The sequence below is a fragment of the Equus asinus genome, chromosome 9, assembly GCF_041296235.1.
Source record: "Equus asinus isolate D_3611 breed Donkey chromosome 9, EquAss-T2T_v2, whole genome shotgun sequence".
Taxonomy (NCBI): Eukaryota; Metazoa; Chordata; class Mammalia; order Perissodactyla; family Equidae; genus Equus; species Equus asinus.
The window spans coordinates 95,813,289-95,957,467 of record NC_091798.1 but is presented as its reverse complement, the minus strand read 5'-3'; the positions used below and the strand labels follow the sequence as shown (position 1 = coordinate 95,957,467).

Here is a 144,179-nt window from a genome sequence, read left to right as displayed (position 1 = left end):
TGAGCCCCTCTGTTTGGGATGCCTACCTTAGCGTTAGTCATCCTGGGCGTTGAGTGCCTGCCCCACATGGGGCATGATGAGACTCTGAAATACACCAACAAACGATGAACGGCTGACATGGTCCTCAGTGTTCTACCACAGCTAATGCGACCCACAGCACAGGGGCGGCCACAGTTACTGCTTTGCTCAGTGATGCACACAGAAACTCAGATTCTGAGAAGCTCTGTGGCTAGAAATATGAGATGCATTGCTCTAACTTACAAAGTGCACTTTTTTGGTTTTAATAGCTTTAATAGGAAACAAATTTATGAATTAAAGACTTCTACCAAAAAATCGTAGTATTTTAATTATAAAACAATATATTGTAAGATAAAACCATGACTACACCGTTTTTTTTGTGTGTTTTGTTTTGGCGAGGAAGATTAGCCCTGAGCTAACATCCAAGCCCATCTTCCACTTCTTTGTATGTGGGACATTGCCACAGCATGGCTTGACAAGTGGTGTATAGGTCCGCACCCGGGATCCAAACCCAGGAACCAGGGGCCACCGAAGCAGAGCACGTGAAATTAACCACTATGCCACTGGGCCAGCCCCATCTCATAGCTCTTCGAGGAATGTATGAATGAAAAAAATCAGATAATATAATTATCACTTAAAGTAATGTCAGCATCTTTAGGGAAAAACAAATTCTCCTCTGAAGGAATCAGTTTCTCTTACAGTGTTAATGTTCTGTAACTCAATGACTTCTATGCAGAATTGGAGGATGTATAAGAATGACCTTATGCAAGTCATTACAAGTTCTCAAGGTTCTTGATTTTTTTTTCTATAGCTGGTGACAGAAGATCTGTGAATGACAAGCATTTGGGAGCAGGGTGATTGTGAAGGGTTATAAGTGAAGAGAAAACAAAAAAGTGCAGAACCCAGAGTTAGATCTTATCTCTCTCTTTTTATTTTTCCAGCTTTATTGAGAGACGATTAACAAAAAGATTGCATATATATAAGGTGTGCAGCGTGATGTTTTGATAGATGCATATGTTGTGAAATGGTCACCACGGTCAAGCTAATTGTCTTTTCCAGCAGGCTTGTTCGGCTCTGGGGTGGACAAGCTGTGGAAAGGGCTACCTGTTTGCAGCAGGGTGGGAATTCCTGCTTCCGTGGGCTGTTTGCATCCCCCTAGTAGCCACTGTCCTGCACTCTTCAGTCCATTCAGTACATTTATAGATGCTGCTTAATGCACGTTCTGGGAGCTGGGGATGCAGGAGGGAGCAAAGTGAACAAGAAACTACTACCTTCATGCGCTGACATCCTGAAAGAAGGGGGCACGTATGTAAAGATAAGGAAAGCAGCACATAGAATGCCAGTTAGTGGGCAGTGGTCTGGAGAGAAGCAGAGTGGGAATGGAGAAAGGGTGGGTCCGCAGCCCACAGCCAGGGGAAGTGTCAGAATTTAGTTGAGTCGTAGGACACGTACCCAGCTGGGGTGGAGAATTGCATGGTGGTGTTGGGATAAAACACGTGCTGAAACCCCTTAAACCTGTGCAATGTTGTAAGCCTATTACGTCTCCATAAAGCTGGAAAACAGCCGTTTTCTACTGATTAATAGACAGGGTCCACAGTCATTCACTCACTGATTAATAGTAATAATAATAAAGGGGTGATTAGGCACATGTGTGTGGTGATGGATCGTAATTAGTCTTCTGGTCGTGAACATGATGGAATCTACACAGAAATCGAAAAATAATCATATCACACCTGAAATTTATAGTAATGATAAATAAGTATTGGATGTTGTCAACATGCCAAGCATCAAGGCATGTACTGGGACAATAGGGAATATAATAGTAACTATGACAGACACAGGTCTTAGCTTCCCAGAGCTTAAGGAGTAGAACAATATCTGGAAACCCTTTAAAATATATATGAAAAAACTGAAAACAAGTAAATCTAAGAGGCTTAACTAACAGCCTAAACAAGTTAGCGCCAGCGCAATGTACAAACCCAGCCCTGACTGATTTCAAAGGTCAAATTCTTAGTAAAGATGCCGCTCAAGGCTCTTTCTACTGTACACATTGAAGAGTGAGTTAATCATGGTGCAGTTAGGGACTCTTGCTAGAAGAATAAGAAATATCATCCAGCAAAGTAGTAGTTATTCCACAGGACACGTGAAAGTACATTGCTGTCTGATAGAGACATTAAGGAAACTTACAGATCAATATAGTTTATGAATATACACATAAAATCCAACAAAATTCTAGCAAACGAAATCCAGCAGCATATTAAAAGGATTACATACCATGACCAAGTGAGATTTATCCCAGAAATGCAAGGCTGGCTCAACATACAAAAATCAATTGATTTAATTCAAGAGGGGAAATTCCTAAACATGGTAAAGGCCATATATGAAAAATCCACAGCTAATGTCATACTCTGTTGTGAAAGACTACAAGCTTATCCTCTAAAGTCAGGAGCATGACAGTGATGCCCACTTTCACCACTTCTACTCAACATTGTGCGGGAAGTTCCAGCCAAAGCAATGAGGCAAGCAAATTCTTCCAAAGCAAAAGACTTCCGAAATGCACAGGGAGAAGGAAAACTCTCTCAGTTCACAGACGACATGGTCTTCACATATGCAATCCTGAATATCCGCAAAGCTGTTAAAGCTAATAAATGAATTCATCAAGGTTACAGGACACTAGAGCAAACACAGACTTCAGTCGTATTTCTGTATCTAGCAATAAACAATCTGAAAAGGTAACAAAGGAATTCCATTTACATTAACACTGAAGAAACAAAACACTTAAGAATAAACTTGACCAAGAAAGCTCAGAACTTGTACAGTGAAAACACAAAATATTGCTGAGAGAAATTAAGGAAGACCTCCACAAATAGAAAGATATCCCGTGTCCACGAGTGGGAAAGACTAACGGGAAGGTTGAGATGGCGGTGCCGCCCCAGTGGTCTGTGGAGTCAATGCAATGCCTATCAAAATCCCACTGGCTTCTTCTTTTGTTGAAATTGGAAAACCCAATTTTCAGATTCATGTGGAATTGCAAGGGACCCTGAATAGCAAAACGATATTCAAAAAGAGCAGCTAAGTTGGAAAACTCACACTTCCCGATTTCAAAATTTGCTCCACAGCAGCAGTAACCAAAGTGTGATAACAGTAGACGTGTATCTCAGTGGAACAGAACTGGAAGCACAGAAGTAAACTCATATCCTATGGTCAATTGATGCTAGAGGAGAGCGCCAGAGCCCTGCAGTGGAGAAAGAGCAGTGTCTTCAACAAACAGTGCTGGGGCAGCGGGTATGCATCTGCTAAACAATGCAGTGGAACCCCCATCTTAGACCATATTAAAAAAATAACTCTAAAAGGACCTAAATAGAAGAGCTACACTATGAAACTCAGAAAAAACACAGAGGAGAAACTTAGTCACCTCCGATTTGACAATGGTTCCCTAAATATGACATTCAAAAGAAAAATAGATAAATTAAACTTCGTCAAAATTTTAAAAGAAAACTTTCTTTTCATCTAAGAACACTATCAGAAGAGTGAAAAGACAACACAGATTGGGGAAATATTTGCAAAATCATTTATGTGAAAAGGGTCTAGTAATTAGAATATATAAAGACTTCGTATCTCAACAAGAAAAAAAGACACAAAACAATTAAAAGTGGACAAAGAATAAGCATTTCTCCAAGGACGATATAAATGTGACAAAAAGCACATAAAACTATGCACAACGAGGGGCCGGCCCGGTGGCACAGCGGTTAAGTTCACACGTTCCTCTTCTTGGAGGCCCCGGGCTCCCCGGTTCAGATCCCGGGTGTGGACATGGCACTGCTTGGCAAAAAGCCATGCTGTGGAAGGCGTCCCACATATAAAGTAGGGGAAGATGGGCATGGATGTTAGCTCAGGGCCAGCCTTCCTCAGCAAAAAGAGGAGGATTGGCAGATGTTAGCTCAGGGCTACTCTTCCTCAAAAAAAATAAATAAATAAAATCATAATATATGGAAAATAAATAAATAGAAAAATGTTTTTAAAAAGGCACAACATCAATAGTTTTCAGGGAAATACAAACCAAAACTATGATGAGATACCACTCAACACCTACTAGGATGGCCATATTTTTTCTTAAAAAGTAGAAAACAACAAGTCTTGGTGAGGATTTGGAGAAGTTGGAACATACAGTTCTTGCAAGAATGTAAAATGGAGGGCTAGCCTAGTGGTGCAGCGGGTAAATTCATACATTCTGCTTGGGCAGCCCGGGCCTCACCAGTTCGGATCCTGGGCCAGACCTACCCACTACTCGTCAGGCCACGCTGTGGCACGCGTCCTACATATAAAGTAGTGGAAGATGGGCACGGATGTTAGTCCAGGGCCAGTCTTCCTCAGCAAAAAAGAGGAAGATTGGCGGCAGATGTTAGCGCAGGTCTAATCTTCCTCAAAAAAAAAATCCCAAAATAAAACAAGAATATAAAATGGTGCAGTCACTGTGGAAAAGTTTGGAAAAGTTTATTAGTTCCACAATACGTTAACATAGAATTATCATATGACCCAGCAATTCCACTCCTAGGTGTATGCCTAAAATATCTGAAAACAGGTGTTCAAGCAAAATTTGTAGACAAATGTTCATAGCAGCTCTACTCATAGTAGCCAAAATGTGGAAGCAACCCGAATGTCCATGAATAAGCCAAATGTCCATCAGAAGAAGAATAGAGAAACAAAATATCATAAAGTCATGCAGTGGAACATTATACAAAGGGAATGAAGCTCTGACACTCACCACAACACAGAGGAGCCTAGAACACATTATCATAATAAAAGAAGCCACACACAAAAGGCCACGAACTGCATGATGTCGTTTATGTGGAATATCAAAATAGGCTAATCCGTAGAGACAGAAACCAGAAATCTGGGGCCAGAGAAGACGGCAAATGCAAGTGACTGCTTCAGGGTGTGTTCGGGGGGTGGAACGTTCTGGAGCTGGGTAGGGCTGATGGCTGCACGATTTCCTGAATGCTCTTGATCTCACTGACTTGCACATTTCAAAATGGTTATGATGGTAAATTTACATGTTATGTGTAAAACTAAGCTCATTCTATTAAGGAAAGTGTTAGTTCATCACTGTGGTGTACGCCAATAATAAAATGATTGGATTTAAAAAAAAAACCTATAACAGCATGTACCCAAATTACTGTAATGAACAAATATTTCAGACTTTCTCCCCCATCACATGCTAAATCTTTGCATACAGAGACCTGATTCTTAAGTTTTGTAAACAACTTTGGAAGTATAAAAATCTAAAATAAGTTTTCATTTATAAGAAGGATCAATTCTGTGTGTACAGAAACTACAATTAAATTGTAATTATTCATTAGGGAAAAAAATCCCCAAAGCTTCTTTCCCTCCAGTTTCACTCTCTGATACAGCATCACCCTCAGGGTCCCTCCTGAAGGCTCCAGGGGATAAGACGAATGTCTTGGGGCTGTAAGGGTTGTGTGACACACTGGTCCTCTGAGGTCGGCACGTATTCTTATTCTGAAAACACTCTGAGCCAGCCTCATCCTTCTGCTAACAGTTTTCTTAGGAAAAAGCAAGTGCTGCTTCCTAATTTAAACCTCCTGCTTTTAAACTTGAGAATGTGTCCTTCAGACACGCGTTTAAACAGGATCTAGCAGGTGGGCACCGATGACTTGGTGATCGCCAATATTTTTAGTGCTTCCTGAATCCCGTGGCTACTCCCCTACTTTTTAATGCCACGTGCGCTGCATTCATGGATCGTATCAATCCCTGAAATAAAATGGTGCCCGACATACACCATTTCCCCCAGCAGACAGGGAGAAGCTGCTGCTAGCTCGCCATCAGTAAGTGACATTCTTGATTGTTTTTCGTGGTATTTAAGATGAACTGGGATGCCAGTGTTTCTGGTAATTCTAGTTCAGGTTGAGGAGCACTGATCCATTTCAATAATCTGATTTGTTCTTCTTGGGATCTTTGGCATTTTAGCAGGCTGCCTGCATTCAGGGGTAGAGTTTGTGACTGCGTAATTGATTCATGAAATTTGGACTCAAGACATTTCCCCAACTGTCACTAGGCTCTCTTTCTTTGTCATAATGTCCCAGGACTAGAGATGGGGTCACATCTTCAAGAAGGATTTTCATTGTGACAGTTTTGGTGAATCTCTGTGGATGAGCAAACTTCTTCCTTTCTGGGAATGTTATTTTGTTCTAAGAATCTGGCTGTCTTGGGTGTAGCTCCAGTACATTTCCTGAGCAGCTTTGGGTATGCATTGAACATTTCTAGAAAGAGATTGATCATCACAATGGACTCATTTCCTAAAGAATTCTGCTAAAGTACCACATCACGGCAGAACTGATGGTCCCTATCTCTTGGTGATGTTCATGCATTTTCTTCATGTGTGAGTAACACACTTCCCATATCTCCACAGAGCGGACACGTGCACCCACAGGGGACGACACAGCTTCAGGTCAGCCTTTCCCTTTTCTATGTCCTCATCAGCTCATCTGAGGTGACCCTCAGTGTGCGGCAGTCACTTTAGTGTGCCATGACTCAGTTGCACAGAACTATCCCCGTTCACTTCTCCTCTCCCACAGCCACATTCTGAACCACCCATGTTCTGTCATCTCTTGATGCTGCCCAATTTGGATACCCAGCATCCATCCCCTGTGCTTTCTCAGAGCATCAGTGCCTTCGTGGTCTGCCACATGCAAATCAGACGACTGTCTCAGCGTTCTGGCTCAATAAAGCCCATACCGGTACAGCTTCCGTGCATGAATTTTGGCAAATGCCTGATGCTCTCAGAGTTTCATTTCTCCAAATGCATGATGGAAACTCTGTGTGTATTTTAAAACACTGCAAATGTACATGTGTGCAAGTTTGTTTTGTCTGATGAACTTCCAGCTGTAGAAATGGGTAAGTTTCACTCCCCGGGATTTTAAAAGGGTTCACAGTTGACTTTATAGCTGCTCTGTTCTTCACCCCTGCGTAGACTCTAATTATAATGAATTTATTCTTCCTTTCAAAGGCCAGGGAAGAAAAAAATTAATACTTTTGCACAGAAATGCTGCAGAACTTTTCAGGAACGTCTGAAGCAGACTGAGACTGTGCATTTTCCTCTACGGGAGCTTCTGGCTTCACTCCTGGTCCTGCTGGGTCACGGTTGCTTTCTTCCACCTGTACAGGAGAAGGGGATATTCTGGTCACCTCTGCAGGACTCTGACGGTTCCGAGAGTTCTTTCCTGATGACACACTGCGAGATTGCCTTGTGAGTCCCTCAGAAAGGCCTTCATGTTTCTCCAGTCCTGCCTCTAATGGGCCCACACACCATTCTAAAGACCTGTTTTACAAAGTGCCATTCAATGACTGTTGATGAAGGGACTTCTGTGTACCTAGCGCTGGGCCCGGCATTGGGGAGCAGAAGTAGACAGGTTAGACTGAAGGTCATGGCTCCATGGAACTTGTACTCCAGTGAGAGAGACAGGAAACAGACACGATAAATTAGAATAGCACGTGTTATAAGGTGATAAGTACTATTATTAAATGTAAAGCAGGGAAAGAGGAGAAGAGAGCTGGAGGGGTCTCAACATTGTAACACTGTGAGGGAGGGCTCACTGAAAGTGGCTTTTAAAAACGCCCTGAAGGAGGAGGGAAAGTGAGCATGTGCATGTCTTGGGGGAAAGTCCTGCAAGCCTTGTTCCAGGACATGGGCGTGTGGAGCTGTGGAGCAAGATGGTCACATCATGTCTAATGTGACCTGGCTGCTGTGCTGAGAATACTGTGAAGGGACGTAACAGGGATGTGGGGAGACGAGTCAGGATATTAGCTCCATAATTCGGGTGATAGACGATGGCGCCATGGGCCACGGGGAGGAGCAGAGCTGGTGAACAGCGATGTGATCTGGACATATTTAATGAGAAAGCAACAATTTGTGATAAGTGTGGACTCTGAGAGAAAGAGGAATGTCAAGGTGGACTCTGTGTGGCCATTGACTGAGAGAAGAAGAAAGCACAATCTCAATGCTGTGCAGTGTTCCATCACATAAAATGCCATCCTCCACCCTACAAATCCTCAGCACTAAACACGTAGGTTGACTGCAGATGTTGCTCCCAAAGCAATAGTTCAGTAAAAGTCAATGCCAGGGAATTTGCATGAATGTCCATTTTCCCCAGGTTATGCCGGCTCCGTGCCCTTTAGCAACAGTACACATTGGCCTTCAGGAGGTGACGCAACATCATCCGTGGAGCAGCTGGGAGGATGCATTCAAGAACACTGGATATAAATTTATATGGAAAATGTGCTAACTGATATAATCTCTTCATGCCTCATATTCTGTGCCCCCCATTCACCCGCAGGTGGCCTTTTTGTCCCACCCCCAGCTGCATATGGTCATGGAAATAGCCAATGCAAGTTCTCCAGAAGCCTTCATACTCCTGGGCTTCTCTTTACGACCCTCGCTAGAAACTATCCTCTTCGTCCTTGTCTTGGGGTTTTATGTGGTGTCTCTCTTGGGCAATGGCACCATCATTCTGGTCTCCTGTGTGGATGTGCACCTCCACACTCCGATGTACTTCTTTCTTGCCAATCTCTCCTCCCTGGACATTGGCTTCACCACGAGCATCATCCCACAACTCCTGGTCAACCTCTGGGGACCACAGAAAACCATAAGCTATGGAGGGTGTGTGGTCCAGTTCTATATCTCACACTGGCTGGGGGCTACTGAGTGTGTCCTCCTGGCAGTCATGTCCTATGACCGCTATGCTGCCATCTGCAGGCCACTCCACTATACTGTCACCATGCATCCAAGGCTTTGCCTCAGCTTGGCCTTCATCTCGTGGTTCGGGGGTCTGACCACCAGCATGGTGGGCTCTACACTCACCATGCTCCTGCCACTGTGTGGGAACAATCGCATTGACCACTTCTTCTGTGAGATGCCCCTCATTATACAACTGGCTTGTGTGGACACCAGCCTTAATGAGGTGGAGATGTACGTGGCCAGCTTTATCTTTGCTGTCTTGCCTCTGGGCCTCATCCTGGTCTCATATGGCCATATTGCCTGTGCTGTGTTGAAGATCAGGTCAGCAGAAGGGCGGAGAAAGGCCTTCAACACCTGCTCTTCCCACGTGGCAGCCGTGGCTCTGTTTTACGGGAGCATCATCTTCATGTACCTCCAGCCGGCCAAGAGCAACTCTCACGAACGGGGCAAGTTCCTGGCCCTCTTCTACACTGTGGTCACCCCGATGCTGAACCCCCTGATTTACACGCTGAGGAACAAGGACGTGTGAAGGCACTCAGGCACCTTGTGTTAGAGAAGAGCTGTGGCTTGTGGGGACACGGGGGCACATTTAGAGAGTGTTGTCACCAGGGAAGAGGAAGAACCAGTTTGAAGTTTCAAAATAGATTTTTGGGGCAGAATATTTGAGATGTCATTTCTATTCCAATGTTGCTTGAGTTCAAGGAAGGTGATAACATGAGATGAATGTGCTCACCCACCATTTTCAGACCAGGTGAGGAGAAAGTATTTGCTGTTTTCATTTTATTAATAATCATAACATTTTGTTAGTTGTTTATATTGTTTTATGTGTAGTATATGTGCTAATTATCATATTGCTAATTGTTTATATGGTTATAAATGTAAATTATAATATTATTTTGTTAACTGTTTACAATAATGTGTGTCATTGAAGGTGCCTAATCTGTGTGAAGTCCTTTACATTTTAGTCCATTGTTTATAATGAGTTAGTGAAGCAGATATTATTAACCTCATAAAGGTTAGGTAATTACAAAGCTATTAGTGTTTTATGCCCAATTTAAGTCTAGAGCTATCTGTCCATCGACATACTTCCATTTTGCCTTTAACCCCTGTGATATAATAAGAAATCGATGTTGGTTCTTTGTGCTGCTTCCTGGCACAGAGTTTCTAGGACCCTTGGAGTTTCCTCAGTGACATGGGGGAGAGGAGCTTCATTTGTTATTCATAACAGCCTGTTTCAACCCTACCTGATTTATGCAATGAGGTGACTCCAGGTGGGGCCCCTGGATGGCTTCAGGATGGGGACTGGTGGCCAGGGGATCCATGTGATCAGAGGGTTGGAACTTTCAGCCCCACCCCAGACCTTCAGGGAGGGAGAGGGGCTGGAGGTTGAGTTCATTCCCCCATGGCCAGTGATTTAGTCGTTCATGTCTAAGAATGGAACCTCCATAAAACCCCTAAATGATGGCGTTTGCAGAACCTCCTGGTTGGGTGGATATCACACCCCAAACCCCCCAGGGACAGAAGCTCTTGCACTAGGGGCCGTTCCAGACCTCGCCTCATGTACCTCTTTGTCTGGCTGTTCTTGTTTATCCTTTACAATAAACCAGTAAACTTAAGTGTTTCCCTGGGTTCTGTGAGATGTTCTATCAAATCATGGAAGCTGAGGGAGGGGTCATGGGGACCCCTGATTTAGAGCCAGTTGGTCATAAGTCTGGGCGGCAACCTGGGACTCGGGACTGCCCTCTGAACTGAGGGCTGCTGTGGGATTGAGCCCTTGGACCTGTGGGGTCTGTGCTGACTCTGGGCACTGGTGTCAGGTGGAGTGGAGAGGTGGACAGTCTGGTTTCTGGAGAGCAGGGAATTGGTTACTGGAAGGAAAATCTCACACATTAGGAGTCAGAAATGCTGAGAGTAAGAACAGTTCGTACCCTTCAGGAGCAGGAACCTGAAGACGCAAACATCTCAAGAGTAGACCTCTGAGTGGGACTCCAGCACATTAGCGGTTTCGTCGGTAATGCGCTGCACGGATTCAGCTACGACCCTGCACTGTTGACGCTCCTGTTCAGCTCGATACCGTCTGATTCCGGGAACTGTTAGGATGCTTTTACCCACTCACTGGTACCTTTGCTCACCTTCTTCATATGTCCAAGCGTGCGTTCATTCATTCTTACAGCGAGACCTATTTCTGGAGGTTATGAAAACGAGTTCACAGCACCGGCCTGGGATGGAGAAATCAAGTTCACGGAGCGGTCACTGGCTTTGTTGATTTAAAGCTTAAACCAGTGTTGTGAAGTTGATAATGTTGACATTTCAGAGATTACAAAATCTGACCAGAGAGAAAATTCTAATTAGAGAGAAAAGATGACATTTTATTTGTTTTGAGCCTTACAGAAAATGGGGGGAACCACAAAATCATCTACTTGAAAAATGTTTTGCATGGTTATTCTTTAGATGGTCATTTTTTCCCAAACTCCTTCCTCCAGAAAATTTTCCCCCACTTTTCTGAATTAAACACCATAAATGTCACATATTGTGTCTCAGACTTCTCTTTTGGTTAATACCAGCAGATATTGAGAGATTTGGCTCTTGGATAAAATGTAAATAGAGTATTGGTGGTGACAGTGGTTCAATCTTATCAACTATTAGCTCCTTAGACAGCTTCATTTTTGGAAGTTAAGAGTCTGTATGTCTGTAGAAAATGAGAACTGATAATTCATACAAATATGTATTTACTGTAAAAATGAAAAGAATTATTAAAAATTTATGAAGCCATGAAATTACCCACATTCTACCCAAATACTCCTTATTTTAATTATTCTCTTCTACCCAGTTCCACACGTTTTCTCATTCAGAAGTGGGGACTAGCATAGTTTAGGCATAACTTTCTATTTCCTTTACTAATAAGACTGACAGCAATCACACAGGACTTATATTGAGTGCTTAGTCTTGGTGGGCATTTTTATAGGAAATTTTTCTGACTTCACTCACTTAGTTTTCACGATAAAGCTATTACTTTGGTACCGTCATTATCCCCGTGGTACAACTGAGGAAACTGAGGCTCAAGCTAGCAGAGCCTGGATGCAGGGAAGCTCACATGTGACCTAGGCCGTCAGTTTCAAGGCGCCCTGCTGCTTCTCGAGCACTTTTCTTATTAAACGGCATAAAATGATTCGCATCCACATGGCTTTCATGACGTCGTTGAAAATAATGCAGAACATTCCAGTAAGTGGATATTCCTTAATTTACAACTATTTTTATTTGTAGATGTTGAGGCTATTTTTATTTAATTTTTGCTATGTTATGTGATGGTTGTAGGTTTCTTTCTTCTATTAAATTATTTTCTTAAGATACTCCCAAGAATACATATTACTGGGACAAATATTACCATAATTTTAACTTTTTTACGAACATTACCCACATATTGGGAGTTGGAGAGGGAAACATATTGTGATGAGCTCAAGTTGCTTTACAATCTGCCTTAAAAATGAAATCCACCTGCATACCAAATATTGCATCATACGTATTTGTTTCATCAATTCTGTTTCATGTTGCATCACCCTGCACTTCCCTACAAAGCGTTCCCAAGTGTCAGACCCAGAGCACAGAACTCACTTTCCCTCTGAAGTGAGAAAAAGGGCGTGTACTCCTTCTCTCTGAGTTAATAAGATGGTGTAAACCAAACCTTCCCTCCAGCTAGCCCGCCCACTGCCATCCCACCACTGAGTCGTGAGGTAGGATGGAGATGTATCTGGATTTGGAAGCAGAGAACCCGGTTTATAATCAACTATAGGGCAGTTGTGTTAATCAGGATCCCATCAGATGTCAAAGCAGGTCATTTGAGTAGAGTTTAATAAAAGGAAAATTATCTAAGGTGTGGGAGACTCAAGGAAAACTGCAAGGGACATACATCTCCCTGGACTGGTTCCAGTGGGAACCTTTACTACTTGTGCGAGAAGGGGAAAGGACAGGATCAGTTACAGGACCTAAGGACAGAAGGGCTCTGTGGGGAGGGGTACCTAAAGGAGTCATGGTTTACAGGGGAGAGGAACACCCAGATGTGGCACTCCTGGGGGAAAGTTAGGGGCTCAATATGTTGACTTCACTCTACTCCATCCTACTACCTCGTGGCATGAACTTCATTGGCCAAACTCAACCACTAACTGAAGGCCAGGGGCCCACTGGTGTAGTCCATGCAGGTGGAGCACAGAGCAAGTTGGACAAAGTGGGGAGTGAATCTACGGGGGCAAGGAGTCCATCCTCTTTGCCCTCAGTTTCAATCCTTGTCCTGAATTTATATGAAAGTTTGCATCTCCAACTCCAGGAACATGGGAGCTCCCACTGGCAACCACAGCACTAAGGAGCGATGTCAATGCAGGGATAAGCTTACCAAGATCTAAAATATTAGTCACTATCAGTGTTTTTCACAAATTAGTGGGATAGAAGCAGAGTAATAATTTAACATAAAATGTAGCTGGCACAGTCCCCGCTATGCTCGATGAGTATGAGATAGGACTTCTAATCATGGCTGCTTCTTCCATCACCTAATCCACGATCCCCTAACCTTCTTCCAGCATCGTGGCTGGACAGGGATTCTTTACCAGATGAGGTGAACCATACCTTCATCCTTGTTATTTCATGTGGGATTTGAGTCCTCGAGGTCTTGGCTTTGTTGGGCTGTTGCATTTTTCCATTGTCCAGGACTCCTGAGCAAAGGTGTAGTGGGAGTTTCCCCCAATTCTTTCTCCTTGTAACATTCTGTAACGGCAATCCAAGTTATTGATAGTGATCAGGATTAATCATCCCTGCTGGTAGAATGACTTCATTCTCTGTCTGATGATTTACAGGCATAGGAAGCCCAAATAGAACAGGTGGCAGTCGTAGCTTCTAATTTAAAGAAATCATATGGCTGTGTATATTTTCTAGTGGGAGTATTCTTTCCTTCAGTACCAGATCTTCAAATCCACTATATTATCAAGCTTCTCCAGAGAAACAGAACCAATAAGGGTGTGTGTGTGTGTGTGTGTGTGTGTAGAAGAGAGATTGATTTTAAGGAGTTGAATCACATGATGTGGGGGCTGGCAAGTTCAAAATCTGCAGGACAGGCCAGGAAGCAGGAAATTCTGACAGGAGTCGATGCTGCAGCGTGAGTCCAAGGCAGCCTGGAGGCAGAATTCCCTCTTCCTTGGGGAACTCAGTCTTGTCTTTTAAGGCCTTCATTGGAAGGATGTGATCCATCACATTATGAAAAACAATCTGCTTTACTCAGTCTAATGATTTAGATGTTAATCACATCTTGAAAAATACTCCCACAGCAATATCTACACCCGCATTTGAACAAAAACTGCGTACTGTAGCCTAGCCAAGTTGACACATGTGCTCGACCATTATGTTCTCCAAGCCCAAACCTGCAGTGCCATGAAGCAAACTTCTTCGACTGGACCATTGTGTGTAATAGTGGGGAGGACACTCTCATCTTGCATGATGGTTCCTGGACCCATGCACCAGGTTATGGGGAAGACAATCTCACATGCTGACTGTGGGTGTAGGGCATACACAACGGCTGTAGGAAAGCGGTGTTCACTCACATAGTATTGTGTGGATACTTGCTTGCAGCATAGCTGAACCTCCAGCAGGCCATTCCATCAGTCTGCTGCTTATGAACGGTGAGGAGGGAGCAAGAATCATGAATTCCAATGGTGGTCCTGTTGCCACACTCCTTTTGCTGTAAAATCTGTTCCCTGGCCTTCAGTGATGTTGTATGGGATGCCCTGGTGATGATTAAGGTATTCTGAAAGTCCATTCTCTAAGTGGTTGGGGAAGGAAAGACAAACTGCACCCAGAATGTTTTTCTATCCCTACAAAGACAAACATTACTTACCCATCATCAAAGGAGTCTAATATAATCAACATGCCGCTAGTTGTCCCCCGAGACTCCAGGGAATGTGCCAAATCAAGGTCAACCTTGGTGAAAGAAAGTTCATGATATTGAGTCAATCCGTAGCCTCCATCCCTTTACTCATGTTCAATTATTCATGGGCCCAGGAGCAAGGCTGGCTGACAAAAGAGGTTGATTGACATCTACTGGAAGAGTCATCTCATCTACCACACTGCTGAGATCTGTCTCTGCAATGGATGCCCTTTAGTGGGCATTTATGTAGGATGCAGATATCTTCATGCCCTGTGCCCCTCTCAAGAAGTCTGTCTACATTCTCTTCTCCAGACTTCCCCGTCATCAGTTTCCCAGTCTCTTTCATCTCAAATCCCTGAACAAAAGACCAACCTGTTAGCCAATGCCCCGAAATCAGTGCATGTCCAAACTTGAGTGCATATTTCCCTCCTGACAACTTAACAGCTAATTAATTGCCTGTAGTCCACCTCCTGGGAAGGTTTCCCTTTGCCACCATGTTTTGGGACACTCAGAGGGACTGTGGTGTAATGATGTCCGTCTCTCTCTGCTGCTGGCGTATAATGTAGGTTCACCTGTAAGCTGGCCCATGCTTTTCCACTCTGTTCATAATTGGCTAAACATGGCACAACTTTTGGGGACTGTAGGGGCAGGGAAGAGAGAGGCGAAGAAGTAGGGCAGCAGTTACCTCGGGAGTCGGAGACACACAATAACACTAGTCCCCAAGTTGGGAAGTGAGGAAATGGACTTCACTGACATTGTTTCTCAGTTTACCACCCACAAGATGAAGAGCAAAGAACAAGTGGAGGAAAATAATTTTAAAAGTATTAGATGAAAAATTTCAAGATCTGAAGAAAAACTTCAATCTGAATACTAAAAACTTTCCCTGACGCCTTGGAAAGAGGATGAAAAATCTCCTGTGGAGTTTGGATGCACTGTTATTTCCCTTTGCCTGCTTATGGTTTATCCAAGCTTAGTAGTTGAGTTTTTAGAGCCTCTAGAGATATCAGCAATGAGGGGGCAAGGGGACCCACTAGGGTCCCTGTTTCCCCAAGCTTGTAGCATCCTCCTGACCTCAAGGAGGGCTGATGGGTCATTTGCTAATCCAACTGCTACCAAAATGCTCAACAGAAAACGAAGACATCGTCTCCAGAACCTAAGGAGATACACTTGAAGTGTCATTAGTGCCTCAGATTGATGTCCAAGGAGAAGTGAAAGGAGCACCAGGGATTCCACACTATTCCTGGCCCATGTCCAGCAGAATTATTGGGAACTCTCCAGTAGAGTCTTCCTGAACAGAGTGAATTCCCATCCTGTTTGGATGGAAGTCCTAAAGTCACAGTGAAAGGAGAAAAGATGCTTACAAGTCACGTTGGAAACAAACCACCTACCTCTGGGTATTGGGTCACTTCTCCACCCAATACACCAGAATCGTCTAGGCTCCACCATTACTGATCTCTGGTGTCCCTCTTGTGGCAACTAGTTGCACAGTCTTCAATGGCTTCTGACAGAAGGAAACAGACCCTGGATCTTTCCAGAACTCTCCATGAACCGCCCGCCCCCCCACTTCCTGCCTGGGTCTCCTCCCCTGCTGGCTGCTGTGAGCATCATGCTGAACTCAAGCATGCACGGCCTGGAAATGAGGCCAGACTGACCATGGGTACATGAGCCAAGTGAGATGCGCTACCCCAATCCCTTAGAGCGCTGATCTGAAATGTATTTCTGGGTGGGTGCTTTTCCCACAACAACCAATTCTTTATGTCAGCTCGGTGTTACAATTTAAATCAATTGGAGATAGCATCAGATTCCTCAGGTTAAGGGCTCAGTCCCACAAGACTGCCTCCACTTTAGATGCCAATCACAAGTGCAGGTGGTCACCTGTGCTTCTGGCCAACGGGTTCTAAATCGGAAGTTCCTGTGACTCCCACCTTGGGTGCGATTAATTTGCCTGAGCGACTCAGGGAACTCAGCAGAAGAGTTTACTCACTAGATTGTGGTTTATTCCAAAGGATGTTAAAGGACACGAATGAACAGTCACAAGAAGTTTTCACATATTGAGGTATATGTGGTAGCTATTCTGATTTAAACCTGATTCAGCCTGAACTAAAGAAGCCTGACTCATGGCCTTTCAAATGCACATTGTCCATCTGCTTTAACCACTAAAGTAAAGGGGGCAGCAAACATTATCTCAAAGTAAAAGAAGGACCTCTTTGATGATAAGGGTGCATACTTCCCTCCCAGAGCACCAGCCTTGGTAAGCCCATGTCACTACTCCTGAAGACAGGTTCCCTTTCTGGGACATCAGGGTCATGCTGACCTGCTAATCTGAAACTGAGTATCTTTGAAAATTTGATGACTACGTACCTTAGGTGTGTTTAATGGGTGTTCTTTGTTCTAAAGGTATAAAACTGTACTGAAAACCACGCTTCCGCAGAAAACTTTCTTCCTCTGTGGAGCCTGCCTTCCCAGGTTGTAGCCCTCAGCCTGGCTCTAGTAAAATTAGCCTTGTCTCTTCTATCTGTAGAATGGTTATTGGATGTTTGCACTGACATTTCTTGACATAGACAGCGGGATTTCAGAGAAACGTTCCTGAGACCGCCTGGAATCTACTTTGAACAGGTGTTGGTACCAGCATGGGCCCATCGAGCCCTTTCAGCTTCACTGTGCTCCTTGGGTGCCTCAGTGAGTTCTCCTGAAATCTGGACCTCCTTAGTCAAGTCGTAGGCTCTGACTTTTACATGAGCTCTTTCGAGTCTTAATGCTAGGTGTCTTGAGGGGGTACAGGTGCATATCCTAGTAAAGGAAGATAGCGGGAATTTCCTAGGCCAGGGGAGCCTAGGGGCAACTTTGGAGTGAACAGGACTGACTGACTTCTTCATCTGGCTTTAAATTGGAAAGAATTGTGTCTATAAATTCTGAACAAGTTGTTTGTAGCAAAACGAGAGACTGAACTCATTCAATTTCAAAGAGAAGGGACACCAGCTCCTTCCAGCCGTAAGACATTCTCAGGAGACTGGGAACCTAGTGGGAGTGTCTGAAGTTGGTCCTTGTGATGTGCAGCGGTCTCATAGGGAATTCCTTTGTGATCACTCATTTAAGCAATTGATGACTCATCCAGGGATGTGCACAGAACAATTTATCATCTAGTGCTCTGAGACCCCACATCTCGACTGCCAGTGGGAGACACCAGCACACATAAGAGAGTGTTCACGGCCTTTTAGGAAGTGACACTCACAAGCAGCACACTTCTGACCCACTCCACTGTCTTTAGAAATTGTTGAGATTTTATGCTAAAATCAAAGTCAAAGAAAATGGGAAATCATGCTTCTAAAGCCAACCAGCCCCCAAACAGGCAAGCCTCCCCATGGAACTCCAGCTGGCTTCATGGACGTATGGAACTGATATTTGCAAGTGCTTAACAAAATGGGGATAACCATAAACGGCTGGATCTTTGGATCAAGATAACCTGGGACAATTTAACATTACAGTGGCCACTTTGGGGTTCCTTCGTGCTTCCAGAATTTGTCTTTTTTGTTCAATAGATTTAAGAACCACAGAACAGACAGATTAAATGCGATCTTAATCTCCAAAGAGTGGAGCACGCCAACTTCCAGCACAATTGCTCAAAATCTGAAGGTTCCAGAAGTTGTAAATACCTATAAAAAGCAGCAGAATCTTCTAAGCTTGTTTTTTTCTTGAGAGCTTCACTTGATAATCGTCAGGTGGGGACCCCAAAATACCGTCAGACAAAAATGTGGTTGCACCCCATTTGTAGTCAGATATGGTTGGACAGAAATGCAGGTTGCACTCCAATTGTGGTTGGGATCTTACCAAACTGCCACCAGCCTCAGGAGAGTTACGTTGGCCATTAGAAAGAACATTCCAATCAGATACGATCAATTAAGAAGTGCACTTAAAAGGAAAGACTTCAAAATTCCTAAATAACCTTATCAAAGTTTTGTTGCAAAAAGCCAATAAAAAATTAAGTTATAAGAGGTACCTAAAAGAAAAGTCTATTGAGTTATGGCTTTGCAGACACCCCCATCATCTACCTTCAAAGGAGGGCCTAGTATGGGCCTTCCAGAGTTAAGGAGACTCTGAGATTTTCAGGAAACTGCTGTTATTCCCTTAAACAGTCAAGGGGAAACTAAAATTAACAATTAATGGAGTTGTTTAATGCTGCCAGGCGTAGCTACTGTTTGTCCCAGCTGAAACCTGACAAGACATTTGGGAGGATTTAGCAAATTATGATCAGAAATTTGGCCAAATTGGAAGCAGATATTCAAAACATGAGGAGAACTTTCTTTCAAGATAAGACTATGTACCCAGAGGGAAAGAAGCAAAGTAAGGATAATATCATTGGATGGGTGTGTCAGTCCTTTGATAGGTAAGTAACTTCCCCTGTTTATCTCAAAAAGCTCACAACCTCTCTGAGGTTATTATCTAAACAATCCCAGATTCCTAAGACTGAAGAAAAAAGCAGAAAAGAAGCCTTTGAGATGCAGACTGCTATGCAAGCACCCTTGCCCAGAGATCTAAGGAAAATTTTAAAAGCGGAGGCTATTCAATCTTTGCATCTGTTTATGTGTTTATGTGTGTGTCTATATATGTATATTATAAATATGCACTATTTTTCTACCCCTGGATGGTATCCTTAACACTAGTTTATAAGAGAGCTCTATTCAATTGGCTTAAAGTAAGTGCTTATGTAAATTATTTCTAAGTATAATTAAAACATTAACCCAAATGAATTGCAGGGTCACGTAATCTAGGAAAATGTTCAATATTAAATACTTCGTGCCAACTGAGAAACTTTCTATGAGAAAACTCCTGTTTCTAGATAGTATTTGTGGGTCTGCCAATCCACAGGATGCTAATGTAAAAGAATAAGGAAAACATCTCTGTATACAAGGAAGGTAAGATGTACATTTTCAGGAAAGAAGGTATAAGGAATGGAGATATTTTGTTTTCTTAAGAAAGGTAAGTTTGGGGGCTGGCCCTGTTGCCGAGTGGTTAGGTTCACATGCTCTGCCTTCGGTGGCCCGGGGTTTCACTGGTTCAGATCCTTGGTGCAGACATGCTACCGCTCATCAGGCCACGTTGAGGCTGCGTCCCACATGCCACAACTAGGGGGACCCACAACTAAAAATATACAACTACGTACTGGGGGAATTGGGGGAGAAAAAGCAGGGGGAAAAAAAAAGAAGATTGGCAACAGTTGTTGGCTCACGTCCCAATCTTAAAAAAAAAGGGTAAGTTTGCACTAAAGTTCTAGGAAGGAGGGAAGACATGGGACAAATTCTGAATGTAAAAGAGAAAGTAATGGAAGGTTTGTTGAAGAAGAACCCTGAGGAAAGAGTTTTGTGCATGGTCAAGTTGGCTGAGATTAAAATGAATTTAATTAAGTAAATAAGTTTCAATGTCAAAAGTAAGCTGGTACAAAAATTAGAATTTGCTTTTCTTTGTCTTACAAATATAATTTTCTTGGAATCTTAGTCTGCTCTTGATAAAGAGATTATGAAAGATTTTTCTTCACCTTTGAGCAAGTCTACCTAAAAGACAAGGAGTCTATATTTTATCAAAATAATTTCCTGTGTTCAAAAAGCTAAAACCACTCTAATAAGAGAGCTAGGGTTTTTGAAACTTTTAAACTCTCTATGATTGCCTTTAACATCTTCTGTCGTCTGTTTGGTTAAATGGATAACTAAGCATTGCTTCACAGTGAGCTATAATCCTATCTGATTAAGTGTTTTTTGACCAACTACCCCAAAATACAAAACTTAAATAAAAGCTTTCTTTTGATCTGAAAGTAACTTTGAGAATTTCCAGTGGGCCCCTGGGACTTCTGAAGAATTTGGTCTCTCTTCCTATAGAGAGGGAGATATTAAACTACTTAGGTTTATTTGATGTGTTAAATTGCATGGGAAGGAATGCCAAATAAATGATGAGAAACTTTCTTAGGTTATATTGTGTGGGTAAACGTTATTAATATGTCCTGGTATAACGTTAGTCATCACCTTAAAATGTTGTAACCTAATTTCCAAGCTAATTGCATTATAATGTTAAGTCTTTTGTCATTTGCACATAGCTATTGTTTTTCTCTGATGCTTTTACAAATATGCTTCAGCTTCAGAGAGATTCGTGGCAAGGACTGCGGCATTTACTCAAGAACACAGGTTTCTGATGAACTTTCAGATTCTAAAACTGAACTGGATAAGAAACTACAGAACTCTAACGGAGGAAATGGTGGCTTTGTAAAACTGCTCACACAGGAACAGTTGAGGGGATTCTAGGACTGACTGGATACTGCAGGAATTGGGGGCCTAACTTGGCACTCATTGCTCAACCTTCATATATATTACTTAAGTCTGACCAATCTGATTTGATTCAAGGGACACCAGAAGGACAAAAAGTCACAAACCCCTTAAATTCCATCTTGGCTCAGGCCCTGGCTTTAGGTCACACCAATTTCAGCTTGCCAGTTTTCCTCTTTGTATACAAAGATAAAGAAAATGCTTTAGGTGTATCAACTCAAAAACATGGTGATCAACACTGACCTATAGGATATAATAGTCGGCAAGTAGACTTGGCAGCAAAAAAGCCTTCCACTGTGTATGAGGGCTATTTCAGCAACAGCTCTCTTGTGTGAGGCTAGTGAATAAATGGTAATGGAATCTCCTTTAACTGTTTATGTCCCATGCTCAGTTGAGTCTCTTCTAAATTCTCTGCATTATTCTGTAAGCCAATGAGCCTCTAAGGAAGTACCGGTGCTTTCTGCATGTAATATTACCCTGGCTCACTGCAATGACATTTACCCTGCTATTTGCTTCAGCATGACAGGAGGAAAATGACCATGACTGCATATTATTAAAGATTACCTTCTTACTCTTAGGAATGACGTACAAGAGATCCCATTAACAATGCTGATCTAATTTGGTTTACAGATAGGTCCTGTTCAAAAGATGAGCAGGCATATTACCAGGCTGGATATGCAATAACATCCTCAGTGGACATAATGGAAACCTTTTATTTACCAGGAGTAAAATCAGCACATCAGGCTGAATTAATTGCCTTAACTCAAAGTTATCAACTACCTAAGGATCAGCTAGGTAATGTTTGTACTGACAATTCTTGTGCCTTTGGAGTGGCACACAGCTTTGGAATGCTGCGGAAATAATGGAGGTTCTTGACCTCTTCAGGAAAACCTGTGAAAAATGGAACACGTTGCAAATTGCTAAATGCTATACAACTATGCAAATAATCATCAATTATTAAAATACCAGGGCATTTCAAATCCGATAGTAGGGAAGCCAAGGGTAACCAACTTGTTGATGCTACTGCTGAGCAAGCAGCTTTAAATACCTATTCTGTCCAGCCTTGAGAATGCCCACTGCTCTCTGTTAACCCTGCTGACCCAGGGGAAGATTTCCTTCTACAGGCTCAAGAAATAGCCACGGAGGGAGAGGAACAAACATGGCAACAAAAAGGGGGAACTTTTGACCCGGCCACACAAATGTGGTTTCGACCTGACAAAAGACATGTAGTACTTGTTGGAGCACAATTGCCGTTACTCCAACGTGTACATCATGTAAGTCACTGGGCATTTGAAAAGATGATTTTATGGGGAAAACAATAATTTTGGAAAGTTTCTCCCACAGCGGCTCCTAAAGCATGTGCTCTTTGTCCTCTATGCCCTAAATGTAATCCCAGGAAGACACATCATGTTTTTCAAGGTCACTTTCCCCTTCCTAAGGGGCCCTTTGAAGTATGGCGATTAGACTTTGTTCAGATGCCACCATCTCCAGGATATAGATACATCTGGGTAATGATTCGGATGTTTTCACATTGAGTTGAGGCCTTTCCTTGCAGAAGAGCAATGACTTTACCAGTAGGCAGACTGTCACTGGAAAGGGTAATTCCTGTCTGAGGAATTCCTGCCGAGGTTCACAGCGACCAGGGAACTCATTTCACCAGACAAGTAACTAAATCTATCTATGACATTCAGCCTATTGTGCAGCACTTTCACAGTGCGTATCATCCCCAGCCCTCGGGGTTAGTGGAAAGAACTAACGGCACCATCAAAACTCAATCGGCAAAACTTTCAGAAGCATTTACTCTCTCATGGCCAAAAGCTCTTCTGCAAGTATTTCTCAGTCTTAGGTCTACACCCTTGGTCAAGGCCAAATCCATCCTTGCTATTGCTGGTCTCCTGTTCTTTGGGATTAGAAACCAGCTGCACTGGGCACAGCCCCCACCTAGGGGAGTCCCAGACTCAGGCGATTTCTTTAAGCTCAGCACAGGCCGGTTTTCTTCCAGCTTGAGACAGAACAGTGGGTGAAGCGTTGGGAGCCAGATGGTATCAAAAACATGGAGGTTAAAAACTATAAACACACTTAGTGTGGCAAGCTCCTCACTCTAAGAGAGGGATGCGAGAATTGAGAAACCAGCCCTGAAAAGAGCAGGCTTGGGAATCCTGGCAAGTCTGTTCACTGAATACATCATGGATATATTTACATATCAGTATATGCTGTGCACGTGTTTACTGCAAACCTAATGACCGGGGCAGGGTCCCACTCTCACTGTCACAAACAAAGCTACATTGGATCCATGTGTACTGAAATCCTTGCAAACTTGACTACTATTTCTAGAAGATGGATCCTAAGATTCTGAAGCAAATGGCGTGCCCATATTTATATTTTATAGACATCTTTAAATTTTCCTTCAAAAACTATAAACTTATACTTTTATCAACAACATGTAGAATGGTTTCACAATTTCACTAACATTGATTCTGTAGATTATCCTAGTCTTTGCTTATCAGTCTTACCAAATTATCAACTTACTTCATCCAGAGTGAGTTTAACACTTTCTGAAATGTTTTAGGGCTATTTGTGTTTCTTCACTAAATTACTTGTTTCCTCTTATTTTCATTGTCGTTTTTTTCTCTTTTTTTTTGCTTTTGCTTATTGATTTAAAGGAGCATTTTATCTATGAATCTAGTCCCTTTGTCATCATATAAGCAGTGAATCATTTTTCCAGTGGATGTTTATCTTTTTCCTATAATTTTTGTTTCCTCTGTGGTACAAAGTTTAAAATTTTATATATTAAACCCCTTCAATCACATATTTATGCCTTCTTGTGTTCCTTATTTAATTCAATAAAATGAATTAATTAAATACATTTTATATGCATCTTGTTCTGGAGCAGGGGATGCAAAAACAAAGAAATGATGTCACTGCTTTCATGAGATGTACAAGTTCACTAAGTAAGCAAGCCAATGGAGGATGTATGTCGACAAAACACAGGACCAACAATGCAGTGGGGTGAGCCTAGAGAAGGAACAGGAGGTCTGGGAGCTGCTGCTGGAGCTCTCCCTGATGAGTGAGTGAGGGAGGGAGACACACAACATGAGTGTGGAGGACATTCCCAGGGGAAGGAAGAGCCAGTGCGAAAGCTGTGGAGGAGGAAGAGCGTCACATGTGGAAAGGTCTGGGTGGTGGGAAGTGAGGTCTGAGAGATCCCTGAGGTCCAGGTGATGAGGGTGTGAGGGACCCTGGAGGAGTGTTGAGTTTTATGTTTTCAGTTTATTTTGAGAAGGGGGGAGGGCATGATGTTTTTTAATTAAGATTATGATATTTAACAACCTTGTGAAATTACAGTTGTACATCATTATTAGTCATGTTGTAGGTACACCACTTCACCCTTAGTGCCCTCCCTCCACCCCCCCTTTCCCCTGGTAAACACCGATCAGTTCTCTTTGTCTATATGTTAACTACCACCTATGAGTGGAGTCATATAGAGTTCGTCTTTCTCTGTCTGGCTTATTTCACTCAACATAATACCCTCAAGGTCTATCCATGTTGTTGTGAATGGGACGATTTTGTCCTTTTTATGGCTGAGTAGTATTCCATTGTATATATATATATACCATATCTTCTTTATCCGATCATCAGTTGCTGGGCACTCAGGTTGGTTCCATGACTTGGCTATTGTGAATATGCTGCGATGAACATAGGGGTGCATGGGACTTTTGGAATTGCTGATTTCAGGTTCTTAGGACAGATACCCAGTAGTGGGATGACTGGGTCATAAGGTATTTCTATTTTTAACTTTTTGAGAAATCTCAATACTGTTTGCATTCAGGAGGGAATGATTTTATGCCTTGATGTTTGAAGTTATACTGAGAAATGGCCTCCTAACCCCAAGATTATGTCTATCTTGTTGTTTTATGATTTTCTATTTATGCTTAGCTTTCCAGTCCATTCCATCAGGAACGTGCATGTGTGTGAGAGTGAATGTGTGTGTGACAGAGTTACATTTAATATTTTCCAATACTTAGTTCCCAATTTATTTCCCTTAACTATATTTTCACCATTGCCTTGAAATTATCTCTCTGCCAGATGCTAAATTTCCTATGTATATATGTTTATTTGGGGAATATCCTTTCTGTTCCTTGGATATTTATTCATGTCTATGTGAGTAATGCACTGTCAGTAACTTGTAAACCTATTGATTTATAGGATATTTTGTCATCTGGTAGAACGAGGCCTTGGTCATTATTCTTTGTATTTTTCAAATTTAGATTTTTTGTGGATGTAACCTTGTTTTTCTTTACCAGATTAAATGTCACAACAAGTTCCCTTCCTACAGACCCAAAACAATGTCTTATTCAGACTTTGATTGGTATTTAAGGTCAGGAGAACTCATATTTTTACAAGACCAAGACTTCTGTGTGGATAATGAGGGAGGGACATGGAGCACAGGGTTTGGGAGTGTGGCGTTAGGTCAGGTCGTCCTTGCTGTGCGGCCTGGCTCCTTCCATAGTGACTATGTGTCCTTGCTCAATAAACACATCTCTCTGAGCCCCACTCTCTTCATCTGTAAAGTGGGGCAATAGCAGCCTCACAGAGTTGCTGTGGAGAATTAAGTAGTGAGAGAGTGGGAAATACATACTGCATAACACAGTAAAACCTCAACACACAGCAGAGATTATTCCTCTCCGTATGTGCATGAAGTTCTTTTATTTCTTCAGAAAAATTGGTTTTGATTACTGTTGAGAGTATCAGCTGCACTGATGCAGCAGAGACCAACCATACAGTGGCTCAAAGGAGACAAAGTCACACAGGTGGAAGGGGCATCTGTGCTGCAGGAGACTGACAACCACCAACTGCAGAGCAAGGACTACTGACTGACAGTAGACGTGGGCTCATTGACTGGCAGTTAACCTCGTATCTGAATACCAACTCAGACATGACCAACAACAGCTTCCTCTTAGTCTCTGGGAGAGATCGCCTGGTCCTTGCTCAGAGCATACACCCCAATATCTCATCCACTCTAGAGTTCCCACTAGCACTGATTGTGGGATTCCTTATTGCAGGACCAAAATATGATGAGATTTGGTCTAAAAGAAGAAAACATGTGGTCTCTACATACAGAAAGACTGTTAAACACTGTCAACACATCTTCATCATCATCAACATCATCATCTTCTTTTGCATCTTTATCATAATTATCATTAACACTAAATTAGACACTATTTAGGTCAGGTTCCTGATATTAAGAAAAGGGAAACAGATAAAGAGTGATGCAGTTTATAGGGAATAAAGTTGTTACTGTGATGATGATGTGTTAGTTAGTTAGTTATTTGGAACCACGTCTCCAAAGTGGAATCACATTGAATGGTGAACTTGAGAAGACTCTTGATACGAAAGACTTAGTGATGGAAAAGGACTGGCATAGAGATTTCCTTTCTTTTGAGAAAGGTGCACTCTGCATTTTATGCAATATCCACAATTTTTTTTAACATCTAATAATGCAATGAGAAGGTCTGAACTGAAAATAAAGGTAAAGCTTATGTTGTTCGAGAGAATGACGGTTTGAATATAAGAAACAAGACATGAAAACTGAGTATGAACCTAAAGAATTTAGGATTAAAAAAATAGTAAACTTACGCAAAAGCTAATGGAGACATACTTACATTTTTATTACTTTTTGAGAAGTGTTAATAGTGACTGTATTAGTCAGCGTTCTCCAAAGAAACAGAACAAATAGGATGTGTAGATACAGATAGATAAATAAAGGTAGAGATAGAGGTAGTTAGGTATAGAGATTTTTTAAGTTAATTTTTTATTGAGGTAACACTGGTTTATAACAGTATATAAATTTCAAAGGTACATCTATATATTTTGATTTCTGTGAAGACTACATCCTGTTCACCACCCAAAGTCTAATCACCATCCATCACCGGACACATGTACCCCTTTCATGCTGCCCCCTCCTCCCTTCCCCTCTGGTAACCACCAGTCTATTCTCTGTGTCTATGCATTTGTTTGTTGTTGTTTTTATCTTCCACATGTTAGTGAAATCATATGGTATTTGGCTTTCTCCATCTGACTTGTTTCACTTATCATAATTCTCTCCAGGTCCATTGATGATGTCTCATCTTTGTTTGTGGCTGAGTAGTATTTCATTGTGTATTTTTACCACATCTTCATTATCCATTCACCCACTGATGGGCATTTAGGTTGTTTCCAAGTCTTGGCTATTGTGAGTAATGCTGCAATGAACATAGGGGTGCATATATCTCTTTGAATTAATGTTTTTGTGTTCTTTGGATAAATACACAGAAGTGGAATAGATGGATCGTCTGGTAGTTCTAGTCTTAACATTTTGAGGACTCTCCACACTGTTTTCCCTAGTGGCTGCACCAGTTTCCATCTCCACCTGCAGTGTACGAGGTTTGCTTTTTCTCCGCATCCTCTCCAACACTTGTTATTTCTTGTCTTTTTAATTGCAGCCATTCTGACGGGCACAGGGTGATACTGCATTGTAGTTTTGATTTGCACTTCCCTTATAATTAGTGATGTTGAACATCCTTTCATGTGCTTGTTGGCCGTCTCTATACCTTCTCTGGAAAAATGCCCATGCAGATCCTCTGCCTATTTTTTTAGTGGGTTGTTGAGTGGTATGTGTTCTTTATATGTTTTTGATATTAACAGCTTATTAGATATATGATTTGCAAATATCTTTTCTCAACTTTCAGGTTGTCTTTTATTTTGTTGATAGCTTGCTTTGCTGTGCAGAAGCTTTTAAGTTTGGTGTGGTCCCATTTATTTATTTTTTTTCTTTTGTTTCCCTTGCCCGAGGAGACATGATACTCAAGAAGATACCGCTGAGGCCAATGTCAAAGAACATACTGCTTCTGTTTACTTCTAAGATTTTTATGGTTTCAGGTCTTATATTCAAGTCTTCGATCCAGTTTGGGTTAATTTTTGTGCACGGTGTGAGATGATGGTGTGCTTTCGTTCTCTTGCGTGTGCCTGTTCCGTTTTCCCATCACCGTTTACTGAAGAGACTTTCTTTCCTCCATTGTATGCTCTTGGCTCCTTCATAGATAACTAGCAGTTCATAGAGGTGTGGATTTATTTCTGGGCTCTCGGTTCTGTTCCATTGATCTGTCTGTTTTGTACAAGTGCCATGCTGTTTTGATTACTATAGCTTTGTAGTGTACTTTGAAAGCAGGGAGTGTAATATTCCAGCTTTGTTCATTTTCTCAAGATTCCTTTGGCTATTCAGGGTCTTTTGTTATTCCATATAGATTTTAGGGTGCTTTGTTCTATTTCTATGAAAAACGCCTTTGGAACTTTAATAGGGATTGCATTGAATCAGTAGATTGCTGTAAGAAGTATGGACATTTTTAACTATGTTAATTCTTCTAATCAGTGAGCACAGGAAATCTTTCCATTTCTTTGTGTTTTCTTTCATTTCTTTCAATAATGTTTTATAGTTTTCAGTCTATGGGCCTTTCACATCCTTGGTTAATTTTTTTTAACTACTAATTTAGTACCATGTCTTTTTTTTTTTTTTTTTTTGGCAGGGGAAGATTTGCCGCAAGCTAACATCTGCCAATCTTTCTCCCTTTTACTTCCTTTCCCCAGCCCCAAAGCCCAGTACATAGTTGTATATAGTTGTGAGTTCTTCTGGTTCTTCTGTGTGAGCTGCCACCACAGCATGGCTACTGACAGACGAGCAGTCTAGTTCCGTGGCTGGGAACTGAACCCAGGCCACTGAAGTGGGCATGCTGAATTTTAACCACTAGGCCATCAGGGCTGGCTCTGTACTTGGTTAAATTTATTACTAGATATTTTATTGTTTTTGTTGCAGTTGTAAATAGGACTGTATTCTTGATTTCTCTTTCTGCTATTTTATTGTTAGCGTACAGAAATGCAATGGATTTTTTATGTTGATTTGGTACAATGCAACTTTACTGTATTTGTTTAATATTTTTAATAGTATTTTGGTGAGTTCTTCAGGGTTTTCTTATGTAAAATCGTGTCACTAGCAAATAGTGACAATTTTTAGTTTTCTTTTCCAATTTTCATCCCTTTTGTTTCTTTTTCTTGCCTAATTGCTCTGGCTAGGACTTCCAATGTTACAGAGGAGTGGTGAAAGTAGGCAGGCATCCTTGTCTTGTTCCTGTTCTCAGGGGGGTGACTTTCAGTTTTTCACCATTGAGTATGATGTTAGCTGTAGGTTTGTCATATATGGGCTTTATTATGTTGAGGTACTTTCCCTCTGTACCCATTTTATTCAGAGTTTTTATCATAAATGGATGCTGTATCTTGTCAAATGCTTTCTCTGCATCTATTGAGAGGATCATGTGATTTTTATTCTTCATTTTGTTAACGTGGTGTATCATGTTGATGGATTTGTGCATGCTGAACCATCCTTGCATCCTGGAATAAACCCCACTTGATCATGGTGTATGATCTTTTTATTGTATTGTCGTATTTGATTTGCCAATATTTTGTTGAGGATTTTTGCATCTATGCTCATCAGTGATAATGGCCTATAATTTGTGTGTGTGTGTGTTGTCCTTGTCTGATTTTGGTATCAGGGAAATTTTGGCCTTGTAGAATGAGTTAGGAAGTATCCCGTTCTCTTCAATTGTTTGGAAAAGTTTGAGAAGGGTAGGTGTTAAATCTTCTTCGGATGTTTGGTAGAATTCACCAGGGATGTGTAGATATAGATAGATAGAGATAGAGGTAATTAGATGCCGAGATATTAATGTAGCTGTTAGTATAAATATAGATACATTAAAATAGATAGAGACATGTTGACATGGAGGTATTTATCTATAGATAGAGATATTGATAGACAGATGATAGGCAGGCAGACAATGAGAGATTTTAAGGAACTGGCCAATGTGATTCTGGGGGCTGGCAAGTTTGAATCTGCAGGGCGACCTGGACACCCAGGAAGAGTGGGGGCTGCAGCTGGAGCCCTAAAGAAGTCTGGAGGCAGAGTCCTGTCTTCCTGGGGGGCTGCAGCCTGTTTCTCTTGGGACTTTCGGTTGACTGGATGAGCCCACCCAACTGTGGAGGGCAGCCTGCTTTCCTTAAAGTCTACTGGTTTAAACCCCAGTCTCATCTGAAGAACACCTTCACGGCAACATAGAGCTTGGTGTTTGACCAAATACCCGGGTGCTGTGGCCTAGTCATGTTGAGACACAAAATTCACCATCACGGAGTCTAACTAGTTCCTGGAAAGAGTTGAAATTTCATTGATGTTTACAACCTAATCAAAGATTCTTGCTTTCACTTTCCACTGTAAATTCTAAGAAAAACAATGATGTGAAGTAAACTATGACTTGCCATTAAATCTTGAATCATTCTTACTTCAAAATTGTCAAAAGGTGAAAAGACATGAGTTGATGAAATACGGTTCCATTTCCATCATTATTAGCCTCATTGCCATCGTCATTATCATTTTTCCTGGCTAACCCCTCCTCTATACGAAACTCCCTCCGCTGAAATTTCTTCCCCTCTCACATTCTCCAGTCGACCTGCTGCCACAGCACTACTCTCCTTGTATGACCCTCTGTTCTTGAATTATGAAGAATTGAATCCCTAAATTATTTCCCAGTGCAGATGTACTGCCTGCTTGGGATCTTGTCCCAACATCGACTCTCAAAGGCAGTGACTATCAAACAGTTGTGTCCATGGTTCACAGTAAAAAGCACATTTTGACACACACACAAACATTCACTCACACAACTGACTCACCCTGCAGTGTAGGATCCTCTCTGAAATCTTCCATTCCATTTCATGCTAGCCTAACTCACTTTTAAATGCTTGTTGCATTCATTAAATTGATATCATGATGAATAAGTGGCATACGACCTGAAATTTAAAAGAAACACTCCTCTGAGAGAAGCAGGTACACGTTCCTTGCCCAGGGCAGACGGACGCTGGAACGGACTGAGCGAGCGATAGTGTCATCTCCACGGGGGTCTGAAAAATTCAGAACAAAAGGGCATATGGGACGGAAGAAGTGTACCCCAAAATACCAGTCACCTCCTCACACACACGTTTTTCTGCCATGGTATCTCCTTTCCCACGTTCTGCCCTACTATTGACATTACAGCTTCCTGGAATCAGAGTCACAAGTTAGCTGCACAGAAATCATCGTCTCCCTGTAAAACCCCACTGAGCAAAGAGGAAGCAGCGTCTGTCTTTCCACCAGCACATTATCTTTGTGATTAACTCTGTCACTTTGAAGGACACAGAGGGTCCGTCTACCTGCCCGCAGAGATACAAGCTCTTGAGTCCAGGACCCTGAAAGAGAGAAGAAGCTGCTCTATTCACATTCTAGCATTTTATATGCCATTGTGCACGGTTATTGCCCTAGAAGAGAACTGTCTTCATGGACCATAAGAACCTCAGAATGAGTACTGCCTGCCTGCATCAGTGCCCTCCTGTGTCCAACAGGGTGTGGTCTTTTCCAAGAACCTCCCACACAGCCCCCTTCATGTCTCTGTTTCTCAGTGTGTAAATGAAGCGATTCGGAGTGGGGGTCACCAGGACGCAGAAGAGGGTGAGGAACTTACCCCGGTCCTGGCTTCCCATGCTCCTAGGCTGCATGTACATGCTGTACAAAAGGGACACCATGGCCACGGGAGGAGCAAGTGTTGAAGGCCTTGTGCTCCCTGGCTGCAGACTGGATCCACAGCACCGCAGCTACAATACAGCTGTAGGAGACGAGTATCATGTGAGAGGCATAAGGACAGTGGGTGTGACCAGGAAGCAAGCCAGGCCCTCTTCATGCTGTCGGCAGAAGATGTGGATGATGGCTGGCATCTCACACACAAAGTGGTTGATGTGGTGGTGACCACACTGCCCCAGGGACATCACCAGTGGGGACACTGGAAGGCAGTTGGCAATCTTGCTGAGCCAGGTGAGAGCTGCCAGCTGCAGGAACAGCTACGGGTGCACGACGGTCATACAGTGAAGCGGTTTGCAGACAGCAGCAAAGCGGTCGTGGGCCGTGACCAAGAGGAGATGCCCCCCACAGACAGGGAGGGAAGGGTTGGATGACTTAACCTACGTGGGTGGTGGTTTTGCATGGGCCCCAGAGGTCGACCAGCATCTGGATAATGCTGCTGGTCCTGGAGCAGAGATCCGGGAAGGACAGATTGCTGAGGAAGAAGTATATGGGCATGTGCAGTTGAGGGTCCACCAGGAAGAGGAAGACAATGGTTGAGTTGTCCATGACAGCCAGAAGGTAAAAAACAACGTTGATGAAAAACAGGGCCATCTCCAGCTTTGGCCGGGCAAAGAACCAGAGCAGAACGAAGTCTCCTTCGGAACTCTTATTGCTTCTCTCCATCACCCTTGGCTTGATAAACCTGTTTAGAGAGGTTAAGATGTATGTTATTTTTCACGTGGAAAATGGTGTAAATTGTTTTGTCCCAAGAGTGGAACAAATAGGGGCTGCATTTCGTTGTGCCGCCCACACTATTTAACTGGGCCATCTTGCCGGCTAATGGCCTGGAATTTCAGGGCAAGGTATTGAGAAAGATATTTGGTGGTAAAGGGATGGCAGCTTAGTAAAGGCTTAAGCTGTTTGGCTGTTGAATTGCCTGAGTCCTTAGGTCTCCTTCTGTTCCCTAGAGATACAGAAACATCTTCAAGGGGAACAGCTCTCAAGAGATTTTTGTGGAGGGTGTAGAAGAAGGCCAATGGTATAAGCAATAATTTCACTTCTGACTAATCGTTAAAATGACTCCAATTTGGAGATGAGAGAGAAGAGAAATAAGTCCTCCTAAGTGTTGACTGGTTAATTACAAAAGACTGATTGAGCACTTATTTACCTGCAGTCACAAAATAATTTGACTAAGATTTCCATTGTATTTAGGAATGTTACTTGGCATTTACAGGGGGAAGATGAAAAGGACAAACTCTTTAAATTAGCGAGCTTTAATCCTGACCCAGGATCAACACTTTGCTTACCGCTTGGCATACAAAAATTCATGCTGTCTGGAACACTCACACACATAATTACCCAATCACTGACATCAACAACAAAAGATTGTCAAAATAAGCAAATTATGGTTTATAAACTTGGTCCGTGGGGCTGAAATAATAAAGAGAACATAATCACAGTCTGAATAGAGCAATGATGAGAAGAGATAGTCTCTTGTCCTCTTCAGATGAGATCTTTAAGATCTTTAGATCTTAAAGAAGGTAATTAAATAGGAACGAGAAAGTTGTGCCTGTAAAAAGAAAAAAACACTAATTAGCAAGCAAGGTAAACAAACTTAATTTTCTGTCTTTCATGAGAAAACAATGCAGGATTCGTTTTGTGTATGTAACTAACAGTTGCGCCGCATTTTCCATGTCCTAGGCACTGTTTAATCTACTCATTTACTATTTAATCAAAAGAACATATTATATCCTCATCCAGTGGTAGAACGGAAAAGGACCAGGCATTACATCTCTTCAATTCCAGACTCTACCACTCGCAAGCTCTTGATTAAGGGCAAATTGGGCTTCCTGTGATATTCAGGTCCCATCCTTCAATCTCCACTCCCAACTTCTTTTGGGATTCAAACTGCAGTGAATCCCAGGATCGGATAAGGCCTCTGTAGCGTCCCTCCTCATTCACAAATTCCTTTGGAGAATGTAAAATCATTTATTTAAACCAAAGCTCTAATTTGGCCCCTGCTCAATGAAAATGAATTAATAGAGCTCTTAGGTTACCAAATAAGGGAAAATGTCGAAAAAATTCCAGAGGAATATTTGTATCAGAGAATCAACAGTATGGTAAAAGTCACTCCTGAGAATTAAGTGTAATAACAATAAAGAAAAACTTGGTCAGATTGTGAAATTCAATTATTTTTAAATTATGTGAACAGTCTATGGTGAAAAGGGGCAATTACTTTGAAATTTAGAGAGAAGCTATGCAGCTGAAGCCCTTTTCTCACCCAATGAACGAAACTTTGAGACAGGTTCTGCATGTATTCCTGATTTTAAAAAGTTAGGAGAAAGTCCACACAAGGCCCAGACTCACTCAATGGCAGGAGTCACATGAGTCCTTCTCTTTGATCCCAAGTGTGACCCATTCTACTGACTGCCTGAACCAGTAGCATCATGGGGCAGTGGGAGTCAACAATGTCTTCACTGGAAAGGCAGCAAGACCAGGCACCCAGAGGTCTGGATTCTACTCCGGACTCTAACAGAAATGTGAACTTGGATACATATCTCAACATTTCTATACCTCTAGCTCATTTGTAGAGTGAAGACGTGGGTTCCATAATGTCTCTGAAGATCTAAAACTAGTGAAGGACAACCACTTTGGAGCACGGTCTAGCAGGTGATGTTTCCTGAGCAAATTTACTCATCCTGTTGAAGAGAAAGGCCTCCATCTACTGGTGCTAAAATGGAAGTCCCCCTGGGGCACATTTATGTTATCAATAACCCACATTTTTACTTTCCAGTCCCTCTCTCAATGACAACAGTCTGGAGGCATGTCAGTGTCTGGTTTTTTCTGCTACTTATTAAACCAGATGGAGAAATAGAAGGAGCTCAGCGTGTGTAACAAATAATCGTTCCACACTCATATCCAGAAGCCAACAGTGGCAAAATATGATTTTATAAGACACCAAGCACGCTTATATCTAGTCCATGAGTTCTGTTCATTCAACAAGGCTGAATTAATGCTTAACCTCAGAATCTGATGGAAAAGTTCTAGTCCTGGGTAAGATGGAGTGAGCACACTCTAGTCTGTGCTTTTCACTGAACGCAACTGTAAAATCAGGATGGAAAGCCCAGAGGAGGTTCATGAAGACTCTACAATGTAAATAGTGGCAGGCAGGTTGGTGACAACCAGAATGAAAAAAAGAACAACACACAGGAGATGAGCTTACCACGTTATCTTTTCCTTCCAATCTTCTGAGACGTAGGTGCAATTACAGAAGTGGACAGCAGAGTGTGATAGCTAAAGTGACAGGTTTCTGGCCAGAAGACCAAAATGCAGGGGGACCACTCCAAAACGTGGAAAGTACAAAGCAGGTGACAGAGAGGGAAGAACTGAGGAAAGCTCTATAAACTTGTTTATAACTCTTGGAGTCACTCCCAGCCAGCGAATACGTGAATCTGGTGTAATTACCTTACTACAGACTTTGAAAACTGACCTACCAGACAGAACTCAGTCCAGATCCCAGAATGGCCACTGGGTACCACACACATGGATAGATCCAACTAGCACTGCAAAGCTTACGAAAACTGAACCGACGTTGGAGGCACAGCCCATGGGAGCTAGGTTGGAACTTGCAACCCTAGAGACTCATGACATGATACCCATAATGTCCTGGATACATTCAAGAATTGCTTGATGTTTGAAGAACCACAGAAATATCGATTTGCATGGGTAAAAGACACTGGATAGATGCCAATGCCAAGATGGCATGATGGAATGATCTGATGAAAATTTAAGGCACCTAATAATAAGTGTGTGCCAACAAGCAATTGAAATAAATGGAAACATGGAAAGATCCATTAAAAAAAAGACACCTAAAGGGGAACCAAATGTAAATTTTAGAAGTAACATATATAATATCCAAAAGAAATATCGAACTGCATAGGCTCAAAAGCAGAAGGGAAATGACAAAGGAAGGCATCAGTAAAGATGAACATGTGTCAACTAAAAATTATTTGAAAAGGAGAGAAAAATGAAAGAAATATGAACAGAGCCTCAAAGACCTTTGGCACAATATAGAAAGTCTAACATTCATGCCACTGGAATCCTAGAAAGACAAGGGAAAAAGCATAGTGCTGAAAAAAATATGTAAGAAATAATGGCCCAAAACTTACCCAACGTGACAAAAGACACAGATTCGAGAAGCTTAATGAAACTGAAACAGGAAAACCCAAAGAAACCCATACCCAGACAAAATCAAGATCAAACTGCTGAAAGCTGAAGACAAAGAGAAAGAACTGGAAAACAACTAAAGAAGAGCGACACAGTGCCTACAGGGGAACAACCATTCAAGTAACTGGATTTCTCATTAGAGCCACAGAGGACAGAAGAAAGTGACACAAAATTTTTAGCGCGTTGAAAGAAAGAAATTGAAAACAAATTTCTAAACCCAGCAGAAATAATCTTTAGGGGCAGAGGTAAAATAAAACATTCTCAGATGAAGGCAATTAAGATGATTCATTGACAGTAAGCCTGCTGTATGAGAATTGCTAAAGGAAGTTCTTCAACAGAACAGAACTGATAGCAGAAGAAAACTTGAGATATCAGGAAAGAAGGAAGAACAGCAAGGCACCCATCAACAGAGCTTCAAAAAACATAAAGCAAAAATTGGGGGACTGAAAGGAGAAACAGACAATTCCACAGTTACAGTTGGAGAATTTAACTCTCTTCTCTTACTCTGTAGTAAGCGGTCTAGAGAAAATCGACAGGGTAGAAAAGAACTGAACACTGTCAAGCACCTGGATCTAACTGCTGTTTTTGGAATTTCACCCAATGAAAGCACAATACACATTCCTTTCCGGTACACGTGCAACATTCACAATAATAGACATAGGACAGATAGTAAACAAACGGAACAAGTTTAAAGTACTTGAAATCATACCAAGTATGTTCTACAAGAATGATGGAATCCAACTAGGAATCAACAAAAGAAAGATAATGAAAAAATATTATTCAAACACTTATAAATTAAATGACGCATTTTGTAATAATGCAAAGATCACATTTTGTAATAATCCAAAGATCAGAAATAAGGTTTAAAGAGAAATCAGAAAATATTTTGAATTAAACAAAAACGAAAATACAATATGTTAAAATTCATGGGATACAGACAAAGCAGGGTTTAGAGGAAATATATATGCACATTTGAAAGTATATATATATATATATATATATATATATATACACATATACATATATAAAACCTATTAAAATAGAAAAGAAATCCCAAATTAACAATATAAACTACCACATTAGGAAATCAGAAAAATATGCAGTTCTGCAAACAATGGAGCAAGCAAAAGAAATAAGACATGTAAGAGCAGAAATCAGTAAATTTGACTAGAGAAAAAATAGAAGAAAATCTATAGAAAATTATAGAGAAGAGCTGGTTATCAGTAAAACTGATAAACATCTAGTAAGATTGACAATGAAAAGAAGACAGAAGACTGAAATTCTCACTATCAGGAATGAAAAGTGAAGGTATCAGTTCAGATCACAAATATCTTAAAAAGATAAAAAGACATTACTAAAAATAACTGCACTACACACATCAATTCTAACAGATGAATGGACCAATTTCTCAAAACCCACAAACTATTAAAACATAGGCAAGATGAAATACATACCTGAATTTTCCTATTAATATTAGCAAAATTCAATTCTTAGTTAAAAACTTTCCAATAAAACCTGCCAGCCTAGCAGAGTTGACTGACAAATTCCACCAAATGTTTAAAGAAGTAATACCAATTTCACACAGTTTTTTGTGGAAAGCAGTAGAAGAATGAATACAATTGCAAGTCAAATTATGAGATCAGGATTAGCCTGATATAAAAACCAGAGACAGAACAGAAAGGAAAAGGACAAGCAAATATCCCTCACTAATACAGATTCAAAATCCTCAGCAGAATAGGAGCAAGTCATATCCGGCAACAGATGAAAGGATTACACACCATGACCAAGTGGGACATACCTCTGGACAGCAAGGCTCCTTTAACATCTGAAAACCAATGAATGCCATATGCCCAAGTATGGGATGAATGACAACATGGTCACCCCAATAGATGCGGAAAAAGCATTTGACTCAATCCAGCGCCCTTCATGACACGCACATTCGGTAGACTAGGAAGAGAAAGGAACTTGCTCACCTTGATAAACAGCATCTTGGAAAAGCCACCAGCTAACATCGTACTCAACACTGAATGGTTTCTCTCTGTGATCAGAAATGAGGACCATGTCCACTCTTATCATCCAATTCAGCGTCTTACTGGAAGTCCTAGCCAGGGCAAATAAGGCAAAAACAAATAAATGGCACATGAATTGAAAGCAAAAAAATACAACTGAACCTACTCATAAACAACATGATTATCCTCGTAGAAAATCCCAAAGAATCTACAAAAAGAATTCAGAGAACTATTAAGTGACCTAAAGCAGCCCAAAGTCTACAACGTCAACACGTGAAAATCGATCATACTTCTACATGTTTGCAATGAAAACTTTTTAAAAAATGGCAGATTAGCCAAAAAATGAAATGAGTATAAAATAAATAAATATAAGGGATCTATGCTAAAAATGAAAAAAGCTGATGGAACAAATAAAGGAAGAAAACCGATGTGGAGACCTACCATAGATACGCATTCATGCCTCTGACAATAACGCCCAGAGTCAGCACAGACCCCACAGGTCCAAGGGCTCAATCCCACAGCAGCCCTCAGTTCAGAGGGCAGTCCCGAGTCCCACAGAACCCAGGGAAACCCTTAAGTTTACTGGTTTATTGTAAAGGATACACAGTAACAGTCAGATGAAGAGGTACATGAGGAGAGGTCTGGAACGGTCCCTAGTGCAGGATCTTCTATCCCTGGGGGGTCTGGGGTGTGACACCCACCCAACCAGGAGGCTCTCCAAACTCTATCATTTAGGGGTTTTATGGAGGTTCCATTCTTAGACATGAACGACTAAATCACTGGCCATGGGTGAATGAACTCAACCTCCAGCCCCTCTCCCTCCCTGAAGGTCTGGGGTGGGGCTGAAAGTTCCAACCCTCTGATCACATGGATCCCCTGGCCACCAGTCCCCATCCTGAAGCCATCCAGGGGCCCCACCTGGAGTCACCTCATTGGCATAAATCAGGTAGCGTTGAAATGGGCTTGTTATGAATAACAAAAGAAGCTCCTCTCCCCCATGTCACTGAGGAAACTCCAAGGGTCCTAGAAGCTCTGTGCCAGGAAGCAGGCACAAAGAACAAACACATATTTCTTATTATATCACAAGGGGTTAAACGCAAAATAGCAAGCATGTGGATGGATAGCTAGATCGAGACTTAAATTCAACATAAAACTTTAATAGGTTTGTAATTACCTAATCTTTGTGAGGTTAATAATATCTACCTCACTGAGCCATAACAAATATTGGACTAAAATGTAAAGGACTTCTCACAGTCACCTTCAATGACAGACATTACTACAAACAGTCAGCAAAATTATGTAACAATTTACATATATAACTATATAAACAATTAACAATATGACAACGTATATATTACATATAAAACAATATAAACAACTAAAATAAGGCTATGATTGTCGGTGTCGCAATCCAATGTACACATCAGGATAGATGCGGAGAGGGCTGATGGCTGCTCTGAGTTTATTATGACCAGCGTTTCAATATATACATAGCTTACATCTGTTAAACATACACAGGTGTTCTGAATGAAATAATTAGCGAATGCCAAGAATTCTTAGTGATTTCTCAAGGAGCCCTCCCTGGGCATCTGTTTTGATATTATCATGTTATTGCTGTGCTCCTATATTTTTATCTCGGAGCAGGCAAGGTCTCTTAGGCAATGGCCCCTCCTGCTCCCGATATCGATATCGTATCTCCATCTGTGCCCCCGGGCGGCCGATGCCTGTCTTAGGTTGCCTCCCCCTGGGGGTCTTACCCGTCGTCGGTTAACCGGCCTTCTCACCTCCGGGTCACAGTTTGTTGGCAAGCGTTTTCCTGTGTCAGAGGCGGCTACAATGATTATTAATAAAATAAAAACAGCAAATACTTTCTTATCATCTGGGCCTTAAAATGGTGCCAGAGCACATTCATTTCAGATTGTCACGTATCACAAAATCAAGGAATATGGAACAGAAATAACATCTCAATATGCTGCCCCTAAAATCTATTTTGATACCTTTAAACTTGTTCCTCCTCACTGGTGACTACGGTCTCTAAATGTGCCCCCGTGTCCCCACAAAGCCACAGCTCTTCTCTAACACAAGGCGCCTGAGAGCCTTCTTCACGTCCTTGCTCCTCAGCGTGTAAATCAGGGGGTTCAGCATCGGGGTGACCACAGTGTAGAAGAGGGCCAGGAACTTGCCCCGTTCGTGAGAGTTGCTCTTGGCCGGCTGGAGGTACATGAAGATGATGCTCCCGTAAAACAGAGCCACGACTGCCACGTGGGAAGAACAGGTGTTGAAGGCCTTTCTCCGCCCTTCTGCTGACTTGATCTTCAACACAGCACAGGCAATATGGCCATATGAGACCAGGATGAGACCCAGAGGCAAGACAGCAAAGATAAAGCAGGCCACATACATCTCCATCTCATTGAAGCTGGTGTCCACACAAGCCAGTTGTATAATGAGGGGCATCTCACAGAAGAAGTGGTCAATGCGATTGTTCCCACACAGTGGTAGGACCATAGTGAGCGTGGAGGCCACCATGCTGGTGGTCAAACCCCAGAGCCATGAGGCGAGGGCCAGGCTGAGGCAAAGCTGTGGATGCATGATGATGGAGTACTGGAGTGGCCTGCAGATGGCAGCATAGCGGTCATAGGACATGACTGCCAGGAGGACACATTCAGTAGCCCCCAACCAGTGTGAGATATAAAACTGGACCACACAGCCTCCGTAGCTTATGGTTTTCTGTGGTCCCCAGAGGTTGACCAGGAATTGTGGGATGATGCTTGTGGCAAGGCTAACGTCCAGGGAGGAGAGGTTGGAGAGAAAGAAGTACATCGGAGTGTGGAGGTGCACATCCACACAGGAGACCAGAATGATGGTGCCATTGCCCAAGAGAGACACCACATAAAACCCCAAGACAAGGACGAAGAGGATAGGTTCTAGCGAGGGTCGTGAAGAGAAGGCCAGGAGTACAAAGACTTCTGGAGAACTTGCATTGGCTATTTCCATCACCATATGCAGCTGGGGATGGGACAAAAAGGCCACCTGTGGGTGAGTGGGGGGCACAGGACATGAGGCATGAAATCATTATATGAGTTAGCACATTTTCCACGTGAGTTTATCCCCCTTGTTCTCAGCTGATTCCTTCCAGCTGCTCCGTGGATGAGGTTGCGTCACCTCCTGAAGGCCAATGTGTACTGTGTGCTAAAGGGCATGGAGCAGGCATAGCCTGGGGAAAATGGACATTCATGCAAATTCCCTGGCATTGACTTTTACTGAACTATTACTTTGGGAGCAACATCTGCAGTCAACCTAAGTGTTTAGTGCTCAGGATTTGTAGGGTAGAGGATGGCGCTTCATGTGATGGAACACTGCACAGCACTAAGATTGTGCTTCTTCTCCTCTCTGTCAATGGCCACATGGAGTCCACCTTGACATTCCCCTTTCTCTCAGATCCCATGGTCATCACAAATATTTGCTATCTCATTAGAGACATCCAGATCACATTGCTGTCCACCAGCTCTGCTCCTTCTCCTGGCCCCACGGCGCCATCATCTATCACCTGAATTATTGAACTAATATCCTGACTTGTCTCTCTACTTCTCCGTTACGTCCCTTCACAGTATTCTCAACACAGCAGCCAGGTCACCTTAGACATGATATGACCATCTTGCTCCACAGCTCCACACCTCAATGTCCTGGAACAAGGCTTGTAGGGCTTTCCCCCAAGACATGCACACGCTCACTTTCCCACCTCCTTCAGGGCGTTTTTAAAAGCCACCTTCAGTGAGCCCCCCCTCACAGTCATATATAATGTTGAGAACCCTCCAGCTGTCTTCTCCCTTTTCCCTGCTTACTTTTATTGGTAGGACTTAACACCAAGGAACGCGTGTTGTTCAAAGTTACCGTGTCTGTTTCCTGTCTCTCTCACTGGAGCAGTTCCATAGAGCCACGACCTTCAGTCTACTTCGTCTACCTCCCAAAAGTTCTGGAGCCTTTCTGTGCAAAAACATTAACTTTTTTCTTTCCTAGCTTTTGAAAGGAAGAATAAATTAATTATAATCAGAGTCTATGCAGGGGTGAGGAACAGAGCAGTCAACTGTCAACCCTTTTAAAGTCCCAGGGAGTAAAACTTACCTGTTTTTACAGCTGGAAGTTGACCAAGAAAACAAATAAAAACACATGTACATTCACAGTGTTTCAAAATACACATAGGGTTTCCATTGCACATATGGAGGAATGAGGCTCTGAGAGCATCAGACATTTGACAAAATTTGTGCATAGACGCTGTACCGGTATGGACTTTACTGAGCCAGAACGCTGAGACAGTCGTCTGATTTGCACGTAGCAGACCTCAGAGGCACTGATGCTCTGAGAAAGCACCAGGGGATCGATGCTGGGTATCCGAATTGGGGAGCACGGAGAGATGACAGAACATGGGTGGTTCAGAATGTGGCTGTGGGAGAGGAGAAGTGAATGGGGATAGTACTGTGCAACTGAGTCATGACACACTAAAGTGACTGCCGCACACTGAGGGTCACCTCAGATGAGCTGATGAGGATGTAGAAAAGGCAAAGGATGACCTGAAGCTGCGTCATCCCCTGTGGGTACACGTGTCCCTCTGTGGAGAGATGGGAACTGTCTTACTTACACATGAAGAAAATGGATGAACGTCACCAAGAGATGGGGACCTTCAGTTCAGACATGAGGTGGTACTTTAGTAGAATTCTTGAGGAAATGAACCCATGTGATGGTCTGATCTCTTTCTAGAAATGTTCAATGCATACCCAAAGCTGCTCAGGAAATGTACTGGAGCTACACCCAAGACAGCCAGATTCTTAGAACAAAATAACATTCTCAGCAAAGGAAGAGGTTTGCTCATTCACAGAGATTCACCAAATCTGTCACAGTGAAAATCAGATTATTGAAATGGATCAGTGCTCATCAACCTGAACTGAAATTACCAGAAACACTGGGATCCCAGTTTACTTAAATACCACGAAAAACAACCAACCGAGAACGTCACTTACTGATTTCCAGCTAGCAGCAGCATCTCCCTGTCTGCAGGGGAAAATGTTATACACTGGGAACCATTTCATTTCAAGGATTGATGCAATCCATGAATGCGGTGCATGTGGCATTAAAAAGTAGGAGAGTAGCCATGGGATACGGGAAGCCCTAGAATTATTGGAGATCATCAACTCATCAGCGCCCACCTGTTAGATTCTGTTCAAACGCATGTCTGAAGGACACGTTCTCTAGTTTAAAATCAGAATAGGTTTAAATTAGGAAGAAGCACTTGCTTTTTCCTAAGAAAACTGTTAGCAGAAGGAGTGAGGCCAGCTCACAGTGTTTCCAGAATGAAAATATATGCCGACCTCAAAGGACCAGTGAGTCAAACAACCCTTACAGCCCCAAGACATTCATCTTATCCCCTGGAGCCTTCAGGAGGGACCCTGAGGGTGATGATGCATCAGGAGAGTGAAACTGGAGGAAAAGAAGCTTTTGGGATTTCTTTCCCTATTGAATAATTAGAATTTCATTATAATTTTCCTACACACAGAATTGATCCTTCTCATGAATAAGACCTTTTAGGAGATTTTTATGATGCTGCCAAATATTGTTTACAGGGTTAAGAATCAGGTCTCTCTATGCAAAGACTTATCATGTGATGGAGGAGAGAGTCTGAAATATTTGCTCACTACAGTAATTTTGGGACATGCTGTTAGAGGGTTTTTTGGAATCCAATCATTTTATTACTGGTGTACAACACAGTGATGAGCTAACATTTTCCTGAATAGAATGAGTTTACTTTTATTGTGGTAAAATACTCATAATATACAAGTTTAGCATCATAACCATTTTAAGTGGTTATGTTGAAATCTCTGGAATTAAGTACATTCACAAAATAATGTAATCATCCACGGTATCTGGCTCCAGAAATTTTTCATCACCCCAAATAGAAACCCAGTACCAGTTAAGCATCAAAGATACTTAATGCGTGCCTGTTGGCTTGAACCATATTTTCTTTGAACCAACAATTGTGGGACCTTTCACAAAAATGTGTGAATCTTTCACACTGCGTATAGCCCTCTACTCTCTTGATGTGAATTTGCTTTGGGAGGGTGGAGAAAACAGAATTCCAAATGCCCATTGCAGTCATTATGTTCCTTTTTTCTCACTCAATCAGCAGGTATTTACTTACTACCTCCCACGTGCCATACACAAGGTTAGGACAGTAGGGACACAAGTATGAAACACAAAGAAAAGTGCGACCTGACAATGATGCTGTGCTGTAGGATGAAGTGGGCACCCTGCACTTGACCCCTGAGGCTCAGTTTCCTGCAAGAGGCGATGGCCGCTGTGAGTCTTGAAAGGTGAACAAGTCAGGAAGGAAAAGAACTGAAATAAGGTGCTGCAAGTAAACGCAGAAGCTTGTGCTGAGGCAGGGAGACGAGGGGAAGCATTTGGAGCTCAGCGGGGGGTGTGCTTGGATGTCCTAAGGGAGTGGTGGTGGGTAAACAGGGAGCTGTGGGCAGGAGCCAGGCCTTGAAGCATCCTCCCCTAGACTGAACTTGGATTTTATTTTGCCCAACATGGAGAGGAAATGAAGTTATTTAGGAAAGAGTATGAAACCAATGGGGTGATTTTAGGCAGAACATTTGCTGCAATTGAAGCAACCCAAGTGCCCATCAATGGCTGAATGGATAAAGATGTTTTATATATACACAATGGAATGCTACTCAGCCATAAAAACGACAAAATCTTGCCATTTGCAACAACATGGATGGCCCTTGACAGTATTATGCTAAGCAAAATAAGTCAGATAGAGAAGGACAGATACTGTATGATTTCACTCATGTGTGGAAGATAAACACATAGAAACAGAGAATAGATTGGTGGTTACCAGAGGAGAGAGGGGTGGGGGGAGGGCAAAAGGGGTAAAGGGGACATATGTGTGGTGATGAATAAAAACTAAACTATTGGTGATGAACATGATGTATACAGAAGCTGAAATATAATAATGTACACCTGAAATTTACACGACGATACAAGCCACTATGACCTCAATAAAATAATCTTTAAGAATAAAAGTAAAAAATAAAGAATGTCTTAGAAAAGAGAAGAAAAAGCACTTTGATAATCCAAGTGAGAAGTTAGGAGAATTTAACGAAGAAAATGAGGTGTGGATGCCGCTGAGGAGCTGGACTGGGGGATGTCAGAGGCAGAGAATTCTCAGGATTTGGGATTTGACGGGAAGTGAGAAACCAGTAACAGAGAGAAATCTAGACTTAATCCCTGGTGCCTGGTTTACTTTTCTGGATGTAGAGGGAGCATGTTGGCCCTGATGGCTGAAGAGCTCCATTTTAATCACATGAAATGGCAATTAGCATAGTTTTCTCCCAAAGCAGGAGGAAGGATCTCAAGAATCATTATTTTAAGACTAAGGGAACAAATCCCATGAAAATAAGGATCTCAGATTCAGCATGCCCTCTGAGCCAGGAGCCCCCAGAGCAGAAGGACTCATTAAGCCTTTGCTGAAAACGCCAGGCTGTAATTGGGTCATTAAAAAGTTTGGTGTGCTGATGTCTGGGTTGGGCCCCTGAGGTGACAATGTCTTTCGAGGTTTCTTTGTCATCTCTACTGGAATGAGCGCCAAGGCCTGGGTGGAGATGCTGACAGCCCCAGGGAGAGATGTGTACGAGTCAGTGTGTTGGAAGTCCCATTGCCCTGTGCAGACATGGGGACAGTGTTCTCCCTTGGGTCCTGCCTCAACTGTCTGACTTAATTCTGTCTCAGAGCAGAACACCCATAAGCGGGTCAAAAGTCCCACAGCTGATGAATGGTCAGTAAACTGTCCGGTTTAAACTGAGTTTTTAAAAAATTACTCAGGTTGCTTGAGTTGATCATGCCACTCCTTTATTTTGTCACTGGAGTTATAATTACCCGTAACAGTTGAAGCACTGTTTGCCCGGCCCACTCAGCCAAAGGAAATAGGAGGATTAAGATGGTTTACGTTAACAAACGTTTCTCTGAAATATCCAGTCATGAATCTTCTAGGCCATTATTCCTGCTTTCTATATTCTAATGATCTTTGAAACACTATATTCCAGACAGAAGAATGAATCTAGAACTTGAGTAACTTTCCACCAGACAGCTTTTCAAATAATAGGAAAAGAGTCCCTAGGTATTTAAAAAAATCCTTTCTTCGGATTGTTTTAAACTGTACTTTTTAGTTTGTCATAAAGTAGAACTGTAAATTCTCTGGTGAACAGTTCTATGAATTTTCTCTGCGTGTACAGATTTAGGCAACTGTCCTCAAGATGAGGGTGTGGGACAGCTACATGACCCTCCGAAACGCCCCGTCTCATCCCGTTATTGACACATCTCCCCTACTCTGCTCCCTGGCAACCACTACCTGTCAGCATCCCCATGTTTTTGTCCTTTTGAGTTTGGAACATCCACCAATGAAACCGTGAGGCACCGTGTTGGTAAGACGGCCTCCTGTCAGTGAGCAGGAGGCCTTGGAGAGTCCCCCGGATCGCTGGGTCAGGAGCGCATTCCTGTGTTTGCTGAGCAGAATCCAGTGGGGGTGACATGGGTTTGCTTATCCATCCACGGCTGAGGGTGTTTGGCTGTTTCCAGGGTCGGGCAGTTGTACATAGAGCTGCCCTAAACATTGGGTACAGGTTTCCAGGGGAACCTAAGATTTCGTCTCCCTGGGTTAACACTCAGACATGGGACTCAGGGTCACAGAGTAAGTGTTTGTTTATAAGAAAACGCAAGACCGTCTTCCAGAGCGGTGGGCCACTCTGCATTCCCACGAGCACTGAGAGGTCCCGTTGCTTGGCAGCTTCATCAGCACTTGATAATGTGGCTATTTCATTGTAGTTACGCTAATAGGTGAGCAATAGCCTTTCGCCATGGTTTTAATTTTCCTAATGTCTAATCATGGTGAACATCCTTTCACATCCTTATTTTTCACCAATCTATCCTTTCCATTAAAATCTCTTGCTTAAGTTTTGCCCGTTTTTAAATTGGATTATTTGTTGTCTTCCCAAAGAGTTTTGAGTGTTCCTTAACAATTATGGAAAGAAGTCACTTGATGGATATATGATTTGCAAATATTTTATCCCAGCATCTAACTTGGCTTTTCATCCTTTTAGCAGTATCTTTCTGAAAGCAAAAGTTTTAATTTGTATCAAACCTAATTTGTTAATTTTCCTCTTATGCATTTGACTTTTGATGTCATGGTTAAGTACTCTGCCTAACTCCAGGCCAAAAAGATGTTCCCTTTTGTTTTCTACTAAGCAATTTATGATTTTACATTTGCATCTGTAATCTGCACTGAATTTTTGTAGAAGATGTGAAGTTTAGTTGGATGATCATAATTTTTGCATATGGATGTCTAATTCCAAGGATTTGTTGAAAATGCTTGTTGAATTGCTTTTGTGCCTTTGTCAAAAATCGAGCGGCTACACTTCTTTGGTTCCATTTCTGACTCCTGTTCTGTTCCTTACTAATACCATGTCATCCTGTCATTTTAGCTTGATGGCAAATCTTAAAATCAGGGACTGTGATTCCTTCAACTTTAATCTTGCTTTCAAACTTTGCTGTAAAATTTTTTTCTTCTCATGTAAATCAGAATTAACTTGTCTGTATCACCAAAAATGTGGCTGAGATTTTTACTGGATTTGCATTGAATCAATAGCTCTATTTGGTTTGAATCAGCATCCTTCCTATGTTGAGTCTTCAAATTCACACAAATATATGTGCATTATTTTGCGGATGTACTTACTTCTAGTGATTTGTATAGTTCAAAATTGTTATGATGGTAAATTTATATGTTACGTGTATTTTACCACAATAGAAATAAACTCAGTCTATCAAGGAAAACGTTAGCTCATCACTGTGGTGTATGCCAATAATAAACTGATTCGTTTTCAAAAAAGCTTATAACAGCATGTACCAAAATTATTGTAATGCGCAAGTATTTCAGACTCTCTCCTCCATCACATGATAAATCTTTGCATAGAGAGACCTGATTCTTAACCCTGTAAACAATATTTGATTGCACAAAAAACTAAAATGAGGTTTCATTTATAAGAAGAATCAATTCTGTGTGTACAGAAACAATGAAATCGTAGTTATACATTAGGGAAAAAATCCCCAAAGCTTCTTTCCCTCCAGTTTCACTCTCCTGATCCATCATCACCCTCAGGGTCCCTCCTGAAGGCTCCAGGGGATAAGATGAATGTCTTGGGGCTGTAAGGGTTGTTTGACTCACTGGTCCTCTGAGGTCGGCATATATTCTCATTCTGGAAACACTGTGAGCTGGCCTCACTCCTTCTGCTAACAGTTTTCTTAGGAAAAAGCAAGTGCTTCTTCCTAATTTAAACCTCCTGCTTTTAAACTTGAGAATGTGTCCTTCAGACATGCGTTTAAACAGGATCTAGCAGGTGGGCACTGATGACTTGGTGATCGCCAATATTTTTAGTGCTTTCCAAATCCCGTGTCTACTCTCCTACTTTTTAATGCCACGTGCATTGCATTCATGGATTGCATCAATCCTTGAAATGAAATGGTGCCCGACATACAACATTTTCCCCTGCCGACAGAGAGATGATGCTGCTAGCTTGCCATCAGTAAGTGACATTCTTGGTTTATTTGTTTTTCGTGGTATTTAAGTAAACTGGGATCCCAGTGTTTCTGGTAATTCCAGTTCAGGTTGATGAGCACTGATCCATTTCAATAATCTGATTTTCACTGTGACAGATTTGGTGAATCGCAGTGTATGAGCAAACCTCTTCCTTTACTGAGAATGTTATTTTGTTCTAAGAATCTGGTTGTCTTGAGTGTAGTACATTTCCTGAGCAGCTCTGGGACTTTGGGTAAATCACTGACCATTTCTAGAAAGAGATCAGACCATCACAAAGGGTTCATTCCCTCAAGAACTCAAGAATTCTACTAAAGTACCACGTCATGTCTGAACTGATGGTTCTCATCTCTTGGTGACGTGCATGTGTTTTCTTCATGTGTGAGTAACACAGTTCCCATCTCTCCACAGAGGGGACACGTGTACCCACAGGCGACAATGCAGCTTCCGGTCAGCCTTTCCCTTTTCTACATCCTCATCAGCTCATCTGAGTTGACCCTCAGTGTGGGGCAGTCACTTTAGTGTGCCATGACTCAGTTGCACAGAACTATCCCCGTTCACTTCTCCTCTCCCACAGCCACATTCTGAACCACCCATGTTCTGTCATCTCTTGATGCTGCCCAATTTGGATACCCAGCATCCATCCCCTGTGCTTTCTCAGAGCATCAGTGCCTTCGTGGTCTGCCACATGCAAATCAGACGACTGTCTCAGCGTTCTGGCTCAGTAAAGCCACTACCGGTACAACTTCTGTGCATGAATTTTGTCAACTGTCTGATGCTCTCGGAGCCTCATTCCTCCATATGCACAATGGAAACTGCGTGTATTTTAAAACACTGCAAATGTACATGTGTGCAAGTTTTTTTTGTCTGATGAATGTCCAGCTGTAGAAATGGAGGAGTTTCACTCCATGGGATTTTAAAAGGGTTCACAGTTGACTTTATAGCTGCTCTCTTCCTCACCCCTGCATAGACTCTGATTATAATGGATCTATCCTTCCTTTTAAAAGACAGGGGAGAAAAAAATTAAAGTTTTTCACAGAAAGGCTCCAGAACTTTTCAGGAGCATCTGAGGCAGGCTGAGACTGTGCGTTTTCCTCTACGGGGGCTTCTGGCTTCACTCCTGGTCCTGCTGGGTCGTGGTGACTTTCCTCCACCTGTACAGGAGAAGGGGGTAGTCTGGTCACCTATGCAGGACTCTGACAGTTCTGAGAGTTCTTTCCTGATGACACACTGCGAGATTGCCCTGCGTGTCCCTCAGAAAGGCCTTCATATTACTCTAGTCCTCACTCCCCCGGGACCAAATAACACTATACAAATTTCAGGTGTACATCATTATATTTCCATTCCTCTGTAGATAAATCATGCTCACCACCCAAAGACTAATTACAATCCATCACCACAGACATGCGCCTAATCATGCCTTTCACCTCCCCCCTCCCCCCTTCCCCTCTGGTAAGCACCAGTCCAATCTCTGTCTCTATCACAAACTATTCTAATGATCTGTTTCACAATGTGCTCGTTCAATGATATCGATGAAGGACTTTCTGTGTATCCAGCACTGGGCTGGGTGCTGGGGACCAGAGGTGGACAAAGTAGACTGAAGGCCATAGCTCCATGGAACTTCTACTCCAGTGGGTGAGACAGGACACAGACACGATAAATTAGAACAGCACGTGTGTTCTTTGGAGATAAGTTCTATGAATAACCGTAAAGCTTGGAAAGGGGAGGAGGGAGCTAGAGGGTTCTCAAGATTACATGACACCGTGAGGGAGGGCTCACTGAAAGTTGGCTTTTATAAATGCCCTGAAGGAGGTGGGAAAGTGAGCATGTGCATGTCTTGGGGGAAAGCCCTACAAGCCTTGTTCCAGGACATAGGGGTGTGGAGCTGTGGAGCAAGATGGTCACATCATGTCTAATGTGACCTGGCTGCTGTGTTGAGAATACCGTGAAGGGATGTAACAGGGATGCAGGGAGACGAGTTAGGATATTAGCTCAATAATTCGGGTGATAGATGATGGTGCCATGGGCCAGGGGGAGGAGCAGAGCTGGTGAGCAGTGATGCGATCTGGACGTATGTAATGAGAAAGTAACAATTTGTGAGGACCGTGGGATCTGAGAGAAAAAGGAATACCAAGGTGGTGTTCACGTGGCCATTGACTGAGAGGAGAAGAAGCACAATCTCAATGCTGTGCAGTGTTTCATCATATGAAGAGCCATCTTCTACCCAACAAATCCTCAGCACTAAACACCTAGGTTGACTGCAGATGTTGCTCCCAAAGTAATAGTTCAGTAACAATCGATGCCAGGGATTTTGCATGAATGTCCATTTTCCGCAGGCTACGCATGCTCCCTGCCCTTTAGCAACAGTACACATTGGCCTTCAGGAGGTGACGCAACATCACTCATGAAGCAGCTGGGAGGATGCATTCGAGAACACTGGGCACAAATTCACTTGGAAAATGTGCTAACTCATATAATCACTTGATTCTTCTTATTCTGTGCCCCCACTCACCCATAGGTGGTCTTTTTGTCCCACCCCCGACTGCATGTGGTGATGGAAATAGCCAATGCAAGTTCTCCAGAAGTCTTCATACTCCTGGGCTTCTCTTCACAACCCTCGCTAGAACCTATCCTCTTCGTCCTTGTCTTGGGGTTTTATGTGGTGTCTCTCTTGGGCAATGGCACCATCATTCTGGTCTCCTGTGTGGATGTGCACCTCCACACTCCGATGTACTTCTTTCTTGCCAATCTCTCCTCCCTGGACATTGGCTTCACCACGAGCATCATCCCACAACTCCTGGTCAACCTCTGGGGACCACAGAAAACCATAAGCTATGGAGGCTGCGTGGTCCAGTTCTATATCTCACACTGGCTGGGGGCCACTGAGTGTGTCCTCCTGGCAGTTATGTCCTATGACCGCTATGCTGCCATCTGCAGGCCACTCCAGTACACCATCATCATGCATCCACAGCTTTGCCTCAGCCTGGCCCTCGCCTCATGGCTCGGGGGTTTGACCACCAGCATGGTGGCCTCCACGCTCACCATGGTCCTACCACTGTGTGGGAACAATCGCATTGACCACTTCTTCTGTGAGATGCCCCTCATTATGCAACTGGCTTGTGTGGACACCAGCCTTAATGAGGTGGAGATGTATGTGGCCAGCTTTATCTTTGCTGTCTTGCTTCTGGGCCTCATCCTGGTCTCATATGGCCATATTGCCTGTGCTGTGTTGAAGATCAGGTCAGCAGAAGGGCGGAGAAAGGCCTTCAACACCTGCTCTTCCCACGTGGCAGTCGTGGCTCTGTTTTACGGGAGCATCATCTTCATGTACCTCCAGCCGGCCAAGAGCAACTCTCACGAACGGGGCAAGTTCCTGGCCCTCTTCTACACTGTGGTCACCCCGATGCTGAACCCCCTGATTTACACGCTGAGGAACAAGGACGTGAAGAAGGCTCTCAGGCGCCTTGTGTTAGAGAAGAGCTGTGGCTTGTGGGGACACGGGGGCACATTTAGAGACCGTAGTCACTAGTGAGGAGGAACAAGTTTAAAGTATCAAAATAGATTTTGGGGCAGGATATTGAAATGTTATTTCTGTTCCATATTCCTTGATTTTATGATACGTGACAATCTGAAATGAATGTGCTCTGGCACCATTTTAAGGCCCAGATGATAAGAAAGTATTTGCTGTTTTTATTTTATTAATAATCATAGCCTTGTTTTAGTTGTTTATATTGTTTTATATGTAATATATACCTTAATTGTCATATTGTTAATTGTTTATATAGTTATATATGTAAATTGTTACATAATTTTGCTAACTGTTTGTAGCAATGTCTGTCATTGAAGGGGATTGTGAGAAGTCCTTTACATTTTAGTCCAATATTTGTAATGGCTCAGTGAAGTAGATATTATTAACCTCACAAAGATTAGGTAATTACAAACCTATTAAGGTTTTATGTTGAATTTAAGTCTCGACCTATCTATCCATCCACATGCTTGCTATTTTGCCTTTAACCCCTTGTGATGTAATAAGAAACATATCTTTTACCTTTGTGCCTGCTTCCTGGCACAGAGCTTCTAGGACCCTTGGAGTTTCCTCAGTGACATGGGGGAGAGGAGCTTCATTTGTTATTCATAACAGCCCATTTCAACCCTACCTGATTTATGCAATGAGGTGACTCCAGGTGGGGCCCCTGGATGGCTTCAGGATGGGGACCGGTGGCCAGGGGATCCAACCATGTGATCAGAGGGTTGGAACTTTCAGCCCCACCCCAGACCTTCAGGGAGGGAGAGGGGCTGAAGGTTGAGTTCATTCACCCATGGCCAGTGATTTAGTCGTTCATGTCTAAGAATGGAACCTCCATAAAACCCCTAAATGATGGGGTTTGGAGAGCCTCCTTATTGGGTGGGTGTCACACCCCAGACCCCACAGGGACAGAAGCTCCTACACTAGGGACCGTTCCAGACCTCGCCTCATGTACCTCTTCATCTGACTGTTCATGTGCTTCCATTACAATAAACCAGTAAACTTAAGTGTTTCCCTGGGTTCTGTGATACATTCTAGCAAATCACGGAAGCTGAGGGAGGGGTCATGGGGACCCCTGATTTAGAGCCAGTTGGTCATAAGTCTGGGTGGCAACCTGGGACTCGGGACTGCCCTCTGAACTGAGGGCTGCTGTGGGATTGAGCCCTTGGACCTGTGGGGTCTGTGCTGACTCTGGGCGTTATTGTCAGAGGCATGAATGCGTATCTATGGTAGGTCTCCACGTCGGTTTTCTTCCTTTATTTGTTCCATCAGCTTTTTTCATTTTTAGCATAGATCCCTTATATTTATTTATTTTATACTCATTTCATTTTTTGGCTAATCTGCCATTTTTTAAAAAGTTTTCATTGCAAACATGTAGAAGTATGATCGATTTTCACGTGTTGACGTTGTAGACTTTGGGCTGCTTTAGGTCACTTAATAGTTCTCTGAATTCTTTTTGTAGATTCTTTGGGATTTTCTACGAGGATAATCATGTTGTTTATGAGTAGGTTCAGTTGTATTTTTTTTGCTTTCAATTCATGTGCCATTTATTTGTTTTTGCCTTATTTGCCCTGGCTAGGACTTCCAGTAAGACGCTGAATTGGATGATAAGAGTGGACATGGTCCTCATTTCTGATCACAGAGAGAAACCATTCAGTGTTGAGTACGATGTTAGCTGGTGGCTTTTCCAAGATGCTGTTTATCAAGGTGAGCAAGTTCCTTTCTCTTCCTAGTCTACCGAATGTGCGTGTCATGAAGGGCGCTGGATTGAGTCAAATGCTTTTTCCGCATCTATTGGGGTGACCATGTTGTCATTCATCCCATACTTGGGCATATGGCATTCATTGGTTTTCAGATGTTAAAGGAGCCTTGCTGTCCAGAGGTATGTCCCACTTGGTCATGGTGTGTAATCCTTTCATCTGTTGCCGGATATGACTTGCTCCTATTCTGCTGAGGATTTTGAATCTGTATTAGTGAGGGATATTTGCTTGTCCTTTTCCTTTCTGTTCTGTCTCTGGTTTTTATATCAGGCTAATCCTGATCTCATAATTTGACTTGCAATTGTATTCATTCTTCTACTGCTTTCCACAAAAAACTGTGTGAAATTGGTATTACTTCTTTAAACATTTGGTGGAATTTGTCAGTCAACTCTGCTAGGCTGGCAGGTTTTATTGGAAAGTTTTTAACTAAGAATTGAATTTTGCTAATATTAATAGGAAAATTCAGGTATGTATTTCATCTTGCCTATGTTTTAATAGTTTGTGGGTTTTGAGAAATTGGTCCATTCATCTGTTAGAATTGATGTGTGTAGTGCAGTTATTTTTAGTAATGTCTTTTTATCTTTTTAAGATATTTGTGATCTGAACTGATACCTTCACTTTTCATTCCTGATAGTGAGAATTTCAGTCTTCTGTCTTCTTTTCATTGTCAATCTTACTAGATGTTTATCAGTTTTACTGATAACCAGCTCTTCTCTATAATTTTCTATAGATTTTCTTCTATTTTTTCTCTAGTCAAATTTACTGATTTCTGCTCTTACATGTCTTATTTCTTTTGCTTGCTCCATTGTTTGCAGAACTGCATATTTTTCTGATTTCCTAATGTGGTAGTTTATATTGTTAATTTGGGATTTCTTTTCTATTTTAATAGGTTTTATATATGTATATGTGTATATATATATATATATATATATATATATACTTTCAAATGTGCATATATATTTCCTCTAAACCCTGCTTTGTCTGTATCCCATGAATTTTAACATATTGTATTTTCGTTTTTGTTTAATTCAAAATATTTTCTGATTTCTCTTTAAACCTTATTTCTGATCTTTGGATTATTACAAAATGTGATCTTTGCATTATTACAAAATGCGTCATTTAATTTATAAGTGTTTGAATAATATTTTTTCATTATCTTTCTTTTGTTGATTCCTAGTTGGATTCCATCATTCTTGTAGAACATACTTGGTATGATTTCAAGTACTTTAAACTTGTTCCGTTTGTTTACTATCTGTCCTATGTCTATTATTGTGAATGTTGCACGTGTACCGGAAAGGAATGTGTATTGTGCTTTCATTGGGTGAAATTCCAAAAACAGCAGTTAGATCCAGGTGCTTGACAGTGTTCAGTTCTTTTCTACCCTGTCGATTTTCTCTAGACCGCTTACTACAGAGTAAGAGAAGAGAGTTAAATTCTCCAACTGTAACTGTGGAATTGTCTGTTTCTCCTTTCAGTCCCCCAATTTTTGCTTTATGTTTTTTGAAGCTCTGTTGATGGGTGCCTTGCTGTTCTTCCTTCTTTCCTGATATCTCAAGTTTTCTTCTGCTATCAGTTCTGTTCTGTTGAAGAACTTCCTTTAGCAATTCTCATACAGCAGGCTTACTGTCAATGAATCATCTTAATTGCCTTCATCTGAGAATGTTTTATTTTACCTCTGCCCCTAAAGATTATTTCTGCTGGGTTTAGAAATTTGTTTTCAATTTCTTTCTTTCAACGCGCTAAAAATTTTGTGTCACTTTCTTCTGTCCTCTGTGGCTCTAATGAGAAATCCAGTTACTTGAATGGTTGTTCCCCTGTAGGCACTGTGTCGCTCTTCTTTAGTTGTTTTCCAGTTCTTTCTCTTTGTCTTCAGCTTTCAGCAGTTTGATCTTGATTTTGTCTGGGTATGGGTTTCTTTGGGTTTTCCTGTTTCAGTTTCATTAAGCTTCTCGAATCTGTGTCTTTTGTCACGTTGGGTAAGTTTTGGGCCATTATTTCTTACATATTTTTTTCAGCACTATGCTTTTTCCCTTGTCTTTCTAGGATTCCAGTGGCATGAATGTTAGACTTTCTATATTGTGCCAAAGGTCTTTGAGGCTCTGTTCATATTTCTTTCATTTTTCTCTCCTTTTCAAATAATTTTTAGTTGACACATGTTCATCTTTACTGATGCCTTCCTTTGTCATTTCCCTTCTGCTTTTGAGCCTATGCAGTTCGATATTTCTTTTGGATATTATATATGTTACTTCTAAAATTTACATTTGGTTCCCCTTTAGGTGTCTTTTTTTTAATGGATCTTTCCATGTTTCCATTTATTTCAATTGCTTGTTGGCACACACTTATTATTAGGTGCCTTAAATTTTCATCAGATCATTCCATCATGCCTTCTTGGCATTGGCATCTATCCAGTGTCTTTTACCCATGCAAATCGATATTTCTGTGGTTCTTCAAACATCAAGCAATTCTTGAATGTATCCAGGACATTATGGGTATCATGTCATGAGTCTCTAGGGTTGCAAGTTCCAACCTAGCTCCCATGGGCTGTGCCTCCAACGTCGGTTCAGTTTTCGTAAGCTTTGCAGTGCTAGTTGGATCTATCCATGTGTGTGGTACCCAGTGGCCATTCTGGGATCTGGACTGAGTTCTGTCTGGTAGGTCAGTTTTCAAAGTCTGTAGTAAGGTAATTACACCAGATTCACGTATTCGCTGGCTGGGAGTGACTCCAAGAGTTATAAACAAGTTTATAGAGCTTTCCTCAGTTCTTCCCTCTCTGTCACCTGCTTTGTACTTTCCACGTTTTGGAGTGGTCCCCCTGCATTTTGGTCTTCTGGCCAGAAACCTGTCACTTTAGCTATCACACTCTGCTGTCCACTTCTGTAATTGCACCTACGTCTCAGAAGATTGGAAGGAAAAGATAACGTGGTAAGCTCATCTCCTGTGTGTTGTTCTTTTTTTCATTCTGGTTGTCACCAACCTGCCTGCCACTATTTACATTGTAGAGTCTTCATGAACCTCCTCTGGGCTTTCCATCCTGATTTTACAGTTGCGTTCAGTGAAAAGCACAGACTAGAGTGTGCTCACTCCATCTTACCCAGGACTAGAACTTTTCCATCAGATTCTGAGGTTAAGCATTAATTCAGCCTTGTTGAATGAACAGAACTCATGGACTAGATATAAGCGTGCTTGGTGTCTTATAAAATCATATTTTGCCACTGTTGGCTTCTGGATATGAGTGTGGAACGATTATTTGTTACACACGCTGAGCTCCTTCTATTTCTCCATCTGGTTTAATAAGTAGCAGAAAAAACCAGACACTGACATGCCTCCAGACTGTTGTCATTGAGAGAGGGACTGGAAAGTAAAAATGTGGGTTATTGATAACATAAATGTGCCCCAGGGGGACTTCCATTTTAGCACCAGTAGATGGAGGCCTTTCTCTTCAACAGGATGAGTAAATTTGCTCAGGAAACATCACCTGCTAGACCGTGCTCCAAAGTGGTTGTCCTTCACTAGTTTTAGATCTTCAGAGACATTATGGAACCCACGTCTTCACTCTACAAATGAGCTAGAGGTATAGAAATGTTGAGATATGTATCCAAGTTCACATTTCTGTTAGAGTCCGGAGTAGAATCCAGACCTCTGGGTGCCTGGTCTTGCTGCCTTTCCAGTGAAGACATTGTTGACTCCCACTGCCCCATGATGCTACTGGTTCAGGCAGTCAGTAGAATGGGTCACACTTGGGATCAAAGAGAAGGACTCATGTGACTCCTGCCATTGAGTGAGTCTGGGCCTTGTGTGGACTTTCTCCTAACTTTTTAAAATCAGGAATACATGCAGAACCTGTCTCAAAGTTTCGTTCATTGGGTGAGAAAAGGGCTTCAGCTGCATAGCTTCTCTCTAAATTTCAAAGTAATTGCCCCTTTTCACCATAGACTGTTCACATAATTTAAAAATAATTGAATTTCACAATCTGACCAAGTTTTTCTTTATTGTTATTACACTTAATTCTCAGGAGTGACTTTTACCATACTGTTGATTCTCTGATACAAATATTCCTCTGGAATTTTTTCGACATTTTCCCTTATTTGGTAACCTAAGAGCTCTATTAATTCATTTTCATTGAGCAGGGGCCAAATTAGAGCTTTGGTTTAAATAAATGATTTTACATTCTCCAAAGGAATTTGTGAATGAGGAGGGACGCTACAGAGGCCTTATCCGATCCTGGGATTCACTGCAGTTTGAATCCCAAAAGAAGTTGGGAGTGGAGATTGAAGGATGGGACCTGAATATCACAGGAAGCCCAATTTGCCCTTAATCAAGAGCTTGCGAGTGGTAGAGTCTGGAATTGAAGAGATGTAATGCCTGGTCCTTTTCCGTTCTACCACTGGATGAGGATATAATATGTTCTTTTGATTAAATAGTAAATGAGTAGATTAAACAGTGCCTAGGACATGGAAAATGCGGCGCAACTGTTAGTTACATACACAAAACGAATCCTGCATTGTTTTCTCATGAAAGACAGAAAATTAAGTTTGTTTACCTTGCTTGCTAATTAGTGTTTTTTTCTTTTTACAGGCACAACTTTCTCGTTCCTATTTAATTACCTTCTTTAAGATCTAAAGATCTTAAAGATCTCATCTGAAGAGGACAAGAGACTATCTCTTCTCATCATTGCTCTATTCAGACTGTGATTATGTTCTCTTTATTATTTCAGCCCCACGGACCAAGTTTATAAACCATAATTTGCTTATTTTGACAATCTTTTGTTGTTGATGTCAGTGATTGGGTAATTATGTGTGTGAGTGTTCCAGACAGCATGAATTTTTGTATGCCAAGCGGTAAGCAAAGTGTTGATCCTGGGTCAGGATTAAAGCTCGCTAATTTAAAGAGTTTGTCCTTTTCATCTTCCCCCTGTAAATGCCAAGTAACATTCCTAAATACAATGGAAATCTTAGTCAAATTATTTTGTGACTGCAGGTAAATAAGTGCTCAATCAGTCTTTTGTAATTAACCAGTCAACACTTAGGAGGACTTATTTCTCTTCTCTCTCATCTCCAAATTGGAGTCATTTTAACGATTAGTCAGAAGTGAAATTATTGCTTATACCATTGGCCTTCTTCTACACCCTCCACAAAAATCTCTTGAGAGCTGTTCCCCTTGAAGATGTTTCTGTATCTCTAGGGAACAGAAGGAGACCTAAGGACTCAGGCAATTCAACAGCCAAACAGCTTAAGCCTTTACTAAGCTGCCATCCCTTTACCACCAAATATCTTTCTCAATACCTTGCCCTGAAATTCCAGGCCATTAGCCGGCAAGATGGCCCAGTTAAATAGTGTGGGCGGCACAACGAAATGCAGCCCCTATTTGTTCCACTCTTGGGACAAAACAATTTACACCATTTTCCACGTGAAAAATAACATACATCTTAACCTCTCTAAACAGGTTTATCAAGCCAAGGGTGATGGAGAGAAGCAATAAGAGTTCCGAAGGAGACTTCGTTCTGCTCTGGTTCTTTGCCCGGCCAAAGCTGGAGATGGCCCTGTTTTTCATCAACGTTGTTTTTTACCTTCTGGCTGTCATGGACAACTCAACCATTGTCTTCCTCTTCCTGGTGGACCCTCAACTGCACATGCCCATATACTTCTTCCTCAGCAATCTGTCCTTCCCGGATCTCTGCTCCAGGACCAGCAGCATTATCCAGATGCTGGTCGACCTCTGGGGCCCATGCAAAACCACCACCCACGTAGGTTAAGTCATCCAACCCTTCCCTCCCTGTCTGTGGGGGGCATCTCCTCTTGGTCACGGCCCACGACCGCTTTGCTGCTGTCTGCAAACCGCTTCACTGTATGACCGTCGTGCACCCGTAGCTGTTCCTGCAGCTGGCAGCTCTCACCTGGCTCAGCAAGATTGCCAACTGCCTTCCAGTGTCCCCACTGGTGATGTCCCTGGGGCAGTGTGGTCACCACCACATCAACCACTTTGTGTGTGAGATGCCAGCCATCATCCACATCTTCTGCTGACAGCATGAAGAGGGCCTGGCTTGCTTCCTGGTCACACCCACTGTCCTTATGCCTCTCACATGATACTCGTCTCCTACAGCTGTATTGTAGCTGCGGTGCTGTGGATCCAGTCTGCAGCCAGGGAGCACAAGGCCTTCAACACTTGCTCCTCCCGTGGCCATGGTGTCCCTTTTGTACAGCATGTACATGCAGCCTAGGAGCATGGGAAGCCAGGACCGGGGTAAGTTCCTCACCCTCTTCTGCGTCCTGGTGACCCCCACTCCGAATCGCTTCATTTACACACTGAGAAACAGAGACATGAAGGGGGCTGTGTGGGAGGTTCTTGGAAAAGACCACACCCTGTTGGACACAGGAGGGCACTGATGCAGGCAGGCAGTACTCATTCTGAGGTTCTTATGGTCCATGAAGACAGTTCTCTTCTAGGGCAATAACCGTGCACAATGGCATATAAAATGCTAGAATGTGAATAGAGCAGCTTCTTCTCTCTTTCAGGGTCCTGGACTCAAGAGCTTGTATCTCTGCGGGCAGGTAGACGGACCCTCTGTGTCCTTCAAAGTGACAGAGTTAATCACAAAGATAATGTGCTGGTGGAAAGACAGACGCTGCTTCCTCTTTGCTCAGTGGGGTTTTACAGGGAGACGATGATTTCTGTGCAGCTAACTTGTGACTCTGATTCCAGGAAGCTGTAATGTCAATAGTAGGGCAGAACGTGGGAAAGGAGATACCATGGCAGAAAAACGTGTGTGTGAGGAGGTGACTGGTATTTTGGGGTACACTTCTTCCGTCCCATATGCCCTTTTGTTCTGAATTTTTCAGACCCCCGTGGAGATGACACTATCGCTCGCTCAGTCCGTTCCAGCGTCCGTCTGCCCTGGGCAAGGAACGTGTACCTGCTTCTCTCAGAGGAGTGTTTCTTTTAAATTTCAGGTCGTATGCCACTTATTCATCATGATATCAATTTAATGAATGCAACAAGCATTTAAAAGTGAGTTAGGCTAGCATGAAATGGAATGGAAGATTTCAGAGAGGATCCTACACTGCAGGGTGAGTCAGTTGTGTGAGTGTATGTTTGTGTGTGTGTCAAAATGTGCTTTTTACTGTGAACCATGGACACAACTGTTTGATAGTCACTGCCTTTGAGAGTCGATGTTGGGACAAGATCCCAAGCAGGCAGTACATCTGCACTGGGAAATAATTTAGGGATTCAATTCTTCATAATTCAAGAACAGAGGGTCATACAAGGAGAGTAGTGCTGTGGCAGCAGGTCGACTGGAGAATGTGAGAGGGGAAGAAATTTCAGCGGAGGGAGTTTCGTATAGAGGAGGGGTTAGCCAGGAAAAATGATAATGACGATGGCAATGAGGCTAATAATGATGGAAATGGAACCGTATTTCATCAACTCATGTCTTTTCACCTTTTGACAATTTTGAAGTAAGAATGATTCAAGATTTAATGGCAAGTCATAGTTTACTTCACATCATTGTTTTTCTTAGAATTTACAGTGGAAAGTGAAAGCAAGAATCTTTGATTAGGTTGTAAACATCAATGAAATTTCAACTCTTTCCAGGAACTAGTTAGACTCCGTGATGGTGAATTTTGTGTCTCAACGTGACTAGGCCACAGCACCCGGGTATTTGGTCAAACACCAAGCTCTATGTTGCCGTGAAGGTGTTCTTCAGATGAGACTGGGGTTTAAACCAGTAGACTTTAAGGAAAGCAGGCTGCCCTCCACAGTTGGGTGGGCTCATCCAGTCAACCGAAAGTCCCAAGAGAAACAGGCTGCAGCCCCCCAGGAAGACAGGACTCTGCCTCCAGACTTCTTTAGGGCTCCAGCTGCAGCCCCCACTCTTCCTGGGTGTCCAGGTCGCCCTGCAGATTCAAACTTGCCAGCCCCCAGAATCACATTGGCCAGTTCCTTAAAATCTCTCATTGTCTGCCTGCCTATCATCTGTCTATCAATATCTCTATCTATAGATAAATACCTCCATGTCAACATGTCTCTATCTATTTTAATGTATCTATATTTATACTAACAGCTACATTAATATCTCGGCATCTAATTACCTCTATCTCTATCTATCTATATCTACACATCCCTGGTGAATTCTACCAAACATCCGAAGAAGATTTAACACCTACCCTTCTCAAACTTTTCCAAACAATTGAAGAGAACGGGATACTTCCTAACTCATTCTACAAGGCCAAAATTTCCCTGATACCAAAATCAGACAAGGACAACACACACACACACAAATTATAGGCCATTATCACTGATGAGCATAGATGCAAAAATCCTCAACAAAATATTGGCAAATCAAATACGACAATACAATAAAAAGATCATACACCATGATCAAGTGGGGTTTATTCCAGGATGCAAGGATGGTTCAGCATGCACAAATCCATCAACATGATACACCACGTTAACAAAATGAAGAATAAAAATCACATGATCCTCTCAATAGATGCAGAGAAAGCATTTGACAAGATACAGCATCCATTTATGATAAAAACTCTGAATAAAATGGGTACAGAGGGAAAGTACCTCAACATAATAAAGCCCATATATGACAAACCTACAGCTAACATCATACTCAATGGTGAAAAACTGAAAGTCACCCCCCTGAGAACAGGAACAAGACAAGGATGCCTGCCTACTTTCACCACTCCTCTGTAACATTGGAAGTCCTAGCCAGAGCAATTAGGCAAGAAAAAGAAACAAAAGGGATGAAAATTGGAAAAGAAAACTAAAAATTGTCACTATTTGCTAGTGACACGATTTTACATAAGAAAACCCTGAAGAACTCACCAAAATACTATTAAAAATATTAAACAAATACAGTAAAGTTGCATTGTACCAAATCAACATAAAAAATCCATTGCATTTCTGTACGCTAACAATAAAATAGCAGAAAGAGAAATCAAGAATACAGTCCTATTTACAACTGCAACAAAAACAATAAAATATCTAGTAATAAATTTAACCAAGTACAGAGCCAGCCCTGATGGCCTAGTGGTTAAAATTCAGCGTGCCCACTTCAGTGGCCTGGGTTCAGTTCCCAGCCACGGAACTAGACTGCTCGTCTGTCAGTAGCCATGCTGTGGTGGCAGCTCACACAGAAGAACCAGAAGAACTCACAACTATATACAACTATGTACTGGGCTTTGGGGCTGGGGAAAGGAAGTAAAAGGGAGAAAGATTGGCAGATGTTAGCTTGCGGCAAATCTTCCCCTGCCAAAAAAAAAAAAAAAAAAGACATGGTACTAAATTAGTAGTTAAAAAAAATTAACCAAGGATGTGAAAGGCCCATAGACTGAAAACTATAAAACATTATTGAAAGAAATGAAAGAAAACACAAAGAAATGGAAAGATTTCCTGTGCTCACTGATTAGAAGAATTAACATAGTTAAAAATGTCCATACTTCTTACAGCAATCTACTGATTCAATGCAATCCCTATTAAAGTTCCAAAGGCGTTTTTCATAGAAATAGAACAAAGCACCCTAAAATCTATATGGAATAACAAAAGACCCTGAATAGCCAAAGGAATCTTGAGAAAATGAACAAAGCTGGAATATTACACTCCCTGCTTTCAAAGTACACTACAAAGCTATAGTAATCAAAACAGCATGGCACTTGTACAAAACAGACAGATCAATGGAACAGAACCGAGAGCCCAGAAATAAATCCACACCTCTATGAACTGCTAGTTATCTATGAAGGAGCCAAGAGCATACAATGGAGGAAAGAAAGTCTCTTCAGTAAACGGTGATGGGAAAACGGAACAGGCACACGCAAGAGAACGAAAGCACACCATCATCTCACACCGTGCACAAAAATTAACCCAAACTGGATCGAAGACTTGAATATAAGACCTGAAACCATAAAAATCTTAGAAGTAAACAGAAGCAGTATGTTCTTTGACATTGGCCTCAGCGGTATCTTCTTGAGTATCATGTCTCCTCGGGCAAGGGAAACAAAAGAAAAAAAATAAATAAATGGGACCACACCAAACTTAAAAGCTTCTGCACAGCAAAGCAAGCTATCAACAAAATAAAAGACAACCTGAAAGTTGAGAAAAGATATTTGCAAATCATATATCTAATAAGCTGTTAATATCAAAAACATATAAAGAACACATACCACTCAACAACCCACTAAAAAAATAGGCAGAGGATCTGCATGGGCATTTTTCCAGAGAAGGTATAGAGACGGCCAACAAGCACATGAAAGGATGTTCAACATCACTAATTATAAGGGAAGTGCAAATCAAAACTACAATGCAGTATCACCCTGTGCCCGTCAGAATGGCTGCAATTAAAAAGACAAGAAATAACAAGTGTTGGAGAGGATGCGGAGAAAAAGCAAACCTCGTACACTGCAGGTGGAGATGGAAACTGGTGCAGCCACTAGGGAAAACAGTGTGGAGAGTCCTCAAAATGTTAAGACTAGAACTACCAGACGATCCATCTATTCCACTTCTGTGTATTTATCCAAAGAACACAAAAACATTAATTCAAAGAGATATATGCACCCCTATGTTCATTGCAGCATTACTCACAATAGCCAAGACTTGGAAACAACCTAAATGCCCATCAGTGGGTGAATGGATAATGAAGATGTGGTAAAAATACACAATGAAATACTACTCAGCCACAAACAAAGATGAGACATCATCAATGGACCTGGAGAGAATTATGATAAGTGAAACAAGTCAGATGGAGAAAGCCAAATACCATATGATTTCACTAACATGTGGAAGATAAAAACAACAACAAACAAATGCATAGACACAGAGAATAGACTGGTGGTTACCAGAGGGGAAGGGAGGAGGGGGCAGCATGAAAGGGGTACATGTGTCCGGTGATGGATGGTGATTAGACTTTGGGTGGTGAACAGGATGTAGTCTTCACAGAAATCAAAATATATAGATGTACCTTTGAAATTTATATACTGTTATAAACCAGTGTTACCTCAATAAAAAATTAACTTAAAAAATCTCTATACCTAACTACCTCTATCTCTACCTTTATTTATCTATCTGTATCTACACATCCTATTTGTTCTGTTTCTTTGGAGAACGCTGACTAATACAGTCACTATTAACACTTCTCAAAAAGTAATAAAAATGTAAGTATGTCTCCATTAGCTTTTGCGTAAGTTTACTATTTTTTTAATCCTAAATTCTTTAGGTTCATACTCAGTTTTCATGTCTTGTTTCTTATATTCAAACCGTCATTCTCTCGAACAACATAAGCTTTACCTTTATTTTCAGTTCAGACCTTCTCATTGCATTATTAGATGTTAAAAAAAATTGTGGATATTGCATAAAATGCAGAGTGCACCTTTCTCAAAAGAAAGGAAATCTCTATGCCAGTCCTTTTCCATCACTAAGTCTTTCGTATCAAGAGTCTTCTCAAGTTCACCATTCAATGTGATTCCACTTTGGAGACGTGGTTCCAAATAACTAACTAACTAACACATCATCATCACAGTAACAACTTTATTCCCTATAAACTGCATCACTCTTTATCTGTTTCCCTTTTCTTAATATCAGGAACCTGACCTAAATAGTGTCTAATTTAGTGTTAATGATAATTATGATAAAGATGCAAAAGAAGATGATGATGTTGATGATGATGAAGATGTGTTGACAGTGTTTAACAGTCTTTCTGTATGTAGAGACCACATGTTTTCTTCTTTTAGACCAAATCTCATCATATTTTGGTCCTGCAATAAGGAATCCCACAATCAGTGCTAGTGGGAACTCTAGAGTGGATGAGATATTGGGGTGTATGCTCTGAGCAAGGACCAGGCGATCTCTCCCAGAGACTAAGAGGAAGCTGTTGTTGGTCATGTCTGAGTTGGTATTCAGATACGAGGTTAACTGCCAGTCAATGAGCCCACGTCTACTGTCAGTCAGTAGTCCTTGCTCTGCAGTTGGTGGTTGTCAGTCTCCTGCAGCACAGATGCCCCTTCCACCTGTGTGACTTTGTCTCCTTTGAGCCACTGTATGGTTGGTCTCTGCTGCATCAGTGCAGCTGATACTCTCAACAGTAATCAAAACCAATTTTTCTGAAGAAATAAAAGAACTTCATGCACATACGGAGAGGAATAATCTCTGCTGTGTGTTGAGGTTTTACTGTGTTATGCAGTATGTATTTCCCACTCTCTCACTACTTAATTCTCCACAGCAACTCTGTGAGGCTGCTATTGCCCCACTTTACAGATGAAGAGAGTGGGGCTCAGAGAGATGTGTTTATTGAGCAAGGACACATAGTCACTATGGAAGGAGCCAGGCCGCACAGCAAGGACGACCTGACCTAACGCCACACTCCCAAACCCTGTGCTCCATGTCCCTCCCTCATTATCCACACAGAAGTCTTGGTCTTGTAAAAATATGAGTTCTCCTGACCTTAAATACCAATCAAAGTCTGAATAAGACATTGTTTTGGGTCTGTAGGAAGGGAACTTGTTGTGACATTTAATCTGGTAAAGAAAAACAAGGTTACATCCACAAAAAATCTAAATTTGAAAAATACAAAGAATAATGACCAAGGCCTCGTTCTACCAGATGACAAAATATCCTATAAATCAATAGGTTTACAAGTTACTGACAGTGCATTACTCACATAGACATGAATAAATATCCAAGGAACAGAAAGGATATTCCCCAAATAAACATATATACATAGGAAATTTAGCATCTGGCAGAGAGATAATTTCAAGGCAATGGTGAAAATATAGTTAAGGGAAATAAATTGGGAACTAAGTATTGGAAAATATTAAATGTAACTCTGTCACACACACATTCACTCTCACACACATGCACGTTCCTGATGGAATGGACTGGAAAGCTAAGCATAAATAGAAAATCATAAAACAACAAGATAGACATAATCTTGGGGTTAGGAGGCCATTTCTCAGTATAACTTCAAACATCAAGGCATAAAATCATTCCCTCCTGAATGCAAACAGTATTGAGATTTCTCAAAAAGTTAAAAATAGAAATACCTTATGACCCAGTCATCCCACTACTGGGTATCTGTCCTAAGAACCTGAAATCAGCAATTCCAAAAGTCCCATGCACCCCTATGTTCATCGCAGCATATTCACAATAGCCAAGTCATGGAACCAACCTGAGTGCCCAGCAACTGATGATCGGATAAAGAAGATATGGTATATATATATATACAATGGAATACTACTCAGCCATAAAAAGGACAAAATCGTCCCATTCACAACAACATGGATAGACCTTGAGGGTATTATGTTGAGTGAAATAAGCCAGACAGAGAAAGACGAACTCTATATGACTCCACTCATAGGTGGTAGTTAACATATAGACAAAGAGAACTGATCGGTGTTTACCAGGGGAAAGGGGGGGTGGAGGGAGGGCACTAAGGGTGAAGTGGTGTACCTACAACATGACTAATAATGATGTACAACTGTAATTTCACAAGGTTGTTAAATATCATAATCTTAATTAAAAAACATCATGCCCTCCCCCCTTCTCAAAATAAACTGAAAACATAAAACTCAACACTCCTCCAGGGTCCCTCACACCCTCATCACCTGGACCTCAGGGATCTCTCAGACCTCACTTCCCACCACCCAGACCTTTCCACATGTGACGCTCTTCCTCCTCCACAGCTTTCGCACTGGCTCTTCCTTCCCCTGGGAATGTCCTCCACACTCATGTTGTGTGTCTCCCTCCCTCACTCACTCATCAGGGAGAGCTCCAGCAGCAGCTCCCAGACCTCCTGTTCCTTCTCTAGGCTCACCCCACTGCATTGTTGGTCCTGTGTTTTGTCGACATACATCCTCCATTGGCTTGCTTACTTAGTGAACTTGTACATCTCATGAAAGCAGTGACATCATTTCTTTGTTTTTGCATCCCCTGCTCCAGAACAAGATGCATATAAAATGTATTTAATTAATTCATTTTATTGAATTAAATAAGGAACACAAGAAGGCATAAATATGTGATTGAAGGGGTTTAATATATAAAATTTTAAACTTTGTACCACAGAGGAAACAAAAATTATAGGAAAAAGATAAACATCCACTGGAAAAATGATTCACTGCTTATATGATGACAAAGGGACTAGATTCATAGATAAAATGCTCCTTTAAATCAATAAGCAAAAGCAAAAAAAAAGAGAAAAAAACGACAATGAAAATAAGAGGAAACAAGTAATTTAGTGAAGAAACACAAATAGCCCTAAAACATTTCAGAAAGTGTTAAACTCACTCTGGATGAAGTAAGTTGATAATTTGGTAAGACTGATAAGCAAAGACTAGGATAATCTACAGAATCAATGTTAGTGAAATTGTGAAACCATTCTACATGTTGTTGATAAAAGTATAAGTTTATAGTTTTTGAAGGAAAATTTAAAGATGTCTATAAAATATAAATATGGGCACGCCATTTGCTTCAGAATCTTAGGATCCATCTTCTAGAAATAGTAGTCAAGTTTGCAAGGATTTCAGTACACATGGATCCAATGTAGCTTTGTTTGTGACAGTGAGAGTGGGACCCTGCCCCGGTCATTAGGTTTGCAGTAAACACGTGCACAGCATATACTGATATGTAAATATATCCATGATGTATTCAGTGAACAGACTTGCCAGGATTCCCAAGCCTGCTCTTTTCAGGGCTGGTTTCTCAATTCTCGCATCCCTCTCTTAGAGTGAGGAGCTTGCCACACTAAGTGTGTTTATAGTTTTTAACCTCCATGTTTTTGATACCATCTGGCTCCCAACGCTTCACCCACTGTTCTGTCTCAAGCTGGAAGAAAACCGGCCTGTGCTGAGCTTAAAGAAATCGCCTGAGTCTGGGACTCCCCTAGGTGGGGGCTGTGCCCAGTGCAGCTGGTTTCTAATCCCAAAGAACAGGAGACCAGCAATAGCAAGGATGGATTTGGCCTTGACCAAGGGTGTAGACCTAAGACTGAGAAATACTTGCAGAAGAGCTTTTGGCCATGAGAGAGTAAATGCTTCTGAAAGTTTTGCCGATTGAGTTTTGATGGTGCCGTTAGTTCTTTCCACTAACCCCGAGGGCTGGGGATGATACGCACTGTGAAAGTGCTGCACAATAGGCTGAATGTCATAGATAGATTTAGTTACTTGTCTGGTGAAATGAGTTCCCTGGTCGCTGTGAACCTCGGCAGGAATTCCTCAGACAGGAATTACCCTTTCCAGTGACAGTCTGCCTACTGGTAAAGTCATTGCTCTTCTGCAAGGAAAGGCCTCAACTCAATGTGAAAACATCCGAATCATTACCCAGATGTATCTATATCCTGGAGATGGTGGCATCTGAACAAAGTCTAATCGCCATACTTCAAAGGGCCCCTTAGGAAGGGGAAAGTGACCTTGAAAAACATGATGTGTCTTCCTGGGATTACATTTAGGGCATAGAGGACAAAGAGCACATGCTTTAGGAGCCGCTGTGGGAGAAACTTTCCAAAATTATTGTTTTCCCCATAAAATCATCTTTTCAAATGCCCAGTGACTTACATGATGTACACGTTGGAGTAACGGCAATTGTGCTCCAACAAGTACTACATGTCTTTTGTCAGGTCGAAACCACATTTGTGTGGCCGGGTCAAAAGTTCCCCCTTTTTGTTGCCATGTTTGTTCCTCTCCCTCCGTGGCTATTTCTTGAGCCTGTAGAAGGAAATCTTCCCCTGGGTCAGCAGGGTTAACAGAGAGCAGTGGGCATTCTCAAGGCTGGACAGAATAGGTATTTAAAGCTGCTTGCTCAGCAGTAGCATCAACAAGTTGGTTACCCTTGGCTTCCCTACTATCGGATTTGAAATGCCCTGGTATTTTAATAATTGATGATTATTTGCATAGTTGTATAGCATTTAGCAATTTGCAACGTGTTCCATTTTTCACAGGTTTTCCTGAAGAGGTCAAGAACCTCCATTATTTCCGCAGCATTCCAAAGCTGTGTGCCACTCCAAAGGCACAAGAATTGTCAGTACAAACATTACCTAGCTGATCCTTAGGTAGTTGATAACTTTGAGTTAAGGCAATTAATTCAGCCTGATGTGCTGATTTTACTCCTGGTAAATAAAAGGTTTCCATTATGTCCACTGAGGATGTTATTGCATATCCAGCCTGGTAATATGCCTGCTCATCTTTTGAACAGGACCTATCTGTAAACCAAATTAGATCAGCATTGTTAATGGGATCTCTTGTACGTCATTCCTAAGAGTAAGAAGGTAATCTTTAATAATATGCAGTCATGGTCATTTTCCTCCTGTCATGCTGAAGCAAATAGCAGGGTAAATGTCATTGCAGTGAGCCAGGGTAATATTACATGCAGAAAGCACCGGTACTTCCTTAGAGGCTCATTGGCTTACAGAATAATGCAGAGAATTTAGAAGAGACTCAACTGAGCATGGGACATAAACAGTTAAAGGAGATTCCATTACCATTTATTCACTAGCCTCACACAAGAGAGCTGTTGCTGAAATAGCCCTCATACACAGTGGAAGGCTTTTTTGCTGCCAAGTCTACTTGCCGACTATTATATCCTATAGGTCAGTGTTGATCACCATGTTTTTGAGTTGATACACCTAAAGCATTTTCTTTATCTTTGTATACAAAGAGGAAAACTGGCAAGCTGAAATTGGTGTGACCTAAAGCCAGGGCCTGAGCCAAGATGGAATTTAAGGGGTTTGTGACTTTTTGTCCTTCTGGTGTCCCTTGAATCAAATCAGATTGGTCAGACTTAAGTAATATATATGAAGGTTGAGCAATGAGTGCCAAGTTAGGCCCCCAATTCCTGCAGTATCCAGTCAGTCCTAGAATCCCCTCAACTGTTCCTGTGTGAGCAGTTTTACAAAGCCACCATTTCCTCCGTTAGAGTTCTGTAGTTTCTTATCCAGTTCAGTTTTAGAATCTGAAAGTTCATCAGAAACCTGTGTTCTTGAGTAAATGCCGCAGTCCTTGCCACGAATCTCTCTGAAGCTGAAGCATATTTGTAAAAGCATCAGAGAAAAACAATAGCTATGTGCAAATGACAAAAGACTTAACATTATAATGCAATTAGCTTGGAAATTAGGTTACAACATTTTAAGGTGATGACTAACGTTATACCAGGACATATTAATAACGTTTACCCACACAATATAACCTAAGAAAGTTTCTCATCATTTATTTGGCATTCCTTCCCATGCAATTTAACACATCAAATAAACCTAAGTAGTTTAATATCTCCCTCTCTATAGGAAGAGAGACCAAATTCTTCAGAAGTCCCAGGGGCCCACTGGAAATTCTCAAAGTTACTTTCAGATCAAAAGAAAGCTTTTATTTAAGTTTTGTATTTTGGGGTAGTTGGTCAAAAAACACTTAATCAGATAGGATTATAGCTCACTGTGAAGCAATGCTTAGTTATCCATTTAACCAAACAGACGACAGAAGATGTTAAAGGCAATCATAGAGAGTTTAAAAGTTTCAAAAACCCTAGCTCTCTTATTAGAGTGGTTTTAGCTTTTTGAACACAGGAAATTATTTTGATAAAATATAGACTCCTTGTCTTTTAGGTAGACTTGCTCAAAGGTGAAGAAAAATCTTTCATAATCTCTTTATCAAGAGCAGACTAAGATTCCAAGAAAATTATATTTGTAAGACAAAGAAAAGCAAATTCTAATTTTTGTACCAGCTTACTTTTGACATTGAAACTTATTTACTTAATTAAATTCATTTTAATCTCAGCCAACTTGACCATGCACAAAACTCTTTCCTCAGGGTTCTTCTTCAACAAACCTTCCATTACTTTCTCTTTTACATTCAGAATTTGTCCCATGTCTTCCCTCCTTCCTAGAACTTTAGTGCAAACTTACCCTTTTTTTTTAAGATTGGGACGTGAGCCAACAACTGTTGCCAATCTTCTTTTTTTTTCCCCCTGCTTTTTCTCCCCCAATTCCCCCAGTACGTAGTTGTATATTTTTAGTTGTGGGTCCCCCTAGTTGTGGCATGTGGGACGCAGCCTCAACGTGGCCTGATGAGCGGTAGCATGTCTGCACCAAGGATCTGAACCAGTGAAACCCCGGGCCACCGAAGGCAGAGCATGTGAACCTAACCACTCGGCAACAGGGCCAGCCCCCAAACTTACCTTTCTTAAGAAAACAAAATATCTCCATTCCTTATACCTTCTTTCCTGAAAATGTACATCTTACCTTCCTTGTATACAGAGATGTTTTCCTTATTCTTTTACATTAGCATCCTGTGGATTGGCAGACCCACAAATACTATCTAGAAACAGGAGTTTTCTCATAGAAAGTTTCTCAGTTGGCACGAAGTATTTAATATTGAACATTTTCCTAGATTACGTGACCCTGCAATTCATTTGGGTTAATGTTTTAATTATACTTAGAAATAATTTACATAAGCACTTACTTTAAGCCAATTGAATAGAGCTCTCTTATAAACTAGTGTTAAGGATACCATCCAGGGGTAGAAAAATAGTGCATATTTATAATATACATATATAGACACACACATAAACACATAAACAGATGCAAAGATTGAATAGCCTCCGCTTTTAAAATTTTCCTTAGATCTCTGGGCAAGGGTGCTTGCATAGCAGTCTGCATCTCAAAGGCTTCTTTTCTGCTTTTTTCTTCAGTCTTAGGAATCTGGGATTGTCTAGATAATAACCTCAGAGAGGTTGTGAGCTTTTTGAGATAAACAGGGGAAGTTACTTACCTATCAAAGGACTGACACACCCATCCAATGATATTATCCTTACTTTGCTTCTTTCCCTCTGGGTACATAGTCTTATCTTGAAAGAAAGTTCTCCTCATGTTTTGAATATCTGCTTCCAATTTGGCCAAATTTCTGATCATAATTTGCTAAATCCTCCCAAATGTCTTGTCAGGTTTCAGCTGGGACAAACAGTAGCTACGCCTGGCAGCATTAAACAACTCCATTAATTGTTAATTTTAGTTTCCCCTTGACTGTTTAAGGGAATAACAGCAGTTTCCTGAAAATCTCAGAGTCTCCTTAACTCTGGAAGGCCCATACTAGGCCCTCCTTTGAAGGTAGATGATGGGGGTGTCTGCAAAGCCATAACTCAATAGACTTTTCTTTTAGGTACCTCTTATAACTTAATTTTTTATTGGCTTTTTGCAACAAAACTTTGATAAGGTTATTTAGGAATTTTGAAGTCTTTCCTTTTAAGTGCACTTCTTAATTGATCGTATCTGATTGGAATGTTCTTTCTAATGGCCAACGTAACTCTCCTGAGGCTGGTGGCAGTTTGGTAAGATCCCAACCACAATTGGAGTGCAACCTGCATTTCTGTCCAACCATATCTGACTACAAATGGGGTGCAACCACATTTTTGTCTGACGGTATTTTGGGGTCCCCACCTGACGATTATCAAGTGAAGCTCTCAAGAAAAAAACAAGCTTAGAAGATTCTGCTGCTTTTTATAGGTATTTACAACTTCTGGAACCTTCAGATTTTGAGCAATTGTGCTGGAAGTTGGCGTGCTCCACTCTTTGGAGATTAAGATCGCATTTAATCTGTCTGTTCTGTGGTTCTTAAATCTATTGAACAAAAAAGACAAATTCTGGAAGCACGAAGGAACCCCAAAGTGGCCACTGTAATGTTAAATTGTCCCAGGTTATCTTGATCCAAAGATCCAGCCGTTTATGGTTATCCCCATTTTGTTAAGCACTTGCAAATATCAGTTCCATACGTCCATGAAGCCAGCTGGAGTTCCATGGGGAGGCTTGCCTGTTTGGGGGCTGGTTGGCTTTAGAAGCATGATTTCCCATTTTCTTTGACTTTGATTTTAGCATAAAATCTCAACAATTTCTAAAGACAGTGGAGTGGGTCAGAAGTGTGCTGCTTGTGAGTGTCACTTCCTAAAAGGCCGTGAACACTCTCTTATGTGTGCTGGTGTCTCCCACTGGCAGTCGAGATGTGGGGTCTCAGAGCACTAGATGATAAATTGTTCTGTGCACATCCCTGGATGAGTCATCAATTGCTTAAATGAGTGATCACAAAGGAATTCCCTATGAGACCGCTGCACATCACAAGGACCAACTTCAGACACTCCCACTAGGTTCCCAGTCTCCTGAGAATGTCTTACGGCTGGAAGGAGCTGGTGTCCCTTCTCTTTGAAATTGAATGAGTTCAGTCTCTCGTTTTGCTACAAACAACTTGTTCAGAATTTATAGACACAATTCTTTCCAATTTAAAGCCAGATGAAGAAGTCAGTCAGTCCTGTTCACTCCAAAGTTGCCCCTAGGCTCCCCTGGCCTAGGAAATTCCCGCTATCTTCCTTTACTAGGATATGCACCTGTACCCCTTCAAGACACCTAGCATTAAGAGTCGAAAGAGCTCATGTAAAAGTCAGAGCCTACGACTTGACTAAGGAGGTCCAGATTTCAGGAGAACTCACTGAGGCACCCAAGGAGCACAGTGAAGCTGAAAGGGCTCGATGGGCCCATGCTGGTACCAACACCTGTTCAAAGTAGATTCCAGGCGGTCTCAGGAACGTTTCTCTGAAATCCCGCTGTCTATGTCAAGAAATGTCAGTGCAAACATCCAATAACCATTCTACAGATAGAAGAGACAAGGCTAATTTTACTAGAGCCAGGCTGAAGGCTACAACCTGGGAAGGCAGGCTCCACAGAGGAAGAAAGTTTTCTGCGGAAGCGTGGTTTTCAGTACAGTTTTATACCTTTAGAACAAAGAACACCCATTAAACACACCTAAGGTACGTAGTCATCAAATTTTCAAAGATACTCAGTTTCAGATTAGCAGGTCAGCATGACCCTGATGTCCCAGAAAGGGAACCTGTCTTCAGGAGTAGTGACATGGGCTTACCAAGGCTGGTGCTCTGGGAGGGAAGTATGCACCCTTATCATCAAAGAGGTCCTTCTTTTACTTTGAGATAATGTTTGCTGCCCCCTTTACTTTAGTGGTTAAAGCAGATGGACAATGTGCATTTGAAAGGCCATGAGTCAGGCTTCTTTAGTTCAGGCTGAATCAGGTTTAAATCAGAATAGCTACCACATATACCTCAATATGTGAAAACTTCTTGTGACTGTTCATTCGTGTCCTTTAACATCCTTTGGAATAAACCACAATCTAGTGAGTAAACTCTTCTGCTGAGTTCCCTGAGTCGCTCAGGCAAATTAATCGCACCCAAGGTGGGAGTCACAGGAACTTCCGATTTAGAACCCGTTGGCCAGAAGCACAGGTGACCACCTGCACTTGTGATTGGCATCTAAAGTGGAGGCAGTCTTGTGGGACTGAGCCCTTAACCTGAGGAATCTGATGCTATCTCCAATTGATTTAAATTGTAACACCGAGCTGACATAAAGAATTGGTTGTTGTGGGAAAAGCACCCACCCAGAAATACATTTCAGATCAGCGCTCTAAGGGATTGGGGTAGCGCATCTCACTTGGCTCATGTACCCATGGTCAGTCTGGCCTCATTTCCAGGCCGTGCATGCTTGAGTTCAGCATGATGCTCACAGCAGCCAGCAGGGGAGGAGACCCAGGCAGGAAGTGGGGGGGCGGGCGGTTCATGGAGAGTTCTGGAAAGATCCAGGGTCTGTTTCCTTCTGTCAGAAGCCATTGAAGACTGTGCAACTAGTTGCCACAAGAGGGACACCAGAGATCAGTAATGGTGGAGCCTAGACGATTCTGGTGTATTGGGTGGAGAAGTGACCCAATACCCAGAGGTAGGTGGTTTGTTTCCAACGTGACTTGTAAGCATCTTTTCTCCTTTCACTGTGACTTTAGGACTTCCATCCAAACAGGATGGGAATTCACTCTGTTCAGGAAGACTCTACTGGAGAGTTCCCAATAATTCTGCTGGACATGGGCCAGGAATAGTGTGGAATCCCTGGTGCTCCTTTCACTTCTCCTTGGACATCAATCTGAGGCACTAATGACACTTCAAGTGTATCTCCTTAGGTTCTGGAGACGATGTCTTCGTTTTCTGTTGAGCATTTTGGTAGCAGTTGGATTAGCAAATGACCCATCAGCCCTCCTTGAGGTCAGGAGGATGCTACAAGCTTGGGGAAACAGGGACCCTAGTGGGTCCCCTTGCCCCCTCATTGCTGATATCTCTAGAGGCTCTAAAAACTCAACTACTAAGCTTGGATAAACCATAAGCAGGCAAAGGGAAATAACAGTGCATCCAAACTCCACAGGAGATTTTTCATCCTCTTTCCAAGGCGTCAGGGAAAGTTTTTAGTATTCAGATTGAAGTTGTTCTTCAGATCTTGAAATTTTTCATCTAATACTTTTAAAATTATTTTCCTCCACTTGTTCTTTGCTCTTCATCTTGTGGGTGGTAAACTGAGAAACAATGTCAGTGAAGTCCATTTCCTCACTTCCCAACTTGGGGACTAGTGTTATTGTGTGTCTCCGACTCCCGAGGTAACTGCTGCCCTACTTCTTCGCCTCTCTCTTCCCTGCCCCTACAGTCCCCAAAAGTTGTGCCATGTTTAGCCAATTATGAACAGAGTGGAAAAGCATGGGCCAGCTTACAGGTGAACCTACATTATACGCCAGCAGCAGAGAGAGACGGACATCATTACACCACAGTCCCTCTGAGTGTCCCAAAACATGGTGGCAAAGGGAAACCTTCCCAGGAGGTGGACTACAGGCAATTAATTAGCTGTTAAGTTGTCAGGAGGGAAATATGCACTCAAGTTTGGACATGCACTGATTTCGGGGCATTGGCTAACAGGTTGGTCTTTTGTTCAGGGATTTGAGATGAAAGAGACTGGGAAACTGATGACGGGGAAGTCTGGAGAAGAGAATGTAGACAGACTTCTTGAGAGGGGCACAGGGCATGAAGATATCTGCATCCTACATAAATGCCCACTAAAGGGCATCCATTGCAGAGACAGATCTCAGCAGTGTGGTAGATGAGATGACTCTTCCAGTAGATGTCAATCAACCTCTTTTGTCAGCCAGCCTTGCTCCTGGGCCCATGAATAATTGAACATGAGTAAAGGGATGGAGGCTACGGATTGACTCAATATCATGAACTTTCTTTCACCAAGGTTGACCTTGATTTGGCACATTCCCTGGAGTCTCGGGGGACAACTAGCGGCATGTTGATTATATTAGACTCCTTTGATGATGGGTAAGTAATGTTTGTCTTTGTAGGGATAGAAAAACATTCTGGGTGCAGTTTGTCTTTCCTTCCCCAACCACTTAGAGAATGGACTTTCAGAATACCTTAATCATCACCAGGGCATCCCATACAACATCACTGATGGCCAGGGAACAGATTTTACAGCAAAAGGAGTGTGGCAACAGGACCACCATTGGAATTCATGATTCTTGCTCCCTCCTCACCGTTCATAAGCAGCAGTCTTGATAGACTGAGGGAATGGCCTGCTGGAGGTTCAGCTATGCTGCAAGCAAGTATCCACACAATACTATGTGAGTGAACACCGCTTTCCTACAGCCGTCGTGTATGCCCTACACCCGCAGTCAGCATGTGAGGTTGTCTTCCCTATAACCTGGTGCATGGGTCCAGGAACCATCATGCAAGATGAGAGTGTCCTCCCCACTATTACACACAATGGTCCAGTCGAAGAAGTTTGCTTCATGGCACTGCAGGTTTGGGCTTGGAGAACATAATGGTCGAGTACATGTGTCAACTTGGCTAGGCTACAGTACGCAGTTTTTGTTCAAATGCGGGTGCAGATATTGCTGTGGAAGTATTTTTCAAGATGTGATTAACATTTAAATCAGTAGACTGAGTAAAGCAGATTGTTTTTCATAATGTGATGGATCACATCCTTCCAATGAAGGCCTTAAAAGACAAGACTGAGTTCCCCAAGGAAGAGGGAATTCTGCCTCCAGGCTGCCTTTGGACTCACGCTGCAGCATCGACTCCTGTCAGAATTTCCTGCTTCCTGGCCTGTCCTGCAGATTTTGAACTTGCCAGCCCCCACATCATGTGATTCAACTCCTTAAAATCAATCTCTCTTCTACACACACACACACACACACACACCCTTATTGGTTCTGTTTCTCTGGAGAAGCTTGATAATATAGTGGATTTGAAGATCTGGTACTGAAGGAAAGAATACTCCCACTAGAAAATATACACAGCCATATGATTTCTTTAAATTAGAAGCTACGACTGCCACCTGTTCTATTTGGGCTTCCTATGCCTGTAAATCATCAGACAGAGAATGAAGTCATTCTACCAGCAGGGATGATTAATCCTGATCACTATCAATAACTTGGATTGCCGTTACAGAATGTTACAAGGAGAAAGAATTGGGGGAAACTCCCACTACACCTTTGCTCAGGAGTCCTGGACAATGGAAAAATGCAACAGCCCAACAAAGCCAAGACCTCGAGGACTCAAATCCCACATGAAATAACAAGGATGAAGGTATGGTTCACCTCATCTGGTAAAGAATCCCTGTCCAGCCACGATGCTGGAAGAAGGTTAGGGGATCGTGGATTAGGTGATGGAAGAAGCAGCCATGATTAGAAGTCCTATCTCATACTCATCGAGCATAGCGGGGACTGTGCCAGCTACATTTTATGTTAAATTATTACTCTGCTTCTATCCCACTAATTTGTGAAAAACACTGATAGTGACTAATATTTTAGATCTTGGTAAGCTTATCCCTGCATTGACATCGCTCCTTAGTGCTGTGGTTGCCAGTGGGAGCTCCCATGTTCCTGGAGTTGGAGATGCAAACTTTCATATAAATTCAGGACAAGGATTGAAACTGAGGGCAAAGAGGATGGACTCCTTGCCCCCGTAGATTCACTCCCCACTTTGTCCAACTTGCTCTGTGCTCCACCTGCATGGACTACACCAGTGGGCCCCTGGCCTTCAGTTAGTGGTTGAGTTTGGCCAATGAAGTTCATGCCACGAGGTAGTAGGATGGAGTAGAGTGAAGTCAACATATTGAGCCCCTAACTTTCCCCCAGGAGTGCCACATCTGGGTGTTCCTCTCCCCTGTAAACCATGACTCCTTTAGGTACCCCTCCCCACAGAGCCCTTCTGTCCTTAGGTCCTGTAACTGATCCTGTCCTTTCCCCTTCTTGCACAAGTAGTAAAGGTTCCCACTGGAACCAGTCCAGGGAGATGTATGTCCCTTGCAGTTTTCCTTGAGTCTCCCACACCTTAGATAATTTTCTTTTTATTAAACTCTACTCAAATGACCTGCTTTGACATCTGATGGGATCCTGATTAACACAACTGCCCTATAGTTGATTATAAACCGGGTTCTCTGCTTCCAAATCCAGATACATCTCCATCCTACCTCACGACTCAGTGGTGGGATGGCAGTGGGCGGGCTAGCTGGAGGGAAGGTTTGGTTTACACCATCTTATTAACTCAGAGAGAAGGAGTACACGCCCTTTTTCTCACTTCAGAGGGAAAGTGAGTTCTGTGCTCTGGGTCTGACACTTGGGAACGCTTTGTAGGGAAGTGCAGGGTGATGCAACATGAAACAGAATTGATGAAACAAATACGTATGATGCAATATTTGGTATGCAGGTGGATTTCATTTTTAAGGCAGATTGTAAAGCAACTTGAGCTCATCACAATATGTTTCCCTCTCCAACTCCCAATATGTGGGTAATGTTCGTAAAAAAGTTAAAATTATGGTAATATTTGTCCCAGTAATATGTATTCTTGGGAGTATCTTAAGAAAATAATTTAATAGAAGAAAGAAACCTACAACCATCACATAACATAGCAAAAATTAAATAAAAATAGCCTCAACATCTACAAATAAAAATAGTTGTAAATTAAGGAATATCCACTTACTGGAATGTTCTGCATTATTTTCAACGACGTCATGAAAGCCATGTGGATGCGAATCATTTTATGCCGTTTAATAAGAAAAGTGCTCGAGAAGCAGCAGGGCGCCTTGAAACTGACGGCCTAGGTCACATGTGAGCTTCCCTGCATCCAGGCTCTGCTAGCTTGAGCCTCAGTTTCCTCAGTTGTACCATGGGGATAATGACGGTACCAAAGTAATAGCTTTATCGTGAAAACTAAGTGAGTGAAGTCAGAAAAATTTCCTATAAAAATGCCCACCAAGACTAAGCACTCAATATAAGTCCTGTGTGATTGCTGTCAGTCTTATTAGTAAAGGAAATAGAAAGTTATGCCTAAACTATGCTAGTCCCCACTTCTGAATGAGAAAACGTGTGGAACTGGGTAGAAGAGAATAATTAAAATAAGGAGTATTTGGGTAGAATGTGGGTAATTTCATGGCTTCATAAATTTTTAATAATTCTTTTCATTTTTACAGTAAATACATATTTGTATGAATTATCAGTTCTCATTTTCTACAGACATACAGACTCTTAACTTCCAAAAATGAAGCTGTCTAAGGAGCTAATAGTTGATAAGATTGAACCACTGTCACCACCAATACTCTATTTACATTTTATCCAAGAGCCAAATCTCTCAATATCTGCTGGTATTAACCAAAAGAGAAGTCTGAGACACAATATGTGACATTTATGGTGTTTAATTCAGAAAAGTGGGGGAAAATTTTCTGGAGGAAGGAGTTTGGGAAAAAATGACCATCTAAAGAATAACCATGCAAAACATTTTTCAAGTAGATGATTTTGTGGTTCCCCCCATTTTCTGTAAGGCTCAAAACAAATAAAATGTCATCTTTTCTCTCTAATTAGAATTTTCTCTCTGGTCAGATTTTGTAATCTCTGAAATGTCAACATTATCAACTTCACAACACTGTTTTAAGCTTTAAATCAACAAAGCCAGTGACCGCTCCGTGAACTTGATTTCTCCATCCCAGGCTGGTGCTGTGAACTCGTTTTCATAACCTCCAGAAATAGGTCTCGCTGTAAGAATGAATGAACGCACGCTTGGACATATGAAGAAGGTGAGCAAAGGTACCAGTGAGTGGGTAAAAGCATCCTAACAGTTCCCGGAATCAGACGGTATCGAGCTGAACAGGAGCGTCAACAGTGCAGGGTCGTAGCTGAATCCGTGCAGCACATTACCGACGAAACCGCTAATGTGCTGGAGTCCCACTCAGAGGTCTACTCTTGAGATGTTTGCGTCTTCAGGTTCCTGCTCCTGAAGGGTACGAACTGTTCTTACTCTCAGCATTTCTGACTCCTAATGTGTGAGATTTTCCTTCCAGTAACCAATTCCCTGCTCTCCAGAAACCAGACTGTCCACCTCTCCACTCCACCTGACACCAGTGCCCAGAGTCAGCACAGACCCCACAGGTCCAAGGGCTCAATCCCACAGCAGCCCTCAGTTCAGAGGGCAGTCCCGAGTCCCAGGTTGCCGCCCAGACTTATGACCAACTGGCTCTAAATCAGGGGTCCCCATGACCCCTCCCTCAGCTTCCATGATTTGATAGAACATCTCACAGAACCCAGGGAAACACTTAAGTTTACTGGTTTATTGTAAAGGATAAACAAGAACAGCCAGACAAAGAGGTACATGAGGCGAGGTCTGGAACGGTCCCTAGTGTAGGAGCTTCTGTCCCTGGGGGGTTTGGGGTGTGATATCCACCCAACCAGGAGGTTCTGCAAACGCCATCATTTAGGGGTTTTATGGAGGTTCCATTCTTAGACATGAACGACTAAATCACTGGCCATGGGGGAATGAACTCAACCTCCAGCCCCTCTCCCTCCCTGAAGGTCTGGGGTGGGGCTGAAAGTTCCAACCCTCTGATCACATGGATCCCCTGGCCACCAGTCCCCATCCTGAAGCCATCCAGGGGCCCCACCTGGAGTCACCTCATTGCATAAATCAGGTAGGGTTGAAACAGGCTGTTATGAATAACAAATGAAGCTCCTCTCCCCCATGTCACTGAGGAAACTCCAAGGGTCCTAGAAACTCTGTGCCAGGAAGCAGCACAAAGAACCAACATCGATTTCTTATTATATCACAGGGGTTAAAGGCAAAATGGAAGTATGTCGATGGACAGATAGCTCTAGACTTAAATTGGGCATAAAACACTAATAGCTTTGTAATTACCTAACCTTTATGAGGTTAATAATATCTGCTTCACTAACTCATTATAAACAATGGACTAAAATGTAAAGGACTTCACACAGATTAGGCACCTTCAATGACACACATTATTGTAAACAGTTAACAAAATAATATTATAATTTACATTTATAACCATATAAACAATTAGCAATATGATAATTAGCACATATACTACACATAAAACAATATAAACAACTAACAAAATGTTATGATTATTAATAAAATGAAAACAGCAAATACTTTCTCCTCACCTGGTCTGAAAATGGTGGGTGAGCACATTCATCTCATGTTATCACCTTCCTTGAACTCAAGCAACATTGGAATAGAAATGACATCTCAAATATTCTGCCCCAAAAATCTATTTTGAAACTTCAAACTGGTTCTTCCTCTTCCCTGGTGACTACACTCTCTAAATGTGCCCCCGTGTCCCCACAAGCCACAGCTCTTCTCTAACACAAGGTGCCTGAGTGCCTTCTTCACGTCCTTGTTCCTCAGCGTGTAAATCAGGGGGTTCAGCATCGGGGTGACCACAGTGTAGAAGAGGGCCAGGAACTTGCCCCGTTCGCGAGAGTTGCTCTTGGCCGGCTGGAGGTACATGAAGATGATGCTCCCGTAAAACAGAGCCACGGCTGCCACGTGGGAAGAGCAGGTGTTGAAGGCCTTTCTCCGCCCTTCTGCTGAGCTGATCTTCAACACAGCACGGGTAATATGGCCATATGAGACCAGGATGAGGCCCAGAGGCAAGACAGCAAAGATAAAGCTGGCCACGTACATCTCCACCTCATTAAGGCTGGTGTCCACACAAGCCAGTTGCATAATGAGGGGCATCTCACAGGGAAAGTGGTCAATGTGATTGTTCCCACACAGCGGCAGGAGCATGGTGAGTGTAGAGCCCACCATGCTGTTGATCAGACCCCCGAGCCACGAGATGAAGGCCAAGCTGAGGCAAAGCCATGGATGCATGATGATGGTGTACTGGAGTGGCCTGCAGATGGCAGCAAAGCGGTCATAGGACATGACTGCCAGGAGGACACACTCAGTGGCCCCCAGCCAGTGTGAGATATAGAACTGGACCACACACCCTCCATAGCTTATGGTTTTCTGTGGTCCCCAGAGGTTGACCAGGAGTTGTGGGATGATGCTCGTGGTGAAGCCAATGTCCAGGGAGGAGAGATTGGCAAGAAAGAAGTACATCGGAGTGTGGAGGTGCACATCCACACAGGAGACCAGAATGATGGTGCCATTGCCCAAGAGAGACACCACATAAAACCCCAAGACAAGGACAAAGAGGATAGTTTCTAGCGAGGGTCGTAAAGAGAAGCCCAGGAGTATGAAGGCTTCTGGAGAACTTGCATTGGCTATTTCCATGACCATATGCAGCTGGGGGTGGGACAAAAAGGCCACCTGCGGGTGAATGGGGGGCACAGAATATGAGGCATGAAGAGATTATATCAGTTAGCACATTTTCCATATAAATTTATATCCAGTGTTCTTGAATGCATCCTCCCAGCTGCTCCACGGATGATGTTGCGTCACCTCCTGAAGGCCAATGTGTACTGTTGCTAAAGGGCACGGAGCCGGCATAACCTGGGGAAAATGGACATTCATGCAAATTCCCTGGCATTGACTTTTACTGAACTATTGCTTTGGGAGCAACATCTGCAGTCAACCTACGTGTTTAGTGCTGAGGATTTGTAGGGTGGAGGATGGCATTTTATGTGATGGAACACTGCACAGCATTGAGATTGTGCTTTCTTCTTCTCTCAGTCAATGGCCACACAGAGTCCACCTTGACATTCCTCTTTCTCTCAGAGTCCACACTTATCACAAATTGTTGCTTTCTCATTAAATATGTCCAGATCACATCGCTGTTCACCAGCTCTGCTCCTCCCCGTGGCCCATGGCGCCATCGTCTATCACCCGAATTATGGAGCTAATATCCTGACTCGTCTCCCCACATCCCTGTTACGTCCCTTCACAGTATTCTCAGCACAGCAGCCAGGTCACATTAGACATGATGTGACCATCTTGCTCCACAGCTCCACACGCCCATGTCCTGGAACAAGGCTTGCAGGACTTTCCCCCAAGACATGCACATGCTCACTTTCCCTCCTCCTTCAGGGCGTTTTTAAAAGCCACTTTCAGTGAGCCCTCCCTCACAGTGTTACAATGTTGAGACCCCTCCAGCTCTCTTCTCCTCTTTCCCTGCTTTACATTTAATAATAGTACTTATCACCTTATAACACGTGCTATTCTAATTTATCGTGTCTGTTTCCTGTCTCTCTCACTGGAGTACAAGTTCCATGGAGCCATGACCTTCAGTCTAACCTGTCTACTTCTGCTCCCCAATGCCGGGCCCAGCGCTAGGTACACAGAAGTCCCTTCATCAACAGTCATTGAATGGCACTTTGTAAAACAGGTCTTTAGAATGGTGTGTGGGCCCATTAGAGGCAGGACTGGAGAAACATGAAGGCCTTTCTGAGGGACTCACAAGGCAATCTCGCAGTGTGTCATCAGGAAAGAACTCTCGGAACCGTCAGAGTCCTGCAGAGGTGACCAGAATATCCCCTTCTCCTGTACAGGTGGAAGAAAGCAACCGTGACCCAGCAGGACCAGGAGTGAAGCCAGAAGCTCCCGTAGAGGAAAATGCACAGTCTCAGTCTGCTTCAGACGTTCCTGAAAAGTTCTGCAGCATTTCTGTGCAAAAGTATTAATTTTTTTCTTCCCTGGCCTTTGAAAGGAAGAATAAATTCATTATAATTAGAGTCTACGCAGGGGTGAAGAACAGAGCAGCTATAAAGTCAACTGTGAACCCTTTTAAAATCCCGGGGAGTGAAACTTACCCATTTCTACAGCTGGAAGTTCATCAGACAAAACAAACTTGCACACATGTACATTTGCAGTGTTTTAAAATACACACAGAGTTTCCATCATGCATTTGGAGAAATGAAACTCTGAGAGCATCAGGCATTTGCCAAAATTCATGCACGGAAGCTGTACCGGTATGGGCTTTATTGAGCCAGAACGCTGAGACAGTCGTCTGATTTGCATGTGGCAGACCACGAAGGCACTGATGCTCTGAGAAAGCACAGGGGATGGATGCTGGGTATCCAAATTGGGCAGCATCGAGAGATGACAGAACATGGGTGGTTCAGAATGTGGCTGTGGGAGAGGAGAAGTGAACGGGGATAGTTCTGTGCAACTGAGTCATGGCACACTAAAGTGACTGCCCCACACTGAGGGTCACCTCAGATGAGCTGATGAGGACATAGAAAAGGGAAAGGCTGACCTGAAGCTGTGTCGTCCCCTGTGGGTGCACGTGTCCGCTCTGTGGAGATATGGGAAGTGTGTTACTCACACATGAAGAAAATGCATGAACATCACCAAGAGATAGGGACCATCAGTTCTGCCGTGATGTGGTACTTTAGCAGAATTCTTTAGGAAATGAGTCCGTTGTGATGATCAATCTCTTTCTAGAAATGTTCAATGCATACCCAAAGCTGCTCAGGAAATGTACTGGAGCTACACCCAAGACAGCCAGATTCTTAGAACAAAATAACATTCCCAGAAAGGAAGAAGTTTGCTCATCCACAGAGATTCACCAAAACTGTCACAATGAAAATCCTTCTTGAAGATGTGACCCCATCTCTAGTCCTGGGACATTATGACAAAGAAAGAGAGCCTAGTGACAGTTGGGGAAATGTCTTGAGTCCAAATTTCATGAATCAATTACGCAGTCACAAACTCTACCCCTGAATGCAGGCAGCCTGCTAAAATGCCAAAGATCCCAAGAAGAACAAATCAGATTATTGAAATGGATCAGTGCTCCTCAACCTGAACTAGAATTACCAGAAACACTGGCATCCCAGTTCATCTTAAATACCACGAAAAACAATCAAGAATGTCACTTACTGATGGCGAGCTAGCAGCAGCTTCTCCCTGTCTGCAGGGGGAAATGGTGTATGTCGGGCACCATTTTATTTCAGGGATTGATACGATCCATGAATGCAGCGCACGTGGCATTAAAAAGTAGGGGAGTAGCCACGGGATTCAGGAAGCACTAAAAATATTGGCGATCACCAAGTCATCGGTGCCCACCTGCTAGATCCTGTTTAAACGCGTGTCTGAAGGACACATTCTCAAGTTTAAAAGCAGGAGGTTTAAATTAGGAAGCAGCACTTGCTTTTTCCTAAGAAAACTGTTAGCAGAAGGATGAGGCTGGCTCAGAGTGTTTTCAGAATAAGAATACGTGCCGACCTCAGAGGACCAGTGTGTCACACAACCCTTACAGCCCCAAGACATTCGTCTTATCCCCTGGAGCCTTCAGGAGGGACCCTGAGGGTGATGCTGTATCAGAGAGTGAAACTGGAGGGAAAGAAGCTTTGGGGATTTTTTTCCCTAATGAATAATTACAATTTAATTGTAGTTTCTGTACACACAGAATTGATCCTTCTTATAAATGAAAACTTATTTTAGATTTTTATACTTCCAAAGTTGTTTACAAAACTTAAGAATCAGGTCTCTGTATGCAAAGATTTAGCATGTGATGGGGGAGAAAGTCTGAAATATTTGTTCATTACAGTAATTTGGGTACATGCTGTTATAGGTTTTTTTTTTAAATCCAATCATTTTATTATTGGCGTACACCACAGTGATGAACTAACACTTTCCTTAATAGAATGAGCTTAGTTTTACACATAACATGTAAATTTACCATCATAACCATTTTGAAATGTGCAAGTCAGTGAGATCAAGAGCATTCAGGAAATCGTGCAGCCATCAGCCCTACCCAGCTCCAGAACGTTCCACCCCCCGAACACACCCTGAAGCAGTCACTTGCATTTGCCGTCTTCTCCGGCCCCAGATTTCTGGTTTCTGTCTCTACGGATTAGCCTATTTTGATATTCCACATAAACGACATCATGCAGTTCGTGGCCTTTTGTGTGTGGCTTCTTTTATTATGATAATGTGTTCTAGGCTCCTCTGTGTTGTGGTGAGTGTCAGAGCTTCATTCCCTTTGTATAATGTTCCACTGCATGACTTTATGATATTTTGTTTCTCTATTCTTCTTCTGATGGACATTTGGCTTATTCATGGACATTCGGGTTGCTTCCACATTTTGGCTACTATGAGTAGAGCTGCTATGAACATTTGTCTACAAATTTTGCTTGAACACCTGTTTTCAGATATTTTAGGCATACACCTAGGAGTGGAATTGCTGGGTCATATGATAATTCTATGTTAACGTATTGTGGAACTAATAAACTTTTCCAAACTTTTCCACAGTGACTGCACCATTTTATATTCTTGTTTTATTTTGGGATTTTTTTTTTGAGGAAGATTAGACCTGCGCTAACATCTGCCGCCAATCTTCCTCTTTTTTGCTGAGGAAGACTGGCCCTGGACTAACATCCGTGCCCATCTTCCACTACTTTATATGTAGGACGCGTGCCACAGCGTGGCCTGACGAGTAGTGGGTAGGTCTGGCCCAGGATCCGAACTGGTGAGGCCCGGGCTGCCCAAGCAGAATGTATGAATTTACCCGCTGCACCACTAGGCTAGCCCTCCATTTTACATTCTTGCAAGAACTGTATGTTCCAACTTCTCCAAATCCTCACCAAGACTTGTTGTTTTCTACTTTTTAAGAAAAAATATGGCCATCCTAGTAGGTGTTGAGTGGTATCTCATCATAGTTTTGGTTTGTATTTCCCTGAAAACTATTGATGTTGTGCCTTTTTAAAAACATTTTTCTATTTATTTATTTTCCATATATTATGATTTTATTTATTTATTTTTTTTGAGGAAGAGTAGCCCTGAGCTAACATCTGCCAATCCTCCTCTTTTTGCTGAGGAAGGCTGGCCCTGAGCTAACATCCATGCCCATCTTCCTCTACTTTATATGTGGGACGCCTTCCACAGCATGGCGTTTTGCCAAGCAGTGCCATGTCCACACCCGGGATCTGAACCGGGGAGCCCGGGGCCTCCAAGAAGAGGAACGTGTGAACTTAACCGCTGTGCCACCGGGCCGGCCCCTCGTTGTGCATAGTTTTATGTGCTTTTTGTCACATTTATATCGTCCTTGGAGAAATGCTTATTCTTTGTCCACTTTTAATTGTTTTGTGTCTTTTTTTCTTGTTGAGATATGAAGTCTTTATATATTCTAATTACTAGACCCTTTTCGCATAAATGATTTGCAAATATTTCCCCAATCTGTGTCGTCTTTTCACTCTTCTGATAGTGTTCTTAGATGAAAAGAAAGTTTTCTTTTAAAATTTTGACGAAGTTTAATTTATCTATTTTTCTTTTGAATGTCATATTTAGGGAACCATTGTCAAATCGGAGGTGACTAAGTTTCTCCTCTGTTTTTTCTGAGTTTCATAGTGTAGCTCTTCTATTTAGGTCCTTTTAGAGTTATTTTTTTAATATGGTCTAAGATGGGGGTTCCACTGCATTGTTTAGCAGATGCATACCCGCTGCCCCAGCACTGTTTGTTGAAGACACTGCTCTTTCTCCACTGCAGGGCTCTGGCTCTCTCCTCTAGCATCAATTGACCATAGGATATGAGTTTACTTCTGTGCTTCCAGTTCTGTTCCACTGAGATACACGTCTACTGTTATCACACTTTGGTTACTGCTGCTGTGGAGCAAATTTTGAAATCGGGAAGTGTGAGTTCTCCAACTTAGCTGCTCTTTTTGAATATCGTTTTGCTATTCAGGGTCCCTTGCAATTCCACATGAATCTGAAAATTGGGTTTTCCAATTTCAACAAAAGAAGAAGCCAGTGGGATTTTGATAGGCATTGCATTGACTCCACAGACCACTGGGGCGGCACCGCCATCTCAACCTTCCCGTTAGTCTTTCCCACTCGTGGACACGGGATATCTTTCTATTTGTGGAGGTCTTCCTTAATTTCTCTCAGCAATATTTTGTGTTTTCACTGTACAAGTTCTGAGCTTTCTTGGTCAAGTTTATTCTTAAGTGTTTTGTTTCTTCAGTGTTAATGTAAATGGAATTCCTTTGTTACCTTTTCAGATTGTTTATTGCTAGATACAGAAATACGACTGAAGTCTGTGTTTGCTCTAGTGTCCTGTAACCTTGATGAATTCATTTATTAGCTTTAACAGCTTTGCGGATATTCAGGATTGCATATGTGAAGACCATGTCGTCTGTGAACTGAGGGAGTTTTCCTTCTCCCTGTGCATTTCGGAAGTCTTTTGCTTTGGAAGAATTTGCTTGCCTCATTGCTTTGGCTGGAACTTCCCGCACAATGTTGAGTAGAAGTGGTGAAAGTGGGCATCATTGTCATGCTCCTGACTTTAGAGGGTAAGCTTTTGGTCTTCACAACAGAGTATGACGTTAGCTGTGGGTTTTTCATATATGGCCTTTACCATGTTGAGGAATTTCCCCTCTTGAATTAAATCAATTGATTTTTGTATGTTGAGCCAGCCTTGCATTTCTGGGATAAATCTCACTTGGTCGTGGTATGTAATCCTTTTAACATGCTGCTGGATTTCGTTTGCTAGAATTTTGCTGGATTTTATGTGTATATTCATAAACTATATTGATCTGTAAGTTTCCTTAATGTCTCTATCAGACAGCAATGTACTTTCATGTGTCCTGTGGAATAACTACTACTTTGCTGGATGATATTTCTTATTCTTCTAGCAAGAGTCCCTAACTGCACCATGATTAACTCACTCTTCAATGTGTCTAAGAGCCTTGAGCGGCATCTTTACTAAGAATTTGACCTTTGAAATCAGTCAGGGCTGGGTTTGTACATTGCGCTGGCGCTAACTTGATTAGGCTGTTAGTTAAGCCTCTTAGATTTACTTGCTTTCAGTTTTTTCAAATATATTTTAAAGGGTTTCCAGATATTGTTCTACTCCTTAAGCTCTGTGAAGCTAAGACCTGTGTCTGTCATAGTTACTATTATATTCCCTATTGTCCCAGTACATGCCTTGATGCTTGGCATGTTGACAACATCCAATACTTATTTATCATTACTATAAATTTCAGGTGTGATATGATTATTTTTCGATTTCTGTGTAGATTCCATCATGTTCACGACCAGAAGACTAATTACGATCCATCACCACACACATGTGCCTAATCACCCCTTTATTATTATTACTATTAATCAGTGAGTGAATGACTGTGGACCCTGTCTATTAATCAGTAGAAAACGGCTGTTTTCCAGCTTTATGGAGACGTAATAGGCTTACAACATTGCACAGGTTTAAGGGGTTTCAGCACGTGTTTTATCCCAACACCACCATGCAATTCTCCACCCCAGCTGGGTACGTGTCCTACGACTCAACTAAATTCTGACACTTCCCCTCGCTGTGGGCTGCGGACCCACCCTTTCTCCATTCCCACTCTGCTTCTCTCCAGACCACTGCCCACTAACTGGCATTCTATGTGCTGCTTTCCTTATCTTTACATACGTGCCCCCTTCTTTCAGGATGTCAGCGCATGAAGGTAGTAGTTTCTTGTTCACTTTGCTCCCTCCTGCATCCCCAGCTCCCAGAACGTGCATTAAGCAGCATCTATAAATGTACTGAATGGACTGAAGAGTGCAGGACAGTGGCTACTAGGGGGATGCAAACAGCCCACGGAAGCAGGAATTCCCACCCTGCTGCAAACAGGTAGCCCTTTCCACAGCTTGTCCACCCCAGAGCCGAACAAGCCTGTTGGAAAAGACAATTAGCTTGACCGTGGTGACCATTTCACAACATATGCATCTATGAAAACATCGCACTGCACAGCTTAAATATATGCAATCTTTTTGTTAATCGTATCTCAATAAAGCTGGAAAAATAAAAAAAAGAGAGATAAGATCTAACTCTGGGTTCTGCACTTTTTTGTTTTCTCTTCACCTATAACCCTTCACAATCACCCTGCTCCCAAATGCTTGTCATTCACATGTCTTCTGTCACCAGCTATAGAAAAAAAAATCAAGAACCTTGAGAACTTGTAATGACTTGCATAAGGTCATTCTTATACATCCTCCAATTCTGCATAGAAGTGATTGAGTTACAGAACATTAACACTGTAAGAGAAACTGATTCCTTCAGAGGAGAATTTGTTTTTCCCTAAAGACACTGACATTACTTTACGTGATAATTATATTATCTGATTTTTTTCATTCATACATTCCTCGAAGAGCTATGAGATGGGGCTGGCCCAGTGGCATAGTGGTTAATTTCACGTGCTCTGCTTCGGTGGCCCCTGGTTCCTGGGTTTGGATCCCGGGTGCGGACCTATACACCACTTGTCAAGCCATGCTGTGGCAATGTCCCACATACAAAGAAGTGGAAGATGGGCTTGGATGTTAGCTCAGGGCTAATCTTCCTCGCCAAAACAAAACACACACAAAAAACGGTGTAGTCATGGTTTTATCTTACAATATATTGTTTTATAATTAAAATACTACGATTTTTTGGTAGAAGTCTTTAATTCATAAATTTGTTTCCATTAAAGCTATTAAAACCAAAAAAGTGCACTTTGTGAGTTAGAGCAATGCATCTCGTATTTCTAGCCACAGAGCTACTCAGAATCTGAGTTTCTGTGTGCATCACTGAGCAAAGCAGTAACTGTGGCCGCCCCTGTGCTGTGGGTCGCATTAGCCGTGGTAGAACACTGAGGACCATGTCAGCCGTTCATCGTTTGTTGGTGTATTTCAGAGTCTCGTCATGCCCCATGTGGGGCAGGCACTCAACGCCCAGGATGGCTAACGCTAAGGTAGGCATCCCAAACAGAATGGAAAAGCAGGTCTCTTGCATTAGGACGCCGTGCATGCAGAAAATAAACGGTGGCTTCCCATCGGACCCACTAATTAGAAACACACAGACACACACTCCAAATCTGCCTGCAGATTTGAAACCTGGCTGCTTCATAAAATGGGAAATCCTTAGGTAAATAGTGGCAGGGATTTCTATTTTTAAGGATGGTGATGGACTCTTAGAAAAGAGGGAAAGACAAACTAATATCCAGTAAATATGCTGGTTGTTTTCCATAGTGTATGTAATTCAATATATTTTAGAAGAAAATGCATGCTAGTGTAGTATTTTCAAGTGAAGTAACTCCTGTGGAACAGTGCTGGCCCAGGGAACAGCACGTGGGGGCTGGCTTACGTCCTCTCCCCGTGGGAGGAAAGGGCGCAGAAACCCCCAAGTGGCTCGTTAGTTCTGGCACGTACATTTGGTTCCAGACTTTCCATTTTTTATCATTTGCACTTTGAGAATCCACCACACCTGAGAGAGGAAAGCGAATTGCTCTGTAAGTCTGAGGTTTATGCAAACCGGAAACTTTCAGCATCCATAAAATCCTCTAGTTTTACCTGTTCCACACTCCAGAAGGGAGCAGATTGTTTAGCATTTCAAATTATTCGAGACTACAGCCTGAAACGAGCTGTTACCTCAGCCTCTTGTCACCCTGGGACGTCAAAGCCTCCAGTGGATGAGGAATGCATCGATTTGGCAAACGAAGACTTTTAATTCAACAACTATTGGCCTAGATTTATTAAAACACTCCACGTATTCAAAAGAAAATCACAGAGAAGGATACGTAGAGTATGCGGGGAATTTACAGATAGAAATCTCCTCAGATAATCAGAGGAGGATGCTTGTCCGTCATCAGCGGGGAGCGAGCGGCACTGGAGCTGGGAGGAGACACAGCTTCGCACCCGCTGCTCCGTCTGCAGCCGGAGCCGCCCCCTCTCCCAGCAGGGGACGCGCTGCCACCCAGAACATCAGAACACAAGTGCCAGGAGGTGACTCCTGCTTCCTTCCATCCATTGTCCCCTACAGATCGAAGAAGCACACTGTTAACTTTTCTTTCTTTGTGTTTGTGCCGAGTGAATGGGAGTGACAAGCAGTGACGGAAACTGTGGGCATTGACTTGCTAGGACTTCTGGAACACAGTACCACGGACTGGGTGTTTAAGCAACAGAAATTCATTTCTCCCAGTTCCAGAGGCCAGAAGTCCTAGAGCAAGGTGCCCTCAGGGTGGGTGTCTCCTTGTCCTGAGGACGGGAGCCCTCTGTCTGTGTCCTCAAATGCTCTCCTCTGTGGGTGCATGTCCCGAATGTCGCCCTCTCAGTCAAAATCTCCTCTTTTTATAAGGACATCTGTCGGATTGGCTTAGGACCCACCCCAAGGCCTCATTGTAACTCAATCACCTCTTTAAAGATCTATTTCCAAATACGGTCACATTATAAGGTACCAGGGTTAAGGCTTCAACGTATGTATCTTTGGGGGGACACAATTCAGCCCCATGACACTGTGATTCTATGTTCAATGTCTTAAGAGGAAAACAAGTTAGTTAAGTTAGTTCTTTTTTTCTTTATTGAAGAATGATTGACAAATAAACACAGCATATATTTAACACATACAACGTTATGTTTTGAGACAAACGCATCGTGAAATGATGCCCCCAGTCAAGCTGATTCACCCATCCTTCACCTCACACATCTGCCTTTGCTGTGTGTGAGAACATTTAAGATCCACTCTCTTAGCAGATTTCAAGCACACAGCACAGTATCATTAACGAGAGTCGCCATGCTGTGGGTTTTCCCCAGAACCTCCTCATCTTACAACTGAAAGCTTGTCCCCTTATTCTTCAGTTAGCTCTGATGAGAACTAAGCCTCCTATTTATGGAGGCAACATAGAAACGGTGATGTCCCAGAGGCCACCTCTCAGCCCAGCACATCACCTCTTACGTTCCTTCCAGACACCCAGCCATCCTGGGTACCAGAGGAAATGAACTTCACGCAGAAAGATGCATGGTCTGTGTGCACAGGTGCAGACACTCACACACAAACACACCTGTAATGTTCACCTGGCACCTTTGCTGAAATGCAGACTCAGCATCTGCCCATGATTCTGTCCGTCTGCAGAACCCCCAAAATACTCTGATGCAAAAACCCCAGCAGAGCACCTCGGTGCTTTGGGAAAAGTAAAAGCAGGACACCACTTGGCTCAGTTAATCATTTGATTGCTTTGCTAAACTGACAAGGTTCTTACTGAATTAACTGAGGTTCAATGTGGGAATGCGGAGGAACCTCCACACCGTTTCCCACGGTGGCTGCACCTGCCTACACTCCCATCAGCCGTGCACAGGGCTCCCTTCTCTCCACATCCTCACCACCACTCGTTGTCTCTGGTCTTTTGGTAACAGGCGTTCTAGCAGGGGTGAGGTGCCGTCTCCTTCTGGTCTTGATTTGCATTTCCCTGATGATTGTGATGCTGACACCTGTTCCTGTCCCTGTTGGCCAACGCCCGCACTTTCACGTCCACTGGAGCAACCACCACAATATTCATGAAAACCAAATGTGGAAACAACCTAAGTGTTTGTCGACAAATGGAAGGATCCAGAAAATGTGGTGTATATATACAACGGAATATTATTCAGCTACAAAGAAGGAAATTCTGCCATTGCTGACAACACGGGTGCAACTAGATAGCATCGTGCTTTCCAGAGGAAAACAAATATTACACGATCTCACTTACATGTGGAATCTAAAAAATACCCCCACAAGCTCCAGAGGAGAATCAATTAAGCTAATTATAAAATTCCTTAGCATGAAATAATAATAACAATAGTAAATATAATGATTATCATCAACCAAGCAATTTGGGGGAGAAAAAAAACTTTTCTTCCATCCTCTTAAGTTCAGTAACCGGCGGCCTGTGAATTAAACTGACAACAGACAGATCAACAGAAGAAAGGCATACAAATTTACTAATTTTTAGCTTTACATGCATGAGGGCATCACAGAAAGAAAGTGACTATCCAAAGGAGTGGTGAGATATTACAGCTTATCTACCATCTTAGCAGGAGGAAGGGAGGGGACAGAGGCCACTTACGAGAGAGCAAGTGATTTTTAGCAAAGATAAATGGGCCCTTAGGAGAACAGAAGGGAGATAGGATAGCAGGTGACAATGTCTGTCTGGGTGTGGTGATGACTTCTCATCTCTTCTCCTCTCCTGTGATGGGTCAATTTTCCTTGTGGATGAAACTCCCAGGGAGGGGATTTATGATAAATGAGGGGTTTTTTTTAATGCTCTTTTTTGGTGAGGAAGATTGGCCCTGAGCTAACATCTGTTGCCAATCTTCCTCTTTTTCTTTTTTTTCTCCCTAAAGCCCCAGTACACAGTTGTGTGTCCTACTTGTAGGTCATTCTAGCTCTTTTATGTGGGATGCCCCCACAGCATGGCTTGAAGAGCAGTGTGTAGGTCTGCACCCAGGGTCCAAACCAGCGAACCCTGGGCTGCCTAAGAGGAATGTGTGAACCTAACCACACAGCCACGGGGCCAGACCCCAACAGTCGAGTTCTTTTGGTTAGCCATCAGTAGTGGGATTAAAGTCTTGCCCTTTTCCAGTCCGTTCATGCTTGTGTGGGCTGAGGGGGCGTCAAAGAGGCTGAGAAAACCGGAACTGTGGTCTTGCCACATCTCCATTGTTGAGCGTCTGGGGCCCAGTGGGGACCGAATTAGTTAGGCGTTTGGGGATGGATGAGTTCATTTGTGAGAAGTCAGAACAAGAGAAAGAATAGTTTATTGCAGTGGTTCTCCAATTTTAGCAACAGGAGGACGCCACCCCAGAGTCTCTGATGCAGCAGGTGTGAGCGGAGACCTGGGAATCTGCATTTCTAATAGTCCTCAGGTGGCGCGGATGTCATTGCTCTGGGACCCCCGGCCTAGTGCCTTGCTGCTCAAGGGACCAGCGGGAGCGACAGCACCTGGAAGCTTGTTAGAAAGCGGAGGGCTGAGCCCAGTCTGACGAAATCGGGCTGTGCATTTAGTGGGTCCGCGGAGGATGGGTACCGACGTGAAAGGTTAGGAAGCGGGGCTTTGGGGCACAGCCCTCAGCCGTGAATTCGGTGAACCACAAACCCAGCAAGGGGCGAGCGCTCCTCTGCCTCAAACACATCTCCTCGGGCTTAAGACGGAAACAAAACAGTCACACAAGATTGAGAACTGATCGTAAGGCGCTCGAGACCCCGAGCTCCGGACGGCTGGCAGTAACTTAAGCTCCTCAGCCTTGGGATCCTCACTGGGGGGAAAGGAGCTGGAGGCAGGAACCTGCGGGGTCTGAACTCAGCGAGCGCCTTCCCCGTGGGAGGGAGGAGGAGGAGGAGGAGGAGCAGCGCCGCCCGCAGGCCGGGCCGTCGCAGGAGACCGGGGACCACCCCGCGCCCCGCCCCGCTCCGGAGCGCCCGCCGTCCCCGCCCGAGGCGGCCCCGCGGGAGGAGGTGGGACGGACGGGCAGCCGGGTCTGCGGGCCTCCCTGCCCTGCCCTGCCCTGCCCTTTCCTTCCCTCCCCTCCCCTCCCCCGCCCTCCCCTCCCCTCCCCTCCTCCCTCCCCTCCCCCTCCCCCTCCCCTCCCCCTCCTCCCCCTCCTCCCCCTCCCCTCCCCTCCTCCCTCCCCTCCCCCTTCCCCTCCTCCCCCTCCCCTCCCCCTCCCCCTCCCCTCCCCTCCCCCCTCCCCCTCCTCCCCTCCCCTCCCCTCCCCTCCTCCCCCCTCCCCTCCTCCTCCCCCCTCCCCTCCCCTCCCCCTCCCCCTCCCCTCCCCCTCCTCCTCCCCTCCCCTCCTCCCTCCCCTCCCCCTCCCCCTCCCCTCCTCCTCCCCCCTCCCCTCCCCCCTCCCCTCCCCCTCTCTCCTCCCCTCCCCCTCCCCTCCCCTCCCCCTCTCTCCTCCCCCCCCCCCCCCCCCCCCCGTGCGGCGTCGGAACAGCCGCGCCCTCCACACCTGCGATGACGCCGTGTCCCTCTGTCGTCCTGCGCCGCTGCTCCTTCTTTCCCGTCTTCTTTCTGAGGCCTGGGACCTGCGAGGAAGCACATTTACATTTGACGTCGGTTTTACAACCAGAGGAACAAATAATAATTTCATTTCCAACCTTGCTTTTTCTTTTTCTCACAATAGGCTTCCTCTTTGCGTGTTTGGAAGAGGACAAAATATTGGGAGTCTTGAAATCCCAGGCTTCCGGGGAATGGGAGAGGCCCTGCCGTCTGGTCCTGCAATCCGGGGATTTCCTTGGAAGCCAAGTGGACCTGAGAGTTCGATTTACTCTCTCACGTCGCAGCCTGATTTTCCCCGCAGTATGCACGCACACGCATACACACGCACATACACACATGTGCACACGCATGCACACGCAGGCGCGCACACACGGCTTTCTTCCCCTCCCCGTCAGAACGGTTCCTGCCGTCTCTACCGCGCCCGGCCCCTCGCAGCTTGTGGTTGGCGACACACAGGCCAGCGGTCAGATGCAGCTCAGATGCAGCGTCCTGCCTCCTTCCTGCCCCTCATTGCTCTGGTCAGGACTGCCCGGCGTGGGGGAAACTCAGGAGCGGAGAAACCGAGTCACAGAGAGAGGATGGGAAATTGTCTCCCGAGAGAACTCAGGTGCGTCCTGGTGCTGGGCACTGCCCTTCTTGGGAGAAAGGGGACAGGGAGCAGGGGCTGGGCGTGTGCGTTTGTGTTGGGGGGTCGGGAGGGTGACGATTGTGAATTAGGAAGGTTGAACCTGCTGACCGCATCCTCTAAGGACTCACCGCTGACCCCCACGTCACGCCTTCTCTTGCCTTACTTTGGAACCATGTTAGGTTGCCAGATTTAGAAAATAGACAGAATGCCAAATCGGATTTGAATTTCAGATAAACAAATGCTTTTTTTTGAGTACAAGTTTGCCCCATGCAATATTTAGTGCATTATACAAAAAAAATTCGTCATTTATCTGAAATTCAAATGTAACCGTGCATCCTGGATTTTATCCACAACCATCATGTGTGGCCACTGGAGTCTGCCTGAGTCTCGCTTCCCTCCTCTGGGTACAGGGCTGACCTCTCCGTCCATCAGCTTCATGGGGTTGGTGTGAGAATAAGCAGGTCCTTGACAATCATGCATGTAAAATAATGTACTCAAGTGTTTTTGATTTAAGCGGTGCCTTTTCTCGGTTATTTTTATCCTTATCCTCTTCAAGTGCTTTTGAAGTTGTAGGACAGATATAAACAACAGGCATTTTCATCTCACATCTTGCTTAATCTTAAAGGATTGTCTCTATAGCACCCCACTCCCCCATCTGCTCTCCCCAACTGCTTCCAGACAGCCTATTATATCATATTATATTATCTTATATTATATATTATATTACTAGATTTTTAAAGTTGAGACATAGTTGAAACGTAGCATTGTGTGAGTTTAAGGTGTACATGGTGTTGACTTGACACATGGATACGTTGCAAGGCGACTACCACTGTGGCATCAGCTGCGTCCTGCATCACGTTACATGATCTTCATTTCTTTTCTGCGATGGGAAAAATTAAGATCTAGCTTTTAGCAACTTTGGAGTTTATACTACAGTATTGTTGACTGTAAACACTATGCTGTGCATTCTCTCTCCAGGACTTATTTACCTACTAGGTGCAAGTGTGTAACCTTAAACAAATCTGTCCTGTACCCACACCTCCTGGTAACCAGCATTTACTGTCTGCTTGGCTTTTTCAGACTCCACATATAAGTGAGATTATACAGGACTTGTCTTTCTCTGTCTGACTTATCTCACTCAGCATAATGAGTTCAGGGTCCATCCATGCTGTTGCAAATGGCAGGATGCCCTTCTTTCTCATGGCTGAATAATACTCCATGGTGTGTATGTATGTGTCTATATACAATATCTATTGTTTCCATATCTTGGCTGTTGTGAATAATGCTGCAATGAACATGGGAGTGCAGGCATCTCTGTGAGATCCTGATTTTGATTCTTTGGAATAAATACCCAGAAGTAGGATTTCTGGGTCAGATGATTGCTCTGTTTTTAATTTTTTGAGGAACTCTCATCCTCTTTTCCATAGTGCCTGCGCCTTATGCATTCCTACCAACAGTGCGCAAAGTTCCAATTTCTCCACACCCTCCTCAACATTTCTTATCATTTATTATTTTGGTAACAGCCATCCTAAAAGGTGTTAGATAATATTTCACTGTGATTTTGACTTCATTTCCCTGATGATTAGTGATGCTGAGCATCTTTTCATGTACCTGCTGGACATTTGTATGTCTTCTTTGGAGATGGAGAGAAAATGACACCATTGTACCCAAAGAGTTGAATTTAAACATGTGCCCTGATGAGAAATGTTTTCATCTCCTTAAGGTTAATTAATATTAATGGAAAGTCTATATGAAACAGCACTCTTGGCCTCAAGAACAAAATTAAACAGAGAAGAGACTGCAGAGGATGCTGACTTTAGAAATGCACAAGGCTTTTCAAGAAACACTAGTGTGTAGCTTTAAAAAAAATTAGAGGTTGTATTGCTGAGGAAGGATAAGAGCTTGTCAAGCTCACTTTTGCTATCAAGTGATGAAACCACAGTGTAGTTTCTTTCTTTCTTTTTTTAGGCTGTGCAATGTGATGATTTAATGTATGTAAACATTGTGAAATGAGTAGCAGGGTATACTTTCCGATGTCAAGTCATCGCCACTCCCCCACATGTCCTCTTCAGATAGGGCAAACGTTTATGTGCTCTGGGAGGAAGCACAAACAATGTGCTGTAGAAACAAGAGGAAGAAGGGGATGGAATTCTGATTTGCAACGGCTGGAAGGAAGGGCATTTTGAGGGGCTGCTGTTTGGATGGCGCTGCACACGTTAGGCAGGCTTACCAAGGTCTGAAAAGACTTCCACGCTGAAGGGATGACATGTGAACTGTAAGAGTTTGAAGCGAGCGGTGGCTCAGGAATGACTCTTAGTTGTCAGTAACTGGGGCATATTGTTCAAGGACAGAGCCAATGGGAGACGTTGAGAATGAGGTTTGGCACTGGTGATGGGGACTCTTCAAAGGCAGAGAGGAAGTGGTACAGCGTGGACATTGATGAGCTGGAGAAAGAAGTAGGTGGCTTATGTGTTAGGGAGAAATGTCCGTCCTCGGTGTGTAAGGAGGAATGACAGGGAAAAATGGACAAAAAGTTAAGAAACTCTTAAAATTTACCTAAAAGGGGTGGTGCAGAGCTAAAATTCAGCACGAAAAAACCAAAGTGAAAAAGAGGTTTAGTGAAAGTAAAGGCATTTCCAATGGTTCCTCTTGGTGTTTGTCAGTCATTTAGATCACAGATGTGGTGTGAGAGAAGGCTAAAATCATTCCCCCAGATGAGAGAAAGCTAAAACCATTCCCCGAGATGAAGTTTCAGTTTACTCCTGGCCTCTCCTGGGGACCTGCCCATCATTAGAGAATCTGGGAATATGCCCGACATGTCTGGAGACGGAAGAGACACAGAAGCTGGGAGAGAAGCGATGGACCTTAGGCAGGTGGTCCTGGGAATTCCTGACTTCCTCCTGCAGCTGTCAAACAAATCCCCATCAAATCTACCAGCTGGAGGAAACAGAAATGATAAGAAACAGAAACTCAACCCAACCGTGAGTCACTTTCCTTTCTCTGTAATAACAGGTTTCGCTCTCTCCAGACCCAACCATTACCCCATGCCTCTGTGGGCTCATTCATCCCACAGAAGAGCCACGAGACTTGGACCAAAGGCTTTCCAGGTTTTATCCTCAGTCACGCAGGTCCACTGGTGTTGACGGGAAAGGGAAACAACATTTGTCAAGCACCTGAAGGGTGCCTAGCACGTTGCACAGTTGGGCTTAATCCTCACAGTGACGCTATGAAGGAGGCATTCTTATCCTCAGTTTCATGAGTTTCGGAATTTAGGTTACAAGGGCTTCAGTCTCACATTAGAAGAGGTGATTTAGGTCACTAGTCATGAAGCAGCGAGACTCCGAATCCCACAGGCCTCCTCTGCTCATGCAAGAGAGGCCTTCCCTAGGGTTCCTTCCACGGGGAGGATGAGCCGTACTATGCCCAGGGTCTTCTGGAATACGGAGGGACAAAGCCTGCTGGTGTTTCTCAGAGGGGATGAGGAGACGCGGTGCAGCCTTATGCCTCTTGCTCACCTCACCTATAGGTTCAACATTAAATGGACAGCAGGGAATGCTTCCTTCTTCTGGAAGCTCAGCTGGCATACACATGACACCTAGCATACATGAATTCTCTCCATCTATCCATCAGCTTATCCATCTGCAGTGTGTGCACACACTCACCATACAAATAAGCCCGAATCAACTAAAAATAATGGGACAATTTCTTAATACTGGCACAGAAACTTCTAAATTTATATTTCTTAAACATCTCAAATATCTTGTCATCTCTATATGACGCAGGTTTTCAAAACTGATCCTTTAAAGGAAGAGTCAATAATAGAAAATTTATATTGCCCCCGGTGGAATTCGACTCAGCCCAAATTCCCACAGGCAACATGGATTTAGAACTTCTTTTTCGGAGAAACCTCCATAATTGAACCTCCATAATTGTCCGTAGGGAAGCCATCCAGTCCTGCTCTGGGGCAAAGTAACCAAAGTAAAAGCCTGGATGCTCCCCAGAGGATAAAGTTCTCGTGTGCCTCTGTCTTCAGAAAGAAAGAGAGATCGTAAACCAAATAAAGAAAAGGAAAATGGGCCTGAAGAAGAAGTTCACTCACCATCTTGTCGCTCTGCCATCACTTTGAAGATTGTGCTCAGGGCCACATGCTGGGGCAGGACCAGGGACAAGAGCGTCGGAGGGGTTGTCCCGGAGTCAGGCGGGTGAACGGAGTCAGATGGCGTGTAGACCATCAGGTAGCCTCCTCCACTTTATGACCTAATGATGAGGCCAGAGGGGGCCTTGAGGACCGTCAGGGACGCTTTCTGCCTTACAAGACACGGAAAGAAAGGATGGGTTAGAAGTTTTCAAAATAAACTTTTTTGTGTCCGTTGAAAAACATTTTGCATTGCTATTTTGATCCAATTTCTAATAAAGTTGTGAGTGCTTTAAAAGTGGAGAGAGGAACAAGAAAATCACCATTAAGAGGGGACTTGAGGGATGGTGCAAAGTGCACAGCCAGCAGGGGAGGGTCTGAGCTGGAACGCTGTGGGGAGAGTCCACCTATTTTTAAATTTCAGACCTTTGAATTCCTCATACTCGCCAGTTGGTTTGTTTATTGAGATATAATTGACATCTAACATTGTATACATTTAAAGTGTACAACATAATGATTTGAAATGTGTATCTATTGTGAAATGGTCACCACAATAAGTCTAGCTAACATCCATCACCTCACATAGTTACGATTTTTTTTCCTTGTGAGGACATTTAATATCTACTTTCTTAGCAACTTTCAAATATGCAACACAGTATTGATAACGACAGTCGCCGTGCTGTGCATCACACCCCCAGGACTTATTTAGCTTATAACTGAATGTTCATACTTTGACCACTTTCGTCCATTTCTCTTCCCCCCGCCCACCCCTAGAAACCACAATCTGACCTCTGGTTCTACAATTTTGTTTCTTTAGACTCCACCTATGAGAGAGGTCCTGCAGCGTTTGTCCTTCTCCGTGTGACTTATTCCGTTTAGCACGATGCCCTCAAGGTCCACCCACACTCCCCAGTTCTTAAGTTACAGTCGGGCTTGACCTGTGCAAGACCATTCTCATCCATTTTATTCCCTTCCTCCCCTCTTCTTAGTCTTTTCCCTCCTCCCCTCAGGACCAATTTAGCATATTTCACCTGGAGCCTTGGTGTGTGTGGGTCTTTGGGTTTGAAATGTTAACAGACACAAACGATAATATGATGTCAACTGAGTCTATTTTCTGCTTTCCTTACTCATCAATATCTTTGAGATTTATAGTTGTTACAGTAAATGCATCTGCTTTGTAGCTTCTTCTGCATATTTGCTCATTATCTGCGCTCATTTCAGAGCATTCATCCATTGCCACCCTCCCCTCAGCTCTGCAGTGGATGTCCTGAACACGCCCTGTGCCCCTTTGGAAGGGGGTGCCCTGGGATAGACCCCATTTCTTTTCCAGGAGGCTGCACCCTCCACTCCCGCTCTCTGGAGGGCTTCTGAATCCTCACAAGGTTCCTACATTTGGCAATATAGTGTTTCCTAATTTTGCCGTGTATTTGAATGTAAATTAGGATCCCATCGTTATTTTCATTTTCATTTCTCTGGTTGCTGGTGATTTTGTGGATCTATTCATATGCTTGTTAGGCACTGAATGTTTTAAATGTTTACTATTCAAATAATTCAAATTTGCTCATTTTTTTTTCTGTCTGGTTTCTTGCATTCTTATTGATTAGCAAGCACCCTTTGAATATTATAGACCTACCCCTTGAGTGTTAGCCATCTTAAAGAAAAAAATGGTCAATGACACTTGTTAGAGAAAGGGACGCAGACTTTATTCAGGACCACCATGATAGGTATAAGGATCTCTGCAGTGGGATTCTACAGTGGGGGTGAGAGGTTGGGCTCAGCTCCAAATACAGCATGGGAAGTGGGAGCAGTTGGGGGTCAGTGGAAGGAAAATTACTAAGAGGAAACCTCAAGGGTCAGAGAAGATTCTGGCTAAAATGACATAATAAGATTCTTGCTGAAGTCAGGCCAGGGTAATAAGACATCACCTGAGGGGCGGTGGAGGATGAGGAACCCAGTCAGATATTGAAGGTGATCAGATATTGAGGTTGGGAGTTCTGGTTAAACTGTCTCCTTAGAAAAACCATGTCTTCCTCCTGTGGGTCTCCTTTACTCCCACACCGCTACCCCAGTCACAACACTTCTGACACCACATGCGTGGAGGGTTTCTCCCCACACCAAGCAATTCTGCAGCTCCAGCTGGGTGTCCTACAGTTCAACTCTATTCTGACACTGTCCGCCTGGAGACGGCGTCAGACCCCACAGGGTTCAGTCCCACAAGACTGCTCCCACCCCTCCTTCAGACGCCACTCACAAGTCCCAGTTGTTACCTGTGCTTCTGACCAATTGGCTCTAAATCTGAGGTTCCCACGAGCCCATCCTCAGGTTCGATCAATTTGCTAGAGCAGCTCACAGAACTCAGAGAAACACTTACTTACGTTTGCCAGCTTCTTCAAGGATATGATAAGGACACAGATGAACAGCCAGATGAAGAGATGCACAGGGCGAGATCTGAGAGGGTCCCGAGCACAGGAGCTTCCGTCCCAGTGGAGTTGGGGTGCGACACCCTCCAGCACGAATATGTTCACCTGCGTGGCAGCTCTGACTCCTCTCCTCCCGGGATTTTATGGAGGCTTCCTCATGCAGGCATGCTCGATTGTTAACTCCATTTCCAGCCCCTCTCCTGTCTCTGGAGGATGAGTGGTGGGGCTGAAAATTCTAAACTTCTAAGCAAGGCTTGGTCTTTCTTGTGACCAGCCCCCATCCAGGAGCCACCCAGGAGCCCGCCAGAGTCGCCTCATTAGAACAAAAGACGCTCCTAATGCTCTTATCACTTGGGAATTGACAAGGGTTTTAGGAACTCTGTGCCAGAAACAGGGAGGAAGACCAAATATATATTTCTTATTATAAATCACAATATCACACTGTCTCAGCAGGATTCTTGCAAAAACTGAACTTTACAAAGAAGTGCACTGAGGGGCCTAGGAGAAGGTTCATGAGCCTGACTAAAGTCTGCCCAAGCAAAGAATATTCATCAGCCGTTGCAAATAGCTGTTCTCACCAGGCATCTATGTACTTGATTCATTTTTATTGACCAGGAATCCTAAATGTTGATGTAATCAAATTTGTCAAGCTTTTGCCTCATGGTTTGTGCTTTTAGGTCTTTTAAAATAATTAAATTTCCTTTAATTCATTTCTACATTAAAGTAAAATTTGCATATAGTAAGATGAGCAAATTTTAATTATAGCACTTGTTGACGAACGTGTGTACCCAGGTAACTAGCCTCCCGATCGTGATATGTAACTCTTCCATCATCCCTGCAGGTTCCCACATGTCCCTTCTCAATCACCTCCACTGTCCTGATTTCTAGCTCCCTGTTTGTCTTTTTGTAAATGGACCCAGACAACATGTACTCTTCTGTGTCTGTCTTTCACTCAACACTAAGGTTGGAGAGGTTGATCCACATTGTTGCTTGCACTAATCATTCGTTCTTCGTTTATTGCTGAACATCCCAGAGTCTGTGTTTGTGCAAATACACAAGTCTGATTACACGTGCTTCCATTGATGGCATTTGAGTGGCTTCCAGGTTTTGGTTATTATGAATAAAGCTACTATAAATATTCACATACACATGTTTTTGTGGATATGTGTTTTCTTTTCTCTTGGGTAATTTCCTAAGACAGGAATGGCTGGGTTCCTCTTTTGGGTCTTTATGAAGAAGATTTTCCCCACTTTTAGATGACAAAGCTATTATTCTGAATTTCCTTCGATGGCCTCCTTATTTAGGTCTCTAACCCCTATCAGTATACAACATAAAGGAGGAATTTTTCTGTTTCTTTTCTCTTTCTCTCCAAATAGTGAGTCAGATTTTTGCAACTTTATCTGTTAAAAGATCCATTCTTTTCTCACTGAATTGTGGTTCCTTCTTTATTATGTATCAAGTTTCTACATATAGATGGATCTGTTTCTTTATGTTGGTCTATTTCTTATATTCCTTTACTAGCAGCATACTGTTTTTATTATTGTGACTGTGTAGTATGACTTGATGTCTGGTGTGATGTCATTCTCTATGACATCAGAGAGGTTTGCCACAGGAAATATAAGTCGTGGCAGATTTTTTTTTTCAGTACAGTGGGTTTCAATATAGAGAATTGTGCGCTTACAAAATCATTGGAATGGCTGAAGTTGTGGGTTTGAGGCTGGGCCTCTTGTAAAGACACCTCCACGTTACAGAATTGACCCAGGGGAGCTCCTCCTGCCCAGGAGTGATTCCACATTCGAGAATTCCCCACCAGTGCTGTCTGGGAGGCTGGAGAATGGACCCTAGAACATTGGTACAGAAAAGGCTTCCTGTCTCTGAGCCTGACTGTCAGAGGAGGAGCCACGCAAGGCCTCTTGGCACTTCAGACGGCACCTAGTTTGCAGCCCAAATACTGGCTGTGAATGAGTCTAAGCCGGGTAGTCATTGCTTTCCTCTCGGACCATAAAGAAGGTGGAATGGACATTGATATTGCCTGTTAACAGCGTCCACCACACGCCTCTTTGTTCTTCATTTCAAAATCGATTTAGCTCTTTGAAGACTTTATCCTCCCATATTCATTTAAAACTGAATTTGTTGATTTTATCAAAAGTGTCAGCCTGAATTGTGATTGAGATAACACTGACTATATAGATTAATTTGTGGGCAAAATGCTATATTTATGCAGAAACACTATTCCAGCCAAAACAATTGTTTATACTGCATTTATCCAAATCTTCCTTAATGCATTTCAGTAGAGCTTTAATTTTTGTTTTTCTTGCATTCTTTGCTGGGTTGATTTCTAGATACCACTTTCAACAATAAATCTATGAAGTATGCTATTTTCTAGTCTGCTATTATTGGAATGCTACTGAATTTTGTAAGATCATTTTGTATCTAGCAGCCTTGCTGACTTTCTCATTTCTTTTAATGGTTTATTAATTCTCCTGGTTTTCTACACAGTTAAAATCATCTATGAAGTTAAAGATTTTTCTGTCCTTTTTCATTTCTTACAACTCTTATCCCTTTTGTTTTATATCATTATTATGTTTAATAATATCAGTGGTCTTGGGCGTCCTTGTAACAGATCTTAGATTTAGTTTCCTTATGTTTTTGGTATGTTGCCTTTACAAAATAAGGAAGTTCCATCTTATAATAAGTTTTATGGAATTTTTATTGTTAATGGAGCTAGATATTATCAAATGCATTTTTTGAGACTATTGAGCTAACCTTGTATTTTTTATCTCAGACTTCTAAGGTGGTAAATTATGTTATAGATTTTGGGCAGATGACCCACCTTGAATTTCTGAGATTAAACCCACCTGATTGTCACGTGTATCATTTTTACTGCACTTTTAGATTTAATTAACTCATATTTTATTAAGGATTATTGCGTCTATTTTCTTGAGTGAATTGGGCCTGTGATTTTTTCTCCTATTTATTTAATTTTGGAATGAAGAGTATACTAATCTCATTAAGTGGATTTGACATCATTTTTTTTATTTTTCCACTTTCTGGAACCTCTTGTAGAAGAGAGGATGTGTTTGTCACATGAAGTTTGGTGAAATTTTATGTGGAATCGTGTGGGCTAGAATTTCTTGAGGTGTAGGGGCTATTCAAGGGCCAATTTCTGCATTTTGTTTTTCCAAGATAGTATCCATTTCAAGTCATCATTTTTGTTTTGTATCATTGTGCATCGTGTTTTCTTTCTGTAGAACTTGTTCTGAAGTCTCCACTTTTGTTTTATTTTTGATCCCTGCTTTGTTACTTAATTGGTCTTCCAAACTTTTGCCCATCTTACTGGTACTACTATTTTCTAATATTTGGTTCTCTATCACATTTGTTTCTGCCCATAGCTTTTCTTGTTTCCTCTCTCTTTTTCCAACTTCTGAGATAACTGCTTTGTCATTTCAATCATTTATGTTTTCTTATGAATATATGTTGGCAACCCATTTTCTTTACATTTCCCCTTATATCCTGCAAATAGTCTTGTATAGCTTTCACTATTGTTATAAGTGTTTTAAGGAGGTTCCTTTATGATTCCATTTTTAAAATAAAGATTACTTAGTATATTACTTACTGTCTATACATATGTGCATTTTTAGTTATCGTTTTATTGTTGATCTTTGATTTTATTGCTTTATGGAGAAATAGTGTGCACTTTGTTGATTTGGGGGTATTTTTTTAGATTTCCTTTTTGGAGTTATGATGTCTTAAATTAATGTCAAACATTTGGAAAGTTTAAAAAAAAAGGAAAATAAACAGAAAGCATGGAAAAATCACCCATGATCTTAATTCTTTGGCCAAGATACATCTTTAACCTCAATTGAATATTTATTATTTTAATGATAGAATATTAGTAGATTCATTAATTCAGTTAGCAAATCTTTGTGCATCACCTACAACCTGACATCTGAATTCCGCTTGACTGAAAAAACGAACTTTTACTTTGTGTATGGCAGAATTTAGCATCCATGTGTGTTCAGTAATATGAATGATGTAGAATTCCACTTGGGTTCTTGTTAATGTTAAGGACTCTCTGCTCCTGTTTTTAACTTTAAAATACAAACGTCCTCTTAGCAGGTAAGTCGGTGGATCACTAATAACCTCAGGGAGAATTATTTCAGCAGATTCTTTCTTCACTGACCAGTTTAGGAAGATGGAATCATGAGAAAACCAGACTCCAGGGAAACAGAAAAAGAAGACAAGACAGAGGACACTGGAATTAAATTTTGCCTGATTTACCGTCTGCACTATTAAGTAATCACAACACATGAAGTTGACCATTTGTGAATATCATCCAGAAATCGCTACATCAGAACTCATCCTATGCGAGAAAACGGCCCCTTCTTCTGCAAGTCGGACTTACTGTATTTAATAAATTCTATTCTTTGCTTGGAATTTGTATTTAATAAATTCTATTCATATGTCAATATCTGACAATGTTTCTTGAGCTTTTAAATACCAACACTGAGAACACGCCTTTTCTGAACACTGCTGGTAAGCGGGAGCAAGGCTCATACATCAAAACCTTTCCTGTGCAGTCCTACATAGAAGCCAGAGAAGAGACAAGAGGGGACAAAGACCATTCACAGAAATGCTGTGTTTGCTCAACTGGTCTGGTGGGAAGTTGGTTAACGGAGTCACCGGCGTGGGTGTGTGGCTAACTGTTGTGTGAGCCTCCACTCCGCTCCTTCCTCTGGCCTCAACTTCATCATTCAGTGCTAGCTTGACTCTCCTAAGGATGATGATGACTGATGGGAAAGTTCAAAGAGTGCGAGCACAACATACACTTCCCTGAATGTAGGTGAAGACCACAGCGCCCAGGGATGGCCAAACAGCAGGGCTGGGATAAGCTTGCCTGGCTCAGAGGGCCGAGATCGACAGTCCTGGGACTCCATGGGGCTGGCTCCCTGGAGAAGCTGCACCTCCCTGTTGTTGGGGTCTTTCTGCCTTCTTGGCACCCGCCCACCTCTTCTGGAGACTCGGGAAATTTTCATGCCTGGTCATGACCAATTCCAGCCCTGGAACTTTCCTGATTCTTCAATACAACACTGAGGGAAACAAAGGCCAGACTATAGACGTTTTGTCCCATCAGAAGCCTGGCCTCTATGGTTAATTTCTGAGTTGCATTCTGTATCTGTGACAGTCTGTCAATTCCAAAGGAGAGAGAAGTTTGGTAAAAGGAAGGCAGGCTTGGTTTCATGGTGTGGAAAAATACAGAGCGGGCAAGAACTTTCAGAGGGAGGTAACGGTCTCTTCTTTTCTGTGTTTCCATCTAGTTGCCTGAGAGACAATCAGAAGAAGGTCAGGAATAACGTGGGAAGGAGAGGGTAAGAATACGGCATATCAGAGCATGTTTCTCCGAGATTGACTTCCAGAACCTCTGTCCCATGAGGGCGAACATCGTAGGCCTCTTAGAGCCACCGTGAGAGAGTTCTCTGGTGATTGCCTCCAAGACTTGGCGGAAGGTTAGATGGAGACCATATCTAAACAAGAGAGATGGGGTCTCAGCACACAAGTTTTGTTTCTTAATGGTCATATAAAGCAAATGCACAAACGCATAGCTGAAATAACGGAGGTTTGTTTTTGGTTGGCTATTGCAATGGCCATACTTCCAACCTACTCCTCACATTTATCCAGAATAATCTTTGGAAAGTGCAAGTCTAATCATGCCTTTCCCTTAGGACCCTTCAGTGGTTCTCCACTGCATCCAGAATAAAACCCGTACCCTTCGCCGGGGCCTACAGTCCTACAAGGACTGACCCCTGCGGACCTCTGCAATTTCATTCCCCGCCCTCCGCCCTCACCCACTGTCCTCCAGGGGTTCTGCTCTCATTTCATGTTCTTCAGCCACCAAGCTCAGCCCCATCTTAGGGCCCTGCCCCATGCTGCTCTCTTGGTGCACAAGGTCCTCATCTTGTGTCCTCTGCTTGACAGCGCCTCTGCCTGGAGATGCTGGCTCTCACGCTCTCCCTGGCCACGCTCTGTAGGAATGTGGCTTCCACCCCCGTGGGTTCCTGTGCTGCCGCCTACTCAGATTTGCCACGTCTTTCTTTCAACCTGTAACTTTGTGTTTGCTACTTTAGCTTCTTGGAGTCCATCTCCCTCTGTAGACCGCGTGCTCTTCAGGGCAGTAACCACTGCCTGACTTGCTGTGCCTCTCTGCTGCCCAACCTTACAAGACGTTCAATGGAAAAAAGAAAAAAACAGTGGAAAAACAGCAGCTATCTGGACGCTGACATCTTGCCTGGTTTAGATTAACAGGAACATCTGCCTTGTTTGTTAATCGCGGGCTTCTCCTATCTCTGCTCTCAACGTCTTTCCTAATCATCTCATCTCAAGGTCTGGGTTTCTCTCTCTGACTCAGCCCCTTCTTCTCTTACAAAGTGTGAGTGGATGGATGGGCGTCAGGGGAAGGCTTGGCTTTGTTGGTGGTGTGAAATGGTGTTTGCAGGAATCAGCCGCTCCCGAGGTTTCACCTAGCCTTTCTCTGCACACAGGGAAGATGGGACAGTGGGAGGCTGTGCCTTGCAGCTGGAGAGGAGACAGCAAGCACCTGGGGATGTTCTCAAGCGAAAGTTCCTCTCAGGCTGCCGTGAGTCCGTTCTGGACAGCGTCAGGCCATTGAAACAAGGCTTTTGCTTGATTGTGTGTAAAATGATGTTTCTCTCGTTCTTCACTGTTAAAGGAGCTGAAGTCTTAACGTTTTCAAATACAAGCAAGTCTTTATGACAAACAGACAGTAACTAATGAAAAGGAATCAAATGTCTCTAGAGTTTCCCCATCCAGGTAAATTTTACAGGCAGGACTCACGGAGCTTGGTCAGCTCGGCAAGGGAGTGCCCAGCTGGCTGACTGTCCCAGTCAACTCCAGAAATATGTACGTGTCTTACGTGGGCCAGAGCTGAATTCAGGGATTTTTCGTTTTGGGGGGGTTTGGCTAATTTAACAGGATGATGCTCTTTGAATAAAATTACATTCTCTACATCTTCCTGAGTCAATTCTGGTTATTTTCTTTCTACTGGAATATCACTCATTTAACCCGTGACTTTAAACGTACTTACAAAAAGAACAGTATGACCTTTTCAAGTCATTTAACTTTAAATTTAGGTTTATGAGGTATGATTCAATAAAATTCATCCTTTTCAGGTAAACAGTTGATAAGTTTAGAAAAACATATACAGTCATGTAACCATCACTGCAGTCGAGATTCAGAATATCTGCACCCCACCCCCACCAATAACCCCTGGCAATTGGGGGTCTGATTGCTGTTTTGCTTTTTTCCAGGATGTCATAGTACCGTCGCTTTTATCTTTATTGAATTCTTGTTTCTGCTTTTCTTAGTTTTTAAAATCGTTGCTATTCTAATCTTTTTGCCTTCCATTTTTCTTCTTACTTTACTTTTTATTTTTTCTTGGATCTGAGTAGTTTTTCCCTTCAAGCATTGTTTTATATTTTTAATACTAAGTTTTAATTGATTGCATTAGTATCAGTATCTGTGTTATTTCTGCTTTGTGGATTTTATCAAAGTTCTTTGTCGTATATTATGTACCAACTTTGAAACAAGTTACTTATATTCTTTACGTTTTCATTTCTTCGTATGGAAGATAGTCTTAAAATTTGAAAATACTACAACTTTAGACTGTAACTAAAATGACATTTTAAAAATTAGTCTATTTGTTAGTACGATGCCTGGCTGGACCAGCTCTCCGCAAAGACGAGCCAGCACTGTCTTCATTGTGCCCCGTGTAACCCTATGGAGGTCATCTCTGTTTCTGTCCTCAGCAGCCCGCTCTAATATCTGTCCCTGTAAGTTTGTGGGTAGGATTTTGAGGATCTTCTCATTTACCTTGACAGATATCTACCCCTCATCAAGAACAGCAGAGAAATCAATTGACTTTCAATATGTCCTTTGAATCCCTCCCAGTCACTATATCGCACACGTGTTCTCCGTAGGTGTGAGAAGATCCATGGTCTGAAGATCTAGTAACTCCTTCAGTTTCATCAAATACGGAGTTTTATTCTCCACGTTTCTTTCTTTTCCTAAATGTTTGTGGTGTTCCTGTTTTTCAGCTTTATTGAAGTATAATTGATCAATAAAATTGTAAGATATTAAAGTGTGCATGATATATGTGTACATTGTGAAACCGAGTGTATGTGTGTACACCGAGTTAATTAACACACCCATCACCCCACATATTTACCCCTTTTTTGGTGAGAGCATTTAAGCTCTACTTTCTTAGCCAATTTCAATTACACAATACAGTGTTATCAACTATACTTCACGGTTTTTCAGAAGGGACTAGAGTACGAGGGGGTTTAGCTGTATTTAATACTGGAATTGTCCATCTAGCAATGACCATAGGTGAAAGGCAGTGAAACGTGTCTTTCAAGCACATTTTCACTTCAGAGAACTGGAGTGTCTCATGTGATTATCTCTTTCTTTGTAGGCAGGAAATGACTACATCGGAGGGAGAAAATCAAGATGGAGATAAGAAAAGTGAGTCATTGCTTCATAAGATTTTTCCTACTAGGGAAGTTGTCAAATTAAACACCCAAACCAGCTGACACCTGGACTAGAAGGAGCCCTACTCGGAGTCCCTGGAGAGATGGCGCCGTCCTTCGTTTTTTTTTGGCTCACAAACCCCATCTCATTTTCTTTCTATTGCACTAATATCTGTATATGATTTATTTCAACTGACACTCTGTGAATTTCTGTGGGAAGCAATTACCAAAATCCTACTGATTTTAATTCATATATTGGTGTTTTAAAATAGGGCCACTTTGAAGATTAGCTGGTGATCAGGGTATTTTTTTGCTCAAGTGCGTGCTCTGTTTGACCTGGTGTCCAGGTGTAGTGATCGTGCTGTTACTCACAATGGACGATGATAATAACAGTGCTCAGTCCCTGGGAACAAGCATGTCCAAGGGAAACTAACTTTATCTTACTGCTGTTGCTTCCGCTGTCTTCTCATCTCACAGTCAAGCTTCTTGAAAGAACTGTGGAGCCTCGTTGTTTGAAAGTTTGCACGTCCCCGTCACCTCTCAGCTCATGGAGCTTCTAGTACCACCCTCCACTGAGCATGTGACACAGGCTATGAAATGCATGTATTCCAACAGACGTCGTCATGACCATGAATAGAATAACACTGACAAAAAGTATCACAGTGCTTCACATATGAAATTGTTCTATGTTCATATATACGGTTGTACTAAACTATGGGATGAAATCTATTTCTCACAGTGGGTCATGTTCAAAAAAAGTTGAGTGCCTCTGCCCAAACGTAACTACTAGGACTCTAAAGGACAGTTCCCATCTTAATCTCAGTGCCCTCTCTCCAGCACTTAGGAATGGTCTCAACCTCTCCCTCCTGAAATTCTTCCCTCCTCCATTCGTTTGGCCCCACGCTCAACTGTCTGGATGCTTGTCACGGCCACGTCTCTACTATCTGACACCCCCCTTTCTCGGGTGTACCTAAATTGCCAGTCTCCTCAGTGACCCTGCCTTAGAATTTTTCTACCCTCTTGAAGAGTTTATGTGTGATTAATCTTATTTCTTCTTCAAATCTTTGGTAGAATTTTCTGGGGAAGCCATCTGGGGGAATTATATTTATTGTGAAGAACTTTTCATACATATGAATGCAAATGCTTCTGTAGTTATGGACCATTCACATTTTCTGTTTCATTTTGTCAGCTTTGCAAGTTACATTTCTTGTCAAGTTTGTCCTTTTCAATTAAAATTTCAAAGTCCTAAGCTTAAAACTATTCTTCATACCCTTGTGTGTATTTAACGTTTGTTGGATCTGTAGTGATGCCCTTATGCTCATTGTTAACATTGTGCGTGTGTGTGTGCGTGCGTGTGTGTGTGAGCAGGCATGCTTTCCACCTATTATTTGATTCATTAGTTTTACTAGAGTTCATTCATTTCCTTAATATTTTTATGGAACCAAATGTTGTATTTTATTAATCCTCTAGCGCAGGAGAGTCTTTCTCTGAGCCCCCCTCTGATTGGTATATGGCTCACCCAGATTCTCAGAGACTCACCAAATGCTGTGCCACTTTTGCAGGAAGAGGAGACACAGCTGGTTTGGCTGGGGGCATCCTGAAATAACTCACACTACTAAACCCCAAGAAACTCCACTGAGGTGCGCGCCCCTTTGTTTTCCTTTGATGTGCTGTGTGTTTAGAGTCACCTGGGCTACCTGCTCCTTCCTGTTCACGAGGACATTCCAGCCTTATGTTCTCCATGGAGTACACCATTACCGTGTCCTGTGGATATATGAAATGATCAGTGTTCCTGCAAGGCAGATTTTGACAGACAGAAACTGGTAAACCCTGAGATAGACCAGTGAAGCTGTGCTGGTATCCCTCCACATGTGTTAGATGTCTGCATCGTATTGCTTTAGTCAACCGAACAGACCCCGTTTGCAGCAGTAAATGCAACTGAAGTTGCCATCTAATTAAGTTTGTGACAATGTCCAAGACCCTCCTTTACACAGGTCGAAAGGGGAAATTAAATGAGGAAGTGATCAAAATCACAACCTCTGCATCATCTCAACGTGCAGATCATCGAGTTCCTGATTTCCTTGGGGAAGTTGTGTTGCTGTTAGTGAATTTGTTGTTTACTCTCCGTTTGGACCACACCACCAGAGCAGGCCAGGAGAACCAATCTGATGGTGCCACTACTTGGTCAACACATCTGTTTCCCCCAGGTTTTCAAGTCATGATGAAATTCACAAGATGTATTTATGTACCCTTCAACGCATTGTGAAACAGACATAGGGGGAAAACTTTTCTCACCCCAGTTGGTGGGCTAAGGTACAAAAAAGATCTTTTCAGGGCAGTTTCCTTTGTCCTTTGATCAGCTCTTGAGCCACAAACTTAAAGCCACGATGTATCATGTTTTCTGTTTCTGTGCTCCAGAAGCCATTAGATCAGGTCTTCGTTATATTGTATTCCTCATTCTTTCCAAAAGGGTCTGTTGGAGCCATCCTTTAGGCTGTTCTCCTCCACTCAAGTGACCACAGGGCAGCTCGAGGAGCTGGAAAAGGCAAAGAAATGGAGGCTCCCTTAGAGTTTCCAGAACAGAATGCAGCCCTGTCCACACCTTGACTTTAGCCCAGGGAGACTCAGTTCAGAATTCTGATCTGCAGAACTGTCAGGCAATGAGTGCGTTGTTTTAAGCCCTCAGGTTTGTGACTATTGGTTACAGCAGCAATAGGAGACTAGTACAACCTGAAACGCTACAGCCATTTCAGATGGCCCCTCCTGAGATCGGTTTCTGGGCGGCCACTCTAGTCAACAGTTGGAAGTGCCCTCAGCTCTGTGAGCTGCAGTATCGAGCCCAGACTTTCTGGTAGGTGCACCAATATCTAGACATTCATTCAGGCCCATACCGTCCGTGGGCTTTCCTTCATAGTCTAGGACTCACAGAATCAACTCAGTAACAACCCCGAGTGGCTGAATTCACATTTTTGTTTGTTTGATTTTAGCAGATGGTGAACAAATTGAATAAAAATAGATCAATAAAAAGGTCGACATTCCCTTTCTGTTATCATCCACTCCATTTTGAGGGCACACTTGGGTCTGATTTTCATTTTCAGTCTGAATAGGTTGATGTGTTCTTGCTGAGGGACACTGCTTGGCTTTCCTTTGCACGATGACTTCCCCAGGCTTTCAGTCAAGGAAGGAAGCGCTTCACAATCCAGGACCCAAGGGAGCACCTCATCTGACAAGAGACAGATGGTTGGCGGTTGGGTTTCAGGTTAATTGTCGTCATCAGAAATTCATTCAGATATTCCTGTTCTGATTCTAAGCTCACATTCTTTTCCAATCAATGCACTAACTTCAAGTAAGAAGTCTTTGCAGGGTGTCAATTCAACTGACCTTTATCATAGTGATGGCATGTTCCACATTTTTCATCTGAAACTAAATATGCTGATTCATAAACATTTTAACATCTTCAACACCTCTAGCAGCAAGCACTTCACCCACTAGTCTTTTGTTTCTTCACGCCCTTCATACTGACACTTGCTTCTCCAGACTGCTATCTCTAAGCCTATAATTGAATTGTATTCAGGCTACATAATTCCCTCAGTTTATGGTTATGAAACAATATTAAAGTCGAAACATATTTGTTTAAGCAAATCATTACATATGACTACATTCATAAGGATATGTAATTATGCAGATATACATAGCATTTTCGTATTTGAAATCAGTGCTTTGAACATAACTTTTTATTTGTAAAGAATGGTTGGCTATTACAAATTATTAGCATACTGTTGTTTTACAGAATCTGTTTAATTTATTCTAAGATTTTGCTAGGAATTACTTTCAAGCTTATTAGGTTATAGATTTCAGAATCAGTCAATGTTCCTCTTATAAACTGGGATTTTTGCTGTATTTAGTATTCTATGACCTCCCTAATTCTAGCTTGTTTATTAAAAATATTAGTAATGGATCTCAGATTACCATGTTTATAAATTGCTTCAGTATTCACAGATACAATCCACCTGAGACTGTATGTGTGGATTTAACTGGAAATAGTTACTCTTGTCGTTTCAGTGCCTAGCTCAATAACAATGGTTCATTGTGAAGAATAACATGATTTTCCTGTGATACTTTTATAGTATTTATATCCTAAATTCATAGCTATAATCATTCTTTCTTCATACTTGCCATGCTCTGTTGTCACAGCGTGTTTGTGGACAAAATTTTATTACTCAATTCCAAAATCCAGTTTCATTTGGCAGCGTTGGTACCATTTACGGAGAAATATACGATCGACGCTGCGCCTGAGTGTGCGTTCTCCCTCGGTCTTGTCATACAGGCTCGAGACCCCCAACAGTGACCGGAGATAACACCAGAGTCTGGATGGTGGGCCTCTGCACTCTTGTCCCGCATTCTGCCCTTCCACCTTCCCCACCCCCACCTGTGATGGTCAAAACTCTTAGGTTGCTTTCCTTTCCTTTTTATCCTCCAGGTAAAGAAGCTCCATCCAGTTCTGATCAGGTAATAAAAAAATTATTACATTCTTCTGATAAATGTCAAGATGCAGATGACTTCATCTGAGCGTAGCCATAGATCTTCCTTTGCTTGAGATTTCTGAGTGGATTTACCAAAGTCTTTCTTATTTTAATATCCTCGGAAATTTTAATGAAGAAAGGGAAAGATTTTTTAAAATTTTAAATCTTTTAACTGATTTAGGTGATTGGCAAGTTCTTATTGTTGTCCCAGTACTACTGAAGTCTACCATTTTAATTTTCAAAACTATTATAACAAAATAAGTGAAATCAAATAAATTTACTCTTATAATCTGAACACCATAAAACATTAGTTCTTTTTTAGCTTTCCACATTCCCTTCCAATCATTAAGTCCAGGAATTAGCATTTATATTTATAAACATGCTGGATATCAATAAATATATGAAAAAAATATTTATTCCTTTTATTGCTACATCACAAGCATTTTATCAATTTAATTACTATGTGGCATCTTAATGTTTTAATTTTTCTTTCACAGTCTACACAGTTGAAAATGTATTTAAACTCTAACTTTTATTAGTTGTATTTTATCTTATGAAAATTTATTGTTATGTAACTTGACTAATTACTTATTGAGGTCTGATTGTTGCACATATTGTGTCTTGGTGTGTGTGGCCTGAGGCACAGAACTGCTTGCCTCTGGATGTTCAGAAGGATGATGGTGTCCTTCCTTCCTCTTTTATTGTTTGAGGTAAAGTGGAAGCAGAATGAGAAGTAGCTTGGAGCACAGTATGTGTTGCTAAAATGAGGTCTCTAAGACATCAGGGATGAAAAAGTGCTTTGGATGCCTGAGGGGTGCGATGGCCGTCAGACAATAGAGGAGGAGGGGGCACTGGGTTCAGATCTGAGGGATGATCCTGCACCCTTGACTTGTCTTTCTTTTGTGCTGGGCAGGGCAACGAGACTAGCTGTGGTTCTGAAGAAGTGTCTTACTCCGTCATTAACCACAGGAGGCCGTCTCTGAGCTCCAACGACGATGGTTATGAGAACGTTGATCCCACCACAGAGAGAGTCAGACCCCTGAGAGAAGGGTCAGAAACAGAATACACCCTTCTCAGGCTGACATGCCTTACCAGGCCTTCCTCCTGCACCCCCGAGAATGATTACGAAGTCGTGCTTCCTTGCCAGCACCCTCATACCTCATCTTCTTCCAGCAACAGACACGACACAGAATAGCTGCCTCCGGGGGAGTCTTTCTCTCCCAGCATTCACAAAACATTCATTTCTGGCCAGAGTTTAGAAATAATATCCTTCTATTATATTGCCTTGGGAAACTCTGAAACGTGGTGTCTCTGTGGTATCAATTGAAATAGTGACAAAGTATTCTACATCATTTTGTTTGTAAAATTTGAGGACATGGAGATGGTGTGGAAAGCTTCCTAGGACAATAAGCATCCAGAGATATGTAACCTAGACTATCCAGTTCCAATCCTGCTCTCCAAATTTCAAACGCCAGCATCCCCACTCCTAATTGTCTATTTCATTGTCAAGGTGTAAGCTACTCAATAAAGATGAATGGATAAAGAAGTTGTGGTGGATATATATACACACACACACAATGGAATATTACTCAGCTATTTAAAAAAAGAATGAAATCTTTCCATTTGCAGCAACATGGATGGACTTAAGGGCCTTCTGCTAAGTGAAAAAAGTCAAAGACAAATACGGTATGATCTCACTTATATGTGGAATCTAAAAAAAAAAATGAACTCATAGATTCGGAGAACAGACTGGTGGTTGCCAGAGGAGGGGGTGGGGAGTGGCAGAAATGCATGACAGGATCAAAATCTACAAACTTCCAGTTGTAAAATCAATAAGTCGAGGAGATGTAACGCGTTGCCTGGTGACTATAGTTAATGATACTGCATTGCATATTTGAAAGTTGGTAAGAGAGTAAATCTTAAAACTTCTCATCACAAGAAAAAGAAATTTTTGTAAATACGTAAGGTGACGGAAAAAAAGCCAACCCAGGGCTCCCAGTGTGTGCACAAGCTCCTTTCTGGGAGTTACCAGCAGGTGGAGTGAGGCGGGGGCAGAGCACAGAGACAGTGCTCCCCTCAGGTCTCTGGAGAGGATTACGGCGGCCGTTGGCTGTGTGGTTAATCAGAAGTCTGCCCCTCCGGCCACAGCTGTGAGATCCTTGTGACCTGGAGGAGGCCGGGGTAGAGCCTGGAAACAGTGTCTCTGCCGTCTTTGGAGAACATTTCAGTTGGCCCCTAGATCTGTGTGAGTGTTGAAAGTTGGGGTGCCTGATGTGGGGTTCAACCCTTCACTCCTCACTGGGAAGCTGGGCGTTGTAAGTTCCCTCTCGATTGTGGGTCGCTGCACCAGGGGTGGGGCTTATGGTGAGGTTGTGGCTCAGCCTCTCCCACCATTTAGACGTGGAGTTTGCTCATTCAGCTGATGTGTAGGAGGGGCTCAGCTCGTTTCCAGATTTCTGTGAGAGGGAAGTGTTCCGTATGTAGCTGTAGATTCAGTGTGTCTGGGAGGAGGTGTGTGCAGGGTCCTGCTGGGTCACCATCGTGCACTGGAGCTCTTGTGCCTTCAACTCTTGGTGGACAACTGGCTTTCGCAGTTTTTGATGCTTTTAAACAGTGCTGCTATGTGCGTGTCTCGTGTATTCTTGTGCGTATCCACCCAGTTTCCTCTAGGGATCCTAGAGGCGAGATTGCTGGGCAGCAGTACATGGAGATGTTCAGTTCCACTGGAAAAGCCTGCATGATCCCTCCACGGACATTCCGAGCTCCCACCGTCGTTGTTTCAGAGTTTTTGATGCTGCACATGCTTGTCTACCCTTCACATTGTCAGCCTTTTACATTTTGTCAAATCTTATAGATAGATGTGCAATGGTAGACGTAATTGTTTTAATCTATGTTTCCCTCAAAAACCTTTATTTATTGACTTATTTTATGAAGCACATATTCAGTCATTTGGCCCATCTGTCCCATTGGGTTTTACGTTTTTATTGATTTCCAAGATGTGTTTATGTATGCTGGATACGAGTCCTTTGTTATTTATATGTTGTAAATATCTTCTCTAGTCAAATAGCTTCTCTTTAACTTTTTTAAATGAATTTCTTAATTGTCCTCTTATTAAATTTCTCAGTCTCTTACTTAGTTTAGTACTTTTTGTGTCTTGCTTAAGAACAAATAAAATATAATGATAAATTCCAATATTCCTTTCTATTCTCTTCATTGTTTTTCCTCTTAAATTTATACCTGTAATCCACTGGGTGTTTTATGTATAATGTTGAGATAGTAGTGCAATTTCATTTTTTATTATGGTAAAATATACCTAACAAATGTTTTATTGTTATAAAATATACATAACATAAAGATGGCACTTTCTGTTCTTTTGGTTTTTTTGTTTTTTGCTGAGGAAGATTCGCCCTGAGCTAACATCTATTGTCAATCTTCCTCCCTTTTTTTTTTTGTGAAGAGGATTAACCCTGAGCTAACATCTGCCACCAATCCTCCTCTTTTTGCTGAGGAAGATTGGCCCTGAGCTAATATCCATGTCCATCTTCCTCTACTTTATATGTGGGATGCCTGCCACAGCGTGGCTTGACAAGCAGTGCAAAGGTCCGCACTTGGGATCTGAACTGGTGAACCCTGGGCTGCCAAAGCGGAACGTGCTAACTTAACCACTGGCCCCAAAGATGGCACGTTTCTAAGTTTACAGTTCAGTGGCACTAAATATAATCACAGTGTTGTGCAACCATCACTTCTCTCCATTTCTAGACTTCTCCATCATCCCAAACAGAAACCCTTTAGCAATTTTATTTTTATTTGGGCAGCTAATTGGCCTAGGACTACTTACTAAAAAGGCATCTCGGGGGCTGGTCCCGCGGTAAAGTGGTTAAGTTTGCACACTCCACTTCAGCGTCTTGGGTTTGCGGGTTCAGATCCTGGGCGTTGACCTACATGACTCGTTAGCCATGTTGGGGCAGTAGCCCACATATTGAGGAAGATGGGCACAGATGTTAGCTCAGGGCTAATCTTCCTCCAGTAAAAAATGAGGAAGATTGCCAACAGATATTAGCTTACGGATAGTCTTCCTCAGCAAAACAACAACAACAAAAAAATAAAGACATCTCTTTCCCTTCCTGACCTGCCCAGCCCACTGATGATAAATCATGGATGCATGTTCTTGTCTCTGGGCTTTTTCTTTCCTCTTTTGACCTATTTACCTCTCTGTGCCTGGATACCACATACTCTTAATCACTATTTTAGAAGGTCTTGATAAATGGAACAATGAAGTCCTCCAATTTTTTTTGTCTTTTCCATCCAACATTCCAAGTTTTTTTACTTTTTCCATCCCACTGAGTTTCCATATAAATTTAAGAATTAGCTTATCATGTGTCAACAAAGCTTATTATATTTTATGTTATTATACTGAATCTATAATTGGTTCTTCTCCTTTTGCTCTGTCCTTCTTGATTAAAATTTTAAAATGTCTTAACTGTCATAATGGAAAGTGGGTGAGAGAGATTCATGCTCTCAATCTGTCGTGTGTATCTTCAGTCCTATTTATTTCTCCATAACACTGTGCATACACTTCCTTTTTAAAAAAAAACAATGATAAGAGAACAGCTGTCCCCACCACCCAGCTTAACATAACAGAATATCACCACTGGCTTCTCAACCTCCTGGTGCAATATCATCTCTTTTTCTTTCCCAAAAAGTTAAGCGTAGATTTTCCATCAAAATAAGGAAAAACTAAATAATATTTCCACTTTACTTCAAATTCCTAATGAGATTATTTTCTCTAGGATGAAATCAAACGGCACGCTGCAGTGTGGAGCCTCTACGACACCGCGGCTGGCCCGCTGGCCGTCAACCTCCCCCTCCCCACTCTCTCACGCCCTCGCTAGGTTCCAGTCTTGAAAAACTACTTGCAAACACCTCTTATGCTTTTTGGTTTCTGAGATTTTTGTTCATTCTCTTCCTGTTTCCTGAATAGTTTCTTCGCTTCCTTTTCTCACGTTTTGGCTAATTTCTACTTCTTTTTCAATGAACACCTCTTTTTCAAAAAAGCTCTTTTGTCCTTTCAAAGTCTAAATCCTTGTTCTCTTCCCTTACGTGGTGACAAGATAACTAGACACTGAGTTGGCTTTACACAATGGATCAATCTGTCTTCTATTATCATGTGACCTACAGGAGGGCAAGTTCATTGCTACGTCTCTATTTTCTTGAGCAGTGGCTAGAAGAAGATAAATACTTAAGAAACGACTATGAAATGAAACTCTGTTTACTAATACCTGGATAAGATTTACTTATTTAATACTTGATTTAATTCAGTAGGTATTATTCCAGAGGAGTAAAAAAGATTAGTAAGACATGATCCTTGCCTTCAATATCATAGAGTACATAATATTATTGTTTTATATAAATTTGCATAAAAATATTTCAAATGTGAAGTAAATTTTGGTGGAAACAATGTAAGCATGGATGGAAGGTTAAAATAAATATGCCAATTAAAAATATTGATTGCACAACTGCAATGTGTCAGACACTCAACTAAGTGCTGGAGATACCACCATCACAAAGTTCAGAATCCAGGGTAACACTCAGGCATTAAAAAATAGAGTATGTAATGTTCTAATTGTTTTTAGATGCCAGAAAGTGAAAAGGGCATCATCAAAAAAGATTTGTTTCAGATTGGCAGTATGGAAAAAGTGCCTAAGGAAAGAAGTATGAACATAGGTAGACTGTGAGAAGAACATCTCTGTGTTAGGGAAGGGCAGTTTAAAATGCCTCACTATAGGAAGTCAATTGAAATGTGAGAAATGTAAAAGAAAACAAAACAAAATACCAGCAAAGCTGGAGCAAATAGAGCTGAGGAAGCAAGCTGGGACAAATCATACTGGACCCTTTAACTGGTGTGAAGAACTTTGGGATTTGTTAGAATCTAACGAGAAACTATTAAGAGGATTTAAATGAAGGGCTGACATGGAAGGATGGGTGCATGGATGGATGGATGGATGGAGGAATGGATGGATGGATGGATGAATGGATGGATGGATGGGTGCATGGATGGAGGGATGGATGGAGGGATGGATGAATGGATACACGGATGAATGGATGAGTGCATGGATGGATGGATGGATGGATGGATAGATGGGTGCATGGATGGAGGGATGGATGAATGGATACACGGATGAATGGATGAGTGCATGGATGGATGGATGGATGGATGGATGGATGGATGGGTGCATGGATGGAGGGATGGATGGAGGGATGGATGAATGGATACACAGATGAATGGATGAGTGCATGGATGGATGGACGGACGGATGGATGGGTGCATGGAAGACTGTCCAGTGTGCTCAATAAAGTCTTAAGTGCTTCCAGAAATACTATTGAAATTTCCTAGGCTATAAAAAAATGCTCCAAATGACAAAAATTAAGACTTCAGGGCTTACAATGCATTACTCTCCTTGGTCATCTTGTGTTTTGTAAGTATCCCTGGTGGGGCATGATATCCCAGAGGACCAACCCATGACCTCTAGAGTATGCAAACATCCACGCCCCAGGGAAATTGATAACTTCCTTATAAATTGTGTGTCTTTTCTGGACATCAAGGGGGGCGGAACATCTTCGCCTTCTCCAGGTAAAGGAGGTAAAGGTTGTGCTCCTCCAAATAGGAGTTGTTCTAAAGATAGCATGTTTTCTTTAGTTGCCAATATTTCCTCACAATTTAGACATTACATCATCTGGGAGGATAGCACCTAAATATGTTTCTTAGAATTCTTCTGCTTGAACTACCATGCTGGCCAAAGGGAAATGTTCATGTTTTTAGAATTGGGTAAAGTGAGGGAGTTCATTCAATTACTACCAAATTCTGATCCTGAGTTTAGTACTTTAGAGACAGCTTTCTAAAGAACTTGCAGAATCTTCATTTGTAACGACTTAAACCTGAACCTTTTCTGTCACCAAAGTCCTTTATTTTTCATCATGCTTTATAGACTTCCATCAACGCAGGAGTGACAATAATTGCACATGTGTCTACGCACAATAAATATCACTTCAGCAGTGTCCTGGTGGCAGGACACTAGTTATAAGTCCATTTCAATGACATAAAAAAGAAACTTGGAAAGCTTGAGCTGGGACAACAAATTTAGAGTAGGAGATTAATCAACAAAAAACGCAAAAACTCAACAGGATTGTGTTTAAATAAACAACTTCAGAGTAAAGACTTGGAGTCTTAAATTGCTACCCTTTAGCTGCATTTGCTTCCTAAGAGACTGGAGGATGGCAGTGATTAATTTGCCGTATTGTTCTTCATACATCCAGGGGTTTGGCACTTGGCTGGGGATAGTGCTTTTATTTATCTGGCTTCCCTGATCAGGTTATCAGGCAATTGTCATAGATATATGAGTTATACACATGATTTATGTGTTTATGTAGGGTCTTCATTGTGGAAGGTGTCAAATGAGCAGCTAGTATTAATGTGTCACAGGTTGGTTGGATCTGTGGGTCAAAGTCTTAAAGCCAAGAAGAAGATCAAAGCAGTGGTTCAGTTGTGTGCTTGGACTTTGTGGAATGGTCGGTCTGATCCTTCCTTGCATTAACTGACTCAGGACTGAATGGATACAGGCTGTTTTTAACTATTCCATCTCCTTATGTCATCATTTCAACTTCTTCCTATTCATTGGCGCAATCTTCATCGGCTCAATATTCATCCCATTGGTAGTTAAATCTTAATGATTTTTACTTAATTAACCCTCTGCAGTGTTTCTTGCATTCTATTTATCTCACCTTCACTCTCTCCCAAATTCATAACATTGTTATTGTCCACTGTTGCATTAGCTGCCTGCATAGTTTCTGAACTAGACTGTCTTCTGTTTTAAATTCTTCTACACTGTGCAGGTATTTTTATCTTGAAAAGGAAAATTTAAACCAAACTAAAACCCTCCTACAAGTCCTTTGCTATCCAAATAAGGTCTACTGACATTTATGATCCTTGGAAAAGTGACTTAAATTTATCTTGTATCATATTCTATTATGTGGCAAAGCCAATGCACACAATAATCACTCTTCAAATTTAGTTACTTTTTTTCTATGACAGCTTATAATGTACCCTCCATTCTTATACCCATGAAATTTGGTCTTGGATTGCTTTCCTTCTCATCTCTTTAAGAGTAAGATGTAATCAGTTTTTGAACTCTAAGCCTTCCCCCTGTAGATTCCTCTCCTGACTCCGCATTCTCGTAATGCACTGCTTACACAGATGATATGATGTACATTCTGGTGTGCTTCATCATGTACCTACCTTATTTATCCATTTGATAGATTCTGAGAATGCACTATGGTATTTGTAATTCCCACATTTCCTAAAAAATTCCATTTCCTTTATATTGAAAAACTTGATAGTGATGAATAAGTGGGTAAAACCTCAACTTGGACGCATTCTAACTTTTGTTTTATCCTCAAGGCAGGTGGAAAATCTCTGATCAACAGGCCAGGTATTATTCTTCATGGGATGATCATGGTGTCACACTCTTCTATTCTCTATGCTGGCCCTTTCTCTTCATCCATTCCCAGTCTTATCTCTCAACACCTAGATATTAATTGCCAAAGAAATGACAGAAAATCCCTGCAGTTTCTGTTGAACGTGACTTCGTCACTCTGGAGTCAATTGTGAAGACAAGAGTAATGGAGTGGACCAATGACGGTGCCTCCCTGGGTTCATTCTGGTAGGTTTTTCTGACCAGCCTCACTTAGAGCTGGTTGTCTTTGGGGTAATCTTGTTCCTTTACCTCCTGATGCTCCTCCGTGATGCTACCATCCTCCTAGTATCCCGCTTAGACTCCAAATTCCTCACTCCTGTGGACTTTTTCCTATCCCATCTCTCCTTTATGGACCTCTACTTCACCCATAGTACTGTTCCTCAGCTTCTAGTCAACCTGGGGGGTTCAGATAAGTCCATCATCTGTGGTGGCCTTGTGGTTCAGCTATACATCTCCCTTGTCCTGAGATCCACAGAGTGTGTCCTCCTGGCTGTGATGTCCTGCAATTGTTAACTTACCTTCCGCTGTCCTCTACATTATGCCTTGGCCATGCACCCTTGGCTCTATCATATCCTGGCATCTATGGTATGGGGTGCCACCATGCTCATAAAATTCACTCTCACCTTGCAGCTAGCCTTCTGTGGTGTCACCAAGTAGACCATTTCTTCTGTAAGTTCTCTTTGCTCAGCAAGTTGGCTTGTGTGGACACCACTTTCAATCAGGCCCGAGCTATTGGTGGCTAATGTCGTATTCCTGGTGGTGTTTTTGTCATTCATCCTGATCTCCTGTGAGCACGTTGTCCAAAGCAGTTCTGAAGATCAAGTCAGCTATTGGATATCATAAAGCATCTGGGACCCGTTCCTCCCAGATGATGGTTGTCATCAACTTCTATGGAACCATATTAATGCATCTGCAGCCGGCCAAGAGTAGATGCAAGGACCAGGGAAAGTTTGTCTCCCTCTGCTACGCCGTGGTCACCCCCATGCTCAACCCCCTCATCTACACCCTGAGAAATAAGGAAGTGAAGGCAGCACTGAAAAAAATTCTTTATGCTTTAGTGAGACGTGGTTATCAATAAATATTTAGGAGTTATTAAGACTGATTCATTTAGAGATCAAGACCCAGTAAATGGTTTGGTTGTGTTCATGACGATATAAGTGGGTTTCGGTAGAAAAATTGAAATAGAGCTTGAATGTCAGAGTCAGACAGACCTAAGTTTGAATGCCCATTTCACCACGTAAGAGCTGTGTGTCTTGAACAAGTTGCATCACCTTTCTGACCTCTGTAATTTGAGCTTCAAAGTATTGAGCAAACCAAAATTAGATCACTCTTCTAGGTGCTTTGTGTTCATAAAGTTTATTTATAAGTTTTGTTTTACTTAGCAGCCATAACTATGTGGTAGAAGGGTATTATTATAGTTTTCCTTTAGCAGAGATTGAGATATATTGACCAGTTGCTCAGAACAGAAAGAACAACTCCTAAAGCTTAGTGGCATTGTCCTTGCCACTAACCGTGGATTGCTGGACCCCTCACGTGTGGCCAGGTGCCCTGTGGGAGCCCCGTTACACACCGAGTTCCCCTCTGTTGCTGCACCTCCTCCTGCATGACAACTCTCTCATGGTTTGTGTTTGTCTCCTTAGCAGGCTTTTGAGAACAGCAACTATGTGATGACTTCACCACAGTTTAAAATAAGCGCTTCACACAGGTGACTCCCAGATTTACATTTCTGCATGGACCTTTCCATCCACATCCTCATGTCAACTGTGTCCTTCACTTCCCCAAGTGGGCTCTTGAAATGCCCTCAAAATGATCACATCATAACTAAATCAACAGCTCCCTGGTCTGGTTCCTTCTCACTATTCCTAACATCACACAGTGGGACATGCTTCATCCTCCCTGCTCTCCTCCTCCTCACCTGCTGTAGGTAACCCGTACACAACCCTGCGGATTGTCCCTGATAACAATCTCTCTGGTCTTCCCACTTCTTTCCATGCTAACTTTCCGCCACCTCTCACGTGCACAGCTGAGATGGCCTCCTTACTACACAGAAGATGTTTATTTCGTGAATTCATCACCTATTCCATTATACCTTCCATCCTTTCATACCTGACTAGGTGCACACAATTTTTCATGCATCATGAAACTTCTATGTGTCTTATCTCCTTTAAGAAATGGACTTGGCAATCCAGCAATTATTGAGGCATTGAGGACACATGTGAACAAAACACCCTTTATAGAGTTTATCTGCTGATGGCCCAGCACTATTACTTGGAAGATTTTCACTACTGATGGTATCTATTACCAAACAGTAGGAGGCAATGTTACGGGGGAAAAAAGCCTCACTTTCAACAAATTCACTGTAAAACCAAATCTATATCAATCTAGCGAGAAGATTGTTGCCTACGTGTTTTTGTTTTACCTGGATTTTTGATGTTAAATGGATCATGGTTGTAAAGCAAAATTACCTAAGCCGTGGCACATTGCCATGATAAGGAGGAGAGTTTATTTCGTTGTTTCTAAATTTAAAATATGTTTAAATGTCTGTAAGCAAGGAAGGAATCTGTGGGTGAATGTTCCACGGCTGACGGCTTGAACAGAAGGCAGTCTTCAAGTAGCACAATCCGTCCCACACGACAGAGAGGATCCTTTTTTAAAGTATTAGAGGAATCAGAAGATATCTACATATACAACAGAACAGACTCGGAAATAGACTGTTCTCCAGTGTGCTGGAGGGTGCAGACATCTCTGACTCCCAATTAACTGGGCCTTCCTGATCTAGGAAAATATATGGGGAAAGAAAGTAGACTGATCAGGCAGGAAGTAGAATCTGGAAATTATTGGTAAGCATGATCAGAGACAACAATAATCAAGGGAATGTGGAGACTCTCCTATCATGAATAACGAGAAGGCAACAATTAATTTTTAATTCCATATGACAATTGAAGACCTACAACAGTAGAAAAGAGAAACAAGAAGAGAACTGTTCACCTGTCTGCTAAAAAATGAAAAAGGTGGGCCGGCCCAGTGGCGCAGCGGTTAAGTTCACACGCTCTACCCTGCGGGACACAGGGTTCGTCGGTTTGGATCCTGCCTTTGGACTTACGCACCACTTATCAAGCCATGTTGTGGTAGGCATCCCACATATAAAATAGAGGAAGATGGGCACGGACGTTAGCTCAGGGCCCGTCTTCCTCAGCAAAAAGAGGAGGATTGGCGGCAGATATAGGCTCAGGGCTAATTTTCCTCCAAAAAGAAAGAAAGAAATGAAAGGAGCATCTTACTAAAGGGAGAATGCTGCAGTGTAGTGGGGCCTCACATTGCTGTCCAATTGAATGCAGCCCATTGCCACCTTGATGCTGTGGACCCGTTACTCAAGGGATTGACTCACGAGGTGCTTTATCTGAATTACTGCAATTTCTCTGAATTCTCTGTACATTACTGAATGATACGATTTTTTCTCCTGCCTCATGCATGTGTTAGAGTGGGGTAATCAGGAGTGTAATTGGCAATGTTTGGAAAAGCGCCAAGGTGAGTTCCTGATATCTTACTGATGGGAAGAAATCGTGACCGCAGGGCCTGTTGGCACAACCGTGTCCCAGGATCCTCTGCTGTGAACACTTTAATGAGTCACACATTGTCCACAGAGGAAACACGGCAATTCTCCTACCCTTCTGGGGATGTGAGGGATGCCACATCAACAAGCCTTTCTTTGCTTTCCTAACATAAACCTTCCCCTGCTCAAGGAGGTAAATCACTGGCATTTCTCACTCTATGGTTATTTCTCTTGGGAAGGGAGTCACTGGTCATAGCCCGTTTTCTTCTGACACATTCCTAAGCAACCCCAACACCCAGTGTAGAATCCATTAACTGTTTCCCGTATTTGAGATGCGCATTTGCATGTTGACCACGGACTGTATGGGCAGGAGCAGCAGCTTTTCGAGCTGCTGCAGAGAGATCAGCCCCCAGAGAAGGAGCTTGCCAGGGCTTGTGATACTTCTTACTCATGACTGAGGGCTGATGTCACCTGTGTGCCAAACTCCCAAAGACAGTTCAACATCTTCGCCTGCTCTTCCAAGCAGGGGAGGAAGATTAGGTGTCATCTTTCTGGGCGTCCTGACTCCCAGTTTAGCCACTGGTCAGTGACAAGTCTCTACGAGACCCGGACGCTCCCTTTGCTCGGAACCTCACTTTTGGTTCCCAGCTTGCCCTTCCTTGAACACCTCCCCCGGCTCCAGGACCTTAAACCAGGAACACCTGCTGGCTGCCTCTCAAGACACAGGCAGCTGGACATGCCGTGGACAAGGCAGGAACGCCTGAGGCCAGACTGCATGTTCTCGGCCTGAAATAGGTATGTGGACAGGAGGGCAAGCTGTGGTCACCGTGGGCAGGTTGCACGTTTTATTGCGCGTAGAGCAAACTAAGAAATTAAAGCACCTCAGAATGGTCAAGCCTGTGAATTTCAGATTAGCCCCTTCTTGTTGTCACTGACTATTTCAGAACCCTTTTGCTCATAGAATTGTCATTTTCTGAGGGTGGCATGAAGAATCAGTGGACTTTGAAGGTGGTAGGTGGCTGTGGGACACAGAGCATTATCTTCCAGGGTTTAGGGACCTGTCCCATGGTCATGATGTCACGATGAATTCATTCTCGTCAAAGGGACCAGAAGGATCCATGCCAGGAGGCCTCTCCAGCTGCCACACCCAAAAGTCAGCTTCCTACACTGGTTTACGGCCCAGGACATAGTGTTTGGGGACCCAAAGAGGAGGAGGTCGCACAGAGAAAAGAACAGAAGTGCAGGGGGCACAGTCGGCATTTGGGGGCTGGAAGAGAAGTTTGCTTGGACCTGGGAAGAGAAGAGATTCCTTAGGTCTTGGTGGAAGGAGCGATTATCAGCAGGATTCATTCAGTCCCAACTCCTCCCATGATATCTCTGTAGATTTCACACAATGTCTATTTGCAAATATTTTTCTACAGTAATTAAAAAATTTGATGATAGTGTTTTGTAGTACAGAAATTTTAAAGTTTTAGAATAAAAAATGCAAATTGGTTACCATATAACTTCTTAATTTGCAGGTTTGTATGGAAATGTCTTTGTGAAGTAAACTCTGTTAAGATGTTTCCGAAATAGTTCCAAAAGTTGTCTTGTTTCAATAGGAATTATCTATAGTTCCATTAATAAATAATACAAAATTATAGTCTGTATTATTATCTTTAGTATGTATTAGGTTCTTTTCTATGCTTTTTAAGAAATGTTTCATTAATGTTCACGATTACTTTTGTTCCTTTTGTTATGTAAACTGCTATTTTTATTTTGTGTAAGTTTTATTTTCTGGTATTTTTCTAATGGTTTACCTTAATTTTTTTCTTATGCTGCTGAAAACAAGTGTTAAAACTGTAAATATTCTTATATTTTAATATTTACAGTTTTTTTAAATTATGAATTGAATAATGTCCAATTGAAATTTTGGCATCCTCTTTCCCCGAACTTTCTATTATTGATTTCAGTTTTACAGCATTGAGTTAGAGAATATACCAAGTAAAACTTCTATTCTGTATGGAATCAGAGTTTTCGTTAAAGCTGAATATCTGGTCAATGACACAAACTTCACATCACCAGCATGTCTGGTTTCTATGTGTTTATTTTACGTTACTTGCTGGCTGAATGTTTAATAGTGAGGTGTCTCCGTTGTGGATGTTGTGACACACAGCTATAAAGGAACTGTGAGATTATCACCTTATCCTGGCTGTCAGCTTTCATAGGGTTCAGCCTGGAGCTTTGGCTGTCAACGGAATTTACCAACCGTGAAACTGTAGGATGTATTGTGTTTTGATTTTTTGCGTCATCTTTCTTAATAACTCTTTCTCTTTCCCTTCCTTGCATTCTGTGCTAGTAACTCAAGCATTCCCTTTATTCAGCTCTTTCTTTCACTTCCTAAAGATAATTCAGGATGCCACCCTTCTGTATTTCCTTGATTGTATTGCGTAGTCCAGCCAGTCCCTCCTTTAAATCTTCTGTTCTTTTGAACCATCCGTTTTAGTAGCTCCGGGTTATCTTCAATTATTTGAGACTGTCAGGATACTGCCCCTGCCCAAATAGTTACATTGTTTCTCAGAGAAATTCTCCTTCAAGTGTGTGATCCACACTTAAGGTGTGTTTCTTAGCACCCTCTCCTTTCTTGTTTGTCTTTGTCTTTGGTCTTGCTTATGTGTTACAGATTTTGAAATGTGTACGACCCAGGTCCAGTGTTGAGTATTTCTTACATGCCCTCGTCTTTGGGTGTAGACAGTGATACAGGCGTGTCTTTTCCCAAATGTACCAGGATCATTTGTCTCTCCTTTTCTTTCTTTCCCCCCTGGGGGATGGATTGGGTGGACTTGTAGAATGTTAGCTGGAGAGTCACATGTTGGTAATCTTCAGTCTGTGATCTGCTCTTCAAGCCCTGGGAGGGAAAGTACAGTGCATTCGGGAAGGTTCACTCAAATGCCATCTTTCCAATCACTTTCCCCAATAACAGTGTCTCTGCCCTGGAACCGTGTCCAGGTCCACGTGGCACTCAGCCCTGTCCCTGACCTGTGGCTAGGGAATCTTCCAGTCGTGAGGCCATCTTCCACATGGATTACATCAACAGTGGGCATTTAGTTTTCCCTGACCTGCTACATTTTACACCTTGTTTCTCCAAGATGAGTGACGTATAGGATGGTGCTCAGAGAAGGAGGTTTCACTCTCTCTCTTCGTGTGTTTTTTGTTAAGTTTCAACATACCAGGCACGTGATGTGTGTCACATGTGACTAGGCTTAGAGACCTTCCATAGATTTAGGACTGTTCCAGGTGGAATGATGTTCTCTTTCTAATTCCTGTTCTTGGTGTTCACACCGTTAGTTTTAAAGAGAGAAGTTGTGGAAATACTGCATTCACTGTCAATGCTTATATCTTAAAAAGGTTTCCGTAGAACATATTTCAAACCTTTCCTGCTTAATAATGTAGATGTTCTTAATGAGCAATGAGGATACTTTGCTTGCTTGAAAAAGTTGCTGTTATTAAACAGGTCCAAGCTCAGTGTTATCTGTAAGTGGAATTAATTACTGTGTGTGAACTCTGCAGAGCACCTCTGGAAGGTGCTGGGCACGGCTCCTGTTCTCTGAGTCCACTCAGGGCCGTGCACTGTGAACTGGCCACAGGTCAGAATGAAATCAAAGAGGAACTCAGCCAATGTTGTTCACCGTGAAAAGAAAAAGGCAGTGATTTGGGGGCCGCCTATGATTGACGGGGGACACTTTGCAGGACACTGACTTGCACTGACAGAGCAGTAATAATGATTAATGCTGCACAATATTTACTTGAAAATAATGAATTTATAAAGGAATAATAGATGTTTTATAGTAGATGTATCATGGCTTTAGTAACAGACCTAAAATATATGAAGAGTCCTAGTGAGAAAGAGTGAGGAGAAAAGGAGAAAATCATAACGAGGAAATTGCCGGGTGTTTCATTCGTAATGACAAGATTCCAAAACAGGAACTACATCTTGCATCCACATTTTGAGCTGATGACTAAAATGCAAATATCCCAGGGGAAAAAAAATCTACAATCGTATGGATTCCATTTTATTTCCTAAAAACTGATTTTGGAGCATGGAGGATACTGAGTCTCTGAAAAAAGAATCAAACAAAAAATGAAACAAACAAACAAATAGTGAGAGCAGGATGGAGAAAGAGTACAGAATTACCTGGAGCAGGGGGTCGGCTATAAGGAATAGATTCAATTGTTGCCTTAAACATATACTAAGTGTTTGAGCCTTTGACTGGGTCACATACGCTCTCAGGAGTGGATTTTTAGTTAATGCCAATCAAATCTGGTACATTCCAAAAATTTAAACTTATCAATAATTTCCACTCTTTTTGGTGAAGAAAGTGGTTTTACTCCTCACTGATTGAAAATTGCTTAAATAAAACCTCAGGGTTTTTTTCTCTAGTTGGAATCAACTTAGTTTCTCCCTTCCTGTAACTAGAAAGATGTTAACATATAAATTTGGTTGGATAGAAAAGATAGTCTAGTTTGTTTCCTACAACAGATGATGTACTTTTTTCCCCAGCTTTATTGAGGTTTAACTGATAAACAAAAACTGCACAGCCTGTTTCACGTGTAGAATTTGTTGAGTCTGGACGTATGCATGTGCCCGTGATACCATCACCACAATCAAGTTAATAAATTTATCCATAAATTATCCACAATCAATTTATCCATCACCTCCAAAAGTTCCATTGTGTCCTTTTGCTTTGTGTATGTGTGTGTGTGTAGTCAGAATTCTTAACGTGAATAACCCTTTTAACAAATTTAAGTTAAATATATTGTTAAATATAGACAATGCATTGGACCACAGCTCTCTCGAACTGATGCATCTTATAGAGCTGTAATTTTCTCACCATTGAGCAACCGCCCGTTTCCCCCTCCTCCCATCCCCAGGCACTGCCGTTCTGCTCTCTGCTTCTATGCCTCTGACTGTTTTATATACCTCATGTAAGAAGAGTATCTGTCCTTCTCTGTGTGACTTATTGCACTTAGCACAATGCCTTCAAGGTCCATCTGTTTTGTTACACATTGCAGGATCTATTTCTTTTTCAAGGCTGAATAATATTCCATTAATATTCTATAATAGTCCATTAATTAAGACTGAATAATTTACCACATCTTCTTTATTCACTCATCCATAGGTGGACACTTACACTGGCTATTATAATAATGCTGCAGCTAACCGAGGAATGAGGAGATCTCTTTGAGATTCCACTTTCAATTCTTTTGGATTTAAACCCAGAGGTGGAATTACTGGATCGTGAGATAGTTTGATTTTAATTGTTTGAAGAATGTCGATTTTCTTTTCCACAGCAGCTGCACCATTTTACATTCCCACTAATGCTCACAAGGGTTCTGATTCTCCATAACCTTGCTAACACTTGTCTTTTATTTTCTGGTAAGTGCCATCCTAACGGGTGCAAGGTGATATCTCATGGCAGTTTGATTTACACTTCCCTGATGGTTAGTGATGTTGAGCACCTTTTCATGTACCTCTTGGACATTTCTATGTTTTGTTCAGAGAAATGCCTATTTAAGTGCCCACTTTCTAATCAGGTTATTTGTTTTTCTGCTCTTGACTTATTTGAGTTCCTAACATACTTAGGATATTAACCTCTTACTGGGTACATTGTTGATAAGTATTTTATCCCATTCCCTTGATTTCTGCTTTTGTGGCCTGTGCTTTTGGTGCCATAACCATAAAATCATTGCCAAGACCAATGTCATGGAATTTTCCTGTAGGACTTTTAGTTTCAGATTTTATTTTTAATTCTTTAATCCATTGGGAGTTGATTTATGTGTACATGTACACTAAGAGTCCAATTTTGGGTTTTTGCCAGTGGATATTCAATTTTCCCAACACCGTTTACTAAAGAGTCTAGCCTTTCCCTACTGTGCACTTTGGCACCTTTGTGGAAGATCAGTGGGCTGTATCTGAGTGCGTTCATCTCTGGGATCTCTATTCTGCTCCATTGGTCTGTATGTCTACTTTATGCCAATACCAAACTCTTTTAATTACTGTAGCTTGATGATGGTGTTTTTAATATGTCTGCCCTTCTCTACCTTGGAGAGCATCACAGAACAGCTAAGACACTAAGAGGGTGTGCACTGCTCTTATTTGGAATGAACACAATGGAAAATACACACATTTAAGCCACTAGTTGTAAACACATAGCTTCTAAGCATTGAACATAGAATACTTTTGAGGGAGGTGACGTTGTCACTCATTTGACCTTATGTAATATGTCGTCTTTCTCAGCTATGACTCAGCTTTCTGGAACATACTGTGCACATGGCGATGGAGAGGAGTACCAATGCCAGCAGCCTGACAGGCTTTATCCTGTTGGGGTTTTCTGATTATCCTCAGTTACAGGAGCCTCTATTTGCGGTCATCTTGATCTTGTATTTACTAACCATTGTGGGGAACACCACCATCATTCTGGTATCTCATGTGGAACCCAAGCTTCACACACCAATGTATTTCTTCCTTTCTCATCTCTCCTTCCTGGACCTCTGCTTTACCAGCAGTGTTATTCCCCAGCTTCTGGTAAACTTGTGGGATCCCATGAAAGCCATCACCTATGGTGGTTGCGTGGTTCAGCTCTGTGTCTCCCTTGCCCTAGGCTCGACTGAGTGTGTCCTCCTGGCTGTGATGTCCTACGATCGCTATGTCGCCATCTGCCGCCCCCTCCAGTACACTGCCTTGATGCATCCATGTCTCTGCATAGCTCTGGCAACTTTGGCATGGCTCAGTGGAGTGGCCACCACCCTCATACAATCCACTCTCACCCTGCAGCTCCCCTTCTGTGGGTATCGCCAAGTGGATCACTTCATCTGTGAAGTCCCTGTGCTCATCAAGTTGGCCTGTGTGGACACCACTTTCAATGAGGCTGTGCTCTTTGTGGCTGCTGTCCTCTTCCTTATAGTGCCTGTCTCCTTCATCTTGGTCTCCTATGGCTACATTGCCCAGGCAGTTTTGAAGATCAAGTCAACCACTGGAAGAAGGAAAGCGTTTGGGACCTGTTCCTCCCACCTGATGGTTGTCACCATCTTCTATGGAACCATCATCTTCATGTATCTGCAGCCGGCCAAGAGTAGATCCAAGGACCAGGGGAAGTTTGTCTCCCTCTGCTACGCCGTGGTCACCCCCATGCTCAACCCTCTTATCTATACTCTGAGGAACAAAGAGGTTAAGAGGGCACTGAGGAAAGTTCTTGGGAAGATTCTGGGAGAAAATTTTACATGACTACAGGAAAAAATTTTGAAGTTCTAGCGCGATGAACATCTCTTATTTTGTGGTTAAAAGACCAAGTAACATCTTTTGATAGGAGCCCGTTTGGGTAATTTTCTTCTGATTACTTATTTATACAACATTCTGTAACATACTAACTTTGCTATTACCCAGTAGTAACATAAAGTAAATCCTTTGGTTATCTATTTTTCAATGTTTTTTCTCCAAAATATGTTATATATGCATCAGATCTGAGACTCCTTTAAATAAATGCTTTCCCAGATTAAGACAAACATGAAAATATTCCAGGAATGTTTGAAAACAGTCATCTTCTTTTTCCCTCATTTGTGAACAACACATTCAGTCCCTCAGCCTTCCTGTATCTCTAGGTTGACTTATGGCTGACTTCTCTGTAAGGATGCACCAGAGATGGAGGAAACTTAGGCAAGCTGTCATGAGGCAAATTCTTCCATTTCATCCTACACTCTATCCACATAGAATGTGGTAGACCTGTGTAGAGCTGCATAAACCACATGGGGACAAAAGCCACACGTTAAGGGTAGAGGATTACGCAGAAGGAAAGAGCCTCATTCTACTATTTTGTAGTTGAACAGATGAGCCAGTTGAACTGCCTAACACTGGAGTCTGATTCCAAAGACAAAGCACAGCTACGGAATATTCTGTGGATTTCAAGGACATATAAAGAAAAACATTTATTTTTGTTAGTATAACCCTACATTTCTACAGATAAAAACATATTTGACTACTTGGAGATTTATTTACCAGATGAATACTTAATCAAACTCACTTCATTGTTTGTACTTTAATACTGATTTATTTCCCATGACTTCACTCTAATGGCCTTGACCTATAACGTCCTCCTTCTGGAAATGAGGAACTTTCGCATTTTTAGATTATTTTCTAATGGTTTCAATGGTAGTTTAAAAACCACAATAGATCTCTCTACATTGAAAAAAATGTATGTGATACCACATTGGTGAATGTACTTGATAGTAAAGTATAAGTGTATCTAGATGTTACTAGCAAACCTATATTAAAATATCTCAAAAAACCTGCATCCCTTCAACAAATATGTATACTTCAAATCTATCAAGTATTTGTATTTTTACTTCTCAAGCGGATTGATTTTAGACACTGTGGAAGAAGGTACCTTAACATAAGCTCTTACACTTTTCTTCTCTGTAGTTGAAGGAACACTTTCTCAAGAGCTACTTTCATTTCTTTGTTCCTCAGACAATAGATGAGAGGATTCAAGGTGGGTGTGATGATGGAGTAAAACACAGCAGCCAGCCGCACTTGGATGGGAGAATAGTCAGAGGTAGGTCTCAGGTACAGGGAACTCCCAGTTCCATAAAACAGGAGAACAGTGGTCAGGTGAGAAGAGCAAGTGGAGAAGGCTTTCCAGCGGCCCTGCACCTGCTGGATCTTGGCGATGGTGGAGATGATGAGAAGGTACGAGAGCAGGGTGAGAACACAGGCTCCCAGGATGATGCAGCTGGTATAAATGAAACTCACTTCTTCATTTGTGTGATAGTCAGCACAGGAGAGCCTCATGACAGGAGGTATGTCACAGAAGAAGTGATCGATGACATTCGGTCCACAGAAAGGGAGGGAGAAGGTGTTGATGGCATGGAAGATGGAATAGAGAGCCCCACAAATCCAGGCGGTGGAAACCAGCTCCCAGCAGAGCTTCCTGCTCATTGTGACCCCATAGACAAGGGGCCTATAGATGGCCATGCAGCGGTCATAGGCCATGGTCGTGAGCAGGAAGCACTCGGTGGCTGCCAGGGTGAAAAAGGAGTAGAGCTGGACAGCACACTCTAGGAAGGAAATCTCCTGAGAACCCAGGATGGCATTGACAATGGCCTTGGGCATGGTGACCGAGGTGTAGCACACATCCAGAAAGGACAGACTCTTTAGGAAGAAATACATGGGTGTATGGAGGTGGCCATCCTTGGTAATCACTGTGATGACAGCAATATTCGCCAGGACCCCAAAGGCGTAGGTGACCAGGAGACAGCCAGTGCAGACAGCATTCACAGTGGGGTCATCTGAGAAACTCTTTAGGATAAATCGTGCCACGGTGCTCTGATTCCCCATCTCAGCAACATGGGCAGAAATGAAAAAGGGAAGGTGTGTTTAGCTTACATGGCGTGAGGTCTGATGCATCAAGCTGGCAATTCTTGGGAACTGTAATTCTTTCCTTCAAAAATACATTTCAGCCACTTTTCAGCATCCCATATGCATATTTACATAGAATCACTTATTTATGAATAGAGACAAAAGTCTAGCCCAGATGTAAATAAGCACAATTTGACCTAATTAGAACTGCTAGCTCTATTTAGTATTAATAAGTTCACTCTTGAAACATTTTGATTATTTTTTCTAACTACAGTCCATCTGATACTTAAATTGTTACAGAGGATAGGCATTGTGAAGACACAATATAGCTGGTGTCCTTTTTCATGACAACTCCTTGTTTTCATTTGGGCCAGTCACACCTACAATCTTCTTCCTTTCTTCAAATTCCATGCCATTTTTTTAGTCTTTTCTTTCTTAACTAACAGATAGAAATTCTAACTTTGGCTAGGCATTGGCATATGTGGATAGATGAATTTAGAGCTATACCCCAAGTTCAATTTTAAATTCCTAAAAATTCAATGTCTGTTAATTTGAACATTTATTGTTTCGTGCCATTTAGGCAGATAAGTGTATTTCAATAAGTTATACAACTGAGTTTGTGTATACGTATTTATGAATACACATACAAGTATATAAACATGTACATATATATAAATGCTTAAATATGTATAAATGCATAAATTTATGTATATGCACTCTTCACTGCTCATTTGCCCCTCTAGCCAAATATTCAATTAAGGAGTTATGGAACATTTTCATCTCTCTTCTCTTTCCCATATCAGCATAGATACAAACCCCAATTCTTTGAGACATCAGACCTAACAAGAATCTCTTTTATGATTAAAAGAGAGAGAGATGATATCTCAGTAAACTAGGAATAGAGAGGAACTTCCTTAAGTAGATAAAGAATATCTACAAAAAACCTGCAGCTAAAGTCATTCTTAATGCTGAGAGTCTTGAACTTTTCCCCCTCAGATCAGGAACATGGCAAAGATGTCCTATCTCACCACTGCTTTCCAACACCACACTGGAAGTCCTAGCCAATGCAATAAGACAAGAAATACAAGACATACAGATTGTGAAGGAAGAAATAAAACTGTGTTTGTTTGCTGATGACATAATCATCTATGTGGAAAGTCAGAAAGAAGTAACAAAAAACTGTTACTAACAAGCGATTATGACGAGGATAAATGCAGGATAAATGATAATATACAACATCAATCACTTTCCTACATGCCAGAAATGAGCAAGGGGATTTGAAATTAAAATCAAGGTACCATTAAAATTAGCACCCCAGAAGTGAAATACTTGGGGATAAATGAAACAAAATATGTACAAGATCTATATGAGAAAAACTGCAAAATTCTGATGAAGGAAATCAGAGAACCACACAATTGAAGAGATTTGTCATATTCATGGATAGGAAGATTCAATATTGTCAAGATGTTAGTTTTTTCCAAATTGATCTGTAGACTCAATGCAATCCCAATCAAAAGCCAAGCAAGTTATTTTATGGGTTTTTCCAATGGTCCTAAAGTTAATTGGAGAGGCAAAACACCCAGAACAGCCAACCAATATTGAAGGAGGAAGAATAAAATTAGAGGACCAAAACTACCTGACTCTGAGACTTGATGCAAAGCTACCGTAATTAAGACAGCGTGGCCAATGAATTGGCAAATAGATCAATGGAAAAGAATAGAGTACCCAGAAATATATCCACATAAATATAGTCAATCCTTTGACAAAGGAGCAAAAACAATACAATGGAGAAGAGAAAGTCTTTTCAACAGATGGTGCTGGAACAATTGGACATCCACAAGCAAAAAGTGAATCTAAAAACACTGACCTTATACCATTCAAAACAATGAACTCAAAATGGATCATAGACCTAAATATGAAACACAAAAGTGTAAATCTCCTAGAAGATAATCTAGAAGAGAACCTAGATGACTTTGAGTTTGGCAATGCCTTTTTTAGACATAACACCAAAGGCATGACCAATGAAAAAAGTTATTGACCAGATGGACCTCACCAAGACTAAAAACATCTACTCTGCAAAAGACACAGTCAAGAAAATGAAAAAATAGGGCTTACAGACTGAATATCGCTCTCCTCCTAAAATTCATGTGTTGAAACCTAATCCCCAATAGGATGATGTTTGGAGCTGGGGCCTTTGGAAGGTGCTTAGGTCATGAGAACACAGCCCTCATTAAAGGAATTAGAGTCCTTATAAAGAGACCCCTCACCAGGGACCGAATCTGCCAGCTCCTTGATCTTGGACTTGCCGCCTTCCCAAACTGTGAGAAATAAATGTTTGTTACTTAGCCACCCAGTTTATGGTATGTTTGTTATAGCAACTAGAACGAACTAAGACAAAAAGCCAGAAGCTGGGAGAAAATACTTCCAAAAGACACATCTAATAAAGGATTGCTATCCAAAATATACAAAGAATGACTAAAACTCAACAATAAGAAAAGAAACAACCTTATTATAAAATGAGCCAAGGACTTCAAAAACACCTCACCAAAGAAGATGTACAGATGACCAATAAGCACATGAAAAAATCCTCCACATCATAAGTCATCAGAAAAATGTAAATATAAACAGTGAAATACCACTACAAACCTATCAGAATGGCCAAAATCCAGAACACTGACAACACCAAATGCTGCTGAGGATGTGGAGCAACAGGAACTCTCATTCATTGCTGGTGGGAATGTAAAATGGTGCAGCCACTTTGAAAGACAGTTTGATGGTTTCTTAAAAAACTAAATATATTCTTAGCATACAATTCAGTAATGACACTCCTTCTTATTTACCCAAAGGAGTTGAAAACGTGTCCAAACAAAACCTGCACACAGAAGTTTATAGCAACTTCATTCATGATTGCCCAAAGATGAAAGCAACCAGTGTGTCCTTCAGTAGGTGAGTGACAAACTATGGCACACTCAGGCAATGGACTAGCATTCAGCACGAAAAAGAAATGAGCTGTCAAACCACGAAAAAACATGCAGCCAACTTACATGCATATTGCTAAGAGAAAGAAGTCAATCTGAAAAGGCTCCATAGTGTATGATTGCAACTGCATCACATTCTGGAAAAGCCAGATCTATGGAGACAGTAAAAAGCTCTGCAGAAGCCAGGGGTCTTGGTTGGAGTGATGGATAGGTAGAGCACAGGGGATGAGGGGCTGTAAAAATACTCTGTATCATGCTATCATGTGAATACAGGACGTTATACATTGGTCTAAACCCATAAAATATAGAACATCGAGAGTGAAACATAGTGTAAACGTGGACACTGACAGGTGATAATGTTTCAGTGCAGGTTCATTGCTTGTAACAAATGTACCACTGTGGTGTGGGATGTTAATAGAGGGAGGAGGTTGTGCATGATGTGGGGGCAAGGGGAACATGGGAACTCCCCGTAGCTTCTTTTCAATATTGATGTCAATCCTACTGATCTAAAAAGTAAAGTTTATTAACTAAAAAAGGACAAAATTTTAAATGAGAGAAAATGTCTTGGGGTTGTTTTTTCACTGACAACTGGTCTGAACCTCAGGATTCAGGTGCCTTAGTTATTCTCTGAGTTTTTCTCTGCCTCTTGGTTAGGGGAGGGAGTCATGACATCAATGGAGTCACACATCCAAGCAAGAGTGGGTTCAACTCTGTACTGCAACACTTGCATCGGCACCTCAGAGGTATTCCTTCTAAGCCGAAGTCATTATTAAGCAATGCTATTATCATACTTCGGGGGGAAATGCTATTATTGTACTTCTGGGGGAAATTGTCGTTACTACTGGACTTGTACAGCCGTACTGATGGAACAATCACACTCAGCCCAGGCGTTTCCTTGTCTTCCCTGCTAATTATGTCAGAGATGCTGCCACTTTCTCAACCTGAAGTTTTCTGGAGCTGGCAATAATCAGCTTTCTAGTTATATCTGGTCGTCTTCTTTTTGACCCTGAAAATCATTCTGAAAACTTATCAGTTTTTCTCGTCCCAGCCCCGTCCATCACCCCCAGTTTGGTTCCAGGTGCTCAGTATCTTTTCCCGAAACTTGAACCCTCTGGAATCTGCAGACATGCCTCATGCCTGTTCCTCAACCATCACACTTCACTCTTACCATGATATCAGGAATCAGCTCTCTTCCAGGAGCCATTGTCCCCTGGCGACCACATCTCCAGTCCCTACAAATGGGACAGTATTGACGACAGAATGTTAAAGGCTCATCTTGAGCCTTCACCTCCATGTGATCGTGTAATTTAACATTGTCTCCTTCTGGAACGTCTGGCTCATCAGAGGGTGCAGAGCCATCATGAGGGAGTGGGGCGGGAGTGGGGCTGAAGGAGTCTCAAACTGTAAGCTGTGCAGGGTCACTACGTTCTTCCACTCACTGGACTCACACATTGCATAAATTATTTTATCTTCAATTCATTCTATGAGTTAAATGGTACTGCTCCCATTTTACAATAAGAAAATAAAAGTTCCCAAAGTTTGAGAACTTCCCATGGTCAAAATCAAGTTTAATGATCTATAAAGTTTCAGTAACGCTAGAAGAACAAATTCTAGGGATCTACCGTGCACCACAGCTGACAGCAGAGTACTGTGCACTCATAGTGCTGTCCACCACAGCTGACAGCAGAGTACTGTGCATTCATAGTCCTGTCCACCACAGCTGACAGCAGAGTGCTGTGCACTCATAGTCCTGTCCACCACAGCTGACAGCAGAGTGCTGTGCACTCATAGTCCTGTCCACTGGCAGATCCCAAGTGCTGTGGGCACACACAACACAAGGACACAAGGAATCTTTTGCAGCTGATGGGTATATGTATTACCTTGATCGTGGCGATGGTGTTACGGGTACTTGTATGTGTCTAAATCCATCAAGTTGTGTACATTAAACCTGAAATTTTTGGCATATAAATTATGCTTCAACAAAGATCTTTTAAAAATTTAATGAAATTATATATGCCCTCAACAGTCCACAAGCTTTAAGACCTCTGAACAATTCCTAGTGTTGCCTGAATGTTCTGTCCCCTTCCTGGCATCTGTTTTCTTAGAGGGATCCTTTTAAAATATTTTTTAGGTGAAACCGCTTGTAAAGGCAGGGCTGTGTGTATCCTTGAACCCTGGTTGGATCCAATCCCCCATCTTCCTCATTTCTGGCGTAAGTGACTGTGGATGTGTAACTCATGCATCTTCCCATCTCCTTCCTGGAAGTCAGCACCACTTCTCCTGGTCTTAAAATCAAGGATGTTTGTGTGTCGATTTGTTTCTGAGCTTCCTCTGGTAAAGGTATGACTGTTACTTTTGTTGATTAAAATTGTAATTTACCATTATTTTGTGTAACATATTTCCCCAAATCTGACTTACTCTGGGGAAAATATCCACTCTGAACTATTTCTACTTAAAACTCTCAGCATTGAAATTACATTTTATCTTATGTTCTTTCCTCATAGCCAAAACTGTGTCTAATGAGGAATAGGTGATGTATACCTAACTGTTGACTTAGGGAATATTAGTATCACCAGTTTATTGTTTTAAAAGCAAGTTTAAATCAACAAAACTTTTCACAGCTTGATATCAATATATCATCTTATTTCTTCCATATAACTTGTAAGATACTGGCATCTCATTGTTATATTATAGAGCTATTCATTTTCATTGTATATGTACATTTTACCTAACTCTTGACAATTGGAGCAGCACACAGTCCATCAAAAGCACATCATACCTGAAGGAAAGCGTTTGAACCGGATTCAGGAGAG

The 144,179-nt window shown here is 42.3% G+C and overlaps 7 protein-coding genes and 3 pseudogenes across 8 annotated transcripts; 6 read left to right on the top strand and 4 right to left on the bottom strand.

Moving 5' to 3' along the window:
- The first annotated feature begins 8,402 nt into the window (after positions 1–8,402).
- LOC106838068 (olfactory receptor 2C3) lies at positions 8,403–9,302 on the top strand. The gene has a single exon (XM_070518188.1). The coding sequence runs from the start codon at positions 8,403–8,405 to the stop codon at positions 9,300–9,302; it is 900 nt and encodes a 299-aa protein (XP_070374289.1).
- A 22,121-nt stretch (positions 9,303–31,423) lies between these two features.
- Positions 31,424–32,345, bottom strand: LOC123288809 (putative olfactory receptor 2W6; annotated as a pseudogene).
- Positions 32,346–39,931: 7,586 nt separating this feature from the next.
- LOC106838070 (olfactory receptor 2C3-like) lies at positions 39,932–40,891 on the bottom strand. The gene has a single exon (XM_070517347.1). It carries the CDS (start codon positions 40,889–40,891, stop codon positions 39,932–39,934), a length of 960 nt encoding a protein of 319 aa, XP_070373448.1.
- Positions 40,892–51,093: 10,202 nt separating this feature from the next.
- Positions 51,094–52,068, top strand: LOC123288808 (olfactory receptor 2C3-like). Its single transcript, XM_044777149.2, has one exon. The coding sequence runs from the start codon at positions 51,094–51,096 to the stop codon at positions 52,066–52,068; it is 975 nt and encodes a 324-aa protein (XP_044633084.2).
- A 7,218-nt stretch (positions 52,069–59,286) lies between these two features.
- On the top strand, positions 59,287–60,208 carry LOC106838069 (putative olfactory receptor 2W6; annotated as a pseudogene).
- A 21,991-nt stretch (positions 60,209–82,199) lies between these two features.
- On the bottom strand, positions 82,200–83,231 carry LOC123288807 (olfactory receptor 2C3-like). The gene has a single exon (XM_070517346.1). The coding sequence runs from the start codon at positions 83,229–83,231 to the stop codon at positions 82,200–82,202; it is 1,032 nt and encodes a 343-aa protein (XP_070373447.1).
- Positions 83,232–97,058: 13,827 nt separating this feature from the next.
- On the top strand, positions 97,059–118,849 carry GCSAML (germinal center associated signaling and motility like). Of its 2 annotated transcripts, XM_014851934.3 has the most exons (5): positions 97,059–97,271; positions 109,166–109,216; positions 112,336–112,385; positions 116,871–116,899; positions 117,827–118,849. In XM_014851934.3, exons 1-5 carry the CDS (start codon positions 97,144–97,146, stop codon positions 118,106–118,108), a joined length of 540 nt encoding a protein of 179 aa, XP_014707420.2. In that variant the 5' UTR covers positions 97,059–97,143; the 3' UTR covers positions 118,109–118,849. The 2 variants fall into 2 exon arrangements, with proteins under 2 accessions (XP_014707420.2, XP_014707421.2); XM_014851935.3 differs by lacking the exon at positions 109,166–109,216 and having other exon boundaries at positions 117,827–118,453.
- A 6,775-nt stretch (positions 118,850–125,624) lies between these two features.
- Positions 125,625–126,522, top strand: LOC139046174 (olfactory receptor 2G2-like; annotated as a pseudogene).
- Positions 126,523–135,307: 8,785 nt separating this feature from the next.
- LOC106838065 (olfactory receptor 2G2-like) lies at positions 135,308–136,261 on the top strand. The gene has a single exon (XM_014851940.3). The coding sequence runs from the start codon at positions 135,308–135,310 to the stop codon at positions 136,259–136,261; it is 954 nt and encodes a 317-aa protein (XP_014707426.3).
- Positions 136,262–137,431: 1,170 nt separating this feature from the next.
- LOC106838063 (olfactory receptor 5AP2-like) lies at positions 137,432–138,367 on the bottom strand. The gene has a single exon (XM_014851938.3). The coding sequence runs from the start codon at positions 138,365–138,367 to the stop codon at positions 137,432–137,434; it is 936 nt and encodes a 311-aa protein (XP_014707424.3).
- Between the last annotated feature and the right edge of the window lie 5,812 nt (positions 138,368–144,179).

Coding starts and splice junctions, on each gene's coding strand:
- LOC123288807 (XM_070517346.1), bottom strand. CDS start 83,231: ATGGAAATAGCCAATGCAAGTTCTCCAGAAGCCTTCATACTCCTGGGC.
- LOC106838068 (XM_070518188.1), top strand. CDS start 8,403: ATGGTCATGGAAATAGCCAATGCAAGTTCTCCAGAAGCCTTCATACTC.
- LOC123288808 (XM_044777149.2), top strand. CDS start 51,094: ATGGAAATAGCCAATGCAAGTTCTCCAGAAGTCTTCATACTCCTGGGC.
- LOC106838063 (XM_014851938.3), bottom strand. CDS start 138,367: ATGGGGAATCAGAGCACCGTGGCACGATTTATCCTAAAGAGTTTCTCA.
- LOC106838070 (XM_070517347.1), bottom strand. CDS start 40,891: ATGGAAATAGCCAATGCAAGTTCTCCAGAAGTCTTTGTACTCCTGGCC.
- GCSAML (XM_014851934.3), top strand. CDS start 97,144: ATGCAGCGTCCTGCCTCCTTCCTGCCCCTCATTGCTCTGGTCAGGACT. Junction 97,272..109,165: donor TGTCTCCCGAGAGAACTCAG/GTGCGTCCTGGT, acceptor GTTTCCATCTAG/TTGCCTGAGAGACAATCAGA. Junction 116,900..117,826: donor CTCCATCCAGTTCTGATCAG/GTAATAAAAAAA, acceptor TGTGCTGGGCAG/GGCAACGAGACTAGCTGTGG.
- LOC106838065 (XM_014851940.3), top strand. CDS start 135,308: ATGGCGATGGAGAGGAGTACCAATGCCAGCAGCCTGACAGGCTTTATC.